The sequence below is a fragment of the Microtus oregoni genome, unplaced genomic scaffold (assembly GCF_018167655.1).
Source record: "Microtus oregoni isolate MIOR12 unplaced genomic scaffold, Mior012 000011F_ref0000422, whole genome shotgun sequence".
Classification (NCBI taxonomy): domain Eukaryota; kingdom Metazoa; phylum Chordata; class Mammalia; order Rodentia; family Cricetidae; genus Microtus; species Microtus oregoni.
Window position 1 is genome coordinate 12,566,062 of NW_024543070.1, and position 144,179 is coordinate 12,710,240.

General features: G+C 42.3%; 1 protein-coding gene and 1 pseudogene across 8 annotated transcripts; one reads left to right on the top strand and one right to left on the bottom strand.

Annotated features, from left to right (window-relative positions):
* The first annotated feature begins 9,518 nt into the window (after nucleotides 1-9,518).
* Nucleotides 9,519-81,534, top strand: LOC121453544 (PRELI domain-containing protein 2). 8 transcript variants are annotated; one of them, XR_005975024.1, is made up of 8 exons: nucleotides 9,519-9,700; nucleotides 23,888-23,945; nucleotides 26,454-26,527; nucleotides 27,064-27,091; nucleotides 28,746-28,906; nucleotides 49,119-49,224; nucleotides 74,386-74,454; nucleotides 80,960-81,534. XR_005975024.1 is itself a non-coding variant. In XM_041660415.1 (8 exons), the coding sequence occupies exons 1-7, from the start codon at nucleotides 9,626-9,628 to the stop codon at nucleotides 74,443-74,445; spliced, it is 570 nt and encodes a 189-aa protein (XP_041516349.1). In that variant the 5' UTR covers nucleotides 9,519-9,625; the 3' UTR covers nucleotides 74,446-74,454; nucleotides 80,960-81,534. The 8 variants fall into 8 exon arrangements, 5 of the variants coding, with proteins under 5 accessions (XP_041516349.1, XP_041516344.1, XP_041516345.1 ...); XR_005975025.1 differs by lacking the exon at nucleotides 80,960-81,534 and adding an exon at nucleotides 74,889-74,946; XR_005975026.1 differs by lacking the exon at nucleotides 80,960-81,534 and adding an exon at nucleotides 60,700-60,771 and having other exon boundaries at nucleotides 74,386-74,417.
* Nucleotides 81,535-82,021: 487 nt separating this feature from the next.
* On the bottom strand, nucleotides 82,022-83,150 carry LOC121453647 (annotated as a pseudogene).
* Between the last annotated feature and the right edge of the window lie 61,029 nt (nucleotides 83,151-144,179).

A 144,179-nucleotide genomic window follows, 5' to 3' on the forward strand; every position in this document is an offset into this window, starting at 1 on the left:
TATTATTATTATTATCATTATTATTATTGTGTGTATGGATGGTGTGTGTGTGTGTGTGTGTGTGTGTGTGCATGACTTGTGTGTAAACATGAGGGTGTCGCTTGTACATATGGAGGTCAGAGGACAGCTTTGTAGAGTCACTTGTCTCCTTCCACACTGAGGTGGGTTCTGGGGATGGTCCTCCTGTCACACATTTATGTGGGCAAGTGCTTTTAATTGCTGAGTCGTTTTGCCAGCCCCCACTCGCATTAAAGAGCTATGCTATGGGGGACTCATGAGTAAGTCATGGGCTTAGCTCCTAGATCAATCCCCAGCAGCAAGAACAAAAATCACGTGAAACTTAGTATATTGTTTCTACGTCTCACTACATTTAGTTGCCTTTTTTTTCCTTTTGCTTCTTTTGTTTTAAATTCATGACCCAATCCTGGGCTTCCTAGCTGCTGGGCAAGCATCATTTCATTTGAAGTTCTCTCTCTCTCTCTCTGTCTCTCTGTCTCTCTGTCTCTCTCTGTTTCTCTCTCTCTCTCTCTCTCTCTCTCTGTGTGTGTGTGTGTGTGTGTGTGTGTGTGTGTGTGTGTGTGTGTGTGTGTGTCAGGTGTAAGTTCTCACCTTCCCCTTCCAAGGTCTCTCTGCTGTTTGCCACTGTGTTTTATACACTGGGATAGCTGGTCCTAAGCTTCCAGGGGCTCTCCTGTCTCTGCCTCCCATCTTGTCACAGGAATGCTGGGATTACGGAGGAGTGATGCTGTGCTGGCTTTGTATGTATTCTGGGCATTCGAACTGAGGTCCGCAGGCTTGCACAGCTAGGACTTGACACACTGATTCATCTCCCTAGCTCTGCCTTTGGATTTTAGTCGTTATTATTTTCTGTTGTATGACCACAGAGGTCCTTCAGTAATTTCTGGCCTTTAGTCTGGTATGAGACCAGTCTTTTATAACCCATCTTCTCAGACAAGAAGTTTCTTAAATAGAGGCTTTTAAAAATAGCACTCATGGTGTGAGATGGTTGGCCATTTAAGGACGCAATCTTACCAAACAAAATGAATAAATTTTTCAACAATCAAGGTGAAATCAAAGTAAGTATGAATGGCAGCTTGACTTTGCAAGGTCTCAGGAGTTGGGTTGATTTGGGGACAGAAAACAGACTGGACAACAAAGTGTCTGTTTTCTTTCTTTTAACACATAAACTCATTATTCTATCCTCCCACATCCTATTAGGAAGAAGTAGTCTTAGTTCTCCAATTAAAATTAAGTACTAAGGTGGCTCCCTTAACTAAGAATTGTGCTTCCGTGCTCCCCTATCCAACCTTCCTTTATCCCAATCCTCCTTTTTCCCCAAGTTCCCCCCATTCTCCCCTTCTCCCTTTTCTCTCCCCATCTCCCCTTACCCCCATCCCACCCCACCCCCAAGATCTCAATTTTCTCCCCGGCAATTTTGTCTACTTCCCATAGCCAAGAGGACAACTATATGCTTTTCCTTTGGTTCACCTTCTTACTTAGCTTCTTTGGGATCACCAATTGTAGACTCCGTGACCCTTGTTTATGGCTAGAAACCAATTATGAGTGAGTACATCCCATATTCATCTTTTTGGGTATGGGTTACCTCACTCAGAATAGTGTTTTCTATTTCCATCCATTTGCATGCAAAATTTGAGAAGTCATTGTTTTTTACCGCAGCATAGTACTCTAATGTGTAGATATTCCACACTTTCTTAGGGTTGGCAAGAGACTTGAACCTAGAGTGGCTCCCAGATGCCCAAGCCGAGGTCCCCAGTTAGTTCCTTGGGCAGCTGAGGATAGGGAACCTGAAATGACCATATCCTAGAGCAATACTGACGAATATCTTGCATATCATCATAGAACCTTCATCTGGTGATGGATGGAGACAGAGACAGAGACCCACACTGGAGCACTGGACTGAGCTCCCAAGGTCCCAATGAGGAGCAGAAGGAGGGAGAACATGAGCAAAGAAGTCGGGACCACGAGGGGAGCACCCACCCACTGAGACAGTAGAGCTGATCGATTGGGAGCTCACCAAGGCCAGCTGGACTGTGACTGAAAAAGCATGGGATAAAACTGGACTCTCTGAGCATGGCGAACAATGAGGGCTGATGAGAACCCAAGGACAATGGCACGGGGTTTTGAACCTACGTAATGTGCTGGCTTTGTGGGAGTCTAGCCAGTTTGGATGTTCACCTTCCTAGAAATGGACCGAGGGGGGAGGACCTAGGACTTACCACAGGGCAGGGAACCCTGACTGCTCTTTGGGCTGGAGAGGGAGGGGGAGAGGAGTGGGGGGAGGGGGAGAAGAGTGGTAGGAGGAGGAGAAGGGTGGGAGGAGGGGGAGGGAAATGGGAGGCTGGGAGGAGGAGGAAATTTGTTTTTTTTTCCTTTTCTCAATAAAAAAATGTTAAAAAAATAAAATTAGAGAAAAACAAAAAAAACAAAAAAAATAAAATTAAGTACTAAAAGAGAGAGATTTTTTTTTTTTTTTTTTTTTTTTTTTTTTTTTTTTTTTTTTTTGGAGACAGGGTTTCTCTGTGTAACAGCCTTAGCTGTCCTGGAACTTGTTCTTGTAGACCAGACTGGCCTTGAACTCACAGAGACCTGCCTGTCTCTACTTCTTGAGTGCTGGGATTAAAGGTGTGTACCACCACCGCTCGGTTAAAGGAAAGGTTTAATGGAAGAATCTTGCTGAAACTCATAGAATCTAAGGAGAGACTACACAAAAGGAAAAAGGGACCAGAGATGGAGTTCAGTGCCACCAGGAGCTCTTTTGTCTTCCATCTCTGCTAGTCCACGCCTGGCATTATGGGTTAAAGTGTGTTCTCTAAAAATGGGTTGACATTCCAACTTCAGGACGTCTGAATTTGATCTCATCAGGAAGGAAGGTCTCAGCAGATGAGTTAGTCTACCAGGATTCATCACAGTGTATAGCGGGGGGAGGATTAAACAACAGAAATGTGTTTCCTTGCTCTGGAGACTCTGAGTCTGAGATGGAGCTGTCGGCAGATTGGCTTCTCGGTGGCTCGGAGATGACCCTTCTCCCTCTGTTCTCACCTGTCTCTCCTTCTTCTAATGCCACAGTCATATTAGATTAGGACTCAATTTGAAAACATTATTTTAATTTAATCATCTTTCCAAAACCCCTATCTCAAAGTATAGTTAAATCACTAGGATTATAACTCAGTGGTAGAGTACATAGTCTATTTGAGATCCTGGATTCCAGCCCTGGTACCCAAAATAAATGAACAGGTAGATAAATGCAGTTATAGAAGGACTTCAGTACAGGCATTTTGTGGTAATACAGTGCAGTCTGTAACAATTGAAATCACCAAATCATTAGGGTAGCTCTCCTCCCCAAGAAGATTTTGTGGTCCTAAGGATTGAACCCAGAGCCTTCTGAATGCTATATACCAGACTCGGGTTAGTTTTAATTTAACCTAAGTGACATCCTTATGAAAATGTAGACACAAAAGATGGTGAATAGAGGGAAGACATGTGAAGCCATAAGGAGAATGCCATCTATTGGTAATGACTGTGTGACACTTTTGGGAGCTGGGGGAGGCATGAGGCAGTCCATTGTGTTGATGCTGCTTTTAATTCTAACTCCTGGATGCCTTAGGTACATGATAACACACTTCTGCTGTTCAAGCCAGTCAGTGTATGGTACTTCCTTATAGTACCCCCAGAACAGTGATACAGATATTGGTTTCTACCATACACATGCGATCCTTTCCAAGGTGATGCCAGGATGACCTTTCCCTTCTCTTTTCTCTGACTTCTCACCCCTCATCCATCAGGCTATCTCTGCCTTCAAAGTAGACCTAGAATAGTAACACTGCCCATCTGTGTACTCAAGTATCTACCAAGTACCATTGTCTCTTTTCAGAGGTACAACAATTACTCCCCTTCCCCCAGTGATCTCTCTTACCTCTCTCCAACGAAAACAGTCAGCATGATTTTGTTAGAACAGAGTGTACGTAGTTGAGGTTTAAAAACTATATTCCAAAATGAAGTGCGGAGTCATGCTGTGAATTTATTTATTTATTATTTATTGAGACAAGTCTCACGATGTAGCTCAAGTTAGCTTTGCCATATTCCCATCTCAGCTTTCATAGGTGCTAAGGTTACAGGGATGTACCACAACACCCAACTTAATACTTTTGTATTAAAAGAAACAAGGTGGGCAGAAGGTATATCTCAGAAATAGTAGCTTTCACACTTAAGGCCCCGAGTTTCATCCCTGGCACCAGAAAAAAAAGAAGTTAAAAGATCTTGGCAGCTGTCTAGGACTAGGTACTTTAAACTTTTGAAGAGTCAGGGGCTTCGTAATTTTCTCCTGTTTTTCTCCCCTAAGATAGACTCCCTAAAATTCACTTATATATCTGGCATATATAATATATAACCAAATGTTATTGTTAAACCTTCTCTCTGGAAATTTCAACTAAAAATTGAGAAAGATGAGCCATGGAGAAGAGAGAGAAAGTGAGTTTGGTATCTCACAAAAGCTCCTGCATGAGCCATTTGGTGTCACAAAGACCACATAAGGCTGACCACCTATGCTGGCTTGGAGGAGAGTAGCCCTGTAGGAGCATATGTTTGACTGGTTGGTCCTTTCTCAGTTAGTGGAACTGATTAGATAGGATTGGGAGGTATGACCTCATTGGAGGAGGTACTTCACTGAGGGTGGACTTTGAAGTTTCAAACATCCATGCATTCCCAGTTAGTTATCTCTCTGCACATACTTGGTGTTTATAGATCAAATATTAGTTCCATGGCTGCCTGCTACCATGTTCCCCACCGTGATGATCACAGACTCTAACCCCGTGGAACTATGGGTCTTCACATTAGATTTTTTTTTTAATAAGTCGCTTTGGTTGTGATGTTTTGTCATGGCAATATTAAGTAACTAAGATACCAAAAAGTTTTTAGATAAGTTAAGAAATAAATCAGTTTTGTAGTCTTTTATTCTTCCTTGGGAGACATGCTCTGCAATGAAGATTTCTATTGTACAGACTGGCAGCAAATCTGAGTCACATGGTCACAGGTCTTATGCTGTTTAGCATGGCATGCACTTTTACCTTTAGACTGTTTTGATGTCCTTGAAATGGGCAGGTGGCATTTGTTTTTAGATTAGTCATGTAGTCAATCAATCTCACATAGTGCCAACAAGCGCTGGGTCCTCTAACCTTTCAGAACATGATTTTGGGCTTTAGTGGCCACTTAGCCAGAGGTTAGTGAGCAAATGCCTAAGGACACATTGTGGGAGAAACTGGTGATCAGAAGAGAGTAAAGACCCAGGGCTCCCATTTTGGGGTAACAGAAGCAGGCATGAGTATTGCAGGGCTAAGGGAACTTTCCCCCTCTATCCTTTGAAGGTTTCTCAAAATGCACTCATACCAGGAAGATAAAAAAGAAGAAAAGGCACACAAACATGATAGCATGAAAAAGGAGAAAAATAACAGGAGTGGAAATAACCCCATCCCAGCACATACTCCTGTTCCATGGGTCGCGGAGGGAAGCAATGGATAAGGCAGGTAGGGATTTTAGGTTCAGTAATGGTTGACAAAGAAAACTGAATGAGCCTAGGTCAAAAGCCACTGTGCCTACAGAACAGACAGCACATTAAAAAGGATTCTTTTTAGGATACTGGGCGAGACTGAAATAGAAGACAATGGTGTGTGAGGAAAAGGTCTGTCTGACTATGTTGCTAGATCAGTATTCTTTACTGCTTTGTGAGTCCAGTTAATGCAAGTTCAGGGTAGAGACCAGAGGTAACCATTTCATCTTTTGTAGCTCCAAACTTTTGCTGATAAGGGAATTAACTAGAAAGCCTTTCCCTGTCCAGCTGGGAAGAGGCAAGATGAGGTTCTGAGCCTACTGGTAAGATTTTTTTTTCCTTTCCTTCGCTTAAAGTGCTAATCACGCCCTAACCTATCTTATTCTGGGGATATCATTCTTAACAATACAATAGTACAGCATACTCCTTCAAGCATATTATTTCTGCTTTGTGTATCTGTGCAGGTTCCCAGGAGACCCGTATTTTATTTGTTTGAGTTTGTGTTTTTCTCTTTCTTTCTTTCTTTCTTTCTTTCTTTCTTTCTTTCTTTCTGAGACAGAGTAGTCCAGGCTGGTCTTGAACACTTTATCTTCCTGCTTCTCCTTCTCAAGTTCTGGGATTATAGGCCTGCCAGGAGATGTTTCTACCCCTCTGTAAGAAGGGTTGGTGATATCGTGGAGTTCTCCCATCAAGACATTCATCTCAAGTAGTAGCTATGGCAACAGGCCCACGTATCACTTAGCAGATCAGAGAAATGCTGCTTATAGGTTTAGCAAAGTGAGGCTTCTGTAGCTTTTTCCTCTGAAATGAAGCACCACGTATTAGAGGGAGAGTCCTAAGACTCAGGAAGCAATGAAACTTATAAGAGTCAAGAATCTCAGAAAGCTACAGGACACACAGGATCTGTTTCCAGGTCACATGGGCAGCAAACAATTTATAGGGGGAAGAGAGGACTCTTAAGTGGAGCTGCCTGTGACCTGTGGAAAGAGGGCCAGGGATGGAGCATCTGCGAGTTGCTGCCAATCATGAGTGGGCTTTTTAGTGATGCTGATACCTTGGAGCCGTAATTCATGCTGCAATAAACCAATTCATTTACCAGGCTTGTTTTGTTGGAACTGTTTATTTACTCTGGCATCTGGTCTTTTGTTGGTGCTCCACGTGAAGTGAACAGATGTTTGTTCATGTGTCCCCAGGAAAAATTTTGTAACACGGGGATTAAAAATTAACCACTGTTGCTATGTGTGTGTGTGTGTGTGTGTGTGTGTGTGTGTGTAAACTAAAAATAGACTTACTGGGAATCCACCCTAAGACTTCAAGTTAAAATACCACAAAGATATTTACACATCAGTGTCTATGGAAACAGTTTACACAATAGCCAAGTAATGGAAGTGATTTAGGTGTCCATCAATAGAGGAATGGATAAGGACAATATGGTGTATATAGACGAAGGAAGTTTTTCCATCCATAATGAAGAATGAAGTTATGTGGTTTGTGGGATAATGGACACCCTAGGAGATAACTGTGAGAAGTCTTAGAAAGATACATGTTTTTTCTCATGTGGTTCTTAGACTTCATATAGATATACAAAATAACGTATGTACACATGACATGAAAGCATAATGATTGTAGGATATAGAGAAATCAAGGTTGACTTAAGTTGCAAGCCCCTCTGCTGGCTAGCTTTTGTAGTGTGGTAGGATATTGTGTAGCCTGATGGTGGTGAAAAGTCATCAAATGGCTTTACCTAGCTGTGTACCCCATATAGTATAATATACACCTTCCAGGCAAGATGTGCCCTCTGGTACAATAATGGCATGGCTATTACAGGAGTAACCAACTGCTTTCCGCATATAATGGAGGCCTACTTCACAGGAGGGAATTCTTTCCTGGCACTGCAAGCTTGGCCAAAACTTTTGACTGTGGAAGTCATAGGCCCCAGTGAGGATCTCAGTGAGGATGTTGCTGTTATTGTTTTGCCAAATGAACCTGGTGTTAATCTGACTCCTAAGTGTTTGTTTATAACCATAGATCAGTGTTGCTTTTAGCTTTAGTCAGAAAAGCTTTTTTTTTTTTTTGATGTGGGAGACAGTTAAGGTAGAGATTCATAGCTGGTCAATATATTGAGAATAAGTGAATCTTAAGTGCTCAGGCTTAATCTGGACATTTATGTATGTATGTCTAGATTATCACCCCTTTCAAAGTTCAGGAAGATATTGAAAAAGGAATCTAAGAACCAGAGATTAACGAAGAATTCTGTGATACAGCTTCCTGGACACAGCATGGCGATTGCACTCACAAACTACAATAAGCTTTAGCTTTGCACAAGATCTAGTCTAGACTGGGCCTATTGACATTTCATCATGGATAGAGGAAGGATAGAGGTGACACCCTTCTCCTCCATGAGGAATATTGGCAATTAATGGTTTCTGGGCGTGGGGTAGTCATTTTCTTCAATGTTGTGGCTGCTGGTGGGCTGTCCATGCTCCATTTAGTAACCTACCCAAGGCCATCCCAGTAACCCTAATTAGATTCACACACACACACACACACACACACACACACACACACACCTACAAAACAAAAAAATAGAAAGTGAGAAGAAGGAATTCTGTGGAGATGGGAGGGATAAGACAGAAAATCAGATTCACAGGTGGTGAAATGAGTAAAATATAGACTTGCATGAAATTGTCAAATAAAGAAATGTCATCAGCAACAAAGAAAGTGGAAATCATTGGCAGTGGTGCCATAGGCCTTTAATCCCAGCACTCAGGAGGCATAAGCAGGCAAATCTCTGAGTCTGAGTTTAGCCTGGTCTATAGAGCTAGTTCCAGGACAGTCAAGGTTACAGAGAAACCTTTTGTCTTGAAAAGAAGCAAGCAAGCAAGGAAGCAAACAAGCAAGCAAGCAAGCGAGAGAGCAAACAAATGAAAAAGAAAGTAGAAATGAAACAGGCTATGAGGATAAAGGGGGGAGGAGGAAAGAGGAGAGCAGGTGTTGGAGACCAGCTTCCACAAAAATACCACTTACCAGGGCAGGAGGCATGGAGATTAGAACATTAGTAAAGAGAACAAAGACACGAGTGAAAATAATAAAACAAAATCATAGGATAGTACCAGGAGGAAGTTCCAGTGAATGAATACTGAAATCACCTGCGTTTAATTTCCATTTGCTTAAAATACCCCAACCCCAAAAGGTAGGATTAAGATAAAAACTGGATTAACATGATACAAGGAAATAAATAGACCAGTTGAAGGATTGCAGGTTACATCCTTAGTTAAACATTCTGTTGTGATGAATCTAAAATGGCTGAAAGACACTGAAGAAAATGCTCAACATCCTTAGTCATAAGAGAAATGCAAATCAAAACAACTCTGAGATTCCAGAAACAGGTGAATAATTTAGTGAATAAATGCAACATTTGCTTCCTCTATTAACAACTGCTCTTTGGAGGAAGGGATACACTTCTTTTGTATCTTTTTTCTTGCAGGCTGTTGCTTAACCTTAGCCAAGGAACTTCCTCGAGTTGCTCGCAAAGGCGGACTCTCTTTCCTAGATTGTTCTGGGAAAAGAGCAGCTTCCTCCTCTCCAGAGGCCCAGTCCCACTCTGGCAGATTAGTGACGCGTGCAGCCGCTGGCCTTTGTCTGGCCGGATTTAGCTGAGCCAGGTTGAAACACCACACACACCCACAGTTTCAGGGCGGAGACTTAATGTATTTATTATATCTTTTTCCTATTTGGTTCTGTCAACAGAAGATATATTCTGTGACCTCCGGCAGTGACGGCTTAAAAATCTGGCTGCAAAGCGCAGGGTTGCAGGGTGTAACCGGGTGGCTCAGAGGCAGGGCACTATCTGCAGGCGTGGCCAGGGAGGGCACGTGTTTGAGACCGTCTTCCCCGTCGCTGGGGTCTGGGGCGTCTCCGGTGCTATCTTTAAAGAACACAAGTGAAAGGGGACGTGGGTGTGACCTATAGCCTTGTCTCCGAGGGGTACAATAAAGTTTAAGAAGTTTGAAAAGGGGTGTGGCCGGAGCTCGGCGAGGCGCCTGGAGAAGGGTGCGCGACATGGGGGTCACCGTGGACGTTCACCAGGTGTTCCAGTACCCCTTCGAGCAGGTGGTCGCTTGCTTCCTCCGAAAGGTATCAGTCCCTCCGACCCGGGCGGTGTGCCCGCTGCCGAGAGCCTTACTGTCCGCCCCCCCCCCCCGCCCCCTCCCCCTGTCGCGCAATGACAGGACCCCAAAAAGCTCAGGGGTCCTAATCCATTCTCCGGGTCCCCCTCCAGCGCGCGTGCTGCTTTCGGGATGCACCGGGGAGGGTGGAGGCGGAATTCCTCGAAGGTTGCTCTCTGGGAGGAGCGGAGGCTGCCGTGCAGGGCCTCACGTCCGCATCCCACTTGCCTCAAGCGGATGTTGTTGGCTCTGGGTGGCTTCCCTGGGTGGACTGTCTGGTCCAGCCTTCTAGTTCATCACCCCCTCCTTCAGCTCTAAAACTCGGCCCTGAAGCTGTGATCTTGGTAGACTCAGCGTTGCTACACTGTTTCAAGACTTTCTCTTTTCCTAAATAGCTGTGGGGCGCCCTGCAGAGCTCACTGTCTCTGGACCTTAGTTTGCTAATCTGTGGTGTGAGAATAACAGCGCACACTCCTAGTGTTGTTGCGAGGATTCGAGTGAGGTAATCAATTATTAAAGAGTGTTTATCAGAGGATTGATGGTTATAAGGTCTTTGAAATACTGCTGTTTATAATATTGCAGTTTTGTGTTCAATGGCCCTCCTCAGATGGTGCTTCAGGCTAACAGTAGAGTGGAAAAGATTCTTGAGAACTGGTTGTCACCCAGACCTGTGGGGTGCGATCCTGGACTAATCTGCTTCCAGTTCACTTAGGTCTCTGGGTGGCCCTGGTCGGAGGTCTTCTCGTCAAGATTTTGTGTTTGTAAGATGAGGAGTTGTACCTATAAGTCTTCTAAGTCCCTGTAGCTGCCTGTGAATTGTAGCATGGGATCTGGCTACCCTGGAAGATAGCCACGGGGTGCTGGGAGGGTGGTCAGAACCTCCATTACAGGAGGGGCCTCCATTGCTGAGAGAGACACAGCTGGGGACCCAAGGTAGGGTATTCAGTACAGTGTTGCTGTGGAGATCTTTGTTTTTTTCCTTTCATTTCCTTTTTTTTCTTTCTTTCTGTTTGGCTGGAGGCTTTACATCCAGCCCCCTGACTGAGGCAACTCCCAGGGGAGGGAGCTTATATGGGGTGAAGTTCAAGTCAAACATTTTCCTTTTTTTGGGGGGGGGGGATAGCTCATTGAACTTTGGGAGCTAGAAACATTAGAAGGTGCCTTACACCTGCCGGGTCCTCAGCAACAGTCTGATGAAATGAATGAAGGAAGGAAGGAAGGAATGAGTGAGTGAGTGAATCTGGTGTAGACTTTGTCTTGGACCAGGCTTCTAGGCACACGTGCACATGTTTTGTTCAGACTGGCAGTTTGGAGTGGGTGCGCAGTGCATTTTTCTGTTGGCCCCTTTTCTGCTGTGATGGTGTAATGAGCTTGCGAGGAGGAAATGGCTATCTTTGGTTCACAGTTATGAAGGCTCCAGTCCATAATTACCCGATCTAGCTTGATTTCTGTTGTAATAAAACATTGACTAAAGGCAGCTTGGGGGAGGAAAGGGTTTATTTCAACTTACAGGCTGTATTTCATCATTGCGTGAAGTTGAGGCAGGAGCACAAGACAGAAACTGAAGGCAGAGACCGTGGAGGAATGCTGTTTACTGGCTCACTTTCCCTGGCTCGCGCGGCTAACTTCCTTCCAGTCTCTTGTAACAGCTCATGAAACTCCTTCCACAATTCTTCCCCCCAAAACGCCACGGTCAGGTCCATCACAGCAATATCCCCCCCTTCTGTACCAATTTCTGTCCTCCTTTGCTCCTCTGATGCATTGAGAAAACACTGGCCAAAAAACAACCTGGGGACAGAAGGATTTATTTCATCTCGCAAGCTCCCAGGCCACAGTCCATCACTGAGGGAAGACAGTGCATAATCTCAGGGCAGGGACCCGGAGGCAGGAACTGAAGCACGGGGAATGGAGGGACATCACTGGCTTATTCGCTATGCCTTGCTCAGCCTGCCCAGTTATGGCACCACTCACAGTGGAATGGACCCTCCCACACCAATCATTCATCAAGAGATTTTCCCTCAGATACGCCCACAGGCCAGTCTGAAAGATGAAGTTCCTCAATTGAAGCTCCATCCTTCCAGGTGATGCTACTTGATGCTAAGTTGACAAAAAAATAACCAGCCCAGTTGCACTGCCACTCTGGGCCTGTGGAGGGGCAGCATCTCAAGGCAGGGCCTAGGGTGGAGCAAACCTTGTGTCTGAGCCAGGCAGCTAAGTAGAAAAGGGTGGACGGACTGCGGTCCCATAATTCAACTCAAGGGCATGGACCCAATTTCTTTCTGCCATTCTCCACCTCTTCCAGAATCCACACTGGGCTGCCCTGAGACCTAACCATTAACACACAGTCTGTGGGGAGCAGTCAAGAAGCAAACTGTAACTGTCCTTTGGAGAAGGGTTGTCATCATGAGAAGGAGATCCCTGCCTTTTCAGAATGGGAGGGACACTTTGTCTAGGCTTCACCGACCATCTGGAAGGTCAGAGGTAACTTTTGGGTGTGTCCTCCTCCCCTTTCAACTCCTGGAGCAGATCTCCGTCCTCCAAACCATGCACACCACACCATACACACGCTCCTTTGCAGTGTACTCCTACGCAAAGGTTTCAGGTATAGGCGATGGGTTTTAAAGCGTGAGCCCAACATTAATAAATGATGACAGGTCAGCATAATTTCAATGGGTGATGCATACCTCACACAGGGAACCTGCAGGGTGGTGGGGAGGCCTGCAGCAGTCCTACATGGAGGACTTCAGGTAGGCTTTCACAGAAAAGTCACATCTATAAAAGGTTTGCTGAAACATAGATAGGCGTTTTCTAGGCAACCCATCATTCCCTTCCTTCCTTCCTCCCTCCCTCCCTCCCTCCCTCCCCCCTCCCTCCCTCCCTCCCTCCCTCCCTCCCTCTCTTTCTTCCTCCCTCTGTCTCTTCCTCTATCTTTCTCACTCTGTGTGTATGTGTGTATGTATGTCTGTGTGCACACATATCTGTATGTATGTATTATATATTTATGTATGTGTGTATACATGTGGGCATTTGCTCTGAATAACACAATATTGTCTTTACTTCTCCAAGCAGCCCAAGAAGTCATCATGACTGACTTATTCACGTCGTGGGGGAAACTGAGGCTCAGAGAAGTCTCAGTAACTCTTTAAGCACCCCCACCTAGCAGGAAGGAGAGCCGGGATCTCAGCCCATCTAATCGGAAGCCTGTGTCTTACCAGCACTCTGTGTTTCCAGCCCTGACACAGTGGCCACTCAGGAGATGAGTGGGAAGGACAGTGGTTCAGGGTTCTGCTTTGCTGGGTGCAGTGCTCCTTGATTCATTTGCTTTTCTTCTGGGTGGACCACTGTACCTAACACGAAGCTTGGCTTCGCTGTGCGATGGTGGGACACAACAGTTGTTGGCTGTTTTTGTGCAACAAATCACTCCAGAACTTAGGGACCTTGTCTAGTGACAGGCTTTTAATGCTGGCGATTCTGTGGGTTGACTGAGCTCATGTGGTTGGATTTAGTGTGTCATGTGGTATAGCTGAGGTCACGTATATAAGTACATTCAGTCAACATGTGATGCAATCCTTATAAGATAGTCCGCTGAGGGTTTGGCACATTTAATAACTATGGAGGGACCCAAGTGTGGTGACACATGCCAAGCAATAGTGAGTCTGAGACAGGATGGTCATCACATGTTTGCGTTCACTGGGCTAACTAGCTGGATCCTGTCCTAGAAAACCCCAAACCAAACAAATGAAACCAACATATCAACAAAAAGGAATTTCTGTAGGCAGCCATTGCTGCTGTGGCTTATGAGAATAACTTCCTGTCATGTCCAGAAGACACTGTTTTCTTCTGGTCCTCCTGAGCTCTTACAGACTTTTCATCTCCTCTTTGAATGGTCTCTCTGAGGTATGTGTGTGTGTGTCTGTGTGTGTGTGTGTGTGTGTGTGTGTGTGTGCATGTGTGTGTGTGTGTTGGTGTGTACTCCACGGTCCCTTATGCTCTGCCATTTGACTAGTTGTGAGTTTCTGTGTTAGCCACCATCTACTTCAGAAAAATACTTCCCTGATGAGGTCGAGAGCTGTTAGACACTGAGTATTCTAGCATAGAGTGGAAAGGGGTTCCTGACCCTCCCTCTGGGCAGTTCATGGCTTCTTAGGGAGGGAGAGTGATAGAGGAAGGTCATTGGCTGATAAAGGAAATGCCTTGGCCCATTTTATTGGTTAGAAGATAGGTGGGAGGAGTAAACAGAACAGAACACTGGGAGGAAGAGGAAGTGAGCTCAGACTCCATGAGCAGAGACACCATGCTCCTCTCTCCCGGGCAGAAGTACGCGATGAAACAAGCCACCAGGTTAGACATGCTGAATCTTTCCCGGTAAGACCGGTGCTCACAGATTATTAGAGATGGGTTGATCGGGATATCAGAATTAGCCAGTAAGGGCTAGAGCTAAAGGGCCAAGGCATTTCCTTTATTAGCCAATGACCTTCCTCCATCAGGAGAGTTAATTTTCCTCAAGGGTGTAGCTCCTGGAAGTCTACAATACTCCAGTAGATGGCCCCACACCTAGAACTATATGGACAGCATAACTTAGAGTTGATGGGATATATAATGATAATAATAATAATAATAATAATAATAATAATAAATGAGAGGACATGAAGTTGGGGTGGGTAGGAGATGTGAGTAGGTCTGGGAGGAGTTAAGGGAAGGAGCTGGGAATGAATATGATCAAAGTACATTGTGTGAAGATCTCAAAGAATTATAAAAATATTGATTTTTCTAAAAAAGGAGTTGCTTCCTCAGGGTGGAGATGGTCCACTGACTCCCTGATTAGGAGTCCCCGTGCAATGAGGAACATGCTTAGCTGTACACATGGCCTCCTTTATCACTGTGATGCCACTACCTTCTCGGCTGGTTCTGAGGATCAAAAGTGTAACAGTTTGGCAGGCATGTGTTTTTTTTTTTTTTTATAAAGCTTTGGGTAGAGTTATATTTTGGGCAAAATGTACTTTTACTTTTCTTTTGGTCTTTATGATGATGATTTTTTTAAAAAAATAATAATGGAATTCTTTTAAGCAAAGCAGTAGACAGGAGGGACAGTCATGTGAGAAGCTCTGGGGACATTTAATCTGATTTTGTACAATGTTGGGCAAAGCTGCTTTAGAACTGAGGACATCGTGTCTTAAATAGAATCTACTGATCTCTGGCTTTCGGTATGTTCAGATTCGCTTTCCAAGTTCTAATTCACGACTATTTTTAAAACATGAAGATTATTTGATCTCCTTCCACCTGTCTGTTGGCGGCTGTGGGCAAAACATTAGCCACATGCTTTCAAAGATGAGTGGTACCTAGAAAACAAAGGATCCAATGTTCTGTTTGTGGAGTACAGTGTTCCTCAGCCTCCTCATGGGGGAGGGCTATGCCACCCAGGACAGAAACTGTGGTTTCTGACTACTGTAGCATCTGTGGCTTTACTATGCCATTGGGTTCTTTTGTTCCCTCCTTCTCCTCCTCCTCCTCCTCCTCCTCCTCCTCCTCCTCCTCCTCCTCATCCTCCTCCTCTTCCTCCTCCTCCTCCTCCTCCTTTTCCTTCTTTTTCAGAGACAGGGTTTCTCTGTGTAGCCTGCTATCCTGGAATTTGCTCTGTAGACCAGGTTGGCCTTGAACTCGGAGATCTGCCTTAAAAGCGAGCACCACCAACTGCCCGGCTGTACAATTCTTACCTTCCCAGCACTCATCACTAGAATGTTTTCCTTCTGTTTGACTAGGAAGTTGTGTAAACAGATGTGGTGATATAGATGGCAGTTCTTTGTGGAGGCTTCTGGAGTCCTTTTGGTGGGTGTGTCTCTCAGGTGCTGGGTGCTTAAGAGAATTCCTTACGTGTCATCTGCCTGGAACGTAAAGCCATTACTAAAGATGCAAATGAGCTATGGTGATGAGTGGATTCTGGTCTGTCCAAACGAGTCCAGAGAGCTTGCGGTTTTTCACTGTAGACTTGTTCAAGTTGACTTTGCTTCTTGCAAATGTGGGTGAACTCCAACGGAGATTTATGTCAACTGTTTCCATTGTTCCAAACACCCAGAGAAGCTCTAGAACATAGGAAACATTCACCAAACTGTTCCATGAAGAAAGCTCACCCTTTTGTGGTTCACAGTATACAATTTTACACAAAAGTCAGTAGTGGGGAAGCTGAGGCACGAGGATTGTTTGCGCTCATTAGGCTGAGGTCAACCTGGGCAACACAGTGAAACACCTCTGTCCATTTCACAAAATGAAGCAAACCAAAACCCCAACAGATGAAAGTCAACACAGGGTCAGAAGCATTCCTGGAATACTGTAAGAAAATGGAGTAAAATAAATTTTGACTTCCATCTGTGACCTGAGGTTTTATTTATTTCAGTGGCATGCTACATGGAAAGGATCAGTGTTTACTCTTAAGCTCGTAAAGGTGATTTATGAAGGGCTATTTCCATTTAGAGTGGGAAGTGGATTGGGTAATTAATAACGTTTCCTTCTGATCCCATCTTCAGCCCCTTGCAGACCTGACACTTATGTGTGTGGAGCATCTTTCCCCATGGAGTGCCAGAAGTATTTGGGAGGATCTACATGGCCCAAATCAGTGGTTTGGTTAGATGTTAGGTCTCAGAGTCAAGCAGTGCCTCAAGATGATCTTTATGCCCTGTGCTGGGTGACCCTTTTTGTCTTCCATTCTTAGGCTCTCCTGCAAGCTGAGGAGAAGTTGGGGTGAGGAGCATGGCTCTCATGTCAGGCTGTAGTGCTGACAGTTGAAGGGGTGTGACCAGCTCCATTCATGTTTCTGCGCCCCAGTTTCCTCGTCTATAGAATAAGGATAATAGCCATCTTCTAAGGTTGCTGAGGGATATTAGGTAATGCATGTAGCGTGTACTTCAATGTGAGCTCTTAGCTTAATGCTGGGGCTTGGCAAGTGCTTTCAAAGCCCTTGCTAACTTCTGCATATCTTTGCGTTTGCTCGGGAGTGTGAAACTGAAAAGTTGGCGGGGGGGGGGGGGGGGAGCAGCCAGCAGAAATCTTTACCAACTTAGAACAATAAGGGAGAAGGTGAGCATGAATAATGGTGCACATCTGCATGATAAATTATTTTTTAAGTGCAATTTAAATTTTAAAGTGTGCTTAGTAACTCATCTAGTGGAGGCTGTGGCTTAGTGCGGGGAAAGAAGATTTTTTTATCTATCCAAGTGCTAATAGTTACATATTCATTATATGCCTATTAATTGTTATTCATGGTAGACCTGTGCACCCTTTGACAATAAATAAAACATGACCTTGTCCTGAAGGTGCTTCCTGTCAGGGAGAGCAGAGAGGAACATATTGATTATTGTGCCAAGCTGTCTCAGGGGCATAGACAGACATATAACATGGGGCAAAGTGCATTTGTTAAAATTGCGTTTTGCTCTGTAGCTCAGGCTGGCCTTGGGCACTTGGTACTCTTCCCCAGCCTCCCCAGTGCTACAATTCACAGGCATGAGTTACCACACCAGGCAGATCAATGAAGTCTTGATTAACTGGTGACTCATTTGATCTTGCAATAAGTCAACTTTGCCTTTTTTTCTGGAGTGAGCTACTTTATGGAGACCATGAAAAGGATGGGCAGTATACAGTGATGTCTCTGTGTAGTTGAACATGCAGCAAGGCCCTTTGAATGTGTTTGGAAGCAGCTGGGTAGCAGATCCCCTTATAGTGAACGGAGCAGATACATGTTTGCTAATGGTCCGGCCAGGCTTACTACAGGTCCTCATTCTTTGTGCTTTCTCAGATAACCTTATTCAAAAGCAGATTCCTATGAAGACATTGACTATGAGGAGGAGGACCCTGTTTCAAAAGGCAGGTATTGACTTCTGAACTTTTCAGATAGCTGATATTTTAATAACTTCCTGCTTTGAAGAGAATACTTCCTGAATGGTGATCTTTCCCTTAGCAAACAAAAGTAGAGGCTATAGCTTCATAAGGCTCCACCCATAAGTGCACTAAAGATTCCTATAATAGATGGACTCAATTTCTTGGTCTCTTACTTTAATAATTATGTATTTGCTTTAATGTACATTCTCCAAACTTGGCATCACGTGGCTTTTGGGCCTCTCTTTTAAACAACTTTTTATTAATGTATATGAGTTATAGGTAATAATGGGTTGCATTATGATGTTTTGTACATAATATAATATATTTTTTTTATCATATTTAAACTCATTCCCCTCTATTGTTTCCCTCCCATACCAGCTAATACCCTTCCTCTTCCCAACTGCTTCTCCCTACTTCATGGTGTGTGTGTGTGTGTGTGTGTGTGTGTGTGTGTGTGTGTATGTGTGTGTGTATTTGAGAGAAACACAGAGAGAAAGAGAGACAGGGTCAAATAAATTTCATTTGTGTGCTTACAGGAGAATGGGTAGGGACTATCTACAGGAGTGTGGATATCTCACCAGTAACTACACCACTGAAGAAAATGTCTCCCCCTGACTCCCCCAACTATTAATGGTCTATAGATCTTCAGAGAGGAAGGGGTGAGCTTCACCCCACCAGCAGCAGTTAACTGCCTAGAAATCTCCAGGGAAGGGTGAGCCATTATACGTGCCCTCCATCATGGACTAATGTTGATAAAGCCCAATCTTATCAGCTCTGTGAGGTTACAAATGCAACAGCACAATCCCAGAGAACCTAGAAGGCTCTAAGGGAGACATACATGGATTTACATGGGAAGGAAGAAAAGACAAGCTCTCCTGAGCAAATGGGAGTGTGAGGGTCATGGGGAGAAGGTAGAAGCGGAGAGGGGAAGAAGGGAGGAGAGAGGAGAAAAATGCGTAACTCAATTAAAACAATAAAAAAATACAATAAATAAAAAAAGAGCACAAAAGTTGTGCTATACTTTGAGACCTTGTTCTACAACACTCTGTCCCTTTCTCCTGCTCCTACTTTCTTTAAATCTCCTCTCTCATTGTGTTCTTGGAGCCTTGAAGGGGGTGATAGAGATGTTCTATTCAGGGCTGAAAGTTCAATAGTCACTTACTCTCAGAACTTTGACCAACAGTTATGTCTTCTCAGTAACCACCTCTTACTGAGCATTGGACCCTGCAAACGATTTTGTTGAATCTCCAGGCAAGATGTGCCCACTAGTGTTACAGTAGCAAGTCCATTATGGGGTAACCAGCCACTTTCAAAGTGGATTTGAGGCCTGCTTCATAGGACAGAACCAGTGCTCAGTACAGGAAGCCTGGTCAAAGCCCTGTGGCTGGAGAGGTCATGGGTCTACTAGGAAGGCTGCCCAGATTTAAAGAAAGTAGGAGCAGGAGAAAGGGACAGAGTGTTGTAGAACAAGGTGTCTAGAAGGGTCTCTGCCCAGAGGTGGCAGCAACATTCATCTATGGGAATAAACATAATTACTTAGAAGCCAGTTTGATGGACACAGTGAATCCATTTAGCAAAACAACAGCAGCAGCCTTCCTAGTAGACCCATGACCTCTCCAGCCACAGGGCTTTGACCAGGCTTCCTGTACTGAGCACTGGTTCTGTCCTATGAAGCAGGCCTCAAATCCACTTTGAAAGTGGCTGGTTACCCCATAATGGACTTGCTACTGTAACACTAGTGGGCACATCTTGCCTGGAGATTCAACAAAATCGTTTGCAGGGTCCAATGCTGAGCAAGGCAGCTGAGGACAGTTTCCCTATCTGCGTAGCACTGCTGACCCAGTAAGGGCCAGTTGTCATGGAGAGAGCATCCAGCTCACTTCTAGCTTAATTTCTCCATGTCCTTAGACCAGAGCATGTGCTTGCTTCATCAAGAGGGCCTTACCATCTAGTTCCAGTGGGCAGCCAACAGCGGTGGCAATCACCTGTATTATTTTGGAGGCCGCAGAGGGATTTGTAGGGAGGTAGCCCATCCCTAGAAAAGGGATTTTCATTGAATAACCTATGGATTCTAGGAGTAGCTTTATTTCCCCATTCAAGATGCCTCCATTCAAATGGTTTCCAGCCTCTTTTAATATGTGAAGAGGAAAATGAAAAGGAGTGGGTGATAAGTAAGCATTTTACCTTTTTTAGCGCTGCAGTAGACTTACATCATGGGAAAGGAAAGGAGTGAGCCTGCTTTTTCTATGAAGAAAGTAAAATCATAAATTAGATAAAAAATGAAGCCAAATGCACCTTGGAAACTCTCCAGACTCACCGATAAAATACAGCGCACCTGGTGTGTGTACACAGCTGCTGAACCAGGCTCAAGAAAGACAAGGGTATTTTGGCAGGAAGTGGGTCAACAGACCACGTTGCTTCCAGGAGTATCTGGAATATGGAGTGGGGTTGGGCAGGCCAATCTCTGTTCTGCGCAGGATTTACACAGGAGACTTTTAACAAGCAGGGTTCATATAATACTTACTAGTGTGTTTTCTTGTTTGAAAGGGAACTAAATGAGATCGTGTAGAGCAGCCACTGTGTAGCCCACACAGGGTGTGCACAGTACAGCCGTGCAGGGTGGGCACAGTACAGCCGTGCAGGGTGGGCACAGTACAGCCGTGCAGGGTGGGCACAGTACAGCCGTGCAGGGTGGGCACAGTACAGCCGTGCAGGGTGTGCATAGTACAGCCGTGCAGGGTGTACACAGTACAGCCGTGCAGGGTGGGCACAGTACAGCCTTGCAAGGTGGGCACAGTACAGCCATGCAGGGTGTACACAGTACAGCCATGCAGGGTGTACACAGTACAGCCATGCAGGGTGTACATAGTACAGCCATGCAGGGTGTACACAGTACAGCCTTGCAAGGTGGGCACAGTACAGCCATGCAGGGTGGGCACAGTACAGCCATGCAGGGTGGGCACAGTACAGCCATGAAGGGTGGGCACAGTACAGCCATGCAGGGTGGGAACAGTACAGCCATGAAGGGTGGGCACAGTACAGCCATGCAGGGTGGGCACAGTACAGCCATGAAGGGTGGGCACAGTACAGCCATGCAGGGTGGGAACAGTACGGATCTGGATCTGATTGCATCAAGTTCTATAGTCATATGGTGTTGGAATAGATGTCCAGAAATCATGAGTAGCACTTGAGGTCGTCCCCGGCTGGTGAGAAGGGCGCCTAGTATGAGCTCGGAGCAACCTCTCCTCCCTTACTCCCTGAGTATCAGGCTTTCCATGTGTTTTGTGTGTTAAGAATTAAAACAGGACTATGTAGGTTACCACAAGATGGCATTCTATTATTTCAAGTAATGCCAGGTAGAGAGAGCCTTGGTTCGATACATCTTTAATTTCTGAAATGCATTAAAATATGTGCCCTCCGTGTCACAGTATTTAGCGGTTTCACACAAACCTCTAATTTCCTTCGCCATTCTTTATGGAAACTTGAGGTCTATGTCTGTTAACTCATGGAGGAAAACAACTTAGATTTTGCAAATGATTTTTACTAGAGTGAATAGTTCATGTTCTCATGTTTAGCTATTAAAAGTTCCATTTTCTTATAGCTGTTTGCAAGGACTGTAAAACGAGTGACCTTTAAGTGTTTTCTACTGTGTTTTCCATGTTTTTCCGTCTATCACCCTGTCTTATTTTCTCTTAAGCAGATCTGACGTATTTATTTACTGCTTTTGTTTGTTTCTTCAAGTAATGTATGAATTTTTTAAGAGGCTACGTGGTGTTCATTTCCTGACCACATCCTAAGTGTCTGGAACAGTATTTTCCTATCTATCTATCTATCTATCTATCTATCTATCTATCTATCTATCTATTATCTATCTATCTATCTATCTATCTATTATCTATCTATCTATCTATCTATCTATCTATCTATCTATCTATTATCTATCTATCTATCTATCTATCTATCTATCTATCTATCTATCGTAGTTTGAAAGAAAACGGCCCCCATAGGCTCACGGGGAGTAGTGCTATTAGGAGGTGTGTTGGAGTAGGTGTGACATTGTTGGAGGAGTTGTGTTACTGGTGGACGGACTTTGAGGTCTCAGAAGCTCAAGCCAGGCACTGTCTTTCCCTGCTGCCTGTGGATCAAGTTGTAGAACTCTCAGCACCATTTCTGTCTGCACGCCATCATGCTTCCCACCATAACGATAATGGACTAACCCTCTGAACTGTAAGCCAGCTACAATTCAATGAATTCCTTCATAAGAGTTGCCATGGTTATGGTGTCTCTTCATGGCAATAAAACTCGAACTAAGACACTGTCTATCTGTCTGTCTATCTATCCATTCATTTTTATCTTCCTGCCTGTTTAATCACAAGAAAGATGAAAAGGATCCTTATTTAAATGAATATCCTTTTTCTTAGTAGGTAAATATTGAAATGAAATGGAAGTGTGAAATTGCATAGTTTAACCTGTAAGAATTTCACTGACAGTTTAGTGATGTAATCTGTGCCTGCCTGGCGATGCATTGTATTTTCCTTCATAATTTAGTTAAGTTATCTTTCTACAACTTACAGCGTGACTGTAACATTTACTAGGATGCATTTATGGATATGTAATGAACAAGCTGGAATGCAGTAAAGGAAACAATTCCATTTCATGTTGGTGTAACAGGGCTAATTCGCACCCTGTCTTCATGGTTTAGGGAGTTGGTGCGTCTTGGATGTCTCTGTGCAGGAAGTATCCTTTGTAGAGGGACAGACTCCGAGGTCCACCCTTCTATTACCAGTGTGGATCTCTGGAGGGCTAAGCTTCATGAAGGTAGTCATTGTTATTTTGAGTCTTGCTGTCTAGGGCTGAACTGAGTGAATGCATGCACAAAAGCATCTTTATTCTTATTCTTGTTTCTTTGGAACTCATACTGATAGAGTTTTATATTTCATTTAGAAGGATTCAGGAGTCCTGAAGCTCAAGTTCTCCAGGCAAAGGACCCCTTTTCCTACCTCAGCGTGTACTTGCTCAGTGTGTTAAGATGCCATTTGACCACACTATGAAGCTGGGGTCCTTGGGAGGAGGCAGGGGGTAGCATCAGTCTCCAGTTAGAAGCCATTTGTCATGTGGCTTTGAGAGATTCATTCATTCATTCTCTCCCTCTCTCTCTTCTCTCTCCACTTCTGAGTAATGGAAAGGTTGGGTTAAAGTAACTCAGAGGTAACTTCAATATGGAGGCAGTCAGACAGTATCTGGGGTAAGTTACATTATCTCAGGTGCAGTAATTTTTAACTATTTTAGCAGGGTATTTAGTTTTTCCAAGACTGACCTCCCATATAGGCAATAGAAAAAAGTAAAACCCATACAACCTCATGGTATGCTTTTGAGAATTAACAGACCATGTATGTAAATCGAGTAGGTTAAAAATGGTAGCTATTATAAATGTTGATTCATCTAAATTGTCTTCCAGGACAATTTAATAAAAGAAATTAATTATTTATCAAATAGCTCCTGTGTGCCCGAACCCTATCCTTTTATGGTTATTTGCCTGAGGTACTAACACAGTCACCAGGCCATGGTCCAGGGCAGTAGTTAAATGAATTCTTTCTGTTTTGGACTGGCCTGTTTAATTCCTGAAACAACCCGATCTTCATCCAGTTTCTGCTTTTAAAAATTAGGGATAATAATATTATGTAACTCCTTCACAATGGAATAGTTGTTAGATAGGGTGGTATAATTAAGGCATTTAGCACAGGTCTGGCACTGAGAATATTCTTAGTTTATGTTAGTCTGGTTCATTATTATTGTTGTTGTTATTATTCATTTATTTATTCTCACCTCATTCTCTTCTCTCTTCAGGACTTATATAGGATCTAAAAATTTTCCCGGAGACAGAGGGATGACATTGGCTAGGAGCCCTTATTGGATCTGGGCTCAGTTCTCAGTGCAGATGTGGTGGCTCACAATAATTTGTAACCCCAGTCCTGGGGGACCTGTCATCCTCTGATCTTCTCTTTGGCACCAAGCACTCACCTGGTGCACATACATATGCAGGCAAGACCACAACCCCTCCCCCCCCCCCCCCCCGTTAAATAAATTGCCTCTGGATTTTATGAAAGCCCTTCTCACTTGTTTGAATGAGTGGTAAAACCAAGATTCTTGATTTAAAGCTGGGTTTTACTTAGAGGTTTCTTGGAAGATACTTTCTAGTCCTGCAGGTACCTGTCATTTCTATCAGCTAATTCATCTTTAAAGAGAATTTTAAAAGACTAACTTTTCATTATGTGTTTTCATTTAGTACCCCAACCCCATGGATAATAATGTCATCGCTGTAAAAACTGTGGAAGAAAAGAAAGGTAAGTTCTTTGAATATGGCCTACTTTAGTTATAGTCACTAAGGATTCTCACTTTGTAAGGGATACATGTGTGTGTGTGTATTTGTGTGTGTGTGTGTGCATGTGTATGTGTGCACGTGTGTGTGCATGTGTGAGTATGTGTGCACGTGTGTGTGCATGTGTGAGTATGTGTGCACGTGTGTGTCCATGCACGTGTGAGTATGTGTGCACATGTGTGTCCATGCATGTGAGTATGTGTGCACGTGTGTGTGTGTGCATGTCTGTGTATGTGTGTGTCTATTACATCTCAGGCATAACCACTGTCACTTTTTAAATTATATTTGATGGTAAGACTGAGGCCAGGCATAATGGTGCAGGTAGCACGTTGAAGTATTTAATGTGTGCCAACATTTTTCATTAGCGTATTCAACATTTAGAATAATGTTTGAGGTAGGATTATGGTTTTTCATATTTAATGCAGGAAGAAACTAAAGCACAGAGAGGCTGGCTAACATACCTAAGCTCATTTGGCTGTATCTCTATCACATGTCAATTTGTAGATGGCAAAACAATCGTAGATAGCGCACAGACGAACCAGGCATGGTGTGGCTCGTGTCTGCAACCCCAGCCATTGAATGGTGGAGGGGGGAGAACTAGGAATTCAAGGTTAGCCTGGGCTATTAAAAATAGCAGACAGATGTGATGTTGCCATAAATTGCTTAGATTGTGGAACCATAACTGTAGTTTGGCAAATTATGGCTTACGCTGTGTTGTTTTGGTAAGCATGGATTTGCTGCACATTAGACACTCCCTCTGTATGCTATCAATGGCTGCTTCATCTGAGTTACAGCAAGAACTGAGTATTTGCAAAAGAGACCACGTGGCCCACACATCTAAATTATATACCTCATGACCCCTTCAGGAGATGTTGACTGTGTTCCACCTCGGGGTGTGGGGTGTGGTGCTAGGGTCTCTGGTGCTCTTTGCATTCCCTCCTTCTGGGGAAGAATTGTGACAGTTACTGTGTTGGGAATTGAGGAGTGGGCAGTGCCAGGAGCTCTGAACATGCGCACGCTTGAGGCCCAAGCCTGTGGAGACAGCCAGAGACCAGCCCAGCACGCTCAGAATTCAGCCTTGGAAACCACGGGTGCTGCTGGGTGACATGGCTGCAGCTTCCCCTGCTGCGTCAACATGAAACTGTCTTATTTCTCGGGCTGCTTTCTGCATATCTGTAGCTATTGAACTAGATTGCAAAAGCATTTTCTCATGCACCTGTGTGATGTGGGACAAACTTGCTTTCTGGTCTGAGACAAACCTGATTTCGAATCCTGATTCTGTTACTTCCCTCATGACCGAACTTTTCAAAGGCTTAAGCTCTTTATCTGTCAAATGGTAAAATGATCTTGTTAATTTCAGGATGTCATCTCTGTCTCCATTTTATTTTTCAGTATTTCACCCCGGTTGACCTGAAACATCCTGTGCTCACCAGGCTGGCCTAGAACTCACAGAGCACCACCTGCCTCTACCTTCCAGGGGCTGGTGTTAAAGGCCTGTGCCTCCATGCCTAGAAACAACTCCATTTTTAATACATGTGCTATTCACATTGTCTGACGTTGCCAAAGGACTGCGGGGGGTGCAGCATTTGTTTCCTGACTTCAGGTTCCTGGTGATGATGGTGTTTGCAGCAGGGGTTAGGGCAGCTGTAGTTAGAGCACCGAGAAACCTCGCCTTGTGTCTGAGTCACAGCAATTCACAGAGAAATGACAGCACTTCACAGTTTGCTTACCCCCCACCCCGCCCCCCTGCTTCCTCTCATCTTCACTTGCACTTACTTTTATTCTCACTAGTTTTAACTTTCCCTCCAGGAATGCTCTGGTCTCAGGGCTTTCATTTTTTGATGGGTGTAACTCGTGTAGTTAATTAGTTACTGGTTTAAGTGAAACAGTCAGAAATCTAGGCATGAGACTGTGGTCCAGGAGCTGGCAGAGTCTGAGCTGGTGGCCACTGGCCACTGCCACTGGATGCTCGGCACCGATGGCCGAGGGTGGTAGCCCGTTTGTGATTCACTGTCTCGAATTTAGCCCGTGTGTTCAGACTTGTTGTTTTACATCTACTCCTCGAGCATTTGTGATTGGGCTCAGAAAACTGATCTGAAAAACAGAATGTTTAAAAAAAAAAAGATTTCTTTTATTTTTACATGGTGTTTCTGTGTGGTGAGCTTGTGCCTGGGTGTAGGTGTCTGAGGAACCCAGCTGTGTTGGATCCCTTGGAAGTGGAGTTAGAGGCAGTTGTGAGCTGCTTGAGGTGGGTGCTGGGAACCACGCTTGTTTACTCTTTACAAGATCAGTGAGCATTCTCAGCCACCGAGTCATCTCTCCAGCCCCTGGAAAACTTCATTTCGTGTCAAGCCTTATCTATGAGAATTCTATATGTTCAAAATTGAAGTTGAGCTAAAAAGCTCTGTGGACTCTTAGATAAGAATACGTCTCTCCCTAATTATGTTTTGGCTATGAAATTTGCTTCTTCCAGATGAATCAACAGGACTCATCTATAGAAAGAGGATTGCTATCTGCCAGAATGTGGTGCCAGAAATTTTAAGAAAGGTAAATTCATTTCCGAGTTTAATCACAGTGGGTATAAAACTGAGGAATTTTCATAGTGGTAGAAAAAGACAGCATTTTCCGATCGAAGGGGGTGTCAGAATGTCCCACTGTCCACTCTCATGGTTTTGTAAGGAAAATATTTCTTCCATGTCCATCGCAGTGTTGACAGATGCCTCTGGAGTGTCTCATCTCTGTCTGTTCTGTGAAGGGCCCTTTGTGGATATGAGGTGATTTGATGATTATTTTGTGGGTACTTTTTGGCATTTTGAATGAAGCGTTGTCTTTTCTAGTCTGTCCACGGCTAGCAACAGGTAAGAACAATCAGAAGTGAGAAGATTGTAAGTATTAGTCCCATGTTCAGTGAGGGAGTCCGCACTTCTGCTTGTAATGCACTGTTGGGCACAGCAGTTGTTTCTGAGAGCATCGTCTTCTTAGTACCCCTTGCAAGCCTTTCCACGCGCAGTTCTGTGATCTAAGGGCACTGATGCCGGAATGTTCATGACGGAAAATTGTTCTCTCTCTTTGAAACCCTTAAGCTCTCTGATGATTCTGTGTTGGACAAAGGTAAGTTGAAAACATCATTTGCATGGCTTGAACCATACATGGATTTTTCTTCTTGAGAGAGGGCCTTACTCCATAGCCTAGGAGGGCCTGAAACTTAGAGTGTAGCCCAGGATGGTGTCAAACTGAAGATAATCCTCCTGCCTCAGCCATCTAAGTACTGAGGTAACAGGTGTGTCCCACCATGCCTAGCTGTTGAAGTGTGAAAAAGAATGTTTTTAGTCTGAAAATTTCATATGTATATATGTGAACATATATATATATGTGTGTGTGTGTGTGTGTATGTATATATACTATACATATATATTTATGTCTTGATCTTATCTACTCCCTTCCCCCTCCAATTTCCTTCAGAATCTCCCTCCCAGCTTCACGTTCCCCTATTTTTATTCTAATATTACTCTATTTTAAATCATGGAGTCCAGTTAGTGTTGCCCATATCTGCTTGGGTTTGTAGTTATCTACTGGGGCATGGGTACCCCTCCAAAGAAAGTGGCTCTCCCTCCTTTAGCAGCCACCAACTGCCATATTCCACAGCTAAGCCCTCCCCTGTCCATGCTATCTATGCTGGAGTTTTTAACTTGCTTGATCCCATGCAGGTCTTATGCAGGTAAGCAGAGCTGGTGCGAGTTCATATGCACAGCAGCCATGGTGTGTCCATCAGATGACCTTCTACAGTGCTCTTCCCCTACATTCTTTCTCTCCTCTCTTCCAACATGTTCCCTGAATTGTGAGGTGTTTGGTATGGATGGCCCATCTGTGGCTGAGCACTTTCTTTTATTCTCAGTACTTTAAACAGCTAAGAAGCTCTTCATTCACAATGTAGGATTTTTGATGGTGGTCTTTTAGTAGGTAAAACAAGAGCATCTTGACAGGCACTTAAAAAATACCTCAGAAGAGATTCCCTGTGTGATCCGGAATGAATCTGGGCACCCGCGGATGAGCGTGCAAATTAAATTGCTGTGTTTATACTAGGAAAAATGGCAGCTTCCATTCATTTCTCATCGTGGGTTAAATCACTGTTATTTCCTTAGTGGAAAGAGGCTAGAACCACAAAGAAAATGAACTCCTTTTGACTTGCAGATGGGAAGCCGTGTTACACTTCAGCAGCAAATTATCACTGGCTTTTCCAGAGTTCAGAGCTGCCTTTGCCCTATATACACACTTTGAATCTATTATTTAAAAAGGCATTCAAGTTCGTCTTGTATCTCAATTTTTAAATAATTTAAGGCTTTAACTTGTACAGTTCTGCCTTTGTAGCTTTTGTTGTCTTCTCCACCTGGGAAAGCATCCATTTCTAGGGACTGAACAGAGATTACAACGAGGAAACATTTCTCTTGAGACGGCCCTGCATGGGCGCATGTAGGAGGGGCCTGATGAGAACCCATCACCGCAAGAAGGCCTGCCCCAGAGAAGACAAGAAGCAGCTGATAATTTTTTTGGGACCTACATGAGTCCTGGGCCATTTGCAAGTCCTGGGCAACATGTAGTGAGGCCACAGTGTGCTTGATTATCAGAGACTGAGGGGTGTAACTGAAGAACCATGCAACCATCAGGACCGCTTGTTCCGTTTGTTAGCTGTGACTGAGATCAGCTCCAGGCTTCATGTAGCTTGCTCTTCCAAAACTGAGAATGCTGTCCTCTCTCTGTTGGGCAGGTGAGTATTTTAAAGGTACCCGATATCCGACTAGAAGAGGAATCGTGGCTCAGTCTTCAGAAGAGGAATATGGCTATCCGGAGTCACTGCCTCACGTGGACACAGTATGCATCCATGAGGGAAGAGTCTGTCTTCCGGGAAAGTGTGGAAAACCCAAATTGGTAAGATCACCTGTGATTAGAACTTGCTCTCTCTCTCTCTCTCTCTCTCTCTCTCTCTCTCTCTCTCTCTGTATTTCGTATTTACAGTTTCTGTCTGATACACATGTATTTCATTGTATTTTTAGTCATGTCATTAATAGATGAATCTATTTTCTTTTGGAGGAAATATGACAGAACTCAACTCTTGTCCAAGTGCCCCTCCAAATTCTGGTATTTTCTTACTCTCTCCAAAAGCAATGACTATCACCCATTTGTTGAATATTCCTTTGGACCTTTAAAGGCAATCTAGGTATTCAAGAGTTTAAACAAGGAAAATACTTTGCTTGAAGTTATCATGCACTTGACCCATCAGTGGGCCTGTCTAGCACTGGTCAGCTCAAGCAGACGTAAAGAGGCGTTTCGGCATAGACTTACCTAGCCTGCTTAGTTTGTATATCTTTTTTAACACACATGATTTTTATGTCATGTACGTTTTTGTACACTTATCTTTTATGTTTACTAGACTGCTTCTGAGCTTTACCTAGGGCCTGTCTAGCACTGGTCAGCTCAAGCAGACGTAAAGAGGCGTTTCGGCATAGACTTACCTAGCCTGCTTAGTTTGTATATCTTTTTTAACACACATGATTTTTATGTCATGTACGTTTTTGTACACTTATCTTTTATGTTTACTAGACTGCTTCTGAGCTTTACCTATCTGATACACGTACAGCTAGATTATCCCTCTGCAAGCCATTCAACTGTATTTTGTCACTGCCACTATGGTAGACACTCTGATGGTATCGAGTTTCTCTTTGTTGTAAAGGAGGATATCATATTCAGGAGTTGTATGTCTTCTGAATATGACTCCTACAGGCTATGTGAGTGTTTCTCTTAGTGAGAATTTAAGTGTTGTATTTGTTGCAAGGTTATCTATAAACCATCAAATTTGCTTTCCCTAGCATCCAGTTCTTTGAGTAGTGACAGAACTGTACATAGCAAAAATATGACAAATTATGACAAATATGTATAGTTAACCCTGCAGGTAGACTAAATCTGCCTGAATCAGTAGGTGAATTCTATGGTGTGTAGAGGGTCACAGATAAGCACTGGAGAAACCAGGAGTGTTAATCAGGCAGGGTTGTCTCCTCAATGGAGTAAATGAATATCTGTTGTCCATCTAGACTGGGAGTGGATCTTGTTAATAACCTGCTGACTTTTGGTAGCCTACCTGTAAGGTTAGACCTCACCCAAATCCCCCAGAATGCTTATCCCAGACTCTCCCTCCCTAGACCTTTATCTTTAGCTTTGCTTCTCAGTCAATAGAAACCATCATTGGGGGAGCTGTCACATGTAGGGGAGCTGCTAACTCCCATGCTATCTTGGTCAGAGACCATACCAGATCCCAGGCCCTTAGGCAATAGAATCCATCTTCATGGTAGAGGTCATGCATATTTTAAAAAAGAGTTTTTATGTCGTCACATCTTAAGATTTATTGTCCACGTGGAATTGGGATGATAGTTACCAGGAATCTTTTTGCTAAAACTGTACTAGATTTAAATTTGTCTAAAATAACCTGGCCTCGTGTCAGACTCCAGAAGTTTGAAACAGTGCTGGCTAACAAAGTTGAGCTGAACCAAGTTTTCTTCTTTACCTCACCTTGGTGGTTCCCTGTGTCCATGAGGTTTACAGGGATCCCCAGAGGGTGCATGCCTTGTAGGTTGGTTTTAAGGCACTGTGGTGGTGCGGATTTTCAGGACAGGTATAGTTTGAGTTCTTGGAAATCTGAGTTTGAGATGTTGTCATTAGATACCACAGTCTTGATGGCTCCAGCAAGACCTGTGAATTTCTCATGGCCCTGGGGGATGGGAAGTCCATTCTTTGGGCCTTGGCAGATGTGGGGTGGGTGAGGCTTTTCAGATACCTGTCTTCTGTTAAATCTGATAATGGAGAACATGTAATCTGCTCTCCTCCTCCATGGAAGAGATTCCATGGCAGAATTCTACATTCAGGGAATCATGTAAACTTGACTTACTTCCCAAAGGCCCAGCGTCCTACCTAACTCCTTCGCATGGTGGGTTAAGGTTTCAACACCTAGGCTGGAGGCATCTGGGTGGTACACAGCTTGTATCCCATACATGAGGCCTTCTATCCCTAGCACCAAAAATACAATGCAGTGCAATTCAGTAAAATAAAAATGACAACATATACATTCTGGGGTACATAGACCTATGGTCTGTAACACAGATTCTGGCATGTTGTCTTCCAGTGTGTTAACACACAAGTTTGTACTCCACAACAGCACTCAGCAGAATCCATTTCCCTGTAACATGTGGCCTGTAGTTAATTAACACACATTTTAATTTTTATAAGTATAATGGGAAGAGAAACAATCATTTCTTGAAGACAGATTTTAAAAAATTCATATATTTTTATGCATATGGCATTTTTCCTACATGTATTAATATGTACCACGTGTGGGTCTCGTGCCTGTAGAGGCCAGAAGGCGGCACTGGATCCCCTGGAAGTGGAGTTATAGATGTGTCTGAGATACTATGTAGGTGTTGGGAACCAAACCCAGTCCTCTGCAAGAGCAGCCAGTGCTTCTTAACAGCTGAACCCTCTCTCCAGTCTCCTTGTTTTGTTTTTGAGACAAACATCTCACTATTTACTCCTGCCCTCCAGCCATCCTCCTGCCTCAGCTTCTTTGGTGTCTGTCATCTTTTTTTGTCACCCCAAGATAGACTTTGGAACAAAAGTAAAACATCATAAGCACTAAATATTAATGCTAATCATTATGGTGAAAAATTTGATTTTAGAAGATAATTTACTGTGTTTTATTATTACTGTTCTGTGTGGTTTGAAAATTTTTATTATAGATTTAGTTTTAAAATGAAAGTAATAAAACCTTCAGATTAACTAATTGTCCCCGTGTAAAAGCCATTCTTAGGGCCCAGGCTTTCTCCAGATCATTCTTTCTCGCACAGCTCTGGTCACACATCAATGGAGCCAGGGTGTTTCAACAGCCTCCTGGATGAGTAAGGAAGTGTGTCTCAGTCACATCAGAGAGAGATTGGTGGATCCATAGTTTTTTATTATGATGATGCCCAGAGCTGACATAGGGTGTGGATGGCTGGGATTAAAGCTGAGACCAGGGAACAGAGTTCTGTTGTTGGTATGTAGATATAGTAAAAGAATGGCATTGTCTAATTGCATGCAAAGTAAGTCTTTCATTTCATCCTCTATTTTAGCACTGTGTTTGTTAATTTAGTATTATGTTTGGGCTATTGGATAGTCTTAGAAGCTGTCTCTATCAGTTAAATTATGATTTGCCAAGATAATCCACAAAACTTTTCACTTTGTGTTTTTTTAAATTTATGTGAAAATAATAATTCTGATTATGAGGAAAAGGTACATCACTATCACTCTGGTAACTAACAATCAATTTATGCTTATTTATATACTTTTTACAAATTATTTGCCTACTACTATTCTTGGCCCATTTGTACTTGACTCTTAGGTTTCTGAACTTTTAGTTATTACGGTACTGTGATGAAAATCCCTGCAATTGCATATTTTATCACGTATTTAATTACTTTTTTGAAGACAGGGTCTCATGTTACCAAGGCTGGTCTTGAGTTTATAATGTAGTGAAAGATGACCTTGAACTTCTATTGTGCCTCTAACTTCCAAGTACTAGGATTACAGGCCTATACTACTACGCCTGGTGTATAGGGTGCTGGGGATGGAACCCAGGACTTGGTGTATGTTAGGTCAACGCTTTACCAACTGAGTTACAGCCCCAACCTGTTATCTATGATGTAAGACATTTTTTATGATGCAATTCTAATTTATAGTATGGATATTTGTGTATATGGAAGGAGAGAAAATGAATAAGTATGAATGTGCCATTGAGGAGTTGTGTAAGCCAGGCAGATGCTCTACCACTGAGCTGTGGCCTCATTTTGCATAGTTCAAAATATAGAAACAGAAATTATGAAAATAGTTTGGAACTATTTACCATTATTCTGCAAGACTCTGCTCCATGTTTACATTTCGTGTTATTTCTGTACACCTTCCCCAGAAGTGCGTGCTTCCCCTTTAAGAGTGATGGGACTAAGAGCTTGCTATTTTACTTCCAAAGCCAGATTTAAGTCCAGGAAAGCAGAGTATTCAGAGCTTTCTGTATTTGGCATGGACAATCCCCCATATCGTTGTTGTCTTCTCTGTTGTACAGAGACTGGTGTTTGGAGGTCCGGGATGCCATGGGGAGTGTTTGGGTGAATGTCAGAGTCTCCGGGCTCGGACTCCAGGCCGATGTTCCTCTTGCCCTTAGGACGCTTCACAACAAGCCAGAAAATAGGGAGGTGAACGAAATAACAGCAGGACAAAATTCAAGTCATCTCTTGTGGGAATGAGCATTGACCTGGAAAATGGACAGTGGTGGTGCCCTGTTTAAAATTTGTTAGAAGAAGAAAAAAAATTGATGATTTCTGCCTTCTGAAAACCTCCATTCTGAGATAGGCTTATCAATTTCTTAGTATTTGTGTTTGAACTGATTCTTCTTTAAATTTAGTAATATTTGATTTGATATGTCCAAAATATTATATTTACATATAATTAGTATGAATAATTGTTAAGAAATATTTTGCAGAAATTTCTAACGAACCTCTAACATCTTTTATTCAAGTCTGCCATGACTGTTCTGAGGGGCCAGCCCCCATGTGTGGCTGGTGGCTGCCATTCGGACATTACAGTTTTGACTAAGAAGGTAGAGTAAGCTTGCCATCTTTTGCCCTTCCCTTTGCGGCCTCAGAACTAGAGCAGCTTGGCTGTGATGCTGAGGTATTCTAACCATAAAAGCCCCTGCCCTTTAAATACGTTTATTAGTTCTAGGCTCGTATTTGGTAATGAAATATTTTTGATGTCTCTAATCTGTAGGCATATGTGCCTGAGCCACGGCATGAACGTGGAGGTCAGAGGACAGCTGGTAGGAATTAGCTCTCGCCTTCCACTATGTGGGTCTTGGGCATTGAACTTAGGCTGTCAGGCCTAGTATAGTAATTTGACCTGCTGAGACATCTCTCTGGCCCTTTTAAAAATTCAATTTATTGACAATTGCATGCATGTATAATAACGAATTTTGGTCATGTTCACCCGCTGTTGCCATCTCTCATTCTACTTTCTTTCCTGCTGAAACCATTCTTCCCAATGAGTCCCCTTGCCCTTTCATAGTGTGTGTATGTGTGCATGCGTGCGTGTGCACGCCACCAAATTAAGTTATGTTTGCATAGCATATGATGGGCAATCAGTGAGCGTACCACTGAGGAATGTGGCTGCCTTGTCTGGTCCCCATTTTCTGTCAGTGGATCCTCTGGGAGGGGTGGGTCCTCACGGGCCCCTCCCCTACCCGTGGTGGAATGTTTGGACCCACAGCTGCTATGGGTCCTTGAGCGCACCCACTGATTTTTGAGTACACTCATTTGCTCGTTTTTCCTTTATGAAGGACTTTTGTTATACTGTGCAAACCATGGTAGGTATAGAATAGCTTTGGTTTTGGTGATTGACACTTTCCTAAGTAATGAAGTTCTAGATGGAAATGTCTTCTTGAGGGGTTTTGCCGTCTGCTGCTCCTCATCCCATCACTGCATGTATTTTGGTGGCAAGTTCAACTGCATCCTGAGGTTCTCCTTTGTGGAGTGATTGCTTCTGAGGGAGGCAATGATTCTTTTACACTCAGTATGGCACCTCAGGGGCTCGTATCTGAACTCTTCTGTGTCCAGCACACCATCCTTGTGCTCTGATGGGGTAAGACCTCGCATTTGACTTTAAAATGCTCAGTTGAGTATATGCCAAGAACTGTGAAGTTTCATTTTTATAAGAATTTCAGCGAAACCGCTCCTAGAACAGAGTACAAAAGGTGTTGAAAGTACAAATGAAATTTTACAAACAGACTAAATTAGTGGGTTGAGCAGCCTAGTTTCACAGTTTTATAGAGGCTCCCAGGTGTCTATTACTCATTCTAGTAAATAGGTCTGTAACCTTTGAAGGTTTCAACTTTAGATTTCTTGGCTAAAAGTGCCAAGTTTCAAGTAATTATCCAACAAATCACAAAGAGTATGATTAACATCTTTCGAGAGATGCTTGTTGGGCAGTTTGCGTATCTATCTCTTTCCTCCTCTGGAGTTTTTATGTTTGTTTCAGCAACAGATGTGACAGTTGTGTGACTTCCGTGAGAGTTTTAACGCCGGCACTGCCCTTTTTGATCGGTTTCCAGACTCAAGGTTACCCAAGAATTAACACCCTCGGGCTCTACTCGCTTACTTGGCAATTATTTCTAAGATTCGGTCCTAGTGCCGCAGGACTTGAGGGTGCTGTTACCTAGTAGCGTGAATGAGTATCCCTGTATGCAGCTGCAGACACAGCTCCCTCTACTCACATTGACCTTGATTTCTAGGACACTAGAGGGTCATCTAATGATTAGCAGGGTTCACCACCACTAACAGCAAGCTGAGCCACAGTGTCCCTTCTGCTCAAGCTCAATTCTGGTTAGAGCCCCATTTGGGTTCATAATGACTGCCCTCGTAAAGGACCCCATTTGCCTTCTGATGCTTGTGTTCACGTTGTCGGGGTCTGTTCTGGTTTTCTTACCTGTACTTCCTGTCTTGTGGGGGTTTTGCACTGACGTCATAGTTTTCTGTGCCCTAGAGTCAAGCACAGTGTATGACAGACAGAAACAGAAGGTGCTTCGGGCCCTTTGACAATGTCTGGTTCATGTTCATGGGATTCAGGTGAAAACTAGGAGTGGCGGGAGGGAGGGGAAAGAGATGAACTGGGCAGAGGGCAAGTAGAACTTGGGAAGCTCTGACGGGGTCGATAGAGGAGTCTTGTGCACTGATACGGGAAGCTCTCTTTGATGCTCTTGGTCACCTGTGTGCTCTTTGCTCTGGGAAAAGTTGGCTTGAGCTCCCCCACCCCCCAGTGATACCAGGATGTAGTAAGCTCCTGAGTGGGACCACTCTGCTCTTGTAGGGTACAAACGTGGAGCAAGTGTGAGCGATTGTCACTATTGGTGAGGAAAGGCTTCTGATGCTGGGTGGCTCTTAAAAGGCGCTGTGTTTGAAAAGGGGAGTAAGCTGTTTTATTGTGAAGAGAGGGGATAACTGAGAGGAAAACAATGAGCTTTAGCCAGGAGGGCATTCTGTGGCACTCACAAGTGAAAGATTTTGAAATATCTCAGTGAACATCATTGATTTTTCTTTAAAATCTTCCGTTGGTTTGGAGTTGTGTCTTCCTCCCAGGTTCAGAGGGGAATTAAGAAGTACAGATGTGTTGCAGCGAGTCTAGTTCTATAGAGGCCCCAGGTGAGTCTGCACAGTAGCTGTGGGAACTTTGATAACCAGCCGGTGTCCTGTGGCACTACCGATAAGCAGATATAGAGCCAGCACCCCTTTGGAACTTCATCCCCACTTTGCAAAGTTCTCGTTAATCTTGTACAGCGTGACAAGTTGATAATCTTCTTCCCCAGAAAACAGCAAACATTTCCCAGTGGAAAAAAAAATCTCACGAAGGAGCACAGGAAACTCTCAGCAGCCCCTTGAACATGTGGGAGAGGAATGATTGATGAAGGGCAGGGGTGAAGACGTGAGATGTCAGTGAGTCTGATGCATGAGAAAACGTACGGGCTTGTCTGCTCCTAGGGAGCACCCCATAAGGACACTTCTTTTTTGTGTGGTAGTTATGCACCTACAATACATTAAATACTTAGAGTATTGAAATGATAGTGTTTTGTCAGTTGGGCAGTGATGTAGTGCAGAACCCACAGGTCCCAAGACAATCAAGATGAACATGGTGACTCAGCTATGCCTCGGCTCTCAGGAGGCTCATCAACCTGGAAGCTTGATTATCATCAGAACTGGGCTTTGTTTTGTCACTGTGACAACGTATCAGAGAAAACACCCAACTTCACGGAGGCCCCATTTATTTTGTCTCACCATTTCAGAGATTCCGGGGCATACCTGTCTGGTTCTGTTGCTTTCAGTTAGGCTTGTGATAGGGTGTGAGCATCATGGAGGAAGGGCATGGCAGAGAAAAGCCTCTTGCTTCACAACAACCAGAAAGGAAAGGGAGAGGGGAGAGGAGGTAGGAGAGGGAAGGAGGAAGAGGAAAAGGAGAGAGAATGAGCTTTAGTTATACTCTTCAGGGGCCCTGGATTTTTATTTCCCCAAATTTAGAAGAAAAAACAGCTTAGTTAGAATAAGAGTCTTGGTTGTTTAAACTGCTGTTAATTTTTAGAGTGTCTAGATTTGGACTGTGTGTTCTTTTTCGTGATTCTGGTGTGCAATATTTTGAATGATGTCTGTGTATGAACAAAAACTAATGCAGATCCTGGGAACTGGCTAAGTGAGTCAGTCTCGTTCACACATGTTGTGGTGGTTTGTGCCTCAGCTGGTGAAGTCTGCCCTCTGCTGACTTTAGCAGATGGACAATCTCCTCGACAAAATAGTCTACAAATATGTCCCCTTCCCCACCTTTCTTCCTCCCCTCTTCCCTTCCCTTCCTAATGCATTTTAGTGATTTTTTTTCCTACATACTAATTACTATGAATGAAATTGAGATTGTAATGGAGAAAAAAAGAGATACTCCTACTTAGAAAAATGTTTGCTGTTCTCAAGTCAGATGTTTGACTGCTAATGACATGTAAGTCAGTATATGAACATTCTGGCTTTATCTGCCCCACCTCAGTAGGGCAGGAAGTGAACACTGATTTAGGGTAGCGTGGAGTAGAGGATTTCCATTCTAGAGACGAGGACCTGAGGGAGAGACAGCAGCTGTTGCCTTGGGTGTAAGAGTAGAAAGGGATGTGAGAAAATCAGGGAGCAGTAATACAGGAGAGAAAGGCACGCTGCCCGAGAGTGAGCTGACATAAACTGAGCATCAGCAGAGACTGACGAGCTAGCCGGAACTGTATCACTGGTTGATGGTCTCCTGGACGCATATCAGTAAGTGGGGGCAGAGTATGGGGAAGCTGGTGAGGTTGTGGGGGACAGATCTGTGTGGGGGATCGGCCCTTCTGTCCTTTTTAAGCCCTTCAACATCTCTTTACTACAGCTTCTTCATATTTATGTAACGAAACAAAATTTCAAAGTATATCAGCCTCCGAGATGCCTTGTCTAGGGTGCGATGTCACCACAGAGAGTTTTGAGTGTGACAGAGAGTGTGAAAATGTGTGTAAGGTAAGTGTGATACAGTCATCTGTAGGTTTAACAGAGAGGAAGCAGGAGGGAGACCTGAATCTCCCTGCATGCTAACACTTCACCACCCTTTTGGAGTATAGAGCAAGGAGAGCCATGCATGAGTGACTAAGCGAAGGGCTAGCCCATGCTAGCTGCACCTTTGCTGAAAATGGTTCTTGGTTGCACAGAACCTATTCAGAATGTCTTATTTCTATAGAAATGACAATCATGGCTTTACTGTTAATTTTATGTGATTGTCAAAGTAACACATCTAAGATTTGCTAAGCACAGGAGAGTATAACAAATGAGTAGCATCTCTAATTGAATGCTCCTAGATTCTGTTGGTTAGCGTTACAGCTCAGCCAGTCTGCCCATCTTCTTTTTATTTCTTCTTTTACTATTTGTTTATTGTGTATGGGCATTTTGCCTGCATCTATGTCTGTGCACCACATCCATGCAATGCCTGCCGGTGGAGGCCAGGAGAGAGCGTTGCAACCTCTGGGACTGGCGTTACAGATGGCTGTGTGCTGCCATGTAAGCGCTGGGAATCGAAGCCAGGTTCTCCGGAAGACCAGACAGTGTTCTTAAGTGCTGAGCCTTCTCTCCATCACCCTTTTTTGTTTTCTTTAAAAGCTTGTGTGCTTGAGTGTGTTTGTGCATGTGTGCATTATGTGTGTGTGCATTCCTTTGTGTGTGTGTGTGTGTGTGTGTGTGTGTGTGTACATGTGTGTTTTAGGGACCGACTCACCAATGTTAGAGGATGTCCTTGGTTGCTGGGCTTCTTCACTTTATGTCTTGTTTGAGAAAGGATCTCTCATTTGCCACTTCATACACTGGGATCGCTATCTCATGTCCTGGATTCTCTTGTTTCCTCATACCATCTCACCATAGATGCATTGGGTTACAGATATGATCTACCACATCTGGCTTTCCATAGGGGCTGGGGATCTGAACTCAGGTCCTCACACTGGTGCAGCAAGCAGTTTGCGTGTTGAACTCTCTGCCCAGGCCTGATTCTTTCCTGTTTTAAATTAATGCAAAACAGAAGAAAACAGCTGTTGTTAAACCATGCTGCATAACCAGTTATGCTTGTCAGAGGCATTTAAACCGAAGCTTATGCTGACAAGAGACGTTTGGGGTGGTCTTGGGTCACAAGAAGAAAGTGCCGTGGTGCCCCCAGTTACTAAGAGGGTGCAGTGTTTTCTTCTCTGATAGTCTTAAAATATAGTAGGATGAGCTCCCATCTTGTGGCTGGTGAGGATGGGACCCTCTTCACGGCCCTGCTGGTCTCCAACTTATGGATAGTCCATGAGCATGCTTTTCTGAGGCCTCACTGCTCAGATTGGCAGAAAGAGCTATTGCTTAGACTATGATATGAGACAGACTGGTTAATCCCTCACCTCCACTTGCTCGAGGACTGAAGCACTAATCCCTCCCAAAGAGTGGGAGACTCTTCAACTTCTCATCTTTAAATATTAAAGTCATTGTAAAAGTCAGCTCTGACTAATCCCGAATAAAGACAGGAGAGATTAGTGTCACTAGAACGTAGTTTCACGAAGAAAACATTTTAAATGAGCTTTAATCTAAGAAGCAGGTTTGGCAGAGGTGTATGTGTCAGGTTGGTGGGGTGACTCGTGTGTGTGTGTGTGTGTGTGTGCGTGTGTGCGTGTGCGTGTGTGCGTGTGTGTGCGTGTGTGTGTGCGTGCGTGTGTGTGCGTGTGTGTGCGTGTGTGTGTGCGTGTGTGTGTGCAGTGTGTGTGCGTGTGTGTGTGTGTGCGTGTGTGTGTGTGAATGTGTGTGCGTGTGTGTGCGTGTGTGTGTGTGAATGTGTGTGCGTGTGTGTGCGTGTGTGTGCAGTGTGTGTGTAGTGTGTGTGTGTGTGCGTGTGTGTGTGCGTGTGTGTGCAGTGTGTGTGTGTGCGTGTGTGTGCAGTGTGTGTGTGTGTGCAGTGTGTGTGTGTGTGAATGTGTGTGCAGTGTGTGTGCGTGTGTGCGTGTGTGTGCGTGTGTGTGTGTGCGTGTGTGTGTGTGCGTGTGTGTGAATGTGTGTGCAGTGTGTGTGCGTGTGTGTGTGCGTGTGTGCGTGCGTGTGTGTGTGTGAATGTGTGTGCAGTGTGTGTGCGTGTGTGTGCGTGTGTGTGTGCAGTGTGTGTGTGTGTGCAGTGTGTGTGTGTGTGCAGTGTGTGTGTGTGTGTGTGCAGTGTGTAGGATCAGGATCAGGAAGAGGAAGGTGGGAGGTGGGAGGGAGGGAGAGAGGAGGCCTGAAGGTTTGGATTTCTGCTGTGACTTGATCTAAATGTAGGTACTGCTGTTAGATCCAAGGGAGAGTGTGTGTGCATGAGATGATTCTAAGTGATGGAGAGCTTGCCTGCTTTGCATTAATACTCATCACTGGGGGGGGGGGGCACCAGAAAAGACAAAGCCATACTAGCTAGATTGACTAAAATCACATCTTGTTGACTTCAGCGGTTTTTTAAATTTTTTTTGTGTGTGAGTGCATGTATACATGCATCTTCATAGGTACACACATATATGTGTATGTACATGTTTGTATGTGTGTGTATACACATGGGAACATATGCATAGTAGATTTGGGTGTTTCTCCTCTCCATAAGATGTCAGAAGGCAGGGAGAATGGAGAAAATATTTCTGTGCTGAGTAGGGGGATGGCAAAGATAAGTAGTTCTCCTAACAACTGTGGTCGTGCTCATGAAGAGTAAGAACTGTGCTGCAAACATGGTACAACGGGTCGTTTGCAGGCATGAGTGGCGGCAGCAAGGCTAGCAGTGGTGCACGAGCAGCTGTTAGTCTGTGTCAGTTACTCAGTGCTGGGCAAGGTCTCTCTCTTCCAGGATAAAATCTGACTTCAACACCCAAGGCCCCTTTCAATCAGGGTCCACATCCCTTGCCATTTCTATTTCTCACATCATGCCACTCCTGAGACTATTATGGGATTGATGAATCTTGTGCCATGTCTGGGGATTTTAAGATAATGCGTGTGTGTGTCCTGGTTAGTTTTTTTCTCACCTCGATATAAGATAGAGTCATCTGAGAGGAAGGAATCGCAACTGAGAAGATGCCTCCATCAGACTGGGATGTGAGCAAGTGTGTGAGACAGCTTCTTGATTAGGGATTAATGTAGAGGGCCCAGCCTACCGCAAGTGAGAGCATCCTTGGACTGGTGGTCCTGGTTAGAATAGGAAAGGAAAGTGAGGAATCCAGGGAGCAGCATTCCTTGGTGGTCTCTGCTTCAGTTGCTGACTCCAGATTCCTGCATTGAGTTCCTGCCCTGACTTTCCTCAGTGATGGACTGTGATGTGGAAGAATAAGCCAAATACACCCTTTCCTTCACAATCTGCCTATGGTCATGGTGTTAGTCACAACAATAGAAAGCCAACTAGGACAGTGTGGTTTCTCGGATATCATGGGTCACTTTGTGCCTGGGCCCCTGTGAGTTTTCTCTTTTAGAATCCTCCATCCACAGATGCTACCACTCACCTCCTTCTTCCTTTGCGTTTCCTGTCAAACAGAGGTCCTGGAAGAGCTTCTCATTCTCAGTATGGTGTGGGGAAAGGAAAATTAAGTGTTGATTTAAGAGATTTGAAGTGAAGGCCGAGTCCAAAGTTAGCAGGGGCCTTAATTGGAAATGTTTCTTAGCACTGCTGACATTTTTCAAAGGAATGTTTTATTTTTATAAAACCGAAATTCAAGGCTTCCCATTTTGGGTGTAGTATGCACATGTATGGTATACGTGTGTGATGTGTATGTATATCTGTGTGTGTAAGGATATGGGCATCTGTGTGTCTGCTCAATCTCTCTTTGCTCTGTTTCCTTCAGACAGGACCTCTTACTGACCCAGGAGCTCGGCTAGCCACCATCAACTCTTGCTGATTCTCCTGTCTCCACCATAGCTTTGGTCACACCTAGGTTTTTTTTTTTTTTTCCCCAGGGATTTGAACTCTGGTCCTCATGCTTGCCAGGAAACACTCTTATCCACTGGGTCATTTTACTAGCTCTGCAATAGGTATATATCTATATATCTATGTATGAATATCTCATATGCTATATATTACATAGCATATATAATAACAAATGTATATACGTATACTCATATGTCATATTTATTTGTAATTATATAGGATATGTAATGTAGATATGTAATCATATACGATACATAATCTATAACATATATTACAAATATATGTAAATATGTTATATACATTCATGATTATATAGGATTTCTAATATATAATATATACTAACCATGCAGTCGGTGGTTTCAACAAATAAATTAGGCCAGGTTAACTATAGCTCAAGTCTCTAGTAGGGGTGCATGCATTCAGCTTCTGAATAGATAGAAGTCTTAATTTCCTTTTCGTTTCTGGAATGTATTTTACTGAGTTCTTGGTTTATATTTCTTCTTTTGGCATGCTGAATATGTTAACCCAATTCCCCCGAGCCTGCAAAGTTTCTGATTAAGAAAGAGAAAACCCACTGCAGACCTCCCAGAAGCTCCGTGTGTATGACAGGCTACTTTTCTCTTGGTGCTTCAGCATTCTTGGGGTGATTTTTGATACTGTGTGATGTGTCTGGTGTAGATCTCTCTAGATGTCTCCTAGCTGGAGTTTGTTGAGATTTTGAATTTGTAGGCATATTTCCTTTCCTTTTAAATTTGGGAGGTTTGGTCCATTATTGCTTTATATACTCTCTCTTCTCTGTTCTTGTTGATTTCTTCTTTAAGACTCTATAGTGTGTGAGTGGGTCCACCTGACAACATCCGCAGGTCTCAAAAGTTCTCGTTGTGTTTCTTCATTCATTTTCCTTTTTTGAACAGCCTGTCTCCAAATTCCTTGCTACTGTTGCTTTATGCTTTTAAGTAGTTTGTCTTTGTTGATATTTTTATCTTCTTCATGCTCTAATTTCCTGAATTCATTCAGTTGTCTGATTTTTTTGGGTTAATTGTTTTTAAAAAAATATTTATTTATTATGTATACGATGTTTTGTCTGTGTGTATGCCTGCAGGCCAGAAGAGGGCACCAGACCTTATTACAGATGGTTGTGAGCCACCATGTGGTTGCTGGGAATTGAACTCAGGACCTTTGGAAGAGCAGGCAATGCTCTTAACCACTGAGCCATCTCTCCAGCCCTGAACATTTTAAAAATAATTACTTCAAATTCATTTTTTTAGGTAACTCATAGGGCGAGTTTCTAGAAATTTGTTTGGGTCTATGACTAGGCTATTTTCCTCTGTGTGTGTGTGTGTGCGTGCGCGTGCACGTGTGTGCACGAGCACATGTTGACAGAGGTTTCTGTCCTACCCAGTCCTGCAAGCCATCCAGTCCCAAAGAAACATACAGAGGCCTATGTTAATTATAAATTGGTTGGCCTATTGGCTCAGGCTTCTTATTAACTCTTACATCCTTCATTAACCTATAATTCTTGTCTGTATCAGCCACATGGCTTGGTACCTTTTATCAGTGAGGCAGTCTCATCTTGCTTCCTCTGCATCTGGGTGATGACTGCAGACTCAGCCTTTCCTCTTTCCAGAAATCTCCTGTTCTGGTCTCCCTGCCTATACTTCCTGCCTGGCTACTGGCCAATCAGCATTTTATTAAACCAGTACAACTGATAAACCTTTATGGGGTACAAGACCATTGTCCCACAGCAAGCACAAATGTGTCCTGTGATCTTTCAAATATTTGACGCTATGAAACAATTACCACATCTTCCATTTGTCATGGGCTGGCTTTGCACAGAAGCGCCTCCCCAACTGTCCCGGCCTGAGAGTGTGCAGATATTCAGACTTTTTCTAAGTCTCTCTGGGATTGTGTAGGGGATATCCCAGATGCAGAAGTCTGCCCTCTCATCAAGCCAAGCCTGTAATCTCTCATTTCTGCTGGTGATCTGTCAGTGGTACCGCAGACCCTTAAGGGCTAAATAGCAGCCTTCTGTGTTGGCTTTAGTTCCCAGTGACCAGCAAGCATCCAAATACAAAGTTAATCTTCCCTGGAGCCATGTCTCTAGGCAAGACCTGCTAAAGTCACAGTATGGATGCACATTTATCTCCTTTCTGGGAGAAACATGCCTTTGTAGTTTTCTCCCCATTCTGCCCCACTGTGCCAGGTGGGAGGGAGCTATCTGGAGTTTGATGGCTGATTTAGATGGACTAAGAACACCAGGGCAATAGTGAGGCCCAGGTTTGAGTGTGTCTGTAAAAACTTTTCCAGACTGGATTGAGCTCTTCTGGGGAAAATCTGTACTGAACGTGGATGGCTCTATCCCCTGGGCTGAGGTTCTGGATTAGAGAAAAGGGGGAAAAAGAATAAAGCCAGCTGAGTGCCTGGAATTTTCTTTCTTTGTTGTGAATCCACTGAGATATGAGCAAGTAGTCTCCCAATGGCATGGATGTGAGCTGGCCAGGCAGCATTACACTATATATGTTAATCCCAGCATTACAGATTAGAGCCCATGAACTGGGACCTCTCTTCCAGCGAGGCATAGTGTGTGTGTGTGTGTGTGTGTGTGTGAGAGAGAGAGAGAGAGAGAGAGAGAGAGAGAGAGAGAGAGAGAGAGAGTCTGTGTGTGTGTGTGTGTGCCTATACCTCAGCACTTGGGAGCTGGAGACAGGAGATTGGAACTTCAAGGCCAGTCAGTCCCTACCTCACAGACTTTGAGGCCAGCCTGGGTTCCATGACACCCAATTCCACAAACAAACACCAACACCCATACACAGTAGGAGCCTCTCCTTCCTGCAGCTGCTATGTTAGGAATTCTGTTGTAGCAACAGAAAAGTTTCACTACTGCAGTGAGTGAAAACAGCGCACTTGACTTGCTTTGATGTGACTATTCTTGGCTCTGCCCTCACTTGGGTGTATGCCACCTCTTAATTGGTTTCAGGAGGTCTCATGAAGGTAATTTTGTTTGTACATTTGTGTTAAATCACTGTCTTTCTGGGGGGGGGAGGTTTGAGCTAGAGTCTTCTTGTTTAGCCATCTTATATCATTCTCAAGTATAACCCAAATCTCTGTTTTATGATATGGAGATAATTAATACTGGAAAAACTTTGCTCATTAAAATGGTAGAAATGGTAACACACCAAAAAAAAAAAAAGTTTGACCTCGTCAAACCAGGGACCTTATGGGAGCACGCCAAGCCAGGGACATCTGTGGGAACAGGCCTGAGCCAGTGACTTCAGCTGGAGCAGGCTCAAGGCAGCGACCTCAGCAGGAGCAACTCCAAGCAAGCAACCCCCATGGGAGCAGGCCTGAACAACCCCTGGGATTGCAGAGCAACCCCCAGGAGTTCTGCGCACATCCGGGACACTGAGTGACCTCCAGGGTGACTGGAACTGTGGCCCTGACTGCAGTACAAGGAGAAACCGTCTGATCCTTGGATCCACTGGCACCTGGAAGACTGATCACCAGAGACACAACCCCAACTACACCAATCAGAGAAAAAGATGAGTAGACAAGGTAAGAGCACACTCAACACCACAAAGAGCAACGTGATACCAATAAAAATTAGTGTCCCTATCCCAGCAAGACTTAACAACCAAATATAGATGAAGTAGAAAAAAATGACCTAAAAAATAATTTTAGGAGAACATTTGAGGCCCGTAAAGAGGAAATGAAAAATTCCCTCAAAGAAATGGAGGAAAAGACAAACAAAAAATTGGAGAAAATCAATAACTCTCTTTAAAAAAAAAAAACCAAGAAAGAGCAATAAAACAGATGAAAGAAACATTCAAGACTTGAAAACTGAAATAAAGACCATAAAGAAAATACAAAGCAAGGGAATTATAGAAATGGAAATTATGAGAAAATGATCAGGAACCACAAATGCCAGCATAAACAGCAGAATACGAGAGATAGAAGAGAGAATCTCAAGTGCTGAAGATACAATAGAGGAAATAGACTTATCTGTCAAAGGAAACATTAAATCTAACAAAAGCTTAACACAAAATATCCAGGAAATATGGAACACCATGAAAAGACCAAACCTAAGAATGATAGAGATAGAAGAAGGAGAAGAAGTCCAACTCAAACGCACAGAAAATATAATCAACAAAATCATAGAAGAAAACTTTTCTAACCTAAAGAAATATATGCACATGAAGGTACAAGAAGCTTACAGAATACCAAATAGACTGGATCAAAAAAAAATACCCTGACCACATAATAGTCAAAACACTAAACATGCAAAATAAAGGAAGAATATTAAGAGCTGCAAAGGAAAAGGCCAAGTAACATATAATGCAGACCTATCAGAATTACACCTGACTTCTCAATGGAAACAATGAAAGTCAGAAGGTCCTGGTCAAGCATTATGCAGACATTAAGAGACCATGAATGCCTGTCCAGACTACTATATCCATCAATCACCATAGATGGACAAGAAGATATTCCATGACAAAACCATTTAATCAATACCTAGCCACAAACCCAGCCCTACACAAAGTACTAGAAGGAAAACTCCAACCCAAGGAAGTTGGCTACATCCACAAAAATACAGACAATAGATGATCTCACACCAGCAATTCCCAAAGAAGGAAAAACCACACACAATGTCATTACCAACAACGAAAACAAAAATAACAGGAACTAGCAATAACTGGCCATTAATTTCACTTAATATAAATGGACTCAACTCACCTATAAAAAGGTACAGGCTAAACAGATTAGATACGAAAACAAAATTGATTCTTCTGCTGCATACAAGAAACACAATTCAACCTTGGGCAGTAGAGGAGAGAGTGCCTGAACTGGCCTTGCCCAATAGTCAGACTGAGAGAAACAATTAATAAATGGGACCTCCTGAAACTGAGACGCTTCTGTAAAACTAAGGACACAGTCAACAAGACAAAACAGCAGCTTACAGAATGGGAAAAGATCTTCACTAACCCCACATCAGACAGAGGTCTGATCTCCAAAATATACAAAGAACTCAAGAAATTGGTCATCAAAAGAACAAATAGTCCAATAAAAAATGTGGTACAGATCTAAACAGAGAACTCTCAACAGAGGAATCTAAAATGACTTAAAGACACTTAAGAAAATGCTCAACATCCTTAGCCATCAGAGAAATTCAAATCAAAACAACTCTGAGATTCCATCTTACACCTGTCAGAATGGCCAATATCAAAAACACTGATGAAAACTTACGCTTGCGAGGATGTGGGGTAAATGGAACAGTCCTCCATTACTGGTGGGAGTGCAAACTGGTGCAGCTGCTTTGGATATCAATATGGTGATTTCTTACAAAATTAGGAAACACTTTCCTCAAGACCCATCAATACCACTTTTTTGGGTATATACCCAAAGGATGCTCAATCATACCACAAAGACATATGCTCAACTATGTTCATAGCAGCATTGTTTGTCATAGCCAGAACCTGAAAACAAACTAAGTGCTCCTCGATCAAAGAATGGATAAGAAAAATGTGGTATATTTACACAGTGGAGTACTACACAGCAGAAAAACAATGACATCTTGAAATTTGTTGGGAAATGGATGAATCCAGAAAACATCAAATTGAGTGAGGTAACCCAGACCCAGAAAGACAAATATCACTCATAACTGGCTTTTAGACATAAAGCAAACAAATCACAATCCCAAAGAACCTAGACAACAATGAGTACCGTAAGAGAGACATGTGTGGATCTAATCTACATGGGAAGTAGAAAAAAACAAGGTCTCTTGAGTAAATTGTGAACATGGGAATGGATAGAAGGGGAGGAGAGATGAAAGGAGGGGAGCAGAGAAATATATATATATATATATATATATATATATATATATACACAATAAAAATAGCACCCCTCCCGCAAAGAGTGATCATTTCTTAATTTTTTAATTTTTTTTTGGTTTTTAATTTTATACACAAATACATTATAATTTTGATATAATTCACTACCAACTCCTCTCACTTCTCTCTTTCTCTTTCAACTTCATATTGTCATCATAATTGTGTGTGTACACACACATACACACACACACACACACACACCCTACTGTGTCCAATTAGTGTTGCCCATATGCAATTGGGTGTGTGACTGGCCACTTAGGCATGGACAACCTGTCACGGGGCTTGTCCATGAAGAAAACTGATTTCTTTCTCAGAAGCTGTGCATTGCCACTAGCTTGTCAACTAGTGCTGGTAGGGGTGGGGCCTAATGAGCCCTTTCTGGCCTGGCCCGTGCTGGAATGCCAACTGGTGTGGGCTGCTGTAGGTTTTGTGTAGGCAGTCCTTACTGTTGAGGGTTCACGGGTGCAAATCTTCACTATGTCCAGAGGACAACAGTCCTGCCTGTCCTCTGCTCTGGCAATCTTTCTGCCCATCTTCTTGGGTATTTCCCAGGCCTTGGGACAGGGCTTGTATTATTGATGTTCCATGTACGATGGAAACTCCAAACTTTGGGTTCTCTACACCTTGCCAGTTGTTCTTTGCGGTAGCCTCCTTCTCCTGCAGACATTTCTTTGGTAGGGGATGAGAGCTGCACTAATCTATGGCTGTAGGAAGTAAGTGTTTGGAAGGCAATTGGAAACTATCAGTTTAGCTTGGTGTCAGTAGCTTCATGTATCATGAAGTGAATATTCTTTCATTGAAGTGATTGCTGTTTATTCTGTATAAACTGTACCATAGTTAGGTCAACCTTAAATAGAATCTTTTGTTTTAACAGGTAATTACTCAATTTTTATGGATATTATTTTGTGTTAATTATAAATGGTAATTGTGCTGCTGAAAGTGTCTATAATTACATATCCAAATGCAAAGTGATATGAAAGATGAGTGTTTTTGACAATTGAGAGTAAAAGATGTATTGTGATTATATCGATGCCCCACAACCCTTCCCTTTCCCTCTCCCACTGTAAGGGCATCTTCTTCCCAATGAATGTCCCTCTTACCCTCAAGGCTTGCTTTATTTTATTTTATGCAGATAACCATAGAGATGAATTGTGTGTGTGTGTTTTATAACTCTTTTCTTTCCTTTTTTCCCCCAGGACAGAGTTTATTCAAAGAGGCAGAATCTCAATCACGGGGGCTGGGTTTCTCAACTGTATTTTGGAAACTTTCGCTAGTGCATTCTTAAGACAGGGAGCCCAGAAGGTAAGCTTGGTTCAACTTTGAACTCATATTAATTTTAAGAAAACATGGAGAAATCAGTTGGGTATTGAATAGGACACAGTAGAAGAATGTCATGAACAGATATGATAAAAAAGGGGAGTTAATGAATAAATGTACCCACAAAATTTCTCTTAATAATTGCTATTTAAGTCCAAAGTTTAACCAGGTTAAGTCAGTCTGAATACATTCTAAGGAGTGCTGACCTAGGCTGTTGAGATTAAGCATGTGTTATTGGCCTGGCTGGGGGGCGGTGTTCTGTCATGGATCCAGACTGGTTTAGCATAGGCTGGAAGGAAGTCATTGAACTCCTAGGTCTAATGTCACTTTTCCTCATGGAGACATTATTGTGCTTGTTTTTCTGCTAGAGCACAATGTGTGCATTTATTAAAAAAAAAAAAAAGAAAATAAAGTAAAAGAAAAATAACACCACCAGACTCCTATCTACAAAATTGCAATCTCAAAGTAATGCCCCTGGTGAGAAAATTAATTTTATCACTGTGTCTCTGACTGAGTTGACTCCTTGTTCATCTATTAAATCCTCTATTAGAAAAGCCGTAATAATAATAATTAAGTATAATTGTTTAGCACACAAGTCTATTCATCAAAAGGATGGAGCCCCTTTTGGGAGAGATAATATTTAAATGTTGAGTTGAGGTTTCTTATTATTAGACTGACTACACAGAGTCATTTGTAAAATAAAATAAAATTCTATCCGATGGTCCCTGTGAAAACACACATCAGGCTGTATTCATCCTGGATGTTGTGGCTTGCCTTGCTTTAGACAAAAACATGTTGTCCATTCACCTGAGTGACTTTGTATTTTACCTGTCATCAATCTGAACCTGTTAATAGTTGTTAATCATATATGGATCCTGATACATATATATATATGTATATATATATAGTTTAGTGGGCTGTGAATCTCCACTGTCCAGGTGTCTATGTTGAATACAGTTCTAGCCAATGGAAAGACTGACTGCATCTCTCTCTCTCTCTCTCTCTGTCAGCCAAATGACTGTCTATTTCTTCCTTTTCTAATGTTTCTGGAAGGAGAGGCCCTTGTTTGCAAACAGGTCAAACAGCACTTGTACAGTTGAATGGCGGCTGTCCAAACAGGATCCTCTTCTCTGCCATGGGCATGGAGACCAGGGCTGAGGTCACTTCTCAGATAAAGGGCTTGCGGGAAAATATTTCCTACCATGTTCTCAGTAGACTCTGTACTCTGTACCCTACTGGGGGAGAGAGAGAGAGAGAGAGAGAGAGAGAGAGAGAGAGAGAGAGAGAGAAACACAGAGAGAGAGAGAGCGAGTGCTTTGTCATCATCTTCCTTTAATCTCTCCCTTCTTTACCTTCCATGCCCCCCAAAAGAGGATGTTAGGTGTCTTCCTCTTTCTTTCACTGAACCTGAAGCTTAAGTGCTGGTCAGCAAGACCCAGCCATCCTCCTGTCTTCCACCCCTACCAAGTTTAGGTCACAGGTGAGGGAGTATGCATGTGTGCGCATGTATGTACATGTATGTTTTTGTGTGTGTGTGGCCAGCTTTTTATGTGGATGCTGGTATCTGAACTCAGGTTCTCATGCTTGCAGAGCAAATACTCACTGAGCCTTCTCTTCAGACCCAGCTTTTAGTCTTGGTCCTGATTCCTCCCTAGCCTGTGATGCTCTGGACAGGGCCTCGTATGTGTATGTGGAAGTGAATGGGCACAAAGTAAAACACAGAGGGGAGCATGGTTGACTTCTTCTGAATATTCACAGGAGCAAAACCAACTAAACCAGGTGACGAATGTTTCAAACCGATTAACCCTTTATTGTTCTTGATTATGTTCAGAAATAAGAGAATGCATTTTACCCGCTAGCTTTTCCAACTTTGCTTTCTGAAGAAGCTAAGTTTAATTAGCTTTTTGATTTTAGAAGACATCCATACTTAAGTATCTTTCACATCTTACTCATGTGATGCTGTTTTGTAGGACGAGCCTGCCTTCCTAGTAAACCTCCCCGCTGAGTTGGCATAACTGGTTTCTGCCCAAGTGGATGTGTGGTTTTTAGGTGGCTGCATTTTCAGTTTTGGGCTTTATCCTTGAGGCTGTTCAGTGGTGTCAAAAGTGGGACCTGACAGCTATTATTTACCTCTCATAAAAGCAAAATTAGACACTCAAACTTTCTATCTATGTTTGTAAATTAAACTCAGTCTGTCGATATGAAGCTGTAGGTGAGGTTACTTGTTTTTCTGGGCCTCCAGGGGCTTGTTCAATTGCATTTTTTCCCTTTTTCTTTTCTAATCTAGTGCAGGCTACAATTGGGGCCCTTATGGACACACACGCTGACTTTCACATACCAGTCGGAAGCTGCCTTCTTCTTGGATTAGATGGAATGGTTATAAATGTTATTGATTTCCCTTGGGTGCCAAGCCCCAGGCATGCCCCTGCGGTAGGACAGGTTGTACATAGGCAGGCTGCTGTGCACACCCCCATCACTTTTGTGACCTGGCAGCAGTCCCTCTGCCCAAGTTTGTTCATCCGCCAAAGAGGGATTTTATGCATTCCTAGAAATATGAGTGAACACTATGAGGATTTTAACATTGAAATCCTCAGGTCACATATAAACACATGTTCCCTTTGCTTCTAAGTGTTAGGAACATCACAACCACATGTTTCTCTGTCCTGCTTTCTTGTTATCATTACACATCTCCCAAGCCGCGTGAGCATATATAGTGCACATCACTACATTTGAAGCTTTATTCAACTCTACAAGCGTCTTTTGATGAGCTGTGTGCTGGACGTCGGGGAGAGTGCTGGAGACACACAGAAATGAGGCATAACTCACAGGATGGAGGCCGCCTTGTGCAGCTTCAGTTTGGGGACCTGTGGCTGAGGGTGGATAGCATGGCAGACAATGGTTAACATCTGCCAATGCTGGGGATGGATGAAGTCTGGCTTTGGGCTTAGGCTCGGCACTCTGAGACTAAGGAGGGGACTAGTCAGCAGCTTGTGAGCATGACAGTTGTAGATGACATGCCCTGGGCCTCACATGCGTGCCCTTGTCTGCTTCCCTGAGCAGCTCAGCGAGATGGGAGCTGCTGTTCTCCTTTCATTTGTACAGGGAAACTGAGGTCCCAAGAGGCAGAACAGTTTTCTCAAGGTTACTAAATTAGAAAGTGGGACAATTGGAGTGTGATCCAAACCTTGTCTGACCCCAGAGTGGACTCTTGGTCTCTGACTCTTACGGGCCCACCTATAATCTCTGCACCTAAGCCATGTGCGTGTTGGGGAGAAGGTGTATGTGCTTAGAATTGTTCTCAGCCAGTGAGCACTAGAGACATGGCATGTTCCTCAGTTTGAGGGGCATCACACAGATGTGTAGTTGAATCTGAGCACAGCTCATTGGCACACAGAATCAGAGGTTCATGTTGTTTTCATGTGCCAAGTTGGGGTAATTTGTTACACAGCAATAAATAACCAATAGAGTGAGTTTGAAAAAAAAAAAGTCATGCAGCCAGATATAGCCAGGTCTTTTCTTTTTTCCTACATAGCCCTGACTATCTCGGAACTCACTATGTGGACCAGGTTGACCTTGAATTTACAGAGTTCCACCTGTAGTGCTGGGATTAAAAAAAAAGTGTGCAGCACCAAACCCACCCTAACCTGGGTTTTTCAAATGTCCTTTTAGATCACATGTGTTAGACTAAATCTTTTTTGACAGTAGGGAGTTATTATCCATTTTAAAACAGGACTTTTCAAAAAAAAAATCAAACTAACAACCTCACATCCTAAAGTGACATGTTCACATGTTCAGATTTTTAGATATAGCATGCCCAAGCCAGACTTTTAAAAGCATGTTCAAATAGTTTGACTTGCTCACAGTTGTCTCTGTAGCAAATATTTCACACGCTGTTGAATTCCACTTCTGCTTCAGCTTTCTGATCAGCGTGATGAGAATAACGATGGCACTAATAACGGCGCCTTCCACGAGAGTGGTTGAGATAACAAATTATTTTATCACACATCGAAAATGTATTTCACAAACTAAAAGAAGGAGCACGTCTGTGGGACTGTATAATGAGAACTCTGCATTCCTCGGCATTTGTAGTCGTCCCTAACCGCAGAGACAAACTGGCTAAAAAAAGAACAATGCATGGCAAGATTGTTGTCGCCCATATTATCGTCCAAGCCCATGCAAAGAGGAGAAAAGTGAATTCTGGCCTCTAAAGAAACCAAATGGGAGCAGCTCACCCTACAGTTGTGATTTAGGTTTCCCTTTCTGTCCTGGGATGCTTTGGAAGTGAACGTGGGGTGGAGGAGCTGGTAAGAACGTTGCAGAGATGGAAGGATCGTGTTCATTGTGGTATAAGGTGCCCTTTCTCAATGGAGTGGTGCCAGCAAGAGAAAGAAGTGGGTATTGGAAGCCAAATGTATTCTCCGTATGTAAATTAAAGTCATAATAGATCCTCGGTTTGTTTATGGCATCACAGTTTCATAATAAGGACAACAGTTAGAGGTGGGGTGAAGCAGCCAGTGTCTTCTGGACCAGTGGTCTAGTCCTGAATGATCGTCGTTGAGATGTATAACTTCCATGGTCAGGCAAGGACAGGAAAATTTCTAGAATTTTGAGCTGTGTCTTGGGTCCCATTCATTGCATTAATGAGAGTCTGTTTCTAATGTACATTATGGTAGTTAATAAGCCACCAATTTCACCAGTGAAAATTCAGTTTGAACATTCCTTATGCTAATTTCCTTTTAAGGATGAAGGTAATTGAAATTTCTAGAGAGAGATTGCTGATTAGAATACTCGCAACAACCGCTGGAGTGTGAAGCGGCACTGGCTGTCCTTAGCATGCGACACGTACGTGCCGTAGTACTTACTACCTTGTGTACGCTGAAGGGCTTTGAAGCAAATCATAGACACTCGTCACCATACACAAGTATCAATTCCTGAACTAAAGGAGTGGGCTGAGCTTTTCAAAGACTTTTTAGTATGACATGGGATTCTGGCCACATGCTCAACATAGCGAGTGAAGCCTTACAGAGAGGCTCATTGACCACTGGTCTGATAACCCAGACCCCCAGTTTCCATCCATTAAATGTGGGGATCATAGTTTTATTCTACGGGGATCTGAAAGGATTCAGGAAGTCTGTGAGCATGCTTGACGTCTATTAAATTTCAATAGTTACTAGTATTAAAAGATGTTTTCTGACAAGTATAGTTATAGGTAAATAAGTGATACACATGTATATGTAGCGATTCTTTTTCTGTCCTGCCAGCCAGCTCCCAAATAATGACACAGAGACTTATTATTAATTATGAAAGCTCAGCCTTAGCTTAGGCTTGACCCATTCACTCTTATCCTTAATTTAACCTATATTTTTATTAATCTTTGTTTTACCATGTGGTGCTACCTCTCTTTCATCTTGTTCTCCCTGTTCCCACTCTTCTGGCATCTCCCTCATGCACCTAGACTCCTCCTCCTACTTCCTCTCTCTTCCCAGAAATCCCACCTGCCTAGCTATTGGCCATTCGGCTTTTTATTACATCAGTCGCAGCAATAAACCTTCACACAGTGTACACATATCTCACAACATATATATGCATGAGTGTGGAGGACAGAGGAAAACCTTTGGTATTACACCTCAGACATTATTCACCTTGTTTGTTGACATAGCATCTGGGTCCTGGGGCTCACTGGGCAGGCTAGACTGTCAAGCCAGTGAATGGCAGGGCTATCCACCTGTCTGTGACTCCTCAGCACAGGGATTACCAGTGTACACCACAATGCCTGGTTTTGTACTTCTATTCTGAAATTGGACTCTGGTACTAGCAAAACAAGTGCTTTACCAGCTGAGTTAACTCCAGCCCTGCAAATACCCTTTGAAGTACATACTGGAGTAAGATTTTGGTTTTGGTTATTTTGTTTTGCTTTGTTGTGACAAGAATCTCTCTGTTGTTCTTCCTGATTGGTCCTGAACTTGCTATGTAGTGTCGCTGGCCTGAAATTCATCATCTTCTTGCCTGAGCTTCCAAGTGCAGGTTACAGGTGTGAGTCACCATCACCCACCTAGATGAGATTTCTTTTTTGCCTTTGGAAATCTTTTCACAGTTAACTGAGCTTGGCTCTGGGTGGTGTTGTTTTCCCATGTTGCTTAATTATTGGTTTGGGTTCCAGAACCCTGATTAGGTCAACGAGGAAAGGAGGAAATGACTTACAAATGGGTATGGGAAAGCTGGGATCGGGTGGTCTGGGCTCTGATGAAGCCACAGCACCCTGGGAACACAGTCTATCTATCGCATACAGTTTACAGGAAGGCAGAGCTATTACGTACAGATAAACAAGGCGGTGGGTTTATTATATATAGCCGAATGAGGAGGCGGATGTAGTTAATTTCTGTAGGGGAGAAGTCTCCAGGTCATAAACTTTCAGGAAGAGAATGCTAGGTGGGCATATTTTGCACTCAGACCTAAAGAAGGCTTTGCCATCTCTCTGAGCCTCACCCCAGGGAAGGCTTTGCCATTCGCCTGGGTCTGAAACATTGAAGTCTTTGTTATGACTGTGCCTCCCCCCCCCCCGCCATGTCAAACACTGGCTGTTCACTCAGAATCCCTACATCCTTTCTTTTGTGTGTACGTGTGTGTACGTGTGTGTGTGTGTGTGTGTGTGTGTGTGTGTGCTATTTTGGATCAAGCTTAGGGCCTTGTCCATGCTCAGTAAACACTCTTCCAGTTGAGCTATGTTCCCAGTCTCAAATAAGACTTTAGCTATACAATGGTAAAGGAAAAGTTCGTGCTGTTTCTTTCAAAACATTTTCATCATCTTCTTAAATTATAAATATTTTGTTAAAGCACAGTGAAATAGAGCTACCATTCTAATAAGGTATTCCCCTTTAACATGTTGTTGTAGCTCTTTCTGGGTGTCTCTGTGTGTTTCTGTATGTATAGACAAGTCGTTTTCATATTTAAAAAAGTTGAAATCAGCCCAATATTTTCATTTATGGACATATTGTCAACAGTTTTTTGTCATTACATATTTCTATATATTTTTTTGATTTTTAAATATTTATTTATTTATTTATTATGTATACAATATTCTGTGTGTATGCCTGAAGGCCAGAAGAGGGCGCCAGACCTCTTTACAGGTGGTTGTGAGCCACCATGTGGTTGCTGGGAATTGAACTCAGGACCTTTGGAAGAGCAGGCAATGCTCTTAACCACTGAGCCATCTCTCCAGCCCTGTTTTTTGATTTTTAAGATACGTTTTTACAAATAGCCCAAGCTACCTCAAACTCTACATAGCTCATGCTGAAGTTGAGCTTTAGGTCCCTGCCTTTGCCTCCCAATTACAGGTGTGGAGTAGACAGTACATATTCCTTGAAAGCTTGACAGTTTGCATAATATCCTTTTTATATAACAACTTTTATTATTAGTTTCTTTTTTTCCACTATTGGAAATAGTGTTGCGTCAAATCCCAGCGTATAAAAACTTCTGTACATGTCTGATTGCTTCTTGGGTTAAGACCTTCTGTGTGTATTATCAAGTTCTTTTCCAAAATAATTCTGCCCGCTTATAGCTTCTCCTACCAGTTCAGTATTGTGCTTGTCTAAATTGAATGACTTGGTGTCTTAGAACTGTCGGGCTGATTATTTTTAGCTCATAGAATTTTGAAGCAGAAGCAAAAGCAGCTCCAACCCTTTGATTATCCACTCTGGAAATGATAACAGTTACTGATTCTGCCATTTTCACATCGTTTGGCCTCAGTTCCCCCCTGGGCTTTTATGTTGTGCGATGTTGATGTGGGTGTTGTGTGAATGCTGAGTTCCTTAACTGAGAACGGTGTGTCCTATGAATACACTCGCATAGGTTGTCACAACTCTAAAAAGGTGGATATTTTAAAGTCAGTACTCCCAAGAGAGAGGAACAGAGCAAGAAAAAGTGTTGTTCGGCAGCATCCAAGTTACGGGCATGACATGAGGACGTCTGTGTGTAACATGCAGACTGAGGACTGCGGGCTTCCATTTCCTGCTTTCCCATGTGCATTCTTTTAAGATTCTTTATGTGACTTGAACCACTTGAAAGGCCAGATGAAATATGTTCTCATATGCTCCAGTTCTGGAAGCCTCTTCCAGCTCTTATTTATGTCTGGTGATAATGCTTTTGAATCCCACTCGAGTGCTCAACTAGACCTATTCAGGTCATAGTTAGGTCACTTGATGCCATGAGAATACCAAGGATGCTACTTCTTAACTACTTCCTTCTCGATAGGTCTTTCTTCTTGAATGCTTCCCTCTTCGCTCTCTGCTTATTCTGTTGTCACTAGAATCTTAGTCTCCTATAACACAGTCTTCTGCAGAAGACATCTCAGACTCAGAGGTCTATGAGTCATTATGAGTCATACTGTTTTTTTTTTTTTTTTTTTTTTTTTTTGTGTGTGTGTGTGTGTGTGTTTTGCCTTGACTGTGAGACCTAGTAATCCCAAATCCCTGGGTGGCTCATTTGAATTCATCTGTTTGTAATGGGCTTTGCTCAGCGCTGTAGCTTTTGAGAACTCTTAAGTCAGTCAGCTGAAATTCTGGAAGTGTTTTCTCCAAACAAGGTGAAATCTGGGAACTCAACTTGTCTGAAAGGTTAGGAGTGGTTTCCTGAGGTTCGGATATGTGTGGGGTCATTGTGTGGTGGTAGGAGAGACCATGTCTACATGGTGTGGCAATGAGTTTCTGATCTGGCCAGGAGGTCGGAAACCCAGAACCTATTTTGTCCAAACTCTGATAACCATGTTGTTCATTCTGGTTGCTCTGATCTAAACTATCATTTTTTTTTTTTTGTAAAATCAGATTGAATTAAGTCATTTTGAATTCTAAAATTATATGGATTTTTCATTCTCTCCTAGTTCCCCTTATCTCTAAATAACATTTTTCTGTCTTGTTAGTCTTTACCCATGCATAATAATAAATATTTTTAGTTACATAGAGATTAAAGAGCATCAGATGTAATTCATTTAAAAGGTAGATGGTTACGTGTAGCGGAGACAACAGAATATTAAAAATATGATACATGCTAATAAAACACTGGTTAATGGGAGAGGCTGTGAGCTTGCAGTAGGGTTTTTATAATTTTGTATCACAGTCCTGTTCATATGAGGCAAGCCGCATATTATAAAACTCGTAACTCTTTGAATTGAAATCTTGGTCCCAGTAATAGAGCAGGATGACTTATTTTTGATCTATACCTCCCATAAATACAATTTAGAAGCTCTAAGGGAGACCAGATAGAATAAAGATAGCAGCTGTAATCAGCGATTGCACACTGGTCCAAACACTTCATAATTTCCCAAACATTTATCCTCCCAGTAGCCTGGAAAAGAGGGCACAGTTATTCTTATCTTCCCCTCTTACAGCTGTGGACATGGTGGCATACAATACTGGAACTTGAATCAAGGCTGTGTGATTTTGGAGCCCACTCTCTTTGTGCCCAATGTGAAGACAAAAGTCCAGGTGAGGAGATAAGGCAAGAGAATGGCCCAACTCCGAGAGCATCTGGTGTAACTATGACCTTGAAGCAGACATTTGTAGATAGTAGTGGAAGTGTCCTTGCCTTCTTAGCTCTTACCGTGACACTCTTTTTTTTCTAGTGTTCTTTTGTTTCACTCAGCCGGGCACTAGGACATTCGGGAGCTCAATTCTTGCCATTGTCCTGGATCAAATCTCCCACCAAAGTTTCCCCAGCTCGTTCTCTCTGTTTGTTGCACAAGACTCAAATACAGAAAGGCAGAGGAAACAGGAGTTTGTGGCCACCATAAATCTTTACCTACTCCATATAAACCTGAGGCAGGCATAGAACTTAAAGCTGAAACGGGCTGTACCAAGAGGCAACAACAACAAAAAGAAATAAAAAAAGAAATAAAAAAGGGACAAAAGGAAAGAAAGACAGAGAACAGGGACGGTGCATGCACACTGTGCAGACTGAGTGCTTTTGCGGTCAGATTTGCTGTGGATCAAAAAGACCACTTTTAAGTTCCAGCTTTTCCTCAGCTAGACTCTTTGCACTAAATTAAGGCTCCTCAGTTTGACCCAAAAGACCAGAAAATCCCACCAGTCATCTGAGCTTGGGAGTTAAATTCAGAAGTGTAGGAATGGCTACTTGGATTGGAAAGGTGACTCCATTTCTTACCGGTAGTCCTGATAGTCCATCTGCAATGATGTGCTTGCACCCAGGGCCATGATGATTCAAAGTCCCCTGGGTTCCCTGATGTGGGGACTTGTTCCTTTGGGTCTTCTGCCTCTTTGGGGGTGATTTCTTATCTCTGCTCTGTGGTAGAAGTTAATCTTCTGCTGCTGGACCCCTTTTGTCGGGCCTACTTTTGGGGGGACCTCGGTAGTGGTGAAGTGAAAGAGGTTTGGGTGTCTGCCTGCTTCAGGGAAAAGGGGTATGTGTTTAGGGACCCTGAGTTTGTTGGAGTGATATCTTTTTGCCACCTTCAAATACGTTTTCCCCACGTTCTTCCTCCCCTCTCCGTTTTCAATTCTTCTTGCTGTCTGGGATCTGTCATTTTACACATCGGTCCTCAGCTATCTTTCTTCCTTGGAGCTGTCATACACTGCTTTTATGTCCTCCCCTCCCTTCCGCCTTGAATCCCCTCTCCCTTCCGCTTACTCTTCATTTTCTCCCCTGTTCTTCCTGGATTTTGTTGTCGTCATTGCTTTGTTTTGAGACAGTGTCTTTGCATCCTAGGGGCCTGGAATTTAGGATGCCCTTGAACTCCTGCTGGTCCTCCTGCCTCAGTCTTCCCAGTGCTAGGATTACAAGCATGGACCATCACACCTGGTTCTCAACTTTTTTTTCCCTATTTTTCTCCAAATTTTCTGAGCAAAAGAAAATGGTGTCTTTTGCAGTTAATTAACTTTTTTTTTCACATTTATTCCCAGGTTAAATAGAGTTTAAAGGCTATAATAAATTTTTCTTGATCAGTGAGTTTTAGTGGGGTATAGCTTTTGTTTTTAAATATATTTACATTTGATGAAAACTTGACGGTTATCAGATAGTGGTGGTGCACAACTTTAAAGCCAGTACTTGGGGGGCAGACACAGGTGGATCTCTGAGTTCCAGGTCAGCTTTGTCTACAGAGTAAGTGCCAGGACAGCCAGGACTACACAGAGAAACCCTGTCACAAAAAACAAAAATAAAAACAAAAACACTTGGCTGTTTTTTCTTTATTAATCTCTAATCTTCTATACATATCTGAAATGGTTAAAATTTAAAATTATGATTGTTTCCTTCAAAAGGCTTTTAAAATCTTTTACATAATTTTTATGAGGCTTGTTTCAAAATGTTTCTGAAAAACTGGTATATGAATTGAATAACTAGTACATGTTTTAAATTGGGTTGTAGGGTTGTTTGTGACAACTCCCTGCCCAGGAGAGCTGAGTGACCTTGGACAAGCCATTAAAATCCATGTCTCATTTTCCTCATCTGTAGAGTGAAGACAGCATTGGTTCCCACTTCACAGAGTCCTTGGAAGGAATAAAGGAGTTATATAAAACAACACAGGTCAGGACTTGGCACAAAGCAAATGATCGGTTGTTGTGTTGTCATTATTTAAAAAGCAAAGTGCAAGGAAGTTAAAAGCAAAAACTTATTTTCCCCATTATAGTGTTGCAGACAGTGTTTAGTGGTTATAATGAGCCTGCCTTTGGAGTCAGCCTGACCTGGGTTTTAATCTGAGCCCTTCCTCATCTTGTAGCCCAACCTTTTCTCCGGGTGGCATTTGAATAATGCTGTCTGCCTCTTGAGCATGAGAATCACAGGCAAGTGTAATGAAGCATGTAAGATACCTTGGCATGCAGGAAACACACCATAAGTGATCTTTGTTATCTTTGCATTAAAGTATAGTTTGGAATTGGGCTTCGTGGTGTATGCTCGTAATTCTAGCACTCAGGGTGCTGAAGCAGGAGAACCATATTTGCACTGTATAGCAAGACTTTGGCTTAAGAAAAAAATAACAAAAACCCAAAACAAATTAAACAAGCCAACAAGCCTAATTGGTACATTTTCATCTAGTCTTTATTTGCATATTTCAAACACTGATGTCCACATTATTAGTGCAATTATACATCTTTTTTCAAATAACATTTCATCACAAATGCCTTTATACTAATTACATAAGCTTCGAAACCATCATTTTGAAGTTTCATTAAGCAGTTATAGCTTACTTTGGTATTTAGTACTAAGCATTGAGGTTCTTTCTAACTCACAGTGCTTTTCAATGTTATAATGTCACAAAGGGACACAAGGTGAAACATCTGGAGGCTAGACCCTTTTATGTTTGTAATGCTGTCTTAGAAAAGATTAACTGAAGAACTCCTACAAATGTCACTGTTTCCCTGGTCTTTGTAAACTTTCCTGTTTCTTACTAAGTGATTTCCAGATGGAATGTATGGAATGTACTACTCTGTCCTCAGGACCCAGAAATTCCTCAGGGCTCAGTGGATATTTATTGATTTAAAGTGTTCATTATTATATTATTTTCCAGAAATGGCAATAATTTTATGATTCTATTCTCTTTTGATCTAATATTAAAGCAGAGTAATTTCTTTCCAAATACAGAAACAATGGGATGGGAATAAGAACATTAGGCATGGGTGATATATTTTATATATGACCATTATTATTATCTATTGAATTTTAGTTAGTGTAGAAAGGAGGGGTTTTCAATGTGACCTCTTCATACCTGTATATGTATGTATTTTGTTACTATTTGGACAACCACAATTTTTTCTCCTCATCTCCACTTCTATGTTCTTACTAGGTTCCTTTCAATCTGTAAATAATTCCTCCTGTCTTTATGTCATACATATTTCATGAACCTCTGTTGATTCCCCCTTTAGACTTTTTCCTTCCTTCTGACAGTCTTCCTTTTACTTTATGGTTAGAATAACATATACCTATACAAATACATATAATTTAACTCTATTCTGTATATGAGATAAAGCCTACAATATTTGTTTTTCTGAGTCTGGTTTTGCTTACCAAATGATCTCCATTTTCATCCATTTTCCTGAAAATGCTTAATTTTGATCTTTTATGGCTGAGTTATGGAACATACACACAACACAGCCTTGTTGTGTGCATACCACATTTCTTTTTTCCGGTTGTCTGTGGGATGGGCCTTTAGACTGAATAGCAAACAGTAGACATGGATGTGCAAGCATCCCTAGTGTGATGACTTGGGAGCCCGAGTACTTTGCATGAATTTGTCTTGTTCAGATGGCTCAACACTTGTCTGTGGTGGGTACCCGAAATGAGTCTGTAATAAATGAGAAGGCACAGGCAGGTGAGTTTCCTTGCCTAAGACCACACAGGGGGCAAGACTTAGTGCTATATTCAAATCAGGTGGTTAGGTCTCTGTCTTAACACTCAAGAGCAGTCTGCGTACATGTTGGCTTTCAAATCGGAAAAATTATATTACTGTGTTTCTGCTATGAAAATGTATGGTCTTGGTCTTAACAGTGCTGGAGATTAATCCCAGGGCTTCCTGCCAGGCAAGTGCTCTGACACCGAGCTCCAACCCCTAGGCTAAGCGGCTTTAAGATAGAGAACCACCCTGTTTCTCTATCTCACTCTCCTAGCAGCCCACGTCTTTATGTCTGCCATGTAACAGGCATTTCCCAGAGAACCCGAATTGGCCAGTTAAATTCCAAATAAGGTAAACAAATTGAAGAGTTGTCCCCCACCTTGAGGATTTCACATGAATTTCTCCACAAGACCTGGAATTGCTTTCAATGCTTGGTTTTAAAGGAAATTCCTTTAAATAAATACCTTTGTGCCAAAGGAAAGAATTTTAAATACTTCTTATTCAAACGAAAGACGTTCATAATATTTTCTGCATCGAAGACAGGTTTAGAGCTTCATCCACGTGGGACTTATTAATCCGTGGAGATTTATCTGAGACTAAGCAGAGGATATGACCCTAGGAGTCGACCAGTCAAAACCCTGCCTGCGTAATTGGTTGACTTGGTGAAGTGGCTTTTGAAAACTGCTACGGTTCTTCAGCTTTTCTTTACCACTTACTAGTTTCTGACAGGAACCGGGGATTTTAAAATACCAGTTTGCCTAAGTGCTGCCAGACTTCGCCTTCTGAAAGCTTGAGGTGTGGTGATATACAGTTAGCTCCAACTCCCAGGAGGCTGAGGCAGGAGGATTTCAAGTTTAAAGACAGACTGGGCTGCATAGCAATACCCTGTATGAAAACCAAAACAGAATAAAACAGCTAGTCAGACAAATGAAGTCAGTACTCCTTTACCTTTAAATCTGTACAGATTTTGTTTTTATCATTTAGTGGCTTTCTTAAATGTTGCCATTATTCAAAGATTGCTTCTAGAATTCTTCACGGCTTCTTCGTGTGCCCCTCCATAGAGTGTATGATGATGAAGGCCACCATCATATGTTGGCATTTCATTATTTTGCCATTAATTATGGCACTGTAGCTCCCAAAAGGGACTTAGTACTTTGCTCATCTGTGTTTTTTTGTCCCCAAGAAATGATGGGCATGGTTAGCACCAAAAGACCTTTAGTGATGTGGTGAAGGAGAAATGCCCCTGATAGCCAATAGCCTCAGGTATTTGAACCCTTGGTCCCCAGTGGGCAGCACTGCTTGGGGATCTTTAGGAGGTGGAACTTTGAGGGAGGAAGTATGTCTGAGGCTGGGCTTTGTGACTTGCAAACCCCACTTCTAGTTCTCTTTGCTCTTTGCATGGAGTTGAAGCTATGATCCCCACCATCGCGGATTCCCCCTCTGAATCTGTAAGCAAGAACACGTATGCTCGTCCTTTGGTTGCTTTTGGTCATGGTGTGTTGTTAGAGCAATGCAAAATCACTGAGCAAGTGGGAGACAAATGCTGCTTGGACAGCTGGCCAAGGTGTTCTATGCATAGTCAATTTATTGGGGCAGAAATGCTTCCCGTGGGTATGCTTGGCTTCTGTTGGGCCCAGCAGTGAGACTCCTTTGCTAGAAAAGCAGTTGGAGTGTGGTGAGATGCTTGGATCTGAGGATATTGCAAACACTGCTTGTGCTTTGTTCTCATTCTGTTTCTCCTAAAGCTAGAAAATTAAGACTTCATGGCAATAGTGTGAAAGCTGCAAACACATCTTTCCTCCCCCTCCCATCCCATTTTCTCTTCCGTATGACCCAGGTTGGTTTTGAACTTGATGTGAAATGGAACCTGGCTTTGAACTACTAATCCCTTGGTCTCTACTTCCAAAGTGCTGGGATTGTAGCAGTGTACCACTACACTAGGCAGCAAACAAACCCTTTAAAGGCCTTAGGACACTAAGAGAGTCACTCTAGATTCTGCTTCTTTCTAGTCAGGCACATTACTGACAAAATTTCGAGTTTCACTTCTTCTGTGTTACTAGCTCAGACAGGGCATGAGGATTGATGAGTCCAGGAGTATTGTGTGCTTAGCATGGCACAGAAGAGGGCTTTGCCTGCCTGCTGAGGACCAGTTCTTCCCTGGACCCAGATTCTATTTGTATTTGTTCCTGGTGTTGACCAGTGCTGTGACCAGATGTTGCTCACCATCTGGTATGTCAGCAGTCATGAAAGCACCAGTAGCGTCTCTGAGGTGATTTAATGAGCAAGGGAAAGACACTGTGAATGTACAGATGATGGAGGTGGGACTCTGGTGGCATTTCTTGTGGGCCACTGGACACTGACTGAAGAGGGCCTTGTGGTGAAAGACACCCTCATCCCGTATCCCCATCCTCCACCCCTCACCCTCCATCTCCCCACCCCATCTTGGGTCACAGGGAGACTAGAAGGTTCAACACTGTTAATGCAAGCATGTTGTATACAAGTGCCTTTAGATGTCCCATTTAATTCTTTTTCTTAATAATTTAATTAAACTTGTTTTATGTGCATTGTGTGTGAAGATGTCATATCCCCTGGAACTAGAGTTACAGACAGTTGTGACCTGCCATGTGGATGCTGGGAATTGAACCCATGTCCTCTGGAAGAGCAGCCAGTGCTCTTAAATGCTAAACTATCTCTCCAGCCTCATTTCATTTCATTCTTCAAGGTAGCATTGCAAAGCAAAATGCTTCTTCTGTTCTCTCCACCCAGGCAAGCAAGTAAATTCATTGAGGTGAGTGCTCATTGTAAAAATAGCTGGAGAAATCCAGGTTGAAGTTCTAGGCTGGCCACTTGACAACCGTCTGGCCTTAAATGCTCACTGTTCTAGATCTGTCACTCCGTAACCATGTGGCCTTAAGTTCTCACCCTTCTGGGTTTAGGAACTGATACTGTTCAAAGGAAACACCTGATTTAAAGATGTGTAAATATTACTGACTTACACAGAAACATCACTGTGGGCCAGGGTGGAAATAAAAAAAAAAGGAGAATTATCTAGGAATCTGTTGGCAACAGTTAGATTTTGTACATTCTGTTGCTGACAATTCATTGATAAAATGTGTATACACTATGACTTGCTATTTTATTTCAGAACAAGGAAGGAAAAGGAGAAGCTATGCTTTGGCTTAAGTTTGATGAGTGGGGGCCAAAAATGTCTGCTAGAAGGAAATTGATAGAATCCTTGTTATTTTTTAGTGTGTTGCAACAAGAGTAGGTAATGGGGCCCCCTGGTACGAGGCACCTCCAGTAGCTCTGCTGGAGGAGAAGAGAGAATGCCATGTCATTAGGACCAATGCAGGCGGGGTGAGGAGTAGTGAACATGTCCCATTGATGGAGACTTCTAAGCGAATATGGGTGTTCAGTTGCAGGATGGTCTCAGGAGGGGTGTGGCTCTGTGTGAGAGGCTGGCCTTGATTAATGGCAAGAGAAAGCTGTGTTTCACATGAAGTTCAAGCCAGGAGAAATAAAACAATGTACAGGTCACATATCTAGACAGCCAAAATTGAGACAGGTTGAGCCATGTTGGACAGTGGAGGAAGAACTTAATAATAGAAGCATACCAGGGACTTAAAGCTTGTCAGGTTGGGTTTTATGAGGGAAGGGGGTCATGAAAATAACGGTGCCATCTTTCCTCCTGTAGATTTGGCTTTAGATTTCTTTAAATCAAACAGGTCACTTTCAACCCTTTGTTAAAGATTTTTTTTTCTAGTTTAGAAAATATAAGGTCTTTCCCAAGTTTTAGATTTGGGGGCATAGTATTTCCTGTTGCAAATTGTGGGACATATTCTTCTTCTTCAAGAGAGAAAGATTCATAATTGAAGCAGAGGTATCCGAATCATTGTAGCAGTTAGTGTTTTGCAGTTCCTTCTAAAGATTTGAAGGTGAATAATGAAAATAAAAATGAATCTTGCTGGAGACTGTATTGGCTACTATTGGGAAAAGTATATCAAAGCTGTATATTGTATCTGATTCTTCCTACTTGAAAAGTATTATATTTGAGATAATTCATAGATGTGATTAGATACTGACTCACATTAAAATTCATGACATTTTGTTTGGGAACAGGACTAAAATATCTGATTTGTTTATCAAAAATTTTGAGCCAAAGTCAACAGGGAAGGGAGAAAGTCTCTTGATCCAGATCCAGCATTGTAATAGGAGTTTCTCACTCTCATTAGAACTTGTAGCCTAGCCGAATTCCAGACCCTTCTGCCTGATTACCTTGAATCAAATGGAAGCTCTGTTTCTTAGTTACTGTGTGGTTTTGGTTTAATGTCTCTGAGCTTTGATGTCATCCCCAAGCACAGATAACAATCCTTTAGTGCAATTGGAAGCTAGAGGAGTTTTTCTCTGGGAATGTTCTTTCAGTGTTTGGCACACTGCATGGGCTAATAAATTTTTATTATTGTTATTTGATACTATTCCAGTTTTGTAGATGAAGGTAGCTCTAAATTGAAAAAATTGGCCATCAGATTAAAAGATGCTTTACTGTGATGAAATATCTCTTTCTGGAGAGCTATGCTCAGTGTTTCTTTCATAGTTGGGTGAGAACGCTGGATGCAGATAGCTTCCTCCATTCATTCCTCCCTTCCTGCATTTCTCTTTATTGCCCTCCTTTCCCTCACGAAGGATGCCTACGTTTTTGGGTTCTAGTGTGGGTGGAATTCACCAATGGTCACTCATGGGAGTTTTCTTTGATCTCATGGAATATACCTTTTCATGGAGGTGACAGAAAAGACTGGGAATTTTAGGAGCTTGAGAATTGCTATAAAGGCAGTGGGATATGGCTGGTCTGTATGAGCAGGGGTGGCCACAGTAATAGGCCTTCTCGGAGGAGGGGCTAACTCACTTGAGCTGTGGAAGCTGCAGAGGGTGAGGAGGGCTGCCACTTGAAGACCTGGGGCCTTGCCTCAGCGAGAACCGTGGGTGAGAAAGAAGGCACAGGTTTGTTTCTGAGTGGGAAGCAGGCATGTGAGCCATGTACATGATCAGAGGGGAATGCGGAGGGAGGGTTGTGTCTGGAGGACTGGAAGGACACTGGCCAGACAGGGCCCGATGAGTATAGTTAGGGCCACAGGTCATATTGGGAGTTGAGGCAGCCAAGTGGTGTTACTTTATCTTATTCATGTCTTCAGAATTCTGTGTTGTTAACAAAATGGTTCTAAGCAAGTTCTATAGAAGCCATCTTAATGGAAAATAGGAGTTGAAGGGTAATGAAGTTTTTGAACTAAATTTGATGCAAATCTTTTTGTTAAGTGGCCAGTTATTTTATCTATCTATCTATCTATCTATCTATCTATCTATCTATCTGTCTATCTATCACCTATTTTTAAGATTTATTTATTTGTTATGCATACAGTGTTTGACCTGAATGCACACTTGCATGCCAGAAGAGACCCCAGATCTCATTACAGATGGTTGTGAGCCATGATATGGTTGCTGGGAATTGAACTCAGGACCTCTGAAAGAACAGCCACTGCTCTTAACTGCTGAGCCATCCCTCCAGCCCATGGCCAATGATTCTATAACGCAAACTTCCACATTGAAAAGTATCTCTTTTTGACCTGGTTGTGCTCCTGGCTCTCTCCCTGTCATTCCTTCTTCTTTCTTCCTCTCATGCCTTCATCCTTTCCTTGTTTTGTCCCTTCATCTCTGCAGCAGATTTTGTGATGCTGAACCTCCCACTCGCATTTCACAGATGCTGACTATGAGTAAGATTCATTCAGGTCAGTTCTTCCTAAACTCATCATTTCTAGCATTCAGAAGTCATATGTTGATAAGTTTTATAACTCATCAGCATTGAACACCTACTGTGTGTTGAATTCTGCCCAAGGTACCGGAATTCAAACATAAGCAAAATTTGCACCCTAACTGAGCAGCATGCTATCTCTTCTAAAGTGGTAGGAATACAAATAGATTATTGACTGGTTAGCTAGTGGATTCATTCATTCATTCATTCATTCATTCATTCAGTGCACAGTTATTGTACATCTTCTGTGAACCAAGACTGTACTCTTCCACAGGATGCATCCTTTTTGGTTTGCCTGTTTCTTATTATTCTCTGTGTGTTGCAGTGGAAGATGGGGGGGGATGTGGGGTTTTCACATGCCATGCTGTGTATGTGGAGGTCAGGACAACTTTGTGAAGTAGTTTCTTCACCTTTTTACCTTTGTTCTAGGGGATCAAACTCAAGTAGTTAGACTTTTGCTAATCTGCTTCATCATCTCATCCCCTCTCAACAGGATCTCACTTATCTCAGGCTGATCTTAAACTTGCTGTGTTACCAAAGATGACCTTGAGTTTCTGATCCCGCTTCCACTGCCCCCGAATGCTGGGATTGCATGCATATGGCACCGCACTTGGTTTAAGCTGTGCTGAGGAAGGAGCTTTGTTCGTGCTGGGAACCGGGGAAGCTGTATCTCCAGCCTCGCAGGATTGCAGGTGGATTTAGGGCAAGCACGGCTCGTTAATTGTAGGGTGTTTACCATAAACTAGCATTTTGACGTTGGGAATTATGGTAATCAGATTAAACAGGGTTTTACCCAAATTTTCGAACAAGCCCTCGTCACTATCTCTCTTCTAAAAGGAGGCAGTTGCGGTATAAAGAATTTTAAATTTTGCCCAAAGTTTCACAACAAGCTTGGATGTGACCCAGATGTCTCCAATAGAGCCATTAGCCAATTACAGTGTCATTTGTGGCTACATAGGAGGTTTCATGTGCTAGTGTCCCTTCCAGGAAGACGTGGCGTTAAGGAGGAGAAAGTGTGTGGATGTGAGTGGGGAACCAGGGGCTTGAAAGACGGGGTGTATAATCATCCTGCTTCCTTCTCTGTTCTGTCCAGTTTCTCATGGTGATTGCTGAACAGTGAGAGCGCTGTGTGCAGCCCCCACCCCAGCGCCTTTTCCGAACCTTCTCGGGTTCCCTCTTCACCTTCTCTTGTGTCTGTGGCTCATAAGCAACCTTGTAGTTACTCCTCCGGTTGTTCTTCCGGCTTGTCTCTTCTTTTGTACCTGACCTCTCCTTCCCTTTGTCTTTCATGTGGTTTTTCTTCTATAAGTTACAACACTTTTCAGAGATTTGCTTGCCTTTTGGTTGTTTTTTATTTTTTCACGAGACTATGGCCTTTGAGTAGGGACATCATGTCCTCTTGGATCTCTCTGCTGCTGGCAGCAGCCTCATACACACAGTGGCAGCTGGTACTGTGGACAGTGTCTTAACTAGGTTTTCTATTGCTGTGATAAAATACCATTGACCAAAAGCAACTTGGGGAGGAAAGGGTTTATTTTGCTTTCACTTCAACATCACAGTCCATCATGGAAGGAAGTCAGGGCTGGAACTTAAGGCAGGAAGCTAGAGGCAGGAGCTGAAACAGTCCATGGAGGAATGCTGCTTACTGGCTTGCTCCTCGCTGCTCATTCGGTTTTGTTTTTGTTCTTTTAAAAATGTATATCTCAATACTACCTGCCATGGAATAGTACCACCTGCAATGGGCTGGACCCTTCTTTATTAATCAATCACCAGACAAGAAAATGTCCCACTGGCTTGCCTACAGGCAATCTTATGGAAGCATTTTCTCAAGTGAGGTTCCCTCCTCTCAGATACTCTGGCCTGTATCAGGTTGATAAAAATTTAGCTAGCACAGGCAGTATTTGCTCTGAAGCCATGAGCCACAAGAAGGGAGTTCTTTCCAGTGGGGTCTTTGACATCATTTTTTCTTATTACTGTGATAATTAAGTGAGCAGCTCTCTTATTAAGAGCTTGGCATGGGTATGCCTCTGGGGAACCGTTCTGATGCCTGTAATTTTTGTAAGGTCTCATATGACTCCCTTTGGAGCCTCTCAGGTAAAATCAGATGTTTTTTGAGGGAGCGTCAACTTGATTATAAAGTAAACACACTGTCTAGATCTAATCATCTTTGATGCTACCTCTCCTGAAGACACACTTTGGTCTTGCAGTGATCAGTGGTTTCTTAGAAACAGAGAAGGGTGTGTGTGAAGGGTTTCAAACTGAAAGCTTCCGAGACTAAGGACTGGGAGTACCTTCAGGTCTTGCCGTCCCAGCATTAGCGACATGAGGCCCTGAGGTGGCTTTCTTGCCTGTGTATTGACAAATGGGGAAAGATGGCCTAGTAAGAGAGGAAAAAACATTCCGAGGGCAGAGAGATAATAAAATCAAGCTGGTTTATAGTTTGTCAGTCCAGAAAAGCTTTGAAAGTTTGTCTGAAAGGTGGGTGCACTTAATGTTTACTCTGCATGTGGGCCGCATTGTGTGGTAAGGGGTATAAATTTAGTCTCTTTAAGACTCATGGGGAGGGGGTAAGATTGGAGTGTTAGAATGAACTTTATTTGAAAGCACTATCGAGTGGGCTTTGGCTTGGCCCCTCCTTCCCAAGAAAGGTGCCGAATAATGCCTGGCCTACTATTGGGATTTTTCGTTTCCTTAATTTACTTTATAAGCCCTTTCCCCTGCCCTCACTCTCCCCTTTCTATATCTTTTTTTTTAATTTATTTATTTATTAAGGATTTCTGCCTCGTCCCCACAACCGCTTCCCATTTCCCTCCCCCTCCCCCGATCAAGTCCCCCCCTCCCTTTCTATATCTTAACTGTTCTTCTTCACTGTAAAGTGTATGAGAGGGGGAGCGAAGGAAAGAGAAATCAGCTGTCACGTTGTGAACGTAATTGATTCAATAAATAACGTCTTGGAATTCCCAGGGCAAAGCTTGGAATCTTTATTTCCGTCAATTAGTGGCCTGGTAAGTGGTGGAGGTCTTAATTTAGACGGATGAGACAGTTTATGGATTAGTTCTCTCTTCCCAAGGAAGAATGTGCCTTCCGTGTTTTAAAGACACACCGTCTGGATGTGCACAGCTGCTCTGAAAAAAAGAACTTCTGTCATGGCAGTTCCCGTTCCTCCTGGAAACAGGAGGACATTTCATTATTGGGGGTGGGGTTGTTGGAACATGAAAAGATTGAAACAAGAAAGGAAATTCCTTGTAAATTCTATTAGGGCTGGGACTTTTTCTTCGCTGTTTACCGTTTAACATCCAGTGCACGTAGTGGGCACACAGCAAATATCACTCAGACATATTGTTGGATAAATGACAGCAGGAGTGAACCTAGTCTGGGTCTTAGAATTGTGTTAGATTTTTGTCCCACTACTTGTTGCAGCTTTGGTCCCCACTTTTTCCCCAGTGATGTAGGAGGCTAGGTCTTTTTAAGATTTATTTTTCATCATATGTTTTTGTGAGTGTGTATGCATGCAAGCACAGGTATCTGAGGAGGTCAGGAAAGGGTGTAGGATCTCCTGGAGCTGGGAGTTGCAGGAGGTTGGGAGTTGCCTGATGTGGGTGCTGGGAATTGAATCCAGGTCCCCTGCCAAGAGCAAGTATTCTCTCTGGTTCCACCAGGAGACTGATTTTAAAAGTACAGTTTGAGACAACATCTCCAGGTATGATAATAGGAAGCCTACTTCATCATGCCCAGATGGGCAGAGCTGGAGGGCATCCTACAAAGCTTCTAAGTTGCATTTCAGAATCTCACAAAGTGTGTTATCAACGCACAGTTCCAGGCCCTGTCCCTGGAATTTGTGATGAAGTCACTTTTGGGGCTGAGGAGCCTGTAATCTCTTTTGTGCATGGTCCTAGTTGGTTTGGTGTGTTGAGAACAGATGGCCTCAAAGTCCCCTGACCTTGGTAGTCTAAGACACTGCTTGGTCAAAGTGACTGTCCTAAGGAACCCAGCTTTGGAAGGGCTGTGAGCTGAACATAGGGCTCAAGTCTCCTGGCTCAGATGAGTGCTATTGTCCTGTGGCTTGCTGTCCTGGTTCATCTGTCAAACCATTCTTCTCAGATCCTTAAATACTGCAGCACCATCTGGGGTGATGGCTCTGGCAGAACTGGAAGGACCTTCAGAATCATATCTCATTTGTTCTGCTTTGGTGTGAAAGATGTGTATCTGTGTATGTGTATGTGTGTGTGTATGTGTGCTTGCATGTGTGTTTATGTGTATATATGTAAATCTGTGTATGTGTGTGTGGCGTATGTTCGTGTGTGTAGGTATGCTTATATGGGCATACAAGGTTCACATGTTTATACATGCTTGTGGAGACCAGAGGTTTCTGTTAGGAATCTTCCTTGATCGTTTTCCACCTTATCTTTTTAAGATGGGTCTCTTGTTTAACCTGGGACCCATGGATTTGGCTAGAATGGCTGAGCAATAAATTCGGTACATCAATCTGTCTGTCTCTGCTCCCTTGTCTCCCAGTGCTGGAAATATAGATGTGTTATTAACTTTTTTTTTTTGGGTATTTAAAAAGAAATGTGTTGGGTGTTTGAACTTAGGTCCCCATCTTCACATGTCAAGCACTTTAACTTCCCCAGCCCCTATTTTATTATGTTCCCAAGTGATGCCTTTGATTCCTTCCAATCCCTGTCTCCTAGCTCACAAAGCACCCATGGTGGGTCCCAGCCTTTCCTTCGTGGGCCCACTCAATATTACCCAGCCCTCCTTGATCTTAAGAATCACGTGAAACGTCAAAGATAAAGAGCTCTGGGGCCTCCCAAGAGTCCCATTGAACCCGCCTTTTTGGGAGAGGCTTGGGGAACTGTTTTCAAGTTCTTTTCATTGCTATTATTCTCAAGATTTCTAGTCTGTGTGTACAGCAGGCCCTTTCCTCCTGGATCCAGTTTTGCCATCTTTAAAACCCCACCTCATGGTTATGCCTCAGTCCCATCTTTCTGTCTGCAAGCTATTTTCTGGCCTGCAGAACTGGTCTCCAAAGTAGGAGAGGAATATCCACTGTCTTCTTTCCTCTAAGAACAGGTGGTAGGCAGGGCGTGTGGGAAGTCATGGACTGAGCAGTGCAGAAGACTGGTGTGTGAGGCTGAAACTAGGGTGGAGTGCCTGTGCGCTTTCCCTGGCATCAGGACATTAGAGCTTTGGGCACATACCTAAACCTCTTTGAACATTTGTGTTCTAAGTAGGAAAGCGGTTTTGTGCGTATTAAACAAGGTGTCCGAGGTGGAGATTTGCACGTGGAGTGTATTAGAGAGGGCTCTCGGGAGCATCTCTGTAGGAGGAGGGAAGCCTGGGAGGCTGGCTGAGATACAGCTATGCCATGGAGAGCCATGAGGATGCATTGCCTCTTAAATTTGTTGGCAATTGAGGGAAGAAGAGAGTCATTCTGTCTTCATATCCACCAGTCATAGGCTATGGGCTGGCACTGGAGAAAGGGCATGACCTCAGGTGATGATCCGCCTTGGCTGAGATGTCTGTGTGCCTGCAGCGGTCCATAATAGGTGCTTGCAGATGGGGAAAGAGTGCCTTCCTCTTGGAGAGCATCTCGGTGGGATCCGGCAGCACCTGCTGTCCGCACCAGCGCGCATGAACCTTGGCAGTGAAACCAGCGCAATTGTCAGCGTTCAGCAAACATTTACGGTTGTCATTATCCCAACTCTGGCAAGCTGTCCCACTTGTGAGACATTGCTTACCTTGGCTTGGGCTGCTGTCTGATGTTGTAAGCAGATTCCAAACTATGCTCTGCCCACCTCCTAAACAGCTTCGAGAACACATGGAGAAAGCAGAAGGGGAATTGCTGAGTGAAATATTACGAAAATGTCAGGGATGACTGAGCCCACTTTTCTTCAATGAATATATGGCCGGGACCTGGATTCCCTGAAGGGAAGAGGTTGCGATAAATGTAACGGTGCTTGTCTATGAAAGATGGCGTTTTGATTTTTCTTTCTTCTCTCCACAGGGGATTAGAATAATGGAGATGTTGCTGAAGGAACAGTGTGGTGCTCCCTTAGTGGAATAAAAATCATCAGTGAGTATCAGAAGCAAAATCAGAATTATTTACTCAAGCCATGTTTTCATGCTTCTAAACCTGGCGTTATGAATCAGCCTCCCTGGGCTATCTCTGCTGTACGTTTCCCAGTGATAGCCATAGAACACTATTTCACAGGCATTTTGTTATCTGCTCAGCAGCTTTATTTGCTTGGCTTCCTGATTTTCAAAGCAGTTTTGTACTGTACGCCGAGTTACAACTGCTTTCAAATCGCTAAAACTGTTCGGTATAATCGACCATGATCGAGGCCCTTGAGGTGGCAGAGATTTGTAAAGGCCGCTCTCAGGATTAGCTGAAGCTTGCTTGTTGTTCTCAGAACAATAAGAAGGGAGGCTTAAAGCCGTAATTGGGGCAGGAAGGATCACAAGAACAGACTGTGTTGATTGGCCACTAAAACAAATACATTTTACTAGTCTAGAAACGAATCCCCAAGACCAGAATGCGAAAGTCTCCCAAATATGCAGCTTCCTGAATGCGGACCTAAAAGCGTGGTGTGACAAAGTTTATGCCCGACCTTATGTGGTGGGTGACAGTCCAAACAAGGTAAACTGAAAGTATTGTATGTAAATTATCTTACGAGTATACAGTCTATACGAAAAGGAAATGAAATTACTGTTTATGCTTGGGTTCTAATCCCAGGGAATCTTATTATGTGTGTGCAAATATTGCAAAAATATGAAAAAAAATTTTAATCCAAAATACTTCTGGTTCCAGGCAGCTTGGATAAGGGATACCTAATAAGAATATTCTCCCCACCACCTGAAATGCCGTTTTGAAGGAATCTGAATCTTAGGAATAGTATTTGGGCTCTGGCTTGAATGTCTTGAGTGATTAGGAGTATTTGTCCTGGGTACAGACTAGCAATTCAGAATTATCTTTGGCCAACTTAAAGGGACACTACAAACAGTTTTCTATAAACAACCTGGTGTTTCAATTGTGGTATACAATGAATTTGAGAGCAATTAACTAAAGAAGAATTGATAGGCCCTTTCACACACTAGAACCTTGAGTTTAAACCCTGCAGCCATGCCTCTGAACAGACACTTGGTTGGAGAGCTGAGTTTCTGTTTATTTGCAAGTTGAATGCCTGCCATTCTGATGAATGATTAGCTGTATACACTTGATATAGCGTAGATCTCAATGTTACTGTAGGGCTAAAACAGATAATTTTAGTTAATACAAGCATGGAACATAGTAGGTGCTCATAGAGTGTCAGAATTTAATCTAAATATGGTTTGCTTGTATAGCCACCCTGTTCCTTAAACAGATTGTAAAGAACTTGGCTACATCCCCGTTTTTCTAGGCTGGCATATTTGTGAGGCTCACTATGTTAGTTATTCTGCCCACTATGGTGATAAAGTACCTTACAGAAGCAACTTTAAGAAAGGAAGACATATCTGGGATTATGTTTAAGAAGGGATGGAGCACATTATGGTGGCAGGATTGTCAGGTGACTGGTCACATTGCCTTCACAGTAGGAAATAGTTATAAATGTTGGTGCTCATTCTGTCTTCTCCTTTTTCCATTTATGTTAAATTCAGAAACCTAACCCATGACATGGTGCCACCAGCACTCTGGGCATATCTTCCCTTCTTGGATAAATTTTTCTGGAAATATCTTCACAGATTCACCTAGAATTGTTTCTCCTAATCACCCCCAAATCCAGATGAAAATGAAGACAAGTCTATCCTTTTTCAACCAGACACCTTAAACTGTAACATCTACCCTTTGTTGTCAAGGGTTCAATGGCCATCTCATAATGTATCATGAAATATACTAAATACATCTCATCATGTAATAAAAGATGCCAACTGAAAAAAGAAGTAGCTTCTGATGGGTCTTATGGACAGACACAAAGGAAAACAGCCACATATTAGATAGTAAGAAACGTATTAATCTATTCAAGCAAGGCAACTATAGCTTGTATAACATGGATGATTAGAGTCCCCAGTTGATGATAATAATGAACTGTTATTGGCCAATATCTGCCTATTTTCTGCACAGACCAAATAGACTTAAATGGACATAAGGTTGGAGCCACCACTCCTGTGGCCTTGATGGTGGCTCTCATCTTCATGATCTCTCCGGGGATTCAATAATGGCTCTGCTTCACTGTAGTCCCAGGTAGAGGCGCTCTAATGGCTTCCATTTGGCTGCTTCAATCTTAATAGACCGCGCTCTCACTAAGTACTAATGTGCTTGTGCACTTGGGCACTGATCCCAACTCACCCAGGGAGTGAGATCTAAAAACAGCTAAGTTACATGAGGGACTTAGGGAAGGCATGTGCCTGCTAGTTTCTAAATTTTGAACTAGTGGCCTTGAAATTTTAGTGAACATCAGAAACATCTGGAGGATTTTAAGGCATAGACTAGTGGCCCCACTTCTGGAGTTCTGGTTGACAAGTCTTGTGGGAAAGGAGATCTCCTGAGCTCACCTTTGGGTAGAGATGATGGAGGCAGTCAGTGCTAGGACACCAAGAAGACGGAGAGCTGGCCCTTCAGCATTTTTGTGTGTATGTCTACCTTTATATCTGTTGTCAGAATGGATTTTCATCTGTTGACAGAGGTTTCTGTTCTGCTCAGTCCTGTAGTCATTCAGTCCCAGAGAAACACACAGAGGTCTACATTAATCATAAACTGGTTGTCTTATTAGCTCAGGCTTCTTATTAACTCTTACATCCTATATCAGCCCATAATTCTTGTCTGTGTTAACCACGTGGCTTGGTACCTTTTATCAGTGAGGTGTTCTCATCTTGCTTCCTCTGCATCTGGGTGACGACTGTGGACTTAGCCTTTCCTCTTTCCAGAATTCTCCTGTTCCTGTTGCCCTGCCTATACTTCCTGCCTGGCTACTGGCCAGTCAGCATTTTAATAAACATGTACAAGAGACAAATCTTTACAGGTTACAAGACCATATATTTTTCTCTGTTTTTTTTTTTAAATAAAAGCCTCTTCTTATCTATCTATCTATCTATCTATCTATCTATCTATCTATCATCTATCTATCTATCTATCTATCTATCTATCTATCTATCTTCTGAATGTAGACTAACTCCAGGTTAGAGCAAACTCACCTGAAAAGAGGAATCAAGGCTCATGCCAGCTTGTGGTTCTAAGTCAATCTGGGTTTAAAGTGTTGTGAGTAAAGATGAATAAATTTAAAAAGGTTACAATGTGGCCTCTTATCTTTCAGCTATGTCCAGTCTGTGGCCCAGGACAGCTATGAGTGCAGCACTGCAAAAAAATAATGAACTCATTAAAAAGTAATTTGGAGATTATTATTATTATTGTTATCATTATTATTGCTATTATTTTAGCCTGTGTGTGACTTGATCACACAGTTCTCCAGTATAATCTCTGTAAATGATAATATTTTTGCAGTATCAAGACTTGGATTGTCTTTTTTTTTTTCTTTTTATCATGTGAGACTAACCTATGACTTGAGCTTTCCTGATGTATTAAAAAAAAAAAAAGCTTACCCCATAACAAAAAACCAGTTTGCTCTATCTCAAATAGCTAAGTGGTTGAGGTCAGCTTAATGCCAGAACTTCAGAGTGGGGCAGTAGCACTTGGGTGTCACAAAATTCCTGTGTTCTATGCATAGAGTAGGCTATCATAATTCATTACCCATTTTCTCAAAGTAGTAAAGATAAAGGAAAGGATATATATTTTTCACAACTGCATCTACAATTACCAAAAATTAAGGACTACTGTTTGAGCTTTAAGCTGTTCCCCAGATCAGCGTTATTGAGTTATTATTTATTTGTAACTAAATTGATGATTTCGTTGTTGATTTTGTAGTGTACCATCTTGTGAAGTATAAATAAATAGTTCTGCAATCATCACTACAAATCAGATTCAGAAAAGTTTGAGGCTTTGACGTCGTAGCCCAGCTACAGCTTTATTCTCTTCCCTCCCCATTTTCTTGACAATTTTTACAAACATTGTGTAGTTTGAAATGCTTCTGTCTTGATGGAACCTTTTTCCTTTCTCAAAAATAGCTTTATGAAAAATAAGTTGTAGGAGGGGAGTGTACTGCTCTTGAGATGGAAAGTGATAAAATTTAATAGAAAGGGGCCAGCAATTGGGAGGATGGGGCAAGATTGCTGAGAGCTTAGGAGTAGTCTGGGCTATGGAGTGAGACCTGTTTCAAAACTAAAAATAACATCTTAGAAGATGACTTACTAGGAGAAGGTGCTTGCCCCCAAGCCTGGCAGTCTGAGTTCAGTCTTGTGAACTCAGGTAGTAGAAGGAGGGTACTGACTTCCATAAGTTGTCCTATGACCTCCACATGTGTCCTATGTGTGCACACATATAAACACACACACACATACACACACACACACACACACACACACACACACACAGGTAACTAAAATGTTGTAGCAGCAGGCCGCTTGTTGGTTCCCAGCCACTCAGCCCCAAAATAATCACACAGAAACTGTATTAATGAAATCACCGCTTGGCCCATTAGCTCTAGCTTTTTATTGGCTAACTCTTACATCTTAATTTACCCATTTTTATTAATCTGTGTATTGCCATGTAGCTGTGGCTTACTGGGTAAAATTCCATCTGGCATCTGTATCCGGTGGGGGCTACATGGCGTCTCTCTGACTCCGTCCTTCTTTCTACCTTGCAATAGGCCAAGTCAGTTTCTTTATTAACCAATGGTATTTACAGCATACAGAGGGGACTCCCACATCAAAAAGTAAATTAAATAATAATAATATAATAATGGGTAGGAGGGACCACACAGAGAAGAGTTTAGAAAACTATTGCCATATGCTGTATCCAGACTGCTGCTTTTATAAATAAAGATTTATTGGAACACAGCTGTGCTCTTGGCTACCTTTAAAGTTGCAACAGCAGACTTGAATAGTTTTGATAGAGAACTTGCATTCCTTAGATTCTAAATTATTTACTTTATTCTTCTTTTGTTGTTTGTTGGGAACAAGAAGGCAAAGTTTGTTGTCTCCAGAGTTAGTTTCATAAATTAGCATCAAGGGTTGTGGTGGTGATTGTGTAACCTTTTAAAACAGTGAAATGGATCACATTCTACCTCTATTCTATAGTTTGACAGTTTATCTCATCTGCATTCATGCTAACACCTCACTTAGTGAAGACTGGCATTATGCTATCTACCTTAAGGCTTGAAGAGATATTTAAATCCTAGCAACAATGAACTTAAAAGTTCCATCAACAGTGGTCACTGGTGTCACTCAGAGAGTTCCACATTTCTATTGCATATGCAATAGAAATACAGACATTCTGTTAGCATAGACAATGTCACTGTAGCATGGTAATAATATGAGCACTGTTCTTAATTTAATTGATATGCCAACTTTTAAATTTTGCAGCTCTCCATTTTTTTGTCTTTTGCACATGTGCATATGTATATGTATGCATTTATCTGCACAAATCCAGGTGTTTGTGTGTGTTTGTGTGTGTGTGTGTGTGTGTGTGTGTGTAATGGAGGGAAGGAGGAAGGAAGGGGGTGATAATCTGAAGTATTAATTCTTACCTTGTACATTATTCGAGACAGAGTCTCTTGCTTTTTCTGCCAGGCCTGGGAGTGTTTTGGGAGTTTCTTGTTTCCATTTCCAATCTTGTTTGAGTGCTGGGATGATGAACACATGCACTATTATGTCTGTCTTCACAGGATCTCTGAACATTTGGACTCAGGACCTCATGATTGTGTTTTGAACACTTTACCCTCTCAGCCACTTCCCCAGCCCAGTTCTCTGTCTGTAAAAGACAATTTGCAGAGTTACGCCAATATGCAAGATGAAAGATTATTTCATATTTTTACATTACTTACCTTTAATCCCAGCACTTAAGATGCTGAATTCCAGGCCAGTCAGGGCTAAGCCTACTACCCTCCCACACAACAAATGTAGGATTTAAATTCATGTAACATATGCCTACATTTCCTTGGTACCTAGCATCAAAATAACATCCATGAACTCTCTGACCTGTATGTCCAAGTGGGCATTTGAAAATGGAGAAAGCTTAGAAGGTAATTTTCTCATGGACCAAAGTGGAGGCTTATAAATCTCACTAACCAGTATGCTTGTGGCATTGCTGCTGACATGTCTGTTTGATGGATTTTTGATTTCCTGTCACTTTTGAACAAAACAAATAGCCCTGACATCTGTTTGTTCTTGCCACTGGCATGCCGGAGATCGGCGTGGTGAGGTTTGATAACACAGTAGAGTTCTATCTCGTCGGAATGATTAAGACCTCACTTTTAGCCGTATCTTCAGCTCCACTCTGAACCAGCTCCTCTAGGTAGCTGGACTTAATAAAATGAGGTGCTTGCCTTGTTCGGAGATCATTAGGAGGTAGGAATGCAATTTCTTCAAGAATTATCCATAGTGAGAGAATTCGAGTGACTCTTGGGAGTTGCTTCAGAAAAGAGGGCAAATAAGTATTGATTGGTGAGACATGTTTATTAGGTGATAAAACCTATTTCTTTCTCTTGCAGGGAAGCTGCCTCTGTGTTTATTCTTTTTTTTTCCCCCAATCACTTCTTGGCCGTGGCTTCATAGGCAAAATTACTGGATGCAGTTTCAGGACACAGACTCAGTGGCTTAGAGAAGAAGAAACCTTCCTGCCGGAGCATGGACTGACACTCCACTTTGGAGCCTGCTTCAAATCAGGGGACTCATGGAGATGAGACCTTTCCAGCTGGAATTTTATGGCATGGTCTCTTTATGATCTTATGAATAAAGGGAAGGAACATTGCAGATAATATCTGTGCTTCCTCAAGATGTTTTGCTGATTTCCTGTGATGGTGTCAGGGCGGCTAAGGGCAGGATGAAGGCCCAAGTGAGGCACCTTGTGCTCACTAGCTGATGTCATCAGTGTCCACAGGATCCAGGAGAGGATTCTGAAACACATAAAGGGGTTCAACCTGGTACCTCTTTCCTGAGAGATGGAATAGAAAGACAATGTGCCAGAACTGTGGTAAAGCTAAGCCACATGTATACCATGGTTAGCTAACCACATGGGTACCATGGTCAGATAGCCACATGGATACCATGATCAGTTAACCTTGGTCAGTTAAGCCACATGTATGTTATGGTCAGCTAACCATATATATACCATGATCAGCTAACCCCGCATATACCATGGTCAGTTAAGCCATATGTATACCACAGTCAGCTAACCATATGTATACCATGGTCAGCTAGCCACATGTATACCTTGGTTGGTTAAGCCACATGCGCATGAACGTTTGACATTCTCAGAAGTCAGTACAGCCTTTAGGAGGTAGCATGTAAACTCTCACTTGTTCCTCTGCAGGAACCCGAAGCATGGAGTGAGGAGCATAAGGAGGGGGCTGGCTGTGGCTCCCACTAACTTGTTTGTGATGTGGCAGACTCTACAGTTCTGCTTTTGACTAGTAAAGTGGGAGTAACCGGCATGGTTCTTTTTTTTTTTGGGGGGGGGTAGTAAGAGTTTTATATTATACTGTGAAGTTCTAACAGATTCTTGGTTTATTTGTGTTCATTGCTTAGCTCAATGTCATATGACTTTGGCACGATGCCAAGTGTATTGACAAAAGGTCTATCAGATACAAAATTCTTAGTTCTGTGTCATAAATAAATTTGGGTAAAACCGCAAGCCTTCCACGGAGTCATCTCGGCAAAGATGGCCCATCTTCTCGGCGAGAAGCAGCCTTTCTTTAGTTAGGAGGACAGACATCCCCACAAGTTTGGCAAACTCTTCTGATGTTAAAGATCCCCTTTCTGAAACTGTCTCCAGGGCTGAGGCCACCATCTCCTCTTCTTTGTGGGTTTGAAGTTCAATTACCATGACACCACTGTCAAAAACCCAAAGCCTGACAGGCAATTTCAGTGCTTCCAGCATCTTACATGCATTCACTAAATCTTCTGGTGAGAGCAACTCCATCCCTTGAGCTCGGTTCACTAAACAGTACACCTCTGTACATTATTCCCCCACGTTCCTCTAATGGTGCCTGCAATATTCCAGCCAGCTGTTTGGCCAGCTGCATGTGGTACTGCGTGCCTGAGCCATAGATCTCCCTGGTAACTGGGTTGTCTATTCCCATACTCAGCAAGTAGGACTTAAACCTGATGGTCTCATCTTCTGTGACATCACCTTGTTCTCTTTAATCTTATTAGCGATTGATTTTGATAACTCCACCATTTCCTTAGCCTTGATCATTAGCTTGCTAAGGTCTTCAAAGGCCTCAGAAATGTTTTTGTCAGTTTCTTTTCTTTTTTCTTCGAGTTTCCTTTCAATACCTAGAATCCCCTACAGCTCTTACTCTTCCTGGCTGGGGTCCTTTATTTGTTTGTAATGACTGGGAAACTGGCACATTCTCCCACCTTCTCTGTGTTATTTCCTCTGATAAACGCCTATAAAACTTGATCTGGCCATGCTCTTTGAAGGAGAGTTTGATGTAGGAGTTCTTACTGCTCTGGAATGGACCGGGCTCTTCGTTAGAAGGAGCTGGGTGCAGATGAACCCCGATTTTGGCTCTCTTCCCAATTCCGGCCGCCTGTTCCTCGATGAACACAACCTGGGACAGAGGAATGGCCATGCAGCATTCATTGTTTTTCTGGTCTCTCCAAATCAGCCAGTGTGTACTAAGAAGAAGTGTCCCAGCATCGAATTTTATCTTCTCCTCGCCGAGACGCCCACTCCGCGCTGCTGGATCACCAGCGTCTCGTTGATCTCCAGGAGGCCGCTGGTCCACCGGCATGGTTCTTTCTGCCTGTGGGTTTAGCATGAAGAACACAGGTTTGGGACCAGTCAGATAGGTGTGGATTAAACCCAGGTTCTGCCACAGTGTGTGTACATCATTTTTAAACCTTTCCCAAGTTAATTTAATAAAAATTGTGCAATGAGGTGATGACCTTAAATGAAGCTACTGGACTGACCTAAGATGGTTTATAGACTTGTTAAATAGGATCCATTATTATTGAAATGATTTCTGAGCATTTGCTTTTCTGTATTTTTTTTTTTAAAGACAGGGTCTGATGTAGCCTAGGCTTGCCTCAAACTCTCTATGCATCCAGAAATGATCTTGAACTTCTGATCCTTCTGCCTCTGTCTCCAGAGTGCTGGGATGACGGGTGGGTGCTGAGAACTGAACTCAGGACTCAGGGCTCCGTGCACACTGGCAAGCTTTGTCCCAGTGGAGCTCCATCCCCAGCCTGGGCATCAGCTTCTCAATGGTGATGTAGATGGTCTTAGTGTTTGCAATTCAGATGACATTAGTTTGCATTTGCCATGATGAGAAGCCAAAATATAAATGCACACCATCTAAGAGAAGCTTGAAAGGAAGTAATAATTTGAAATTCATCTTAAGATAAAAATTAGGCCATTATTGAATAGACTTAGGAAAATTGTTCCCTTTTTTTTCTCTTTTACTATTTGAAATGTTTTTTTTTTTCTTCTGCTTAGTGCATTGATGAATTTCAAAGCAGTTGTACTTTTTCATGCCAGCCTGCCACTGTGAGCCTCCTCTCATTGTGTGTGAGCTATTTGTGCTGCTGGAGTTTTGTCTCCTGGGATAATTTCCCTTCGTTTCCTCAGCATTTTCCTCTGCTGTTGCGTTGGAAGGAAACCGAGTGATAAAAGTCAGAGCATATTTTGACCTTGTTTTCCTGTTAGCAAATGGCATTGGAATAATTTTCCTCTTCCAAAAGCAAGTGAGTTATTATGGATGAGAACGGCAAGCATTTTTTACTCGGGGGTTGATGTTGGAGTAAATACAGCTCTCTGCACTAAAAAGCTCCCAAGGCCAGAGTTCTCTTCCTTAACCACCCGTTAGGGTCACTTGGGAGACTTCATTCCATCTCACAGTGTAAGGTGCACTCCGACCAACAAATCAGAGTCTCTGAGTGTAGAATCTTGGGATCACTCACTACCTTTAAAGTTCCTCAGGCGTGCCCATGGTCTGGGTCATTTGGATACATTTTCTTATTTCTTTCTTCTTATTTTACTCCTTATCTACTCATTTATTTTAGATAGGATCTCACTATTGCAGCTCAGGCTGCTCCAGTGCTTGTGGCCTCCAGGCTTGTGGCAGCCGTTACTGCTTCACCCAGTTCTTGATTTCTTCCTTAACATGTGTGAGGTGGGATAGAGTCTGTCGCGGGAATTTTCACTGAGAGAACTCGGCAGAGAGACCGAATTTGTGCTGGATTCCTTGAAGCTGGGGTGGCTGGTGCAAAAGTGCGCAGGTCCTCAGACACTCTACAGGATGTGCCTGGTTAAAGGTGGGGGCTGCTGCTAAGCCCCAGCCACTGCAGAAGCCACATGGCTGCTTTCTGTGGTGCTCGCAATGTTCGCCTTCCCAGGAACTGACGGAGGAGGAGGAGGAAAAGGGGGAGGAGAAGCCTTTTAAGTTTCATGTGTCAAGAACAAATTCAGAACTGTTCCCTCTCTTCTGTTTGCCACGCGTGTTTGCCAGCCAGTACTTTTGAGTCCATGCGTTTACAGCAGGGGTTCTCAGTTTTTCCAGTGCTGCGATTCTTCAGTGCAGTTCCTCACACTGCGGTGACCCCAACCATAAAATTATTTTCCTTATTACTTCATAACTGTAGTTTTGCTATTGTTATGAACTGTAATTTAAATATCTGTGTTTTCTGATGATCTTGTGTAGGCGGAGACTGCTCGTTCGTTTTCTGGCCGCCCAGACCTGAATAATCACACAGAAACTATATTAATTACAACACTGCTTGGCCAATGACTTAGGCATATTCTTAGCTAACTCTTAGATCTTAAATTAATCCATTAATCTATATATTGTCACGAGGCTGTTGCTTACTGGTAAAGGTTCCAGCAGCAGCTCTCAACTTCGGTAGCTACATGGCATCTCCTTAACTCTGCCCTCTCTCTATACATATCTCTGTTCGGCTTTATTCTGCCCTGACATAGGCCCAAAGTAGCTTCTTTATTAACCAATGGAAATAAAAAAAAAATTCAAAGCATACAGAGGGGAGTTTCATGTCAGTGTTCCAGGTCACAACTCACAGGTTGAGAATCACCCTAACAGCTACTTGGGGTGGCCACAGCCATGTATTACTCCAATTCTAGGTGTTCTAATGCCCCCTCCTGCCCTTTCAGGGCACTGCACCCATGTGCACGCCCCCCCCCCCCCCGAGTTAAAAAGAAAAATAAAATATTTATAAAAAACATTACAGAGCTGGTGCTGGAGAGATGGCTTAATGGTTAAGAGCACTTTCTGCCCTTTTAGAGAACCCAAGTTTAGTTCCCAGAACCTACATCAGGAGGCTCCCAACCTCCCATAATTCTAGCTGCAAGGATCTGAAACCCTTTTCTGGCCTCTGGGACTTGTCCATATACATATGATGTCCACTCACGCAAACGTACATAGACACATACATAAAAATAAAAAGCAAGCCCTTAGAAATCTTCATCTTTTTAGAATTAATTAGGCTCTTTTAGCTTTTAAAAATTGCATATCTACTGTCAAAGTGTGTACTTGGCCATCTACTGAGGAGGATGAGAAATGTCAAAGTCAGGAGTGTGTCCTCAATGGACACACTGGACACAAGCTGGGGGGAGGTTCAGTCACAGACCTGGCTTCCGACAGCATTGCTGAGCCTGCCCTTCAAGGTGCGGTTATACAGCGATGGGAGACTGTCCAGACACCCACAGAACTGCTACAGTGCCATGCAGGCTCAACGCTTCTCCCCCACAGACTCTGATTCTTGCAACACTCAGCTAGGACTCTGGATTTGCATTTTGAAGCAAGTTCTCTGGGACATTTGTTGTTCTTCACACAGACGACATTTTGAGAAAAACAGATGGGGCGGGGAGCGTTTTGGTCTCTGCATCTCCTGCCATTTCAAAAGGTTTTGCATCGGTTGAGTCCACTGGTCAGTGCACGTGACCACTCAGGTGGCAGTGCTCTCAGAAGGAAGGAAGCTAGCCTGAGTGGTTTTCAATCACTGGTGGATGGAAAAGACACTATACTTTTTTCATAGGAATTACTTTGTGCATTTTATAGGCAGTGCCTGTGTATGAATTAGTATCACATTTCTCAGACATTGTGGGGCATGCAGTATAAACAACTGATACCATTCTTTTAAACTCTACATCTTTATAAAAGTCATTTACATCATTTCCCCCCCTTAATTGTGTATATAGTTCTTGCTTTTGTAAATGGAATTTATCGAGGAAGACTCTTTAAGGCTGTCATTTTATTTCTAACCGCTTTGGGTCCCATTCAGCTTTGTGAAAGGTCCTGTCTAGTGGGTGTTTGTTCTTTGGATTCTAGATGCCTTGTGACTTTTCCTTTTCCTCACTATTTTCTGCCACCATTGCTGCGCAGCCCCTCGTAGCCTCCCTCTCATTTGCCGGGGGTTTAGGGAGTCACGTGACTACACAGTTTGTGTCCAGTAGCAGCGAACAGCATCTGGCCAGGCTGCGAAAGCTGCCTTGCTCACATTAAAATGAATGAACATGGCTGTCACGATTTGCGACATTACTTCAGTGGCTTAACGACCTTCAGATTTCCTGCCCTCAACCACAGTCGTGAGACTGCTGCGTCAAGATAGGCGAGGTGTGGCTCGAACTCATTTTTCTTGCTGAGCAAACCCTTGTCTCCCCAGCTGTGTTTGTATTTTCATATGCATTCTGCTCTACAACGTGAAACAACGTGGATTAACGTCCAAATGGAAATGCCTCTGACTGCGACTTTTTTTTTCTAGCAGGAAAAAGTGTTTTAAATTCAGTGTTACTGTGAGTTAGAGCTATGAAACACTATCCTGTAGAAATAAAGGCATTTTTTTTCCCAATGGCTATTTATGGGTAAACACAACTGTAGTTTTTCTGTCGACTTAGCAGCTGGAAATAAATCTACTGATATTTTAATTACCGTCTGAGGCCCCACGGCCACCTAGTCAGCGGTCCACAGGCCACTTAGGCTGCTGCCTGGAAGGCCCCCACTCTGTCTCACGGTAATAAGTAGGCTTAAACCAAATCTCTATTGTTCTATTTACCAACAAAGACTCGGAAGTCAGACGTGAGGGTGAAAACTTGCTAGATCAGAGAAGCCGAGAAGCAACCAGCTGACCTTGCTTTTTTGAGACACCACAAGAGTCCATCTCTTCCTTGTCCTGCAAAACCATTAAAACTGCCAAACTGTAGCCCCACCCTTTTCTCATTTTCATCTCCTCTATCCAAATTCCTTGCTTGTCTATGGCTAATTACAGTCAGCAAGTCTCTAGTTCCGCCTTCTGGTTCAAACTTTAACTTAATTGGCAGCCTCAGGAGTGTCAGGGTATGATCAAAATATCCCACAGCACACAGCTTTCTTGGGGACGTCACCTCTCCCAGCACAATCTGTGTTTAGTGGTTGTAGTAGCAATCCTGGTTTTGCCATCTGCTTTGGAGGAGAAGGTGGTAGGTAATAGGGTGGCCATGCCTTCCTCCCTCAAGGTAAGCGAATAAAATTTCTCTGATATATAAAGAGAGGCAACCATTATTGGTTGACCCAATGGGCCAAGGGAAAAGGACTAGAGGTTTTAAAGAAAGAAATGAGGCACACTGTCCATAGTGGAGCTGGATGGCTCAAAAAAGGAAGTGGGGGTGGGGCAGAGCTGCTTCTGGTTGTCCTGAACCTCTGGTCTGCCTCCTGTACATTGTTTCTGAGAGGGTATTCTCTCTCTCTCTCTCTCTCTCTCTCTCTCTCTCTCTCTCTCTCCTCTGTCTGTTTTAACTTGGATGTGTTTTAGTGGCTCTCTGTGCCTTGTTACTAATGTACCTGTCTAGACGCTATTGATGTTTTCCTTTGCTAGAGTCAGGACTGGGTGACGACCTTGCTTTTAGGAGTAGACTCTGGTTCATCCAGCATTTACGGAACTCTTGTGTGTAAGGTAAGTACTGGGTTTATCATCTCTTTTGATTGACTTGATCTAAGAGGTCATTAGACGGCTTGACCGTTGTTATACCGACGAGACAGTGACAGTCATCTACTGGCCATAAGACCCTAGGTCGCTGCTTCTTAGGTAGAGCAAATTGTGATTATTAATTTAAGGCACACAGGAAAGAGAGGTCAGCATGAGATGCACTGTGTGCAGATCATCACAAAAACGTACAGGTTGGCAGTCCCAAAGCTCACTGTCAGATGCGCAGCTGTGGATAGGGCCTAAATTAGGGAGGGTCACGTGGCATCTTAGAAGAGAATATCATAGAAAGAAAGGTGGAGCAGCCCCCCACGACCATCTTTCCATAGCCAGGAGCTTTGCAGTGCACAGCAGTTAAAGGGGTTGGAGCACTCAGGCATGGCCTCATTTACCTTCAGGCTCTAACTAACAGTCTGGTCTCATGGCTTACATACAGGTCAGAGCTACAGTGGCAGAACAGTATCTCCCTGAAGTTTTTGGGGTGAGGGGACAGGGTGACATATTAACTATTGTTGGCTGACTTCCAAACCCCATACCTTTAACAAAACCTTAGAGAGACTGAGGCTGGTGGAGAAAGTGTGGGGAAGGGACATCCTGAGAATGACAGACCCAAGACCAGGACAACCTAGGGTAGAAATTAAGTAACAAAAGTTGGCTTTCTATAAATCAGTTTGCAAAAATGTGTAGACGTTTCAAATGTATTATTTCTTTCACACCTTAGCCACCCTTGGACCACCCGGGGAACTTGAAAAATGATTGTTGTCTGGGCCTCACCCATGAAGACTCTGCTTTATTGGCTTCCCTGCAGCCCTTGTGTTAGGCTGGGGGAGTCTCTACCCATGCATGGTCCTAAGCCTGGGCGGTGATTCTCACTGACTTTAGAGGAATGGTCTAGTGGGTGGACCCTGTAAGAAACTAGCTGGAGAGGAAGCCTCATGAAGACCTTTCCCTTTGGTGGTTGCCTGTAGTCGCTTACTAAGAGGTCGGTTTATTATCTAATGAAGAAGACACTCCAATGTCTCCTAATTATTAATAGAAGAAAAGTGATGTAAATAATTTCTCACCGCAGGCAGCCCATCTTCTTGTGATCAGGCATTCGACTTGCTTTTTCTGAAAGCAGGATCCTAGGTAAAGAAAGAAAAAAAAAATCCTCCTGACTCTTCTTGCATATCTCATGGTGTTGACCTCCGTCCCTGCATAACCAGACCCGTAAACTATAGACCGACACGCTGTGCACAAAGTCATAGAGAGAAAATGGCAGTCACCCCTAAAATAAACTCCACGGAGCCATTCTCTGAGAAGGTTACAGCCATTTCATGCCTGCCATCTGGTAGCTGCTGATGGTATCATTACTTCTCTGTGTTGGTGCCAGGATGAACTTTTAGACCAACGACAGAGGAGAAAATGCTATTTGCTTGCATGTTTTTGCTTTCCTGTTTGGAGTTTAGGTGTCTCCTTGAATTCAGAAGTTCGTCAATTGTTCAGACATTGAAATTGACACATTGCTGTTTTTTTTTTCCACCTAGAGGATTGAGGGAGATTACTTGCTGGATGGAAGCCCCCATGGTCATTTGTGTTTCTTTAAGGATGTGTTCCGTAGTCTTATCTTTTGAAACTAAAGTTGTCCTTGTTAGTCAGTAAAAGAAAAAAAAAATCTTTCTGGCCTTTAGGATAGGAACTTCTTTTTTGGTGGGGTTAGGGGAAATTGCTAGAAATTCAAGATATAAAAACATGCTCAGGTGTGGGTCATATAGGAGCTCTAAGAGAAACCGACTTTGTTTTCAATGCATGGTTGTAAATGTGTCTTTTTTTTTTTTATCTTAAAAACCCCTATGATGCTAGAAAGAAAAGAGTGTGATGAATGAATGGCCCCAGAGTAAAGTTTATTCTAATGGAAATGGGATGTTGGAGATTGTAAGGGATGTCCCAGGGAGGCCATACCTGTGGCTGATTAGATTTGGCTGTCTATGAGGAATCCCATTGTCTGCTGTTTTCCTTTGCAGATAGCATTTCAGACACTCAGGCTCTGGCAGGAAGGTTTAGAGTGTTCGATCACGTCTTCTCTTTTGGATCCTCCCACCCCCACCTCTGGCAACACATCCTTAGGTAGAGCAGGAAGGAGTTCAATGCTGTTTCCTCTCTGGCTTCTTGCAGACTGGCTATCTGCCTTTGGAAAGCTTGCAGTCACGTGACAGGTACCAGCTTCCTGCAAATTTTAATTACAGCTTTAAATTAGATTAAACATTATGGGTACGGTTACAACTGGAGCCAGTGTAACAGAAAATAACCCTTATGTGTGAAGCCAGAAACTAGCTCTGTAACCTGTTCTCTTCGGTGTTAATTGTTCTGCTGTGCAGTATAAGAATGAATTTCTGGGAGAAATGAACGTTAAGATTGTTTTTGGGCCTTAGTGAAGGGACAGGGTTTGTGGAGACAAACTGAAGGAGAGCAGAAGCAGGCAGACTGTTACTTTTGTTTTTTTGATCTGATTTACCTCTGATACTATTATGACCACACCATGGCATCCCCCAAAACCACTATGGAGTGCACACTCTTATTCAAAAGCAAAGAGCCTTTATTCAAGCTTGAGCTTGGAGCCTCCATCCATCTGACATAGTGGTGAGGTTGGAGAGTCATGAGCCCAGTTGGGGTGGGTTTATTTATTTTTTTTAACCATAGCAGAGGTTGGGGTGAGGGGTGTCTAAGGTTCAGGACCCCTGGCTAACTGACATTTGTCTAGGGGTGTCTTGGTGAGAGGGGCTCAGGGACATCTGGTGATCCTGTCTATAATGACTGGAAAGTGAGGTATCGCCTTTGGAACATTAGGTATTTCCCCTTGGATGGTCTGTTCCTGGGTGGTGCCTGGGTGATCTTAGTTTGTGATTTCCTCTGGAACCAGGTATTGCCTTAGGGTAATCTGAAACTCAGGCCTCTATTGAGCTTGTCATGACTGGGCCCTACAGTACCTCTTCCTGTGGCCCATGGCCTGTGACTCTCAGAATAGGGCACCTGTACCCTTGGAGACCCAGGGCCATCTCTGAGATGTGTATGAAGAAACCCCTTGAGGCAACTGCTTTTCTCAAAATTTTAATATTAAAGCAATCTTCTAACCTTGTAGAACATAAAGTTGCAATGAACTACAGATTTTAAAAGAAAGGCAACAGACGCAAAAGCCCTTGAAATTGGAAGAAAGTTTTGTTTGGGGCATTTGATATGTGTGTGGTGCTTACTAACTCCAAGCAAGGGCCAGGGGAGGTTGAATATAACGGGCAAGCCAAAGCCTGGCAATTGACTTTGGTTCAGATGAATAGAGGTGCTGGAGTCGGTCTCTTCCCAGAATACACCGGGGCCCTGGTTTGTTGGTGGGATCTGATTTCTTTCTCTGAATACACTGGAGAATTACTAAAGTCATTGTCAATCGTGGAAATTCCCAGAAATCCCATGTCTTTTAGTGTGAGCCTTACATTCCAGGAGGCCAAACTCTTCTTCTAAAAGCAATGGAGGCAAATAAGTCTGGACAGTGGTGGCGCACTCCTTTAATCCCAGCACTCGGGAGGCAGAGGCAGGCAGATCTTAGTGAGTTCAAGGACAGCCTGGTCTACAAAGTCCCAGGACAGCCAGGACTTTTCCACAGAGAAACCCTGTATCACAAAAACAAAAAACAAAAAGAAAGAAATTGAGGTAAATAAATTCAGTCAGACCTTGCCATCAGTCACAGCATAGATTATCTTGAATACTTTGCCAAAGATCTTCGTTGAGAAGAACATACGCAAACATTGTACATTATATAGTATATTTGTTTTCTTTGTAATGTGTATGCGTGAAAAGTTTCTGTGCCCCAATAAGTCTCTCTACCAATGAAGCAATTCAAATCAGACCAAATCAAACTGAATTAGAAAACAGCAACAACAATCCAAATTTAATGGCTAAAACACTCCCGGATGATTTTCCAGCCCCTGAGAGAGGAGATGAGAAAGGAAGACCAGAAAATGAGGGGTCTGTTTTCTGGGGAGCAGTTTAAATATTCTGTGGGAGTGGTCTTGAGCATCTCAGGGAGGGGGTTCATCATTTGGCGGGCTTTCTGAGGTGCAGCAGGGTTTGAAGAGAGATGGGGGAGAGGCTTGGGGTGGAGCTTCCACCAGAACACTCCTGCTTCCCAGCGTGCTGGTGTTTCTAAATGGAGGCATCAGCTATGTCCGTGTCCCACAACAGTCTCTAACAGTTGATCTGCATTGCAGTGTTCAGTCTGGCATACTTAAAATCAATGGGAAGGGGATTCTCTTAGTGACTTTTCCTTGACCAAGGCATCTTATAAAAGAACACATTTAACTTGACAGCTCATGATTCCAGAGGGTTAGACACCATGACCATCATGGTGGAGACCACAACAGCAAGTAGGCAGGCATGCTGTTGGAGCAGTAGCTGAGATCTCATATCTGATCCCCAATCTCAAGGCAGAGAGAGAGTTAACTGGGAATGATTAACCCCACTCCCACTGACACCTCCTCAAACAAGGTTACACCTTCTACTCCTTCCCAACCAGTTCCCCCAACTGAGGCCCTGGTATTAAAACATGTCAGTCTATGGGGAGCATTTTCCTACAAACCACCGTAGGGTATAATTAGTCTCTAAGGTGTAAAATATCAAAGAGAAGGGAAAAGGAATGAAACAGTCTTTTGATTCCTGGCTCTTGTAATTACAGTGGTGGGGCTGGCACTGCCTCCGTAAAGCCAGGTAGCAGAGCTCCCTTCTGGAGTGTTCTCCTAAGCACATTCTACCTGTCTTCTGAGGGAACTGCGTGGAAGCTGCTAGCAGGAGAGCCCAACCTCCCTGTTTATTTGAAGAGTACATACATTTCTGGGAAGGAAGATAGCTTCTCTGTTGAAGCAGTGTCTCCTGTTGAGGGTTGAATTTCCATTTTTAAAACTCAAATTTGCAAGTAAATTCTGTAATAGATTAGGAATCTTTCCATCTGGTTGGATTCAAATATCCCTTGAGAAGGACTATGGACCAATTCTGTATATAGTTAGCTCTGCGTGTCATGGTAGATGAGACTGAAGACCCAGGACCGGAAGCTGAACTAGAATCCTGGAAGTGCCATGTGCCGGCTGTGTCATTGGAGTTCTTGGGGGTTCATCTCCTCGAAGGATAAGGCTAGGGGGTTGGGCTTGCTTTTTGTGTTGTCGAGAGGATGAAGTGAATTAAGACATAGCTACAGTGGGAACAATGCCTGCCTGGGTCACAATCAACATTCAACCATCTCCAGAAGCTGTTGTGGGCAGTTGATGTACATGATTGAAACACAAGGTAGATTGGGCCATAGAAGTCATGTAGACTCAGGTATTTCTGTTTGAGAAGATTTTAAGTTATCAATTTCATTTCCTTCATGGTTGGTGGGCAATTCCAGGGTTTTATTGCACATTGAGGGAGTTGTGGCCATTTTCAAGATGGATGGATCCATGTCATCTGCATTTTTCTGGCATTTCCTGAGATGCTCATCTAAAGCTTTGCTGGTCATTAGCCATAGTCCCCTTTATTCTTGGTAGATATTGGTCAATTTCATATTTCATTGATCTTTCAAAACACCAACACTGCCTCAGTTTTTCAATTCCTTATTTTAAGACTTCATATGTTTGTTTTATATGTACTGTTCATGGGCTGCAGTTGTTCTATTACTGTTTCTGCGTGTGTGTGTGTGTGTGTGTGTGTGTGCAACTGTGTTCACCATGGCCATGTAGAGTTCAGAGGTCAATGCCTAATATTTACTTCTGACATTCTTCACTCTACTTTTTGAAACAGTTTCTCACTGAACCCAGAGTTCTCCATTTCAATTCGACTGGCTAGCTAGTCAAATTGCGCTCCAGAGAGTGTTTTACTCCTGCCCCTACTCCCATCCCTCTCCCTGATGTGCCATGTTTACAGACACATGCTGCCGTGCCTGACTTGTGTGTGGGTGCTAGGGATCTAAACTCAGGTTCTCAGTCATGAGCAGCAAGCACTTTCCCCATGTAGCCATTTCCCCAGCCGTCAGCGACTTCTACTTTGATGTCGTCTTCCAGCTTCCTCCTCTGTGCAAGTTGCACCTTTCCAGTTCTCAGTATGGAGCTGCTTCTTCTGGGACACCCTCTGAACCTGTGTCAGGCGCTGGATTTATGTTGCACCTTTATCAGTCTCTGATGGCAAGTTTCTTGAACATGAAACTAATCCCATCTTGAGCCAATGGAAATCCAAATCTGTAAACAAAAGAGCCAGAGTAGGGGAGTTCCGTCTCTCCTTCCATGCTCTCTTTTGTTTCTTCTTCCCTTTTCTTTGCTTCTCTTTTCATTTTTTCCATTTTCTTTTCTTTTTTCTCTACCCACCCAAGTTAATTCTAAGACCACTCATATTCTTCTTCACTCTGCCAATGTTATGTTTTAGCATAAAAAGCAAACTTGAAACTGTTCCTACCCTTTAAGTGGGTAATATTACATTCTTAGGGTTTTATTTTGCATTTGAATTCAACTTTGTCCATCACATCTACAACTATTGATCCTCTTATTGTGTGCCTAGCTCCACTGGATGTTTGAGAGATGGAAACAGTTTATGTAACTTAGGTAGTTTTTCCATGGTCTTTTTTTATGATCATTTGCGTATCATTTATGAATTCCCTTTGCACATAGTTGTGTATCTGCCTGCTACCCTCTCCTCATTTCCTTATATTGTTTGCTGATAAATGCTTTACCTAAATCCATAAAAGATATAAAATTAAAAGAATTCTTTCCACAATTCACTTAATATATATTTTGCTTTATTACCTTACCTATTCAAATGGAAATATCTTACTAAAAAGATGGGTCTAGATTACCTTCACTCATTTTATAAATCCTAATATATATAATACACACACACACACACACACACACACACACACACACATATATATATATATATATATATATATAATATGTGAGGCCAATGGTCACTGCATTCAATTGAGCTGTGTATTCTTGGATAAGTCACTTATCTTCTATGAGTACTGGATTTATTTATCTTGAAATAAAGTAAGTAGACAACTGTAATGAGTCTTTCTCTGTCCCAACAACCAGCTCCCAAATAATGACACAGAGGAACTTATTAATCATGAAAGCTTGGCCTTAGCTTTGGCTTGTTACTAACTAGCTCTTATAACTTAAATTAGCCCATTTCTATTAATCTGTGTGTTGCCACAAGGTTCGTGGCTTTTACCTCTCCTCCTGCATGTCCTGCTTCCTCTGTGTCCGGCTGGTGACTCTGCTTTTTTTTATTATTTCCAGAGTCCTCTCTCTCTGCCCTGAAGTCCCACCTGTCTCTCCCGCCTAACTATTGACTTTTCAGATTTTTATTACACAACCACAACAATACATTTTCACACTGTGTACAAATATCCCACAAGAGACAACTTTAAAGAGCAAAGACACATTTTTATTTTTCATCTTTTTTTAAACAAAAGTATAAGTACAATCTTCACTCCTCATCACAGAAACCTTTTTGTGCAACAGACAGAGACCATTACAGAAAACCACAACTAATGAATCTACATGTTTGTGGATACATCTACAAAACACTCCCCCAGCTAAGTTCCAGGGAACATTGTGGGAGGTGGAGCAGAAAGATTGAAAAAGTCGAAGGATTAGAAACTTTGCTGTGAGATTGTGTCTCCTGGTATCATTATATGGATTTGACAGGTTATATTTGGGAACATATATGTATATACATATTTGTATATGATAATAATTGATGAAAAAAGAGGCCATGAAATTTGAAGGAGTGTGGGGAGAATAACTGAGTGAGTTTGGAGGGAGGAAAGAGAAGGAAATTAAAACACAATTTCAAAAATGAATAAACAAACAACAGAAAAACAAAAGTGTCCTTGATTTTTTTTCTGAAATTTTATCCCTGATAATACATGTATAGTGTCACTGTACAGCAGAAGTCAGACACTGTCCCCTCTAAGAGTGCCTTTGTGGTTGAACGAAACCATTTCAGCAGGAGATGGTTGCAGTGGCAGGGTACAATTGCAAAGGAACCTGCCTGGACTTCATTTTGTCATTTTGTTTTCTTTTAAAATGATGCTGGGTTTGTGTTTCCCAGACATCAGAGGCATTAATGAGAGGTCCTGGGTGATAATCCTGTGAGGCCAGCAAGGCTTCCAACAAAGCCTAACACTCTCTGATGAGCTCAGGTTTCACTTTGGAGGGGCCAAGAGCTGGGTTCTTCTCCCAGTGCCACTGGGCATACTAATCACCATTCTGCTTGCTTCACTCCTGATGGTCATTCCTCTTATCTGAGCAGGACCTTTGAATTTATTAAGTATTTTATATACATATCATTTTCTTTAGTCCCTGGAAGGAGCTTTGTGAAGCACAGGGGTTTTGAGGACGAGGAGCCCAAGACTCAGTGGAGATGTGTCTTACCGAAGAATGAAGTTAAGTGCATGCATGGCCATGCTTCTATCAAACATCAAAAGTAAATGTGTAGTAAGTTCCTGTGGTAGAAAAGATGAACGTCTGTATGGCCTTTGACTTATGTCTCCCACCACAAACTTGTTCTTTTCTTGATATTATAACTGCCTTTGCCTTATGAATTTTAAAATAAAAATATAATTACATTATTTCCTCCTTCCTTTTCCTCCCTCCAAACCCTTCTATGTACCCCCACACGCTTGATTCCTCTCATAATCACGGACTCTTTTTTTCTAGTTGTATAAATATAGAAATACATCCTATCCTGCCTGTATAATGTTTCTGTGTGTATACAATTCCGTAGTGGACTACTTGGTATTAGATAACAAATTAGGGAACTCGTCCCTGGGGAAGACTTTTTCCATCATTCCTTAGACATTTGTCATTCTTGTTCTGTGTGTGGGGTCCCACGAGATTTTCCCTCCCATATTAGCAGGTCTTCCAGCATTGAACTTTTCAAATCACGACAAAACATGTTCTTTACCAATGTCATGTCATTATAGTGCAGTCCTATTTTTTTTTTCTTTCCCAGAGGTGAAAAATATTTCATCTGGACTTTCGTGATATATAATTGAGTAAGTGTAGAAATACAGCTATGGGGAAAAGATTCTTTCATTAAATCCCCATTAACTAGCTATTGTGGGCTGCTCTATTTCTCGCTGTGATTTTTGACCATACAGTAATAAAGCTATGGCAGGTGAGATTAAGTAAGATTTTATTGAAAAAATGAAACAGGATTAACACATGAGAGATTTTAAAAAGCTCCAAATTAAAGGGATGGCAGTTCAAGTGCTGGCTGGTGCCTGCCATGGACTAACGACGAGACGGGACAGCTTCATTAACTGCTCTGGATTCGAGTTTGCTTATTCACAACATAAAGTTGATAATGACTTCGACACGAACACTCTCCAGTTTCCTACAAAATATGACAGTTGATACAGCTTTCTTAACAATCCACTCCCCCAGCTTGTAGGTTTGGGCTCTAAAATCCGGGGTTTTGTGTTTCCCAAGAGTTAGTTCTCAGAAGGCTTATGCCTATTGTGCCTGGGTTCATTTAGTATAATGTCTGTGATCTGAACTAGTGTGTTGCTTTACTCTCCCTACTCTAACAGCCCATCAAAACCTCGGTGCCCTAAAAATACCTTCTTGGAGGACTCAAGTCAGAATTGGGCTTTAATGGACTCCAGTGTTTTCTTTTGCCGAAGCTGGAAGGAAGAGCCTGTTCCTTGCCTCCCCCCACCCCACCCACCCAAAGGTGGCCACACACCTTTGCTTGTGGCTCAGCTCTTCCTCCATCTTCAGACACCAGCGCAGCACTTTCAAATTGTCCTCTGACTTCCCATTTGTTCTTTCACTTAGGACCCTGTGACTAAGTTTGGGTCCACTCGATAATCCACGATAATCTCCTTAAGTCAAAATCCTTTATCACATCAAGTAAGGTGTTGAAGATCCCAAGGACATTATTTGGCTTACCACAACCCTTGGAGGAAGGGGGAGGGGCAGGGAGGCAGGGAAGGAAAGAAGTGGGAGAGAAAGACATACCACAGAGAATGAGTGATAATGCTTAATGTATTCTAAGTTTTTTTTCTTTAATAAGACCTGTTATATTGTTAAGAAAAATTGCATTTGAATTAAATGTGGACTAGGTAACAGAAACCAGCTGGGGCAGCTGTGAGACTTCCTGGTCTATCTGTACTCTGATTACTTCAGAAGTGTCTTTATGCTCTTGATTCATTTAGAAAAACAGCCTGTAATGACTAAGGCCTAATGTGCTTTTGGTTTGTGGAAGAAGGATGATGTTGAGGAAAATGAACACTGTTTATTACAACAATGTTTCCCAGTTGAAGATAAAGATAACATTTTGACAGGCCACTGTGGTACCCATGAGCCCTTTGGCCACACTAGTTATCACTACAGTCTATGGGGTTCTCAGCAGGGAAGACCGCGGATGCTCTTCCCTCCGCCATCAGTAGCTGGCACAACTCCTTCTGCCACTGTGAAAGCTGGCCACCAGGAAGGACGCTCCTTGTCAGTGCCAACTTGATGCCTCCGTATCCTGTGACCAAAGTGTGTGGTGTCTTCAGCAATTGGGCCTTACCACGGCGTTCTGGTGGGCAGTTCAGAGCAGGTACAGTCAAATGGATTGCTTCGAGGAGGTCCCTGGGACATCCTGGCTATCAGCTGGTGGCACTGTTTCCTAAACACCTGGCCCTGAATTTTTCATTTACAGCCTATGGCTTTTCGGAGTATCATTATTCCTTACATTCTTTCATATGAAAAAAATATGTGTATTTGGCAAATTTATAGGATGGTAGGTTTCCATGTGGCTGTCTCAAACATCCTTAGTACTTGTTCTTTCTCCACTGAAGCCCTTCTCTCCCTACCCATCTCTCACATGAGCATATGGGTAGCACAAGTTAGAAGTGAGAAATTATTTTAAAGAAAACAAAGGACGTGACACGAGGATGGAGAGGTAGAGGGTGGTTCTCAGAGAAGTGTGGAGAATATGATCAAGATGTATGAAATTATCAAGAATTAATAAAATATTATACAAAAATACTATTGGTAGATATGGTGCTCCCATACAGCCTCAGCACTTGGGAGGCTGAGGCAGGAGGATCATGAATTTGAAACTAGACCTAGGTCATGTATTAAGACCTAAGACCTTAAACACACACACATTCATATACATATATACATTCATACATATATGCACATAAAACTTTCATTTTCTGGGTTAACCAATCAACTGTCGATTCTAATTATATCAGGTCTCTTAGTATTAATCCAATTTTCACTCCTCTCTGGACCCATCTGTTCTGAGATGAGAGAATAGATTTTGGTCAGTCATTTTTCCAATTTTGGTGGGAGTCTTAGACTCCTTTGAAAGCTAAGAGCAAACTTGAAAATTAATGAAATTTTTGTTTATTTTTAATACCTTGAGTGAAAACAATCATCCCTCGCTTGCACTTTTAGTTTGAACAAAGCTTTAACTATTTCCTTTTTCTTTTTCTTTTCTTCTTCGCTCTACACCCTCTTCCATAGATACTCGCTCTGGTTTATCAAATGCTGGTTTTTGAGTAGCTGTCTATTATTAAAGACAAATAGCTGTTGTTGCATTCTCAACATCTCATCTATAATTCAAGATTATTTTATGCATTTTCTGCAGATGACCCAAGACACCAGAAGCCCAGAAACTTCGTCCTAAATCTGCACTGTTCAACTCAGTGAACATTAGCTTCACGGTACTACTTAAATTCAAATTAAATTACTTAAGATTATATTAAATTGAAATATTCTCAGCAACATTAGCTTCATTTCAAGTGCTTAATGGCCTTACATACATATTTAGTGGCTGCTGCTGAATTAGACAATGAAGAAAGAGACAATGTGCCTATCCATCTAGAAAGAATTGTTGGATAAAACTGCCCCAAACTACCACAAGAACTCCTAGGTCTCAACATACCCTACTGCCGACAACAACAAAGTTGCAATATTGGCTCCTTCACAGCTAAGGAACTTGTTTCTCTGCTCCTACAAGAGCTTTATTTTCACTAGTATTGTCAGAGACAGCGAGGGTCCGAGACTGTGCCCCAGCATCCTTAAAAAGCCCAGCTTGGGTACCCATCACCAATCAGTCAATTTAAAGAACCAAATTAACAGCAGAAAGCAGAAAAAGGAAGTCTATTTAATGTGGCCACATTGGGATGAGGGACAAAAAGTTCTGGTGACACCCTCACCCCCACCCTCTCTACAAAGTCCATCTTTAAGGCTCTAACGTGAAACCTGGTTGTGAACAGGAGGCAAGAGCTTTGCATGGTTAGGCAGTTCTGGCTAAGGTGTGCTTCCACACATCATTGACCCATCATCTTCTTGGATTTTACTCCTCTGTATGATGGTCTGAGAAGCTGCAAACCTTTTTCCCAGAGAAAAGGTTTCCTCTCACAGACCCTACTATATCTAGGCTGAGCAAGGTATCCATCCAAAGAGAATAGGTTCCCCAAAAGCCAGTACAAGCCATAGGGATAAATCCTGGTGCCACTGCCAGTGGCCCTGCAGTCTGTAGCAGCCATGCAACTGTCAACCAACCACATTCAGAGTTTGGTCCTATGCTTGTTCCTTCCCAGTCTGGCTGGTCTTGGTGCGCTCCCATTTGCTCAGGTAGACTGTTTCAGTGGGTGTACCCATCATGGTCTTGACCTTTTTGCTCATATTCTCAATCCTCCCACCCTTCAGCTGGTCTTTGGGAGCTCAGTCCAGTGTTCTGATGTGGGTCTCTGCCTCTGTTTCTATCAGTTGCTGGATGAAGTTTTTATGGTGATATTTAAGATATTCATCAGTCTGACTACAGGGCGAGGCTAGTCTGGACCCCCTCTCCTCTATTGCTTAGGGTCTTAGCTGGGGTCATCCTTCTGGATTTCTGGGAATCCACAATTCTCTAGAGCCAGGATTCTTTTTTTTTTTAAATTTTTTATTGAGAAAAAAAAGTTTCCGCCTCCTTCCAGCCTCCCATTTCCCTCCCCCTCCTCCCGCCCCTCTCCCCGTCCCCCCACTCTTCTCCCCCTCCCTCTCCAGTCCAAAGAGCAGTCAGGGTTCCCTGCCCTGTGGAAAGTCCAAGGTCCTCCCCCTCCATCCAGGTCTAGGAAGGTGAACATCCAAACTGGCTAGGCTCCCACAAAGCCAGAACATGAAGTAGGATCAAAACCTCACGCCATTGTCTTTGGCTTCTCATCAGCCCTCATTGTTCGCCATGTTCAGAGAGTCCGGTTTTATCCTATGCCTTTTCAGTCACATTCCAGCTGGCCTTGGTGAGCTCCCAACAGATCAGCCCCACTGTCTCAGTGGGTGGGTGCACCCCTCGTGGTCCTGACTTCCTTGCTCATGTTCTCCCTCCTTCTGCTCCTCATTGGGACCTTGGGAGCTCAGTCCAATGCTCCAGTGTGGGTCTCTGTCTCTATCTCCATCGATCGCCAGATGAAGGTTCTATGGTGATATGCAAGATATTCATCAGTATGGCTATAAGATAGGGTCATTTCAGGTTCCCTATCCTCACCTGCCCAAGGAACTAACTGGGGACATCGCCTTGGGCACCTGGGAGCCACTCTAGGTTCAAGTCTCTTGCCAACCCTAAGGTGGCTCCCTTAATTAAGAATTGTGCTTCCCTGCTCCCCTATCCAACCTTTCTTTTTCCCAATCATCCTATTTCGCCAAGTTCTCTCCATCCTCCCTTTCTCACTTTTCTCTCCCCATCTTCCCTTACTCCCATCCCACCCCACCCCCAAGATCCCAATTTTTTGCCTGGCAATTTTGTCTACTTCCCATAGCCAGGAGGATATATATTTTTCTTTGGGTTCACCTTCTTATTTAGCTTCTTTAGGATCACAAATTATATACTCTGTGACCTTTATTTATGGCTAGAAACCAATTATGAGTGAGTACATCCCATGTTCTTCTTTTTGGGTCTGGGTTACCTCACTCAGGATAGTGTTTTCTATTTCCATCCATTTGCATGCAAAATTCGAGAAGTCATTGTTTTTTACCACTGAGTAGTACTCTAATGTGTATATATTCCACATTTTCTTCATCCATTCTTCTATTGAAGGACATCTAGGTTGTTTCCAGGTTCTGGCTATTACAAATAATCTGCTATGAACATAATTGAACAAATGCTTTTGTCATATGATAGGGCATCTCTTGGGTATATTCCCAAGGGTGGTATTGCAGGGTCCAGTGGTAGGTTGATCCCGAATTTCCTGAGAAACTGCCACACTGATTTCCAAAGTGGTTGCACAAGTTTGCATTCCCACCAGCAATGGATGAGGGTACCCCTTCCTCCACAGCCTCTCCAGCAAAGGCTATCATTGGTGTTTTTGATTTTAGCCATTCTGACAGGTGTAAGATGATATCTCAAAGTTGTTTTGATTTGCATTTCCCTGATGGCTAAGGAGGTTGAGCATGACCTTAAGTGTCTTTTGGCCATTTGAACTTCTTCTGTTGAGAATTTTCTGTTCAGTTCAGTGCCCCATTTTTTAATTGGGTTAATTAGCATTTTAAAGTCTAGTTTCTTGAGTTCTCTATATATTTTGGAGATCAGACCTTTGTCTGTTGCAGGGTTGGTGAAGATCTTCTCCCAGTCAGTAGGTTGCCTTTTTGTCTTAGTAACAGTGTCCTTAGCTGTACAGAAGCTTCTCAGTTTCAGGAGGTCCCATTTATTCAATGTTGCCCTTAATGTCTGTGCTGCTAGGGTTATACATAGGAAGCGATCTCCTGTGCCCATCTGTTGTCGGGTACTTCCCACTTTCTCTTCTATCAGGTTCAGTGTGTTCAGATTGATATTGAGCTCTTTGATCCATTTGGACTTGAGTTTTGTGCATGGTGATAGATATGGGTCTATTTTCATTCTTCTACAGGTTGACATCCAGTTGTGCCAGCACCACTTGTTGAAGATGCTTTCTTTCTTCCATTGTATACTTCTAGCTCCTTTATCGAAAATGAGGTGTTCATAGGTTTGTGGGTTAAAATCCGGGTCTTCTATATGATTCCATTGGTCGACTTCTCTATTTTTATGCCAGTACCACACTGTTTTCATTACTGTAGCTCTGTAATAGAGTTTGAAGTCAGGGATGGTAATGCCTCCAGAAGATCCTTTATTGTATAAGATTGTTTTGGCTATCCTGGGTTTTTTGTTTTTCCATATAAAGTTGATTATTGTCCTCTCAAGATCTGTGAAGAATTTTGATGGGACCTTGATGGGGATTGCATTGAATCTATAAATTGTCTTTGGTAGAATTTCCATTTTTACTATGTTGATCCTCCCAATCCAAGAGCAAGGGAGACCCTTCCATTTTCTGATATCCTCTTAAATTTCTTTCTTCAATGCCTTAAAGTTCTTGTCAAAAAGATCTTTCACTTCCTTGGTTAGAGTTACCCCAAGATATTTTATGCTGTTTGTGGCTATCATGAAAGGTGATGCTTCTCTGATTTCCCTCTCTGCTTCCATATCCTTTGTGTATAAGAGGACGACTGATTTTTTTTGGAGTTGATCTTGTATCCTGCCACATTACTAAAGGTGTTTATCAGATGTAGGAGTTCTTTGGTGGAGTTTTTGGGGTCTCTTATGTACACTATCATATCATCTGCAAATAACGAAAGTTTAACTTCCAATTCAAATCCCCTTGATCCCCTTATGTTGTCTTATTGCTATTGCTAGAACTTCAAGCACTATATTGAAGAGGTATGGAGAGAGTGTACAGCCCTGTCGTGTTCCTGATTTTAGTGGGATTAGAGCCAGGATTCTTGCTAGCCCCATTCTCATGTAAACCACCACAATTGCTGATGGCGTTAGCTGTAACCTCATGACTAAAGTGAGCCCGCCAAGAACCAATCTTTTTTTTTTTGTAATTAACTACATTTGCTTATTTTAGAAATATAAATATATTTACATGCTATAACTTTTTCTCTTATCAATATTGGCTGTACACATAGAAATCCTCCTTTTCTCTTTATTCCAAATGCCCAGTTCTCATTTTTTACATATATCACGATTTATTCTACCAACCTCCTGAGTATAGACATTTAGATCATTTTCAGCGAATAATCAAACACAAATGTATTTCTGTATTCTTGGAGATGTACCTTCAGGGTATATTTCTAGAATGGACATTTCTGAGTTAAAAGGAAAATCCATATGTAATTTTGTTAGAGATTGCCAATTCCCTCAACATAAGGGTCGTGATGTTTATGGTGCCACCTGCAACATGTAAGGCTGCCTCCCAGCCTTGCCAACAGAATATGCTGCCAACCTTCAAAAAATTTTTTTTTGTAGTTTGATGAAAAAGAAATGGTATGTCTGGTTAATTTTACTTGGATTCCTTGTATTACAGGTACAAGTGAAGTGGTTTCCCGTGGTTTACGATTTCCGCGTTTCCTTTTCGACATCATATGTGTCTTTAGCTTATTGTTCTATTAAGAATTTGCCTACTTTTGTTTATTTTATTTACCTTTTGAGACTAGGTTCTTTTTTTATAGGCCAAGCTAGGTAGCCTCACACTAGCCATCCTCCTGCATCAGTCACCTGAGTGTTGGGATGTCAGGTGTGTGCCTTTATTGAAAGTTTTCAGGTACATCAAGGACAATAGACTTGGGTTTATGATATATCTTACACATAGTTCACGCCATTATCTGCTTGTCACCTGACTTCGTCTGCAGGGTTTTTTTATGAGCTGTATGCATTTTCATATGGTTAAATTTATCTTTTACTTTTCCTTTGCAACCAGATTTTCACTTTCAGTTAGAAAGTTGTTTTCAGTACCAAGTAACAGATAAATTCTGTATTTCACACTTTCAGTTTTTACATGTAGATTGAGCTTCTTTTTGTGTAGAATGGGAATGCAGACTTAGTTGTGTCTTTTGCCACATTACCAAGAAGACATGGAAGTGAAAGGGGGCTTGTTGAGAGTATCTTAGGGGAGGGGAAAAAATGAAAGAGGACAAGATGATTGAAATTCATTATATAGAGGTGTACAGCTGTCAAATAATAAAAATTAAAATAAATTTAGCAATAAAAGGAAAAATGATCTTCATTCATGTTATTTAAAGGCATCTTTTATGGGATGTAAGCTTTCTTTTGTGCATCTTGGTTTGTCTGCTTGTTTGTGAGTGGGTTCCACACTGCTTTGATCCCAGAAACATTGCTGAGTGTTCTTAGTATCTGGTGGGACTAGCCCCTTCACATAGCTTGTTATTTTGAATATTTCCCTAGCAACTGATCCATTTTTGTTTCTGATACAAACTTTCTTTTTAAAGATTCATCTATTATGCATAGTGTTCTGTCTGCATGTATCCTGCATACCAGAAGAGGGCACCAGATCTCATTATGGATGGTTGTGAGCCAACATGTGATTGCTGGGAATTAAACTCAGGACCTCTGGAAGAGCAGCCAGTGCTCTTAACCTTCTCTTCAGCCCCTGATACAAACTTTGCTTGTAACACATTAGCTTCACAGAAAACTTTATTGATATTTTTATTCCTATCTTAAATGTGTGCATTAATGTAGGGAGACGAGACTTTTAACTTTGTTAACACTTTATCCTGTCTGAGAATAAGTGCTGACTCCTTTTAGCTCTAAGTTATTTTTGTGTCTTTCAGCAGTGTTTAATGCATTGTTGAAATAGGACTGCCACAAAGAGACAGAGATAAACAGTTGTCCCTTAAGCATTACCCAATTGTAGAAAGCATGCTTTCCACAGATTTGTCACAAAACAACAGAATGGGTCACAAGGTTGTAGTAGTTATACGTTAAAAGCACCCGATGGCTTAGCCAAGGTAGACTAGTGGGGTAAGATGCACAATGGCACATAGTGGCAAGAGGGAACCAAAGAAAACAAATACTCTCTAGCTTCACAGTACCCTGGTTAATTACAAGTCACCCATTTTAGAGGGCACATAGAGAAATAAGACATCATTAGCTTCTAACAAGTGTAGACACCTCTTTACTAATGTCTTTTTACCAATGGGTGATTCTTTACTAGCGTCTAGAGATACTTGGTGCAAGACACTGATGACATAGAGTTGGTCTCTGTATTCGTGCCTATCTGTCCCCTTTCTACCTCAACCTTCCCACCAGACTCAACTTTGCTCTGCAAGTAGACGTGTTGATTGAGAAATACTTTTCCAAGGCAGACATATCCTTCGGAGTGAATGCATGCTTCCTACACTCTGCCTTTGGCTTTCTCATCAACTCAAGCATCCTATTTCCTTTGGATTTATCATAAGTGCCAGATCAAACTAAGAGCCTTCGCCTTTTCTGAATCCATTCACTGCCCTTTAGCCAAGTACAAGGCCGGAATGTTTGCACATAAGGAAGAGAAGATTTTTTAACTATGCGTACAACCAGCAGACAGTTATCAACATTTAGCACTTCTCCCCAGAGCAAACAAGAATCAAGAGTCGTTTCAGGAATGATTGCTCAATGACAGCCCCCTTCAGCCTTCCAGCTAAAGCCCTCCAAGTTTTCACTAAAGATTTATTTCTCTTATTCATAAAATGTGGTTTGGTCTCATTTTTACTATTCCTGTGTCACAAGATTCCGATGTCTGGTGTCATAGCACAGATTTTCTACACCCATTTAACAAATTATGCCTGAACTCAGTGGCTTAAAACAGCAACAATCACTCATCTTCTCTTTCTTTTCTGTGCCATGGGGATGGAACCCAGAGCCCTGCCTATGCCAGGCAAGCACTCCACACTCTCCTACTGAGTGATACCTCCAGGCAATGCAATTTTATCATCCCCCAAAGTTTCTGTAAGAAAATCATTCAGAAGAGGCTGACCTAGGCAGCTCAGGTTTCGGAAGTGGGAGCAGCCAGGATGGTGACTGGGGCTTCAAACACCTGGGGCCAGATTGATGCTTCCAAGATGGGTCAGTAACATAGCTGGTAGGTGGAAGCTGGGCTGTGTGCAGAGGACACAGTGTCCCACCATGTTTCTTCTCCAGGACTGCTTCAGTGTCTCTGCAGCATGCTAGCTGAACTCCCTTGGAAAAAGAGAGCCAAGAGAAGCAGAGTGAGAGCGCTACCTGGCATAGGATGTCTCATGACAGCATTTTACAGTATTTGCTGGCCGTCCAGGTCAAGACTGCTCAAAGGTTACACAATGTGGAGGGATCAGCAAAGAGTGGGGCATCTTGGAGGTATTCATCTAGCATGTATCCATTGCATTTTTACATTAAGTATGATCATGGCTTCAGAATCACTGCTATGCATGTGTGTGCATATGCTTGTATATGTTTTTTATATGTATATATTAATTTTTCTACTTATTTTCTTTATCTTATTTTTTTCAAGACAGGGTTTCTCTGTGTAGTTTTGGAGCTTGTCCTGGAACTCACTCTGTAATCAAGCTGGCCTCGAACTCACAGAGATCCGCCTGCCTCTGCCTTCTGAGTGCTGGGATTAAAGGCATGAACTACCACCACCCGACTCTTTTTTCTTAATGCAATTATTTTTAATTCTATGTATGTGAGTAGGCCTGTGAGTGGGTGTGTGCACATGTGTGCAGGAGTTCACAGAGGCCAGAGGCATTGACTCTCCTGGAGTTGGAGTTTAATGCGTGAAACAATCCCACTCCAGTTTGGATTCAAAGGGTTATTTATTTGAGGGGAAAAACTTACAGAACACTGTCCTACACAACAGCCAGGAAAGGAGTCCAGTCGCTGGCGCAAGAGAACAAGCAGAGGTCTGCAGCTGCTTTTTAAAGAGGAAGAGACCACGCCCCAGTGGGCTGGTATCTCAATGGCTATTGACTGAAGGAGAGGAAGGCGCTCCCGAAGCAGGAGTTATAGCTGGTTGTGAACTACCCACGATGGGTGCTGGGAATAGAATGGCAAACAAGGTCTCTTAACCATTGAGACCATTTTATCTAGCACTTGTTCATAGATTTTTTTTCTTCCTATTTTTCCTTCCTTCCTTCCTTCCTTCCTTCCTTCCTTCCTTCTTTCCTTCCGTCCTCCCTCCCTCCATCCCTCCCTTCCTCCCTCTCTTTTTGTCCCTCCCTCCCTCCCTCTCTTTTTGTTCCTTCCTTCCTTCCTTCCTTCCTTCCTTCCTTCCTTCCTTCCTTCCGGTGTGGGAGGTCCTTCTGTCTCTGTGTTGCTTTTATTGGTTAATGAATAAAGAATGGCTTTGAGCAAATGCCTATGGCAGGGAAGAACAGAATTAGATGGGGAAAACTAGGCTGTATGCTGAGAGAAAGGAGGGCCGAGTCAGAGCGATGCCATGGAGCTGCCGGAGACAGACACTGGGAACTTTACCCAGTAAGCCATAGCCACGTGGCGATATACAGATTAATATGTAAGAGTTAGCCAATGAGAAACTAGAGCTAATGGGCGAAGCAGTGATTTAATTAATACAATTTCTGTCAGATTATTTTGGGTCTATGCTAGCTGGGCAGCCAGGAACCAACAAGCGGCCCTTCTTCAACATTTATTCCTTTTTTCCTTTTTCTCTTCCTTTTTTTCTGAGCCTTGGCTTTTCTATGTAGCACTGACTGATCTTGAACTCACAGAGACCCAGAACCTTTGTTTCTTGAGTGCTGGGATTAAAGGTGTGTCCCACCAGGCCTTGCTTCATAAATTTTTCTAAACCAAGTACAGATTTATGTCTCTACTTGGTCATTATGTATTATTTTCAAAGTGTGACAATGAATTATGTTTTTCATAGTAAATATTTAATAGTTTTGCATTAATATTTAAAGCTGCATTACTCTACAATTTTATTAAATTTGTTTGGATTTAGGCATTTATCTAAAATCAAGATAATCAGATTTTTAAACTAATACTTGCTTCATAAAATGATTTTGAAAGTTTTTCTTATTTTCTGTGCTCTGGGACAATTTTTGTGCACTGAAACTACCTTGTTTGGTTTGGCATTTTTTTTTTGAGAAATCTTGTGTGTGTATGTGTGTGTGTGTGTGTGTGTGTGTGTGTGTGTGTGTGTGTGTTGTGTGCTTGTGAGAAGGATAACTAACATTTTTCTAATTTCTAAGAATCAGTTCATTTTAGCTTTCTAAGCTGAGTAAGTCTGATAATGTGTACTGGCTGGTTTCATGTTAACCTGACACAAGCTAGAGTCATCAGAGAGGAAGGAGCCTCAGTTGAGGAAAGGGCTCTATGAGATGCAGCTGTAAGGCATTCTCTCAATTAGGGATCAATGGGGGAGGACCCAGCCCATGATGGGTGATGCTGGTGATTCTGGTTCTGTAAGAAAACAGGCTGAGCAATCCAGGGAGAAAGCCAGTAAGCAACACCCCTCCATGGCCTCTGCATCAGCTCCTGCTTCCAGGTTCCTGCCCTGCTTGAGTTCCTGTTCTGACTGTGTGGAAGTGTAAGCCAAATAAACCCTTTCCTCCCCAGATTGCTTTTGGTCATGGTGTTTTGTCATAGCAATAGAAACCCTAACTAAGACAACCTGTATTTCTTCAGAAATTACTCTCTTGATACTGATTTTCACATTTATTTGCACAGTATTGCAAGGCTTTCTTTTGTTTCAGTGGTTTTCCCTTTTATCATTTTTTTAATTTTATACAGTTTGTGCCTAGCTACCCTTTTCTCTTGAATAAGTGAACTAGTAATTTGCCTAACCTATTAATATTCTTCAAGGAAGCAGGCATCTTAATTTATTAACCAGATTTTCTATAATTTCTGGTCTACTCTGACTTTTGCTTTTGTCTGTTGTTTTCTGTTTGTGCTGACTTTTAATTTATGTTGTTGTTTGAAAAAACATTTTAAGTTGGTAGCAGTTATTTTTTTCTTCATAATTTTTTATTGATATAAATATGTGTCAATTATTTTTTTTTCTGACTAGTTTAAATGTTTCCCATAGATTCTTTCTCATTTTGTTTTGTTTTGCTTTTGGAGACAGAATTTCTCCAACAGCTCTGGTTGTCCTGGAACTTGCTCTGTAGACCAGGCTGGACTCGAATTTACAAAGATCCATCTGCCTCTGCCTCCTGAGTGCTGGTATTAAAGCCTGCGCCACCACCCTGGCTCCCACAGATTCTTACATCTACAGTTTTCATTATTACATTATGAAAATTATAAAACCAGGGGTGGAATTTTCTCCCATCAGTTAAGATATAAGAGAAATACTTAGTTTCCAGGTGTTTTTTTAAAAATATTTATTTATTTATTATGTATACAATATTCTGTCTGTGTGTATGTCTGCAGGCCAGAAGAGGGCACTAGACCTCATTACAGATGGTTGTGAGCCACCATGTGGTTGCTGGGAATTGAACTCAGAACCTTTGGAAGAGCGGGCAATGCTCTTAACCACTGAGCCATCTCTCCAGCCCCTCCAGGTGTTTTGATATTTTAAAATGTTGCTATTAACCTTTCGTTGCTATGATCAGAGATTGTTATTTATTGGATACAGTATATGACATACTAATGCTTTCTTTGCTTCCCAGTCTTTGACTAGTTTTGCAGATGTTCTTCATCCTTGGCATGGTAACACATCCTCTGATCAGAGTTTACTGTCTGAAGTGTCTCCGTGAGACATGGATTAGGTCATGCGTAGCCCCTCCTGTGTTGTTTTGTCCTGTGGAAGATGGAAAGTGTCCTCGAAGTTTGACTAGTGTGCTTCCTCTGTAGTTTCTGTTCTATTCAGGTGGCTGCTGTATCACCTGATGCATGAACGTTGCTGACACTTTGAGTTGTAGCATGTGGCATTTAAAGCATCATTCATATTGCCATACTCTCTTTTTGGCTACTCTTCTCCTCTCCTGATAGGAGCACTGCAAACCTGGCTTCCTAAACAATTTGTCTTTTGTAGTCAGTGTTTTTCAAGTTACCAATTTTTTTTTGTTTAAAGTTTTTAACTGATAAGTGATGGTTTACACCTTCCTGGGAACATGGTGGCAATCAGATAATATATAAAATGGACTGATGTGGGATTTCCCTCTGTACGCTGTGAATATGTTTTATTAACATTGGTTAATAAAGAAGCTGTTTCAATTGATGGCTTAGCAGAGTAAAGCCAGGCAGGAAATCAGAACAGAGATAGAGAGAGAGAGAGAGAGTAGGCAGAGTCAAGGAGATGCCATGTAGCTGCTGAAGAAGAAAGGAGCCCAGAACCTTTATTGGTAGGCCACAGCCTCATGGCAACACACAGATTAATGGAAATGGGTTAATTTAAGATATAAGAGTTAGAAAGGAATATGCCTAAGCTATTAGCCAAGCAGTGTTGTAATTAGTATAGTTTTTGTGTGATTATTTGGGTCAGGGTAGTCGGGAAACAAATAAACAGTCTCCTTCTAGAATGGGTAGTCAGCTACATGCAATGAAAACACTGAAGTTACCCTCCAGAGGCTCACATGAAGGGAATTGTGACCTTCCACAGGCCAGCAACAACCTTGCCGGCTATGTGAGTGACCCAAGCTTTTGCATATGTGATTTACTACTGAGCACATTGCAATCCAACACACACATCTCAGACCTTAGGAGACACCTGGCTAGGTAGTGCTGACATGGGACAATGGTCTGTCATCATGAAAGTTAAGATGGTCTCCAGAGTTTCAAACATCTGTGGCTAGACTGTTGACCCCAAGATGAATAACATCTCTCTATGTGTTCCAGACTGGCCTCAAACTGTGGTCTTCCTGCCCCAGCTCTTGAGTGTTGAAATTACAGAAATGTACCACTAGGATCTAGTTTTAATTCCCTATGTACAGTAAACAGGGCTTCCTAATAATATGTTATTGAACACTCTGTTTTCTTCAGTATTTATATTTTATAATAGATGAAGTACTCAAAAACATAACTGTATTTCTAAACTGCTTATTATACACCATTGATCCATCCGACTATGATTGATTAATAAGAATATGCCATAATATTTGAAAGCCTAGTTTTAGTTCAATGTTTTAAAGTTGACTCAGGTATGTCTGGGCCTTTATTTTCTCTTAGTAGTCTTAGAATATATTTAAGTTTCTCAAAGACATTCAGGTTGAAGCTCAGAATTTATAGGTCAGTGGTAGGATGATTCAAAACCCTAAAATAATTAAGTTTATATCATGAATGATCTTTCCCTTGTTGTTATCACTCTTGCTATCATTTTGATTTTAATTAAAAATTTGTGGCAATGGAGGTAGAACTAAGGGCTTTGTTCATGCTCGGAGAATGTTCTTGCTTCGAACTACATCTCTCATCCCCTTGCTGGTCTTTGCTAGATTTTAAAACCGTTTTGTAGAGAAGCATTGTTCTTTATTGCTTAGGTTAATTTCTAGGTATATATTATAGAAGGAGTCATGAATTTGGGAACAAGTGGAAGAGGGAGACAGGAAGAGAAAGAGGAAGGGGTAGAAATTATATAAATACAATACTCATGTATAAAATTCTAAAAAGAAACAACTAAAAAACTAAGGAAGTACTAATTTTTAAATAGACTGGTGAGAAACTTGTTCATCCTTTCAAAATAAAGCAAAAGGAAACTGTAACACTGGGTTGTGCTTTCTCTAGGAGAAGAAATTCCCTGGGGCCGATAGTTCCTCTACCCAAAGGATGCTGGAGTTGACACAATAGAGCCTCATGGTGTGATCAAACAGTGCTCAGCGGCACACACGGCCGAGGGATCTCAGCACATGGAACAGGGCTACACACATGGTGTGTGCTCTGCACCTCCCTTCTGAACACTGCAAGGGACAGGGGACAAGCACTGTGAAATTCTTTGACTAATTTTTTAATGATTTTATTATTTATGATCCTTGTATAAAATCGCTAGCTACGAGAAGTTTTAAATTTGTTTTGAGCAATAATTATTGACATTCTTCATTTATTGTCTTCAAAAATCCAGACCTAGGACTAGATGGGGGTCTTGCTTTCTTACACAGGAGGGGCTTACCCACAATCCTCCTGCTCCCTGAGCACCTGGAAGACAGGTGTGCATCTCCTGCATCTGATTATCTGGCTTTTTCTTCTTCTTTTTTCTTCTCCTTTCCTTTCTCTCTGTTGTAGAATATTATTTTAAGGTGTGTTGCATTTGTTTGTGCTCTGGACCCTTTGTTTAGCGATGTAGAGATGTGTTGCTTTTGTTTCCACTGCATTTGTTTAACTCAGTGAAGTTGTGTTACTTTGCCTGCCTAAAACACCCAATGCTAATAGATGCGAATCATTCAGAAAATAATGCTTCACATGGGACACAGTGTATACATTTTAGATATTTCCATTCTGTACTTTTTTCTGTTGCTGACACCATTCATTCACATGAAATCTCCCGTGGGAATTTTTCTTGGGACTCCAAATCATATTATAACCCCCTTTGTGTCTCCTACAGTACTGCAACATGAATTTTCATTCCTTGGTTCATTCAGCTACAATCATAGTGTATTTTCATGCAAATTATATTATAAGTAATTAATTTTATGTTAATTAAAAATTCAGTTTCAACCAGAGTGTTGTCTTCATATCTCTGCAATGTTGTTTGCTTACAGGGCTTTATCTCAGGCTCTAGTCAAACTGTTCAGGAATAAATAAATCAAAATGAATCAGCCAGCAGAAAAAAAAAACCCTAAATGGGCTAATAAAGAGCAGAACAGCCAATAGCTAGGCAGGAGAAAGGGTAGGCGGGCTGGCAGGCAGAGAGTCTACACAGAAGAAGAGGAGGCACAAGAGAACAGGAGAGGAAGACATTAGGGGCCAGCCACCCAGCCAGCCATGGAGTAAGAGTAAAAGTAAGATACACAGAAGTAAGAAAAGGAAAAAGTCCACATGCAAAAGGTAGATGGGATAATTTAAATTAAGAAAAGCTGGCAAGAAACAAGCCAAGCTAAGACCGGGTATTTGTAAGCAAGAATTGAGCGTCTGTATGTGATTTGTTTGGGAGTTGGGTGGTGGGCCCTCCCAAAAGCCCAAAGAGTAAAGAATAAAAGAAAATCCAACAATCTCCCCCCTCCCAACTCTCCCGTCACTCTGTTCATCTCTGTCTCTCTGTCTCTCTCTCTCTCTTTGAGACACATTATAGCTCAGGCTGTTCTAGAACTCACTATGTAGTCCAGACTGATTTAGAACTCTCAATCATGCTCCTCTCTTACTCTTGTAAATACTTGGATTAAAAGCACGAGTCAAACCACACCTTGTCCCTGCACCTGTCTTTAGAACCATTTTCTTATGCTCCTCAACGTTTCTTCCATTTTACTGACTCGAGCCCTGCAACTGGCAAGGAGCAGTTTTGCTCTCATGAGCTAAGGCAGCTCTGGTGTGTTTCAGATGGCCCTGCAAGCTTTTCTCTACCCATAACCTCACTAGCTAGAAATACCACAAGTGGAAAGCCAGCCCTCAGTTTCTGCTGAAGCTGAAGGCTTGTAAGACATACCATCAGAAGCCACATGAGTATCTATGCTTTAAAATGGTTGAGTCCCTTCCAAAGAGAGCTATAGATAAGAAAGAAGGGAAAGCCAATGGATCACAGTTCTATGGAATAAAGGACCTTCCTGCATGCCATGTTAAGACTCAGAGTGGGATAGGTACAGTGATGCAAGCCTGTAATCCCAGCACTTGGGAGGTGGAGGCAGGAGGATTAGGAGTTCAAGGACTGATTCTGCTATATAGCAAGTTCAAGGCCAGCCCTGGTTACAAGAGGCCACATTTAAAAACAAGATTGACAGCACACAGTGAGTGTCGCTGGAGCGGGTTAGATAGGTGGTTCAGGAAAAAACAGATGAACAGAGACCACAGGTATAACCCCAGACCTCATCTCTTGCTTTGCTTGAGGTTGTGGTGGGTGGGGCTCTTACATTCAGCTCTATAGCAACCACACAGCCTGCCGGGGACTTAGCAGGGCAGCTTTGTCACTGGGGCCCTCCTTCTCCCAGCCCAAGCCATCTTTGTACCTTTCCTGGTTTTCTGGCTGCACACAGAGACAGCTGTAGACAGTGTCCTTGATGCCAGCTCGCCAGGGGAATTTTCCACAAAGCACGGGGATTTGTCTCACCCGACTGAGAATGCTGTTTTTCTGGATGGATCTCTGTTTATGCATGAGGAGAGTTGGCACTGGCGAAGTGGTAGCTTATTTTCCCTTTTTTTGTTTGGCTTTATTTTGTGTTTCAGAAATAGAACACCTTAAGTCTCGCTTGCTTTTGAAAGCTTCAGCTCTCCCTATAGCATGACTGTAAGTTCTTTTCCCCCTAGGTGAGATTGTGAAAAACATCTCATCCAGCTTTTTGTTAAAGGCGATGCAGATGCAGGGCAGGCACACTTGGGAGGGACTTGTCCTTGTTTAATTTAATTTGTAAGGCTCTGAAAGGTAATCTTTTCTTCCTATATACAAAGTATATGCTCACTGAAAAGAAATTAAAACAAACCAGAAAACACATAAAAAAGAATAAATAAAATTGACTGCTAATTAAAATAACATCACTTTGAATCTGGGAAGGACCTTGTAATTAATCCAACTCATCAAATTATTTTATCAGTCCTATAAGTGGGCTCTAGAGAAGGAAAGCAACTCATTCAAGGCCACATAACTGAAAAATAAGTGTTAGAACTAAAGTCTTCTGGTTTTCCTTTTTTTTTTAAATTAAAACCTTTATCTCTCTCTTTTTTTAAAGATTTATTTATTTTATGTGTACAACATTCTGCCTCCATGTATGCCCGCACACCAGAAGGTGGAGCCAGATCTCATTAAAGATGGTAGTGAGCCACCATGTGGTGGCTGGGAATTGAACTCAGGACCTCTGGAAGAGCAGCCTGTGCTCTTAACCACTGAGCCATCTTTCCAGCCCCTCTTCTGGTTTTCTTTTCTGTCGCTTTTTCTTTCCCACCCTCCATCCCTTACATTCATTCATTCATTCATTCATTCCTTCACTCATTCATTCAATTTATATGAGACCACAGTCCAAAATTACCTCCAACTCTCTATCCTCCTGTCCCAACCTTCTGAGTGTTGGACTTATGGCTTACATCATTGTATTCAGCTTATTTCACATCCATCTGTATGTGCATGTGGTGTGCACATTGTGTATGTGTCCTATTTGGGATTAGTGGTCAATTTGACACAGCCTAGAATCACCTGGGGGAATAAAAGAGTCTTATCTGAAAAATCGTCTTTATTAGGTTGGTCTATAGGCATGACTGTGAAGAATTGTCTTGCTTATTTGATATGGGGGGAGGCAGCTCACCATGGGCAGCACTATTCCCTTGCTAGGTGGTCCTTGGATGCAGAAGGGAACTAGCTAGACATGAGTCTGAGAACAAGTCGCCAAGCAGTGTTCCTCCAAGGTTTTTTACCCTTGAGTTCCCGTCCTGACTTTCCCCAATGATGGACAAAGACTTGGAAGTCTGAACCCAAGAAATTTTTCTTCTCTCTACATTGCTATGCCGAACAGTTTTACACCAATCTGACACAAGATAGAATCATTTGGGAAAAGAGAACCTCAGTTGAGAAAATGGTTCCATAAGAATAGCCTGTAGGCAAGTTCATAGTACATTTTCTTAATTAATAATTGATGTGGTAGGGTGGTGTAGGAGGTCCTTCTGTCTTTGTGTTGCTTTCATTGGTTAATAAAGAAACTGCTTTCGGCCCTTGACAGGGCAGAACTTAGGTAGGCGGGGAAAATTAAATGGAATGCTGGGAGGAAAAAAGCAGAGTCAGAGAGCTGCCATGGAGCAGCCAGAGTCAAACATGCTGAATCTTTGCTGGTAAGCCACTGTCACATGGTGATATACCGATTAATAGAAATGGGATAAATTTATATGTAAGAGTTAGCTGATAAGAAGTTATAGCTAATGGGCCAAGCAGTGATTTAATCAATACAGTTTTTGTGTGGTTATTTGGGGCTAAGATAGCTGGGTTGCTGGGTCGAACAAGTGGGTCCTCCTTGCAACAGGAGGGTCCAGTCCATTGTGGGTGGTACCATCCATGGGATGCTGGTCCTGGGTGCAGCCACTCATAAGGAAAGCCAGTAAGCATCACTCCTCCATGTGTTCAGCATCAGCTCCTCTGCTGGGTTCCTGCTTTGCTTGAGTTCCTGTCTTCCTTCAGTGATTGAACAGATGTGGAAGCATAAGTTAATAAACCTTTTCCTTCTCCAGTTGCTTTTGGTTACGGTGTGTCTTCACAATTATAGCAACCCTAAGTAAGACAGTTGCTTTAAGTCAGAGTATTTTATCACAGCAACAGAAAGGAAACTAGAATAGCTGTGTGTTCCAATGTTGTGGGCATATGTGTGTATATAAGTACATGTGTATGTACTTGAGTGCATATGTATGTATATACTTGTGTGCATGGATGTATAGGCCTGGGGTGCATGCCAAGTATCTTCCTTGCTCTCTACCTGTGTTTTGAGGCAGTGTCTGCCACTGAATCTAGAGCTCAGTGTTTCACCTAGCATGGCTAGCTTGCTTCAGAGATTACCCCTCTTTACCTGTGTGCTGGGATTACAAGTGAGCCACCACACTCCTCTGCCATGGATTCTAGGAGTCCGAGCTCCTGTCCTCACATTTGCAAGGCAAATGCTTTGCTCTTTGAGCCATCTTCTCAGCTCCATTTTTTTTTCTTTTTTGAGTAACCATTTTTTTTTCTTGTGCCAATGGTTTTCAAAAATTGTGTTTTCCTTTTAGTGACGGAATATTTTCTTTAACACATATATTTCTCAGAAGCCCATGTAAAATGAATGTGTTCTAGTTGTTTGAAAATTGGTGAGGAGGGTGATGTGTACACTTGGTACACACACTCAGGATTCTGGAAATGCACATGCCGTGGGTCCGAGTCATGGAGATGTATTCAGCCACTTAGTTATTCACTGACTACTTACTGGCTGTGCATTATGCACCAGGCACCTTTCAAGGTATGATAAATCCAGCCTTGAGCAAAGCTGACAGGAGAGTCAATGCATGCAGACTGACCCGGAGGTTCTCACATAGTCTCATGGTCTGCAGCTCAGTTCCTCAAGCAGTCTGGTGCTGGGGGTCACAGGGTCTATAGCTCAGCTCCCAGCATGCAGTCTAGTGCTGGTGAGGAAGGTGGTTCTCATAAGATCTTGGGATCTGCAGCTCAGGTCCCAGCAGGCAGTCTGGTGCTGGGGGGTTCTCACAAGGTCTGCAGCTTAGGAGCCAGCATGCATTTTGGTGCTGATGGTTTCTCATGGTCTCAGGGGCTTCAGCTAATGTCCCAGCAAGCAGTTTAGTACTGGTGGGGAGGGCGGTTCTCATAGCATCCCAGGATCTGCAGCTCAAGGTCCCAGCAGGCAGTCTAGTGCTGGGGGGTTCTCACGGGGTCTCAGGGTCTGCAACTCAGGTCCCAATATCCAGTCTGGTGCTGGAGGGATCTCACTGGGTCTGCAGCTCAGGTTCCAGCATGCAGTCTAATGCTGGGGGGTGGTTCTCACAGATTCTGGGAACTGCAGCTCAGGTACTGGCATGCAGTTTGGTGCGGGGCAGTTCTCACAGGGTCTTGAGGTCTACAGTTTAGGTTCCAGCTGGCATTTTCTCTTGTAGGTCTGGATAGCCCCTGCAATTTGAAACATAGACAACTCTGAGTACAAATCAATCCAAGAACCTCCACATTGGTATTTGTGTTTTTCTAACTCAAGTACTTTTTGGTTTTTCTTTGTTTAGAAGTTACCCATCTCTTCAGCGCTCACCAGAGCATTTTTCTGTAGCTGGAACTTTTACTGTCTCCTTAAAGACTTTACTTTTTGTTTTGTTTCATTTTTGCAGACAGGGTTTCTCTGTGTGGCTTTAGAACCTGTTCTGTAGACCAGGCTGACCTCAAACTCTGCCTCCTGAGTGCTGGGATTAAAGGCATGGGGCCCCCAACATCCAGTATGACCTGCTTTCCTGTGTTGCCACAGGCACAGACTCTGGCATAGAGCTATGATCTCTAAAACCAACTCCACAAAGATGTTCTGACTTCTTCCACATGTCTATGCACCATGGTATGCATCCATGTCCCCCTACACACAAATACACAAACACACACACACACACACACACACACACACACACACACACACAGAGAGAGAGAGAGAGAGAGAGAGAGAGAGAGAGAGAGAGAGAGAGAGAACACAGAATAAACCAGGTATAGTGGCACACCAAGGCTTTACTTCTTTTTATAACTGTCTATACTCTTTTTCCTTTCTCTTCCAAGCCTATGTACACTTGTAAACACAGTGCATCTCATTTAGAGGTCTTTTATGTCTAAATCTGTCCTATTGTGTATCTGAAATCCTTTCTGACCAGGACCGCTTCTTAAAATGCTAAGCAGTGTGGGTAGGACTAAACTGCTTTGACTTTTGGCTTTGCTCAGTCCAACATGGTAGATGTCTGTTCCTGGCCTTTGAGACTGCCTGCTGGGAACTGTCCATTCCACCTCAACTCTGGTAACCAGTTGGTCCATGCTGCCACCAAGTAACTTGCAGCACACTGCCCACAAACCCCATTCAAGTGCTTGGCTTCCTGAAAGAGCCAGAGTTCATGCTTGTTGCGTGGACCAGGAAGTAGTCATTTGGAAACTGTGTGTTTCTTTTCTTTCTTTCTTTTTTTGTCTGCTACTGCTGAATCAGGAAGAGCTTTCTTAAAGGAGCTGTGACATGCCACCTGCAAACAAAGCCCATCTTAAAAAAATGTGGCTGAACTTTATTTTTTTGTGTATGCTAGAATTCTTTTCCAGGATCTCTCAGGTTTTATGTGGATTTAGCTAGCACACATTGCTGCCAATCTGTAGCTGGGGAGGCTACTTGTTAATTTCTGGTTGCCCAGACTCAAAATAACCACACAGAAACTGTATTAATTAAATCACTGCTTGGCCTATTAGGTTATGCATATTTCTAGCTAGCTCTTACATCTTAAACCAATCCATTTCTATTATTTTATATTTTATCAAGAGGCTTGAGGCCCACCAGCAGGGTTCCAGCTGGCAACTACATTACATCTCACTGACGCTGCCTACTTTCTCCCAGCATTCAATTTTGCTTTCCTGCCTAGATCGATTCTGCCCTATCATGGGCTAAAACAGCTTCTTTATTCATTAACTGATAAAAGCAGCACATATACAGAGGGACTTTCCACACCAGGACACAATTACAGCATCTGTTTCTGCTGTCTCCAATGTGCTATATTCTAAGTAGAAGTTTGTACAGCAGTTCTCTGCATCCACAAAGGATGTGTTTCTAGACCTGCAGTGGGTCCCTGAAATTGTAGCTACTATCAAACTCCACCAATACACTAGCTTTCCTGGATATATCTGGGATCAAAGTTAGCTTGGAAATGAAGTAGGGCAAGAGATTAATAGTAATAACTAATCATATATTAGAATATATATACATATACATATAATATGACACAATGAAAGTTATATAGAATGTGTGAATGCTTATTTGTGGAAATTTTCATCTAGTATTTTGTCTCTGCATTGCTCTCCCCTTCTCCCATCCCTTCCCTTCCTTTTCCTTTCATTCTTTGACAGCCAACTGTGGGTAATTAAAAGCCTGGCAAGTGAAACTGAGGAAGCAGAGTTACCATGCGATAGACATAATCTTCTTTCAGATATTAATGGTAAACTCACATCTTGAGTCAGCTGGCCCTTTTTGAAGCTCGCTACATGGTTCTGCACACCTTTGGATCTGGCATGAAAGTAGGAAGGACAGATGTTACTATAAGCATAGGGACAAATCTTGGCTCTGCCATGTACCAGTTGAAAATTCCTGACAAATTATCTAACTTCCCTCAGTTTCAGGCTCTTCCAATACAGATTAATATAGCAAGCATGAAAACAGAACAATCATTGTAAACAGAAAAATATTGATGTGGAAGGAGCGAAGTGTCTGACTTGGAGGTGCTTAATGGGAGCATAAAAAGGTATAGAGTGAGCAGGTCTGGGAGGGAGACCAGAGGTTCTGCATTTCCAACATGCTTTCCAGTCTTAGATAACATTCAAAGACTTAGGAAACAAACGTTCATTCCTTTAGAGCTTGACATGTGACTGAATCTTGCCTTTCCAGTTTGTGTGGGCAAAACATTTTGTCTGTTTAAATATGTTCCTTTATTTTTTAGATTATATTTACAGAGAGATAGATAGAGATAGATAGATAGATAGATAGATAGATAGCTAGATAGAGACTGAGAGCACGCATGTTGGAGAGAGGAGGACAACTCTTTCTTCTTCTACCATGTGGGTCATGGGGATTGAACTCAGGATTTCAAGCAAGTGAGCCATCACTATAACCACTGAGCCTGGTTCTCAAATGGAGTCATTTGTATTTTTTTCAGGGGGCATGGGACTTAAGAGAACAGTGTCACAGTCACAGAATTATTTATTAATATTATCATGGCTGATGCTGTTTTTGCTATTTTTAGTCAAGGTTTTGATAAATCCCACTACTGTTGTGTGTGTGTGGGTTGCTTGTTGGTTCCTGCTGCCCAGAACTGAAATTATCACACAGAAACTGTATTATTTAAATCACTGATTGGCCCATTAACTCTAGCTTCTTATTCTCTAACTCCTACATATTAATTTAACCCATTTCTATCTGTATATTGCCATGTGTCTGTGACTTACTGGCTGAAGTTCCCAGCATCTGTCTCCAGAAGCTCCATTGCTTCTCTCTGACTCAGCCCTTCTTTCTCCTAGCATACAGCCTAACTTTCCTCACCCAGTTCTCTTCTTCCCTGCCATAGGCTCAAAGCAGTTCTTTATTCATTAACGAATAAAAGCAACACACAGACAGAAGGACCTCCCACATCACACTCACATAGACAATGAGGATGCTGGGGAAGAGACTGCAGCAACTGGCAGAGGATGCTTATCTTTTGGATGGTGCCTAGTGAAGAGTGAGGCTCAATGGTGAATTGATGGTGCTTATTACATTCACCATGTGTCTATTCCCCAGTGACTGCTAGGGACCTACTTCTGTGTAGGAATAACAGGTCATGGTGAGTGTTTGGTTATAGGCTCCCTCACCTTCTTTCTAGGTGGCTAACCCAACTCCCTATTAGTCAATCATATCAAAAGAGTAGTTGTACTCACTGAATCTTCATTCTTGCCTGCTGGAGAACACCAGATTTTAGGCTGTGGGGTTATGGCTTATCTTCTGAAATTGGGACCCAAGATGGCTGAAGTTAAGGTACTTGGTCAGGTGTTTTATGTTGAGCTAGGATTCTCTGCTTTGTCAAAGAGAGACTGGGGTCTGTCTGGCTCAGCTCTCAGAAGACTGCTGAAGGCCCAGGGAGCCTTCCAAGGCCTGTGCACTCATCTCTTCCATTTCCCTGTTTGTCTGTTTCTTTATCTTTGAACTACATTTTTTCTCATTTGTAAATTATTTTTCTTATTTTCTAACCCTTTTCTCTTTCTTTTTCTTTTTTTGGTTCTTTTGAGACAGGATTTATCTGTGTAGCCCTGGTGATCCTGGAACTCTGTAGACCAGGCTGGCTTTGAACTCATAGAGATCCACCTGCTTCAGAATCCTGAATACTGGAATTAAAGGGTATGCCACCATACCGGCATTCTCTAACTTTTTAAATTAGCAAGAAAGTAATGAGTTTCATTTTACCATGTTCATATACATATGTAGTTATACTTTGTCCACACTTTGCCTCTTTCTCTGTCCTCCCTTCTGAACTTTCTCCAATTTCTGGTCCTCATTTCCCCCCTAAATAGTTCAAATAGTCCTTCTTTCTGCTATCATGCCCCACGCATCCTGTTACCCTATCTTATTCCTCCCCCTTCTCATTAAGGTCTCATACTCCGTTTTCATGGTTCCCTTTTGAACTTTCATTTTACACACACACAAACACACACACACACGAACCTTCCATATAAATTTAAATTCATGTTTTGTGTATGAAAGGAAGCACACTGAGATTATCATTCCAAGTCTGGCTAATTTCACTTAATATAACTATCTTCAATGCCATTCATTTTCCTGTATATCATTTCATTTTTTTTATTGTGGTTGAGCAAAATCCTCTCTTCATCCATTCATCTGTTGATGAGCATCTACTCAAATGGACAGTGCAGCTGTAGGTATGAGTGGGCACATATCTCTGAGATATGCTGACTTGGAGCTCATATGCGCACTCACTATAGCTGTGGGTGTGCACACATCTCTGAGATATGTTGACTTTGGAGTCCATCATATGCTTGTGTTTCCAGCCTGCAGCTGGGAGACAATGGGCAGACACAGGTATTGGAATCTCCTTCTGGTCAACTGCTGTGCTCAGAGAGCTTTGATCAATCAATGGAAGGCTACTGAGTGAGAATGATCTACATGCCAATCTGGACTGGCATCTTATCATTAGCCAGGCTCACATCTTGTGTTCTATGCCAGTTACTAACTCTCCAAGCTCAATTAGCGATGGTTACAGCCCAGTAAGCATGAATCAGAAATTGCTTTGACACAACGCTTCATTGGGGAGAAACGCAGCTCCAACCCTGTGCCAGAGCCTACCTTGTACCGTGTGGTTCCCAGTCTTGGGATGCTGTTATTAAAATATGCCACGGTTTTATAGATTTATATTTCTCAAGTTGAATGAGTAAAACTCGCCATGTGGTTTTGTAAAATGTCACTCTGTCTGAAATAGTCCTGGGAATTGGATGCTTGTTGAAAAAAAAAAATCTCTTTAGGCAGAGAAGCGCTGAAGCACGGGCAGCAGGTGTGTGAGGGACTGGCTGATTACACCCACACTCACCCCTTTGCGCTCCATCTTCTCCTCTCACTACAAACTCAACACATCCTCCATTTTGCCATGTGGCTTTGAGTGGCACAGATTCCACACACGGTTCCAGAAATAGGCAACGATGGACACAAGTCATTGCATGGTCTTCCTCTGGTCTCCCAAATTAATCTTCATCAAGTCAAATGACCTATTTCAGGGTAAGAAAAGAGATCCCAAGACCTGGGTATGCGTCAGTGGAGCTGATGTGTTCCTTTCCTTGGGTCATTCAGGATAAAAATGTGAGACTTGAAACCAAGGCAGCTATTTTTCTATTTTGTTGTCATGCAGTATCGCTTAAGTTACTGTGTATATCTGAAGGAATATCCATCAAATGGGTTCTGATGATGAAACTGACATGTGGATGGCAGAGTTTGAAAATAAAATCCAAACAACAACAAAAACCAAGACACTTAGGGACCCTGGCAATATTGCTATTATGGCTGAGACAGCAAGCTTCAGTGTAGGGCCCTCCCAAACTGTAACCCAATTTCTTAATCCATTTGAGTGTTTTTTAACCACTTGCTAAAGATTCCAATCTCATATTTAACATCTCTAAATCCCTACTCTGAATAGATGCTTGCTTCGCAATATGAATGGCTTCTTGCAAATGCTTGGCACACTTGTCTCTTGATGGTCAGTGGGTCAGACATATAAAGAAATGGCAAGTATAGATCCTGGTATAGACCCAGCTTTCTGTTTGCAAGACTAATGCACATTTTTGTCAGGGTTGAGATATGATAATTGCTTTATTTGACAGCACTTGCAGTCTTTTGATAGAAGGGGAAACAATTATATAATCAGTATGGTAAATGACCCTCTCTCCTCCTTATGGTCTACCTTTATGAATTTTTAAGGGAAAGAAGAGCTGTAGCCCGAATGGTTATCTAACTTTCAACTGATGAAGTCTCATTAAGGATGCTGTGGACAGTAATGGACGTTTTGACAAGTTTGCTTCATTGAGCACAATTTCTTTCCCTGTGTGTGTATTTGCTCTGAGCTGCACATGTGCCAATTCTGGCCACTGGATGTGACTTGGGAGGGAGTCTGCTGAGGCAGGGGATGCTTCAAGGAAAGGTTTCTCAGCTCTCTAATTCTCTAGAGAATTTTGCATTGCTCTACCTCTAGGCTTTTCGTGTGAGCTTTTTCAGTTGGTTGTCAAGAGTTTTCTTTATGCCTTAATTTGTGTCACAGAAAGCATCCTGATGCATTCTGTCAGGACCACGCAAATTAGGGAGCTGTTGATTCCCCTAAGGAGCCTAAAAAAGGAGAAAAATAAAAAGACATCTAAATATATCTACAGTGGTTCTTTTAGGTTTCTCTGACCGCTCTGGTTCTCTGCACGCGGTCCTTCCCTCAGACATGGATGAGATGAGTGGTCTTTGTGATTGCTGAACTTGGAGGGAGGGCTTTATTTTCCAAAGTAGTGATACTTGAATATTCTTCATAGATTATCATAAGTTCATGGTCTCACTCTCATACACACTTAAGAAAACATCTTTTTATAAGTGTATGCAGGGATGGTATTAAAATACTCAACAAGCATTTTAAGAATATAATTCATGTATAACTCAAGCAAGTAATACAAAAAAAAATCATCTGGGTGTGGTGGTGCATGCTTTTAATCCCTGCACTTGGGAGGCAGAGGCAGGCAGAGCTCTGAGTTTGAGGCCAGGCTGGTTTACAGAGGGAGTTCCAGCACAGCCAGGGTCACACAGGGAAACCCTATCTTGAAAAACCAATAAAGAAATAAATGACATATTTTTTAGTATTTTCTGTTCTAAACTTATCAAATGGTCTACATTGCGAGACTTACAGTTCATTAAAATGACCATGAGGTACAGATTGGTTGTTGTCTCTTAGGAATTGTGATTCTGACGTGTAGATGGCATATGACTGTTAAGTGATACCATGTGGCTGGGTATGTACTTTGGTCTCTCTGTTCTGTGCAGTGCGCAGTCGCTAGGAGATCTGCAGTCTTAAGGAACGGAGAATTGCTTTTAAAGTCAGTAATATTATGCATGGTTCTGAGACCTCTCAGAGCTTGTGCTGAACTCAGCAATTGCATTAAAATTCTGTCCTAGCTTTTATAATGCTGCCTAAAACTTTATATGGCCAAATTCTTTCCTATCAAGTAAGCCATGAAAATCACTTACTGGAATGTCATTTTTAATTAAGCTGAAAGTATATTTGAGGCCAGAGGTTGCGCAGTGTGAAGGTTAAGCATGTACCTCTGTTGCTAGGATGCCTGGGTTTGGCACCACACTCTGTCACTAATGTATGTTTCTTTAAAAAGTATTTTTATTATTTTTTTTTGGAATTTAATACAATTTATTTTGATCATATTCAACTTCCTCTAATTCTTTAGAGATCCACCCCTACCTGTTCAACTTCCCAAACTTTGTATCTTACTATTTAAAATAATCAATTGAATCCAATTTGTTCTTAGGTGTGTGGCCATCCACTGGACAGTGGTCTACCTACCAAGAGCCACACCCTAAAAAAACATTCTCCCTATTTTGGGAGCCATCACCTGTCCATGGCTCCTCAGCTGGGCCTAAGGGCTTGTGAACTCTCCCCTCCAGGCTAATGCTAACTAGCTCAATCTTGTGTGGGCAACCACAGTCGCTTGTGATTTCATGAGTGTAGAGCTTCTATATGTGTAGAAAAAAGTTTTACCTTGATCTTCCCCCACCTCAGGATCTACCAATGCTTCTGTCACTCTTTCTTGGTGATTCCTGACTTTGAAAGAGGACATGGTATATTATGTCCCGATTGTGGCTGAGTACTTCACTTTGGCAGTTGTAGGTTTCTGCGTTAACCACCTATTGTCCATTGCACATAGAAACTTCTTGAATGAGGACCAAGAGCTTCCCTGAACTATGAGTAGAGAGGTACAAATTTAGAGCCCTATTTCATACTAAGTCCATCTAGCAGAATGATAGCCCAACTTGGGGCCTATGAACTCCCAGCTGTGAGCTCCTATTCAGATTTATAGTTCCAGGCATGTGTTTCCTCCTGTGGAGTGAACCTTAAATTCAATCAGAAAGTGGTTGATTACTATCATTACATTCATGTCACTATCTCACCTATGGAAATGCCTTACTACACCAGTCACAGTCATGGTTGTATTCACAGAGTTCACAGTCAGGTAAGACTGTTCTCCCGCAGAGGTCTATACACAACTTCCAGTATTATGAAATCTAGCCAGCAGAGAACAAGCCTACCAGGTAGCACTAATTTGATTTCATTATATCCTGTAACTAACATGTTCATGGCATCTTCAGACATAGGGTTTTACTATTAATTGTTGGTTTACATCTAAGAGCAATAGCAAAAGCCTTTACTTTTGGGTATGCCACTTACATTGTAGATACATCTTTTTCTTGTTGTGGAATATTAGTTGAGGATGTGTTACATTTGTTTATGCTGTGGAATATTTATTCAATGATGCAAAGATGTGTTGCATTCTTTTATGTTGCATTTGTTTAACTCTGTGCAGCTGTGTTACTTTGCCTGTCTAAAACACCTGATTGGTCTAGTAAAGAGATGAGCAGTCAATAGCAAGGGAGAAGAGGGATAGTTAGGGCTGCCAGGCAGAGAATAAATAGGAGGAGAAAAAGAGAAGAGGAAGGAGAAAGAACAGAGGAAGAAGCAAAGAGTACACCAGGTGCCAGCCACCCAGCTACAAAGCAAGTCATGGATTAAAAATAAAGAAAGACATATAGAATAGAGAAAGATAAAAGCCCAGAGACAAAAGGGAGGTTAATTTAAGAAAAGCTGGCTAGAAACAAGCCAAGCTAAGGCTAGGCACTTATAAGTAAAAATAAATCTTTGTGTGATTATTTGGGAGCTGGGTGGTGGACCCACCAAAGTAAAGGGTAAAAAATCCAACCCTACATTGTCCCCCAGTTTCTTTATGTGTAAAACACAGAACTACATGTCCAGGACTCTGAAACTCGTATTCCCATCAATTGGGAGTGCCATTCGGGAAGCTTCCCAACTGGCTTTAGCCAGTAGTGGCTCTTTTTCTCCTTGACTCAGCCATCTGTCATCTCTGTTTCTCTCTGGCTCTTGCTGGACCTGGCTGGTGGTGGCTTATATTTCACAAGTGGCCACACAAAAATGAATCCAGAGGCTTTTTGGCCGTGGGCGGGCAGTCATTGCTTTAGTGGTCTAGGTAGACATTCGGGGCTTGGTCCACTGTCAAGAATGTCCTGCCTCTGCTTCTGTCAGGTGAGGACATAGCAGGTGAAGGTAAAGGTGATATCCAGGCAGCAGGTGAGGATAGAGGTGTTTGTCAGCAGGGTGTGGAAGCTTTTACCCAGTGGTCACTATAAGCATGGCTAGCTGCTGGAGACTCTCAGGAGAAGCCATGGCGAGAAGCAAGCACAGGTATGTTGGGCCTTCTTGCATGTCTTGGGCAATGAATGAGAAAGGATACCAGCTATGGGGTCCTGGATGTTTAGGATGTTCTGGTTAGTAACCGTTTTGTGACTGGATTATGGAGATGTGGGGATTTTGGGATACGAGAAAAGAGTTCCCTGGAGAGCTTGAAGTAATTGCTATTTATGGAAAACCAAATACACCTCAATGTTTAATAAATTGATACTGCCCTGCTGACTAAAAAAGCTATGTATTAAGTAAGTCTCAGTGTTGGACTTAAAAGTTGGGGAGGCTGGAGATTTTAAAAGTGTTTGTAGTATGTGGTGTAGAAAAATGAAAAGGGAGGCACATAATTAAATTGCCCCAGACAAAATTGTCATTGTAGAAGCGTTGGGACTAGAATCTAGGCCTTCTTGCTCGGCCATTAGAGGCTGGTGTCTACAGGAGAGAGAACTGGGAATGCTTCTGCAGAGAAATGCTAGTTATGCTCAGGTTCCCATAAATAGCCATTAGGCTCACAGGGGTCACAGCCGGCCATTTCATCATTGTTCTTCACATGTCAAGTGGCAATTAAATGAACACAAATAGAAACATGGCCGTGTCTCTCCATGTCTATGGTCGCTCTAAAAGGCAAATGGAGTCCCTCTTGGGAGGCTTTAGGGGCCTGTAGCACTATGTGTGGCTTTCTGAGTCCAGTCTTGTGCCCTGGGAAGTGAGCTGCCTGTCATGACCAGCCAACCAGAGGGATGATTCCCTTTCACTGAACATGAGGCTCTACTTTTGGAATCTGTAAGAGCCAAAGAACTGACAGTGATGGTTCCCTTTCAGCAGAGATACTTGCTAAGTGACTATAGTAGTCATGAGGGCGGGTGGGCGGCTAGAGATCTGGAGAGGCAGGACTGGCTTGGTTTGAATGACAGCTTTTGGCATTTTCTTTAGGAATCTAGAAATCTTAAAACAAAAATCACACAGCTATGATGGTAGCTGTTCCTTAAAATGATCCAGTGTCACATGAGCTGAACTGGGAATTAGGTCAAAAGTTTTGCAAGGTCCTTAGTATATCTTGGGCAATGGAGGCAGCATGGGCTGGCCACCAATCTCAAATAGCAAATAAATAAATCAGCATTATCACCGTTATACTTCACTCGTGCAAATTCACACACACATGTGTATGTGTATGCATGTGTGTGTGTGTGTGTGTGTGTGTGTGTGTGTGTGTTTGTGTAGGAAGGTTATAATTCTAATATCCAGCTTTGGCAAGTGTTAGGTACCATATCTTGACCCTCTAGAATGTGAACACCATGGTAAAGATTATACTTACACAAAATAGGGCTTTGCTTTCCTTCTCCTCTGGGTCTTTCCTCACTTCCTTCTTGGCTTTCTTCATATTTGAAGACATCATTGTCTTGCTGAACACTCTATTCTTCACATATCTTGTTCCTATCAGTTGACTCTTTTTGTCATTCTCAAAATTCTGACATAAGTTAAAATTCTGTCTCCAACTTGATGTCTGATGATATAGGACTAGGATATAAGGCCTCTGGGGGATAATTACATCATGAAAGTAGGGCCTCCAGGGATTCACTTAAAGGCCTCATAATGACCTTTAAGCCTCAAAACTACTTTTCTATTTAGCAGGTGAGAACACAGTGAAAGAGTCATACTGCCTGCCACCCAGGAAGCAGATTCTCACCAGACACTGAATCTCCCAGTGCCTCCATCTGGGCTCCACAGGGTTCAGACCTATAAAGAAAGACAAACGAACAAACCCTTCTGATGTAGCTACCAGTCTAGGACATTTTGCTATAGTAGCCCTAATGGATCAAGGCAATTGTAATGATACATATCTTTCAAATATTTGTATGTTTATTTGGATTCTGTCTTTTCTTGTAGACCACAAGCTCCAAAATCATGGAAGTATACCTGTTTTAGATCTCATTTAGAAGTGAAAACATAAAAAATCTGAAAATATCAGTGGTGAAGGTAGCTGACGCTTGGCAATTAACTATTCTGTAGGCCTGGTATATCACAGGTTCTTGGAGAAACTGGATTAAATGAATGAACAGATGAGAGATAGAATATTGGTACTGAAATCTAAACTTTCTCTAAGATAATTTAATCATAGAAAGATAGGTTACAAAGCTTGCAAGGAGACCTGGATATTATTTTTAGTTTATACTAATACCTAAAGTCTTGAATCTATATGCTTTCCATTGCTTTGTGTAGTAATAGGGGCGGCCGGCCGCGTTCCCAGCACCCCGGCCGCCTGCACGGCTAGCTTATGCCCCGAAATAACAACACACAAACTGTATTCATTTAATCACTGCTTGGCCCATTCTCTTCTAGGCTAATTCTCACATATTAATTTAGCCCATTTCTAATCATCTGTGTGTAGCACCCCAAGGTGCGCTTACCAGGAAGATTCTAGCCTATGTCCATCCTGGGTCGGAGCTTCATCCCAGGAGCGGGGCATGGCATCTCTCTCAGGCATCTGCTCCAGAGAGGAGAGCTGTCGAGACTGACCTCACTTCCTCTTCCTCCCAGTGTCCTGTTCTGCCTACTCCTCCCACCTATCTTCCAACCAATAAAATGGGCCAAGGCAGTTCCTTTATTAGCCAATGACCTTCCTCCATCAGCTTTGCAAACCATAGCATCTATAACATGATGTTTTATGTGTGTACATTTGAGGGGCATCAGGAGACTCACAGATCTCACATGTGATCTTTGCTGTAAGAAGGCTGCAAAATTTTAGTGATTTTATTTTGGAATGTCAGATAATAGGCAGCTGAAATCAAAACCGCTTCAAATGTCATGAAATGTCTTCTTGTAATTCTTTTCAAGCATTAAATGCATTAAACCATAAAGACACAGTCTGCATTTCCCATACCACTGTATTTTAACTGTCCAAGTAGACACAATCACATCCAAGATGCATTTCTTATCTGAATGGACTACGTTCTTGATTTCTTCCAAATCCTCACGTTAGTTTTTCACGTAACAGCAAAAAGCAGCAGTCTGACAACGATTTTTTTGGAAATAAACTATTTCTGGTAAAGATTCTAAATTTTGTGGCTCTCTGCTCTCTCTTCCAACTACTCAGCTCTCCTGTACCAGCATAAAAGAAGCAGCATTCTGCAGAGCTTCTAATAAAACTTTATGTACAAACAGCCCAGAGGATTGTATGCAAGAAGTGAGCTCTCTGGCCATTGGTTATACACATAACCTTTGAAATTAGACACATATTGTTCGAATCCTGACTCTACCATTTAGAAACAGGGAGACCTGCAGCAAAATTCTTACATTTGCTCCATTGGGAGAAGGCTGACTTCCTAGGAGTGTTGTGAATTCAAGTGGGAAGTATGTCTGACATGTGGGTATCTCAAGTTCCCTTCACTATATATCTTTTAGATCTCTAACTGCATGTCTTTGTTTGTGAAATAAACCTATCCATATCTGGATATGGCTATGTAAATCGTATCAGACATACACATATCAAATATATGACATTTCTGATGTGGTGTGTATTTATACATAAGTATATATACATATATATGTATATGCATATCTATATTCATGTATACATACACATACTCACCTATATGCCACATCAGACATTTATTTTCTTAAACATACATATGTATAATCTTCTTTAAATTTTTTTGCTTGGAAAGTATTTTGTGTTTCCATAATTTTGTACTCTGGCTTCTTTTTCAAGTCCTCAGAACTTCCAGTCTTCTCTGCTCAAAGTGACCCATGCATGCATTATTTGCAGTGTATACTATGCTGACAGAGGTTTTCTGTCCAGCCTGGTCCCACAGCTGCTTAGTCCCAAAGAAATACACAGAGGTCTATATTAATTATAAACTGGTTGGCCTATTTGCTCAGGCTTTTTATTAACTCTTACATCCTACATTAACCCATAATTCCTGTCTGTGTTAGCCACGTGGCTTGGCACCTTTATCAGTGATGCATTCTCATCTTGATTCCTCTGTGTCTGGGGTGACAACTGCAGAGTGAACCTTTCCTCTTCCCATAATTCCCCTGTTCTGGTCACCCCACTCAAACTTCCTGCATGGCTACTGGCCAATCAGTGTTTTATTAAAATACAAGTAACAAATCTTTACAGGGTACCCTTGTCCCATAGCAATAGTATTTTTATTTTAATTAAAAAATAGCTGCGTTAATTTTTTTCCCGGCAAATCTTGGAGGCCTCATCAACTTGCTGGCCAGTCTTCTGGCTCCTCACGTGACTGATTCCTTCTCATTCTTGCAGTCTCAGATGACTCACCACCCACTCAGTGGTCATCTCTGACTGCTCTAAAGACTAGGTCCTCTTCCCTGCATATGCTTCCTTTAGCACTTTTAATATAATTTATAATTATTTGTAATGGCTATATTAACATCTGGTCATTAGATTTTAATCCTTTGCAAAGTAAGACATGAATCACAACCTTTTTGGGACAGCATCTTAGCACCAGTCCAGTGTCTGACCTATTCTAAGTGCCCAGTAGCTACTTGCAGAGTGGTTGAATGCTTACCTTTGTGTTTCCTGGTGGCCATCTAGTGAGTGCTCACTGATGAATCCTGGGACTGCCCTTTACAAACTGTAGCCAATGCTCGCCTTCTCCTTTGTCCCTTTACCCAAGCTGCCACTCTGCTTCTCCTTCTTCAGATATTACTAATTTATGTCTTTTATTTTTTTTTGTCAACCTTCCCTAACCTAAGACAAAGCTATCCAAGAGTTGAGATTTCTGTGTGATGTAATCACATATTTGGCACTTGTTAAATGAATAGCATTCAGCAGTGCACACTAGAGAAAGAAGTCATTAAGAATCAAAACATGACAGAACTTCAGTAGTGTTTCACTTTACACCACGAACTTCAAATTTTCTATAGTTGCTGCCTTTTAATTTAATTTCTAACAACATCTGCTACCACACATTACATAACACTAAATTATTCCATAATTTTTCTCTTTTCATTTTAAAGCCAGAGTCATATGGGAGGGGGAATTCTTTCTTTTTTTTTAAATTTATTTATTTATTATGTTTTAGAATGTATTATGCTTGCATGCCAGAAGAGGACACCAGGTCTCATTATAGATGGGTGTGAGCCACCATGTGGTTGCTGGGAATTGAACTTAGGACCTCTGGAAGATCAGCAGTCTGTGTTCTTAATCCCTAAGACATTTCTCCAGCCTTCTTAAGATGATGCTTTGTTACTGTTTTAGAAGCAAAAGAAAAAAAAAAGAAACATTTTATTGAAAATTATCAACATTTAAAAATTATAAAAATTCTCTTTATCTTAGGAAAGTAAAAATTACTTAAAATTATTGTTTTTTAAAGTGAAAGTGCTATTTCTGTTTTATGTGTGCAGGTGTTTTGCTTGTGTGTATATATGTGCATTACTTACGTCCAGTGCTCACAGAGGCCAGAAGAGGGCACTGAATCTACTGGAATTGCAGTTACAGGTGGCTGTGATCCACCATGTGGGTGCTGGGAACTGAATCCAGGACCTCTGCAAGAGCAGCCAGTGCTCTTAACTGCTGAGTCATCTCTCCAGCCCTGAAAATTTTCTTAATCTCACTAAGATAATATTGGTTTATGATTTATGTACTTTCTCTTTATGTCTAAAATATTTATACATTCTGTTTAAAGCAGAAAGCATGCTATAACTGTTAAGAAGAGCCACGTTTGTGTTTGTAACTGTTTTATTTCCGTGTAAGATCGCCTACTATGCTGGCTGAGTTCTCTTGATTACTTTGTGTTCTAGGTTGTGCTGGCTATCCTTACAGGTGGGGAAACTGAGGCATCTGTAGAGCCAGTAACTAACCTGCGGTTATACAGGAACTGTAGGAACAAGGCTTAAAAAACACAGGCTGACTTCCAACCTACACTCATACTATCTTATGTTCTTTATTTTTATTATTTATTTTTAATTTGAAATTGTGTTTTCATACAATGTATTCTGATCATGCTTCCTGTCTTCCAGCTTCTCCCAGATCCTTCTTACTTCCTCATGTTATCAACCCCATGCCCTTTCTTTCTCTCTTTAAATAAACAAAGACAAGGAACTTACTTGTTATTCCTTCCTCTCCTTGTCTATATCAAGAACATTCCCCCCTCCCCCAGTATTATACAGTATTCTCAATATCACCTGTGAAGGTTGTGTCCTGTTTTTGCTACATGGACCCTCTCTTTCTTCTATTTTTAAAGAGCTGCCGAGGATTGCACCTTTTCGTTTGATTATTTCTATGAATGATTCTATACTAACTCACCTCGAACACAAGTCCTTGCATGTCCTTATGGTGTCTTTCTTAGGTTAAATTCGACAGAATGATATGCGGAGTTAAGCACAAGTGTTTACCTTAAGGCATTCTCGAGGAATAGCTTTAAAGAGAGAGCGGTCTTTCAGGTTTTTGCATTTAGAGTGTTTGACAGTTGTTTTATGAGAGTTTTAAAGTAGAGTCTACCTCTATTTCCACTTCTATTTGTCAGATCTTCATTTCTGTTTCAAACCTACCTGCTCACCTGTACAAGTGAACTGTTCCTAAACAGAGACTTTCTGACTACTCATGATAACCAGAAATTCAGGGTTCAAATTCAGACAAAGTTAAGCAAATCTGTATACTTAGCACTGCAGGCAAATTTGACTGTATTTCAAGCCAAACAAAGATCTTGCTTTATGAAGACACAAATCTCATTAGTCTATGTCAAATTGTTTTTTAAATACAAGCCTTTTGGAATAATTCAAGCTCCCTCTTGCAGGGATTAATCCATCTTCGCTTTGCCATTTGTAATTGCCGACCTGACAAGCCTTTACTGGATGTGTTTTGTAGTATAAAGTGTTTAAGGTGGAAAATTAACATTATGAGACAAAGTGTCACCTTTTGGGTGAAAACACCCAGCATCGTCACCTCCTGAAGTGGCAGCCCAACTCTTCTGATGGATGGATGCATGGTGCTATTCTGGAAAAAGGCTTCAGAGGTCCATGCACTCCCTTTTTGAATATTCTAGGCTAGGTTACACCTGAGGCTGGTGAGGCATGTGTTGGGTGTGGATGTGTGTGTGCATGTGTGCGCTTGTATGCTTATGTTTTTTGCATACATATGCAAAGCCACTTGCAGAAATGTCAGGACTCTTAAACATGCACATCATCATTTTGTTCCTCATCAACCACAATTATCAAAAAAAGATTCTATTGTAATTAATTTAAATTTATTCAGTGGGCATTGTTGAGCACAGTCTGAACTGAACACTGGAAAACAGACCAGAATGAGAGATACAAGGGCTTCAGGGAACCATCAGCCAGGCAAGGAAGTAATTGGAGATCAGGAATGCTGGGATCCATGCAATACTATCCCCACTGAAGATGAGTACAAATGACAGTGTCAGGACTGATCAGCCAGGAGAAACTAGTGCCACGGAGAAGGCTCACTTGTATGTAGTCCACCTGGCAGTATTACAGAAGGAATAAAGTGTTCAAAGGCATAGAAGCAATGAAATGGCATAGAATACTCAGGAATTGTTGAAGGCCAGGGAGTTGGGAGGCAGCCCTTGTTCTGGTCGTGGGGCTCTTGGAAGGGACAGCTGGGAATAACAACTATTGGTCACCTTTGTATTACACTCAAAATGGAAAAACTGAAGGTGTCAAAAAAAAAAAATTCTGCAGCTGCCTGAGAGTCCATTGCTAGGACTGACTTGTTTGTGGTTAGTCTTGGCTCAGTTTCCCATTCTTTCAGGTGTGAATATTCTCTGGAAGATGTTTATTATGTGTTAGCTGTACTGCTACAGGATTTCCCTTTCCCCCTCTCCCCTTCTCCCTTTTCCCATGACCCACGTGCTCCCAGTTTATTCAGGAGATCTTGTCTTTTTCTCCTTCCTATGTAGATCCATATGTCTCACTCCTAGAGTCCTCTTTGTTGCCTAGTTCTCTGGGGTTGGGAAAGTACTCTGTTGCCTGATGTGTGTTTAAAGAGGTTGGATCTGAGTTGTATCTCTGTCCCAGGGTGGAGATGTGGCTTCTGATAACTAGCAGAAGCATAGCACTGCCCCCTCTCTTAAGAACTAGTTCAAATGGACAAGTCAGTCACTGGGCAGGAAAAGGCACCCAGAAAACCTGTGTGTTCAGGAATTTGAAAAGGTGTAAAGCCCTCCTAACATGAGGTTGGCATAGTGGTGTCTGTCATTACTATCACCCATTCAAAGTGTGCCCTCCACAATGGTCTTTCACTCCTCTATAGCAAGCTCTCCACAGAGGTCTCTGACAGTTACTTTCACTGCTTGAGAGTGTGATCCCACAGTGGTCTGTCTGTCATTGCCATATGCACTCCTTAAGAATGTGGCCTCTGCAATGATTTCTCTGCCATTGCTCACCCCCACCCCTGAAAGTATGGCTCCTCCAGCGGTCTCTCTTCCATTGCCCACCTATAGATCTTTAATGAGATAGTCACGAAGTTACTTTATTTCAATTGCAAACTTGCCCATTTCTTAGCCTTTACATGCTGAAGTTGGGCTCAGAAAAACACATTCCCTGTAGCTGGGTGCTGTTGAGCTCTGCTGGTGGTGAAAGGGAAACTGGTAATCTAGAGGAGGGAGGGACTTGTTCCTTCCTGTTTAGGTGACTGCAATGCTTCTTCATCATGGCACTGACCCTTGTGCCCAATAGCAGCAGTTGGTTCCAGTCTGTAACTCCTCCGGCACTCTTGGAACTCACCATATGATGATCCTGAGACCTTGTTGGTACCTGCTGGTCAGCCTCCCCTGGGAGATGTGAATCTCAACTCTGTCAGATTCTTTCAACAGCATCAGCCAGGCCTGTCCCCCATCTCTCCTCCACCCTTCCTCTAGTCTTTATTTCATGCTTCAGGACATATATTCTTATTCATAGCTATACTTACAGAATAAAATTTAAAATTGTATTTGTCATCATTATTATTACTATCATTGGGTGTGTGTATGTGTGTTTGTATGCATGTGTGTGTATATGTGTGTGTATGTATGTGTAGTGTATGTGTGTGTATTTATATGTGTGTATGTATGTGTGTATGTGTGTGTATTTATATGTGTGTATGTATGAGGGCACATGCCTCAGTTCATTTGTGGGGGGCCGGCAACAAACCTTACCACCAACCCCTTGTTTCCCACGCCCTCAAAAAATTAACTGTTTTCTGACCATTTACTATATTCTGGTATCTTCTTTTGCTCTTGTCAATTTCCCACCATATGGCAATTATTTAATGGATTATTTAAATTAATTGTTTTCCTGAAGATAACTGGTGGAGTTCCTGCTTCCTGTCTGTGCTCTGACTGAAGCAGTCCCCACACTGGTCTTCCTGTGTTGTCTTGAAATATGCCTGGAAAAGATCATCTTTATGGGAAATTAATACCAAGTACCAAATTAATTCATAATTCTCGGTGGACAAAGTCCAAACCTCGCGGCTTACCACTTTTCTGAAGTGAATTCTCCTTCTGTTAAGGCCACACCTTAGTTCCTGGATATGTGATGCTTTCCTGACTTCTAGGGTTCCATTCTGTATCACTGCCAGGCCACAGACCATGCCACTCCTTCTGCTAACAGTTCTTCTGGATAACTTCTACTCCCGCTCCCTGTAGATCTTTAATGAGATAGTCACTAGGTTACTGTATTTCAGTTACAAACTTGTCCCTGTTTCTTAGCCTTTTCGTGCTGAAGCGGAGCTAAGAAAAGCACATTCCCCATAGCTGGGTGCCTTCTTGCTGAGTTCTGCCAGTGGTGAAGGGGAAACTGGGAAATGGGTAACTCTCATGTACTTTCCAGGCATTTGTGCAAGTGTCTCCCCAGCTCTCTGTGGCATGCTGTACTGTCCCTCTGCCCACATACATTATTTGCTTATCTTTTTAAAAAGGTTTATTTTAATTATATATCTATGTGAAGCATACATATCTGTGTGGCTTTGTGCATGTGTGAGCACAGGTACTCAGGAGTCTAGAAAATGGTACCAGATTCCTTGGAGCTGAAGTTACCCGTGGTTGAGTCACCCAAGGAGGGTGCTGGAAACAAACACTGGTCCTCTGGAAGAGCAGGAAGTGCTCTTAACTTTGGAACCATCTCTCAAGCTCTAGTATTTGCACACACACACACACACACACACACACACACACACACACACTCCCCATGGATTGCAAGTACCATGGGAGCTGTCTGGAGCTCAATAGGTACTTTATTATCTACTATTTAGATATTTAGCAAGAACTTCTTTAGAACATCCCAGTGCTTTCTTTTTCCCTTTTACGGAGCAAGGGCAGAAATTGCAGATACCATTGCAGCTGATCTTAGTCAGGCCTGTGATGATTACTGAAAGTTTCGTCTTGATCCAAAGGACAAGTTTAATATTGTGAAAATTGCCAAAGTGAGACTCGAGGGCAACAAACAAGGTGCCTTGCAGACCTGGGATGTCTTCGGCGCTTCTGGGTGTCACTCCAGTGATGGAGGTGCACAGAGATCAGCTACCAACTCACTGGGTTAAAAGCCTTCTCGTCACCCACAGCAGCTGCAGACTTCGCGCTAGCGATAAGCTGTGGAAGAAAATGAGACCATGTCAAGCTCTTGCCGCATGATTTCAGGATGCTAATGAGAGGCACTGGCGTCGAGAGGAAAATCGAACACACCTGGTTTTCTGAGCTGCACCAAAGGTTGATAAAACAGACACTTGGTGGTACACATTGGCTTTGCTTCTAGCTCCATCAGGAGATAGGACCCTTGGTGCAATTGTTAGTTTATTAATCCATGAAATGGTATTGTTGGCACCTATCTTATTTTACTTATTTATTTAGAACTAAATAAGGCAACTGGCTTAATATATCCAGTATTGAATTGAGAAATATCAGTAATATTTGGAAAAGGACGGAGTAGCCAGAGGCTGCTCTTATCCATCCACTCATTCATTATTTATCCAAAAGCGATCATTGATTTTCTAGTAAATGCTAATGATACAAAGGCAAATAAATTATGAAAATATTCTTCCTGTCATGGGGTTGGGACAGGAGAAGGTAAAAGCATGTCAATAAACAACAGAATGCTAATTTGGGGCAGGAGAAGTAGCTTAGTGGTGGAGTATTTGCCTAGCATTTATGATGCCACAGGTTCAAATCCTCAACACAGTTTTGTCAATTGGCTTAATAATGTCCTCCATAGTGTTTTTTATTTGTTTGTTCGCTGTCTCAACTATGATCATATGTGACATTTCATGACTCTGTCCCTTGAGTGTTCACTCAAGAACAGTTCCTTGCTTTTGCTTTGATTTTCATGCCTTAGATGTGTTGGGGAGTTTAGGCCAGTTGTTTTTCAGAACGTTTTGGCTCTGAGATGTAATTTTCTGATTAGATAGCTTTAAAGACCCTGCAGCCCCCACACGGCATAGCTGAAAATGGAACCTACGTTTCCTGCCCCCATGTCTTGTTAACTTTCTTTGTAAGTTTCCAGGAGAGTTGGAGGCCAAAGACCTCATATCGTCACCCCAGACCAGTGCTCTTAACATAGCCAGATTGTTAAGGACAGCAGTACTGATGTGGTAGTAGCCAGCGAGAACGCTTTCTCTCCCACGAACCCAGATGCTTTTTTAGCCACCATCTACCATTCCGGGTAGAGCAATAAGTTTTTTTAAAAATCTGTAGTTGTTTCATTACTTTTTGACTTTATCTCTCAAGGTGATAATTTGTCCTCTTTTAGTAGAACCATTTGAAGAATACTCAGGAAAATTAGAGTAAATAGGTAAGAATTCTCTAAAACCATTTTGGTTTTGTTACGATGTATTTTTCAAAGCTGTCGGACACTGAAAAAGCCACACTAAATTTTAACTTTTTTTCATTGGGAAAGTTCTTTTTAAAAGCCGAACAATTGCTGCAGCTAATATATAATTTACCCAGATGTTGGGCACTTTAGTATATTGACATACTTGGAGTTCACTCGCAAAATTTTCTTCAAGAAATGGGGAGACAAAGGGGTAAGCAATTGGTGTTCTTAGCTCATGTTCTGCTTCCCTTTATGGACTAAACCACAAGCACAGTTTAAAATTTATCTAGGTGCTGTTATACAACACACATACACACACACACACACACACACACACACACCAAAGATCAACTCTGCAGATCAGCTCTAAGAGAACTCTGCTACCCACAGCTCTTGCACTAGTGGTTGCTCTGAGGTTCCGGAAGTGAGGTTGAAAGGATAACTCTTGTGGAACTGAGGGAAGACCCGAGTCTCCCACTTGATCCTAGTTACTTTAGGGCATGATGGTATGGTTGGACAGGAAATTTTACATAGTATATGTCTTAATGAGGCAAAGAGATATGAATGGGTTGTTAAGGCTCTATTCATTATAATTAATTTTAAACATCCCATCCTAATATGAGCCAGGCATAGTGATAGGTGGTAAATTTAAAAATAAATAACTCAGGTATGGTCTTTACCAAATATACCTGTATATACCCCAGGGAACTTAGAGTATTGTGCACCTTGAATGTAGGTGAGGTGATTATCTAGGCTGTGTACAAGATTCTACAGAAAGGCACATACTAAGGCTTAGGAGGTGTACCTGTGGGTAAGCTTAAATGTGACATTTACTCCATAAGAAACACTTACATCTCAGAATGCAAGAGGAGCTCTCAACCTGCATATTTACATGTGTTCCTCCCTTATCAAATATAGTAAGCTAATGGCAGGGGCCTTTTCAAAGTCTGTTTGAATGCACACCTTCCTAGTCTTGGATGGGGGGGGAAGGGCCTTGGACTTCCCACAGGGCAGGGTACCCTGACCTTTCTTAGGACTGGAGGGAGGGTGAGTAGGGGAGTGGGAGGGAAGTGGGAGGAGAGGAAGAGGTGGAAATTTTGAATGGTATTATTTATAAAGCAAATAAAATAAAAGAACACTGACATTAGGGACCAAGGAGATCAGAGAGGCCAAGCAGAGCTTTTGGGTTCTTCTTTAGAAAACCTCTGAGAATTCTAAGATGGAAACTGTGCAATACAGGGGAACTAATAACCTTGGAATTAAAAAATCATCCCTGGCGGCTCTGCAGAGAAGGACTTCCCACCAGTCCCCATGAGTCCATGGCTTTCTACTCTTTTTCTTTACATGGACAACTTTCCGAGTTTTTCCAGTGGCATTTATTTTATAGTTATCATAAGCATTCACCTCTCTCTCTCTCTCTCTCTCTCTCTCTCTCTCTCTCTCTCTCTCCTGCCTTACACCCCCTAGACAGTATTTCACAACAGGTCTGAAGCAGATATGGGGTCACAGGGTCATGATGAGATATTCGAGCTGCTTAAAGAAATCATAGCAGGGGAATGTGTGATGTGTGATATGATGGAGTTTGTCCTTCAATGTCACACCCATGCCAATGAAGGGTTCTGGGAAGAAGTGATGGCCATGTTGAGACCTGAAGGCATTTGGATAGAAACTGTTCTTTAGACTGCATAGAGAATATTCACAAAGCACTGGCCACTAGGGAAAACTTGATGTATTGTATCAGAGAAACTAAAAGTACTTCAATTGTCTGAGGAAGAGCAGAAATGGGAGATATGAGAGATGAAGTTGTCAAGTGAAAGCTTTATGTGTCTTTTTTTTCTCCCCTTGATTCCCTGATCCCAAGGCCAGGAGAGGCTATTGAACTACAGGAGATAGAGACAGGAAGGCTCAGATGTATATTTCAGAAATAACAGATAGACTGTAATGGTATAGAAATACAAGAGGGGCAAAATTGGAAGTAGATAGATTGGGTATCTCAAAATATTAGGATAGTAACTTTTAGGGTGAGGAGAGGGAGAAGGGTGACAGAAGATCTTGACATGAGAACAGGAAGAGGATGGTTAATTAGATGTGGAGAATAAGGATTAAGGGAGAATCAGAGATAAATGGCCCAGCTTCTTTTACACTTCCTGCAGCTAATCTTAGCTTTGGACTTTACAATTTCTCTCATCCTCAATGCTAGGACTTCAGGTCCTGGCACTAGCCTTTGGTGCTATGGTAGTTGTTTGTGTTCTGGTTGTGCCAGTAACACCATGGTTCACATCTGAAATTGGAATATTGGTCATTGTCTGTTGACTGAGGTTTTCTGTCTCGCCCACTCCTGCAGCCATTAAGTCCCAAAGAACCTCACACAGAGGTCTGCATTAGTTATAAACTGATTGACCCATTAGCTCAGGCTTCTTATTAACTCTTATAACTTATATTAGCCTATTATTCTTGTCTATGCTAGACATGTGGCTCAGTACCTTATTCAGTGAGGCAGTCACATATTGCTTCCTCTGTGGCTGGGCCAGGACTGTGTCCTCTTCCCAGAATTCTCTTGTTCTTATTGGCCCGCCTCTACTTCTTGTCTGGTTATCTTGCCTATACTGCCTGGCAACTGGCCAATCAGCGTTTATTTAAAATTTAATTGACAGAACACAGATCATTGTCCCCCACCAATTGTCTATCCCCACTTGATCTTTTCAATCTTGATCTGTGCTGACAGCAGTCACAGGACAATACAGTGTATAGAGCAATGATGCTCATGTGTGATGTTGTGGGTCCAAGTTCAAGATCTCTACACTTATTCTTATTTGATTACCTGACATCAGCTCTTCCTGTAATTGATATAAAAACTCTCTGTTTTTGTGTGTATTAATATTTCTGTACACATAAGTGTGCAGGTACACTTGCCTATGTATATGTAGGTGGAAGTCAGTGATTGACAGTGGGTGGGGTGTTTTCCTCTATCATTCTCTATCTTCATTTTTCGTTTATTTTTGAGATTGTATTTTAATTGCTTTTTTTCTCTCCCTTCCGTCTCCACCCACCAAACCCTTCCATATACATATCCTCACTCTCCTTCAAATTCATGGCCTCTTTTTTTCCCTCATCAATTGTTATTGCATGCATATCTACTTGCATGCACATATATATTCCTAAGTATGACCTGTTGAGTCCCATACTTATATGTATGCCTGCAGGACTGACAATTTGACACTGGACAACCAGTTGATATGCCGTTCCCTGAAGAGAGTCACCTCTCATGCTCCCGGCTCTACTCAGTTGCCTGCAGTTCTTTGTGAAGTCCTCATCATCTTTTCTTCCTGACAATTTGGCGCATTTGTTGGTTTCCTCCTTGATTAATTTAGATTTGGGTGGTCATGTTGCTGAGAATTTGTGGGTCCTGCTTCTGATGTTCCTAGGAGACTCAATCTTACAACAGTGTCCCTAATCCTCTGGCGCTCACAATCTGTGACCCACTCTTCCTTAATGTCCTTTGAGCCTTAGCTATAGAACTGTTTTGTGGATGTGTCCATCGGGACTGGCATCCACAATTCAATGTATTGATTGGATGTGGTTTTTTTCTTTTTTCTTTTTTTATAATAGCCTCTGTCTGTTGCTAAGAGAAGTTCCATGATGGCGGGGGTAAAGACTACACTTATCTGTGAATATAAGGACAAATGATTATAGATTACTGTTAAGATATGCTGGGTTAATAAATTACTGATTGTAGATTATCCACCAACAACCACATTTTTTTTCTAGCACTGATTAGTTAGTTAGGTTGGCAGTATGCCAAGATATGCACATGCCTATCTTGTTGAGTCAGTGTGATTAGGAAGTTGTTGGCTACTGCCAGCAAATGTCTGCCAGTGCTGTACTTGTAGGGCTATCATTCCATGCTGATCATTGATAGAGTTCACAGGCATCATAAGTGAGCGGGCATGTTGGTTGTCT

Bases quoted from the DNA above. Each gene is read 5' to 3' on its own strand.
- LOC121453544 (XM_041660410.1), top strand. From the start codon at position 9,626: ATGGGGGTCACCGTGGACGTTCACCAGGTGTTCCAGTACCCCTTCGAG. The intron at 23,946-26,453 runs GTAAGTTCTTTG...TGCTTCTTCCAG, and splicing joins AACTGTGGAAGAAAAGAAAG to ATGAATCAACAGGACTCATC. The intron at 28,907-49,118 runs GTAAGATCACCT...TTTTTCCCCCAG, and splicing joins AGTGTGGAAAACCCAAATTG to GACAGAGTTTATTCAAAGAG.